This window comes from Aegilops tauschii, chromosome 2 (assembly GCF_002575655.3).
Source record: "Aegilops tauschii subsp. strangulata cultivar AL8/78 chromosome 2, Aet v6.0, whole genome shotgun sequence".
NCBI lineage: Eukaryota > Viridiplantae > Streptophyta > Magnoliopsida > Poales > Poaceae > Aegilops > Aegilops tauschii.
In genome coordinates this window covers 407,868,760-408,012,938 of record NC_053036.3, presented here as the reverse complement: position 1 = coordinate 408,012,938, position 144,179 = coordinate 407,868,760, and positions in this window count along the sequence as shown.

Sequence of the window (144,179 nt, the reverse complement as noted above, 5' to 3'; positions counted from 1 at the left end):
AGATTGTGTTTCAGCATCAGAAATAGAAATATTATTTGGATTCTCAGGTGTTTCAGCAATAGGTTCACTAGAAGCATGCAAAGTCCTATCATTTTTCTTTTTCTTCTTTTTAGAAGGACTAGGTGCATCAATATTATTTCTTTGAGAATCCTGCTCAATTCTCTTAGGATGGCCTTCAGGATACAAAGGTTCCTGAGTCATTTTACCAGTTCTAGTAGCCACTCTAACAGCAAAATCATTATTCTTATTATTCAATTCATTGAGCAAATTATTTTGAGCTTTAAGTACTTGTTCTACTTGAGTGGTGACCATAGAAGCATGTTTACTGATGAGTTTAAGTTCACCTTTAACTCTAGACATATAATCACTCAAGTGTTCAAGCATATAAGAATTGCGTTTTAATTCTCTACCAAAATAAGCATTGAAGTTTTCTTGTTTAACAATAAAATTGTCAAACTCATCTAAGCACTGTCTAGCAGACTTATAGTGAGGAATATCACCTTCATCAAATCTATAGAGATAATTTACCTTTACTACCTGTGTCGGGTTATCAAGACCATGCGTTTCTTCAATAGGTGGTAAATTCTTAACATCTTCGGCTTTAATACCTTTTTCCTTCATAGATTTCTTGCCTCTTGCATATCTTCAGGACTGAGAAATAGAACACCCCTCTTCTTCGGAGTTGGCTTAGGAGTTGGTTCAGGAAGTTTCCAATTATTTTCATTTGTCATCATATTATTCAATAAAATTTCAGCTTCATCTGGTGTTCTTTCCCTGAAAACAGAACCAACACAACTATCCAGGTGGTCTCTGGAAGCATCGGTTAGTCCATTATAAAAGATATCAAGTATTTCATTTTTCTTGAGAGGATGATCAGGCAAAGCATTAAGTAATTGGAGAAGCCTCCCCCAAGCTTGTGGGAGACTCTCTTCTTCAATTTGCACAAAATTATATATATCCCTTAAAGCAGCTTGTTTCTTATGAGCAGGGAAATATTTAGCAGAGAAGTAATAAATCATATCCTGGGGACTACGCACACAACCAGGATCAAGAGAATTAAACCATATCTTAGCATCACCCTTTAATGAGAATGGAAATATCTTAAGGATATAATAGTAGAGAGTTTTCTCATCATTAGTGAATATGGTGGCTATATCATTTAATTTAGTAAGATGTGCCACAACAGTTTCAGATTCATAGCCATAAAAAGGATCAGATTCAACCAAAGTAATTATATCAGGGTCGACAGAGAATTCATAATCCTTATCAGTAACAAAGATAGGTGAAGTAGCATAAGCAAGATCATATTTCATTCTAGCATTCAGAGTTTTTTGTTTCAGCTTAGCTAATAATTTCTTAAGATCACTTCTATCATTGCAAGCAAGAAAGTCTCTAGTAGTTTCTTCATCCATAACATAGCCCTCAGGCACAACAGGCAATTCATATTTAGGGGGGAGTCTTCATCATCACTTTCATCAATATTATCAGTTTCAATAATTTCATTCTCTCTAGCCCTAGCAAGTTGTTCATCAAGAAATTCACCAAGTGGCACAGTAGTATCAAGCATAGAAGTAGTTTCATCATAAGTATCATGCATAGCAGAAGTGGCATCATCAATAACATGCGACATATCAGAATTAATAGTAGAAGCAGGTTTAGGTGTCGCAAGCTTACTCAAAACAGAAGGTGAATCAAGTGCAGAGCTAGATGGCAGTTCCTTACCTCCCCTCGTAGTTGAGGGATAAATTTTTGTTTTCGTGCCTTTCGAGTTCTTCATAGTGACCAGCAGATATAAATCCCAAGTGACTCAAAGAATAGAGCTATGCTCCCCGGCAACGGCGCCAGAAAATAGTCTTGATAACCCACAAGTATAGGGGATCGCAACAGTTTTCGAGGGTAGGGTATTCAACCCAAATTTATTGATTCGACACAAGGGGAGCCAAAGAATATTCTCAAGTATTAGCAACTGAGTTGTCAACTCAGCCACACCTGGATAAATTAATATCTGCAGCAAAGTATTTAGTAGCAAAGTAGTATGGAAGTAACGGTAACAGTAGCAAAAGTAATATTTTTGGGTTTTGTAGTGATTGTAACAGTAGCAACGAAAAAGTAAATAAGCGAAGAACAATATGTGAAAAGCTCGTAGGCATTGGATCGGTGATGGAGAATTATGCCGGATGCGGATCATCATGTAACAGTCATCACATAGGGTGACACAGAACTAACTCCAATTCATCAATGTAATGTAGGCATGTATTCCGAATATAGTCATACGTGCTTATGGAAAAGAACTTGCATGCCATCTTTTGTCCTACCCTCCCGTGGCAGCAGGGTCCTAGTGGAAACTAAGGGATATTAAGGCCTCCTTTTAATAGAGTACCGGACCAAAGCATTAACACATAGTGATTACATGAACTCCTCAAACTACGGTCATCACCGGGAGTGGTCCCAATTATTGTCACTTCGGGGTTGCCGGTTCATAACACATAGTAGGTGACTATAGACTTGCAAGATAGGATCAAGAACTCACATATATTCATGAAAACATAATAGGTTCCGATCTGAAATCATGGCACTCGGGCCCTAGTGACAAGCATTAAGCATAGCAAAGTCATAGCAACATCAATCTCAAAACATAGTGGATACTAGGGATCAAACCCTAACAAATCTAACTCGATTACATGATAAATATCATCCAACCCATCACCGTCCAGCAAGCCTACGATGGAATTACTCACGCACGGCGGTGAGCATCATGAAATTGGTGATGGAGGATGGTTGATGATGACGATGGCGATGGATTCCCCTCTCCGGAGCCCCGAACGGACTCCAGATCACCCCTCCCGAGAGAGTTTAGGGCTTGGCGGCGGCTCCGTATCGTAAAACGTGATGAATCTTTCTCTCTCGTTTTTTCTCCCCGAACACGAATATATGGAGTTGGAGTTGAGGTCGGTGGAGCTCCAGGTGGCCCACGAGGCAGGGGGGCGCGCCCCCACCCTCGTGGAAAGGGTGTGGGCCCCCTGGCCTTGATTCTTTCGCCAGTATTTTTTATATTTTCCAAAAATAATCTCCGTTGATTTTCAGGTCATTCCGAGAACTTTTGTTTCTGCACAAAAATAACACCATGGCAATTCTGCTGAAAACAACGTCAGTCCGGGTTAGTTCCATTCAAATCATGCAAGTTAGAGTCCAAAACAAGGGCAAAAGTGTTTGGAAAAGTAGATACAACGGAGACATATCAGGGATCTTCAAACAATCAAGTGAGCTTGGAAGTGCAAGAAGAACTCCCTCCGAGGAGGCCTTTACACAGGTTACATCGTAACAATTTTCGCAATTTGATTCACAATTATGGGTTCGAGAACACCCCTCGTAGGCACATACTGTCCAATTGGGACCTATCCCGTCGAAGAGAAAATGGTGCAGGAACAAAACCGTGGGGCCCAGAGAATAAACACATAATGGCTGAAGTGAATAAAAATAGTGAGTTACTTCATCAAGCCCTTCGGGAGATTCAAGGTTTGAAGGATCTACTCATGGTTATATTGGAGAATACTACTTCTCATCGGTATCGTATCATCCCCACTATCTTTTTGCCTTCACTTATTTTAGTTCGATCTTTTTCTTTAGACGAATAAAAGTTTAGTTTGATCCTTTCTTCTTTGAGAGTTTGCTTAGTGATCTATCCTTGTAATCGTGTGCAAGATATATAATAAAGTTTAGTTTGAGTTTTTGATTTCTTTACTTTCTTGTTGCAATTAAAAGAAAAGAAATAAATAAAAGGAAAGGAAATAAACAAAAGAAAGGAAATAAATCAAGAAGATCATATACTAATCTTATGGTAGGTGATGGCACCATGATACGTCTGCAACGTATCTATAATTTTTGATTGTTCCATGCTATTATATTATCTGTTTTGGATGTTTAATGGGCTTTACTAAGCACTTTTATATTATTTTTGGGACTAACCTATTAACCGGAGGCCCAGTGCAAATTGCTGTTTTTTTGCCTATTTCAGTGTTTCGCAGAAAAGGAATATCAAACGGAGTCCAAACGGAATGAAACCTTCAGGAGAGTTATTTTTGGAACAAACGTGATCCATAGGACTTGGAGTGGACGTCAAGAAAGAAGCAAGGAGGCCACGAGGCAGGGAGGCGTGCCTGCCCCCTGGGCGCGCCCCCACCCTCATGGGCCCCTCGCAGCTCCACCGACCTACTTCTTCCTCCTATATATACCCATGTACCCCGAAAACATATGAGAGCACCACGAAACCCTATTTCCACCGACGCAACCTTCTGTACCCGTGAGATCGCATCTTGGGGCCTTTTCCGGCGCTCCACCGGAGGGGGAATCGATCACGGAGGGCTTCTACATCAACACCATAGCCTCTCCGATGATGTGTGAATAGTTTACCACAGACCTTCGGGTCCATAGTTATTAGCTAGATGGCTTCTTCTCTCTCTTTGGATCTCAATACAAAGTTCTCCTTGATTCTCTTGGAGATCTATTCGATGTAATTCTTTTTGCGGTGTGTGTGTCGAGATCCGATGAATTGTGGGTTTATGATCAAGATTATCTATGAACAATATTTTAATTTTCTCTGAATTCTTTTATGTATGATTGGTTATCTTTGCAAGTCTCTTCGAATTATTAGTTTGGTTTGGCCTACTAGATTGATCTTTCTTGCAATGGGAGAAGTGCTTAGCTTTGGATTCAATCTTGCGGTGTCCTTTCCCAGTGACAGCAGGGGCCGCAAGGCACATATTGTATTGTTGCCATCGAGGATAAAAGATGGGGTTTATATCATATTGCTTGAGTTTATCCCTCTACATCATGTCATCTTGCCTAATGCATTACTCTATTCTTATGAACTTAATACTCTAGATGCATGCTGGATAGCGGTCGATGTGTGGAGTAATAGTAGTAGATGCAGAACGTTTCGGTCTACTTGTCGCGGATGTGATGCCTATATACATGATCATGCCTAGATATTCTCATAATTATGCACTTTTCTATCAATTGCTCGACAGTAATTCGTTCACCCACTGTAATACTTATGCTATCTTGAGAGAAGCCACTAGTGAAACCTATGGTCCCCGGGTCTATTTTCAATCATATAAGTTTCCAATCTATTTTTACTTTGCATTCTTTACTTTCAGTTTATATCATAAAAATACCAAAAATATTTATCTTATTATCTCTATCAGATCTCACTTTTGCAAGTGGCCGTGAAGGGATTGACAACCCCTTTATCGCGTTGGTTGCAAGGTTCTTATTTGTTTGTGCAGGTATAAGGCGACTTGTGTGTAACCTCCTACTGGATTGATACCTTTGTTCTAAAAAACTGAGGAAAATACTTACGCTACTGTGCTGCATCACCCTTTCCTCTTCAAGAGAAAAACCAACGCAAGCTCAAGAGGTAGCAAGAAGGATTTCTGGCGCCGTTGTCGGGGAGGCTTACGCCAAGTCAAGTCAAGATTTGATCTCCCAGCATCTAGCCATCTCTGGCGCAGTTGCCAAGTCAAGTCAAGACATACCAAGTACCCATCACAACTCTTATCCCTCGCATTACATTATTTGCCATTTGCCTCTCGTTTTCCTCTCCCCCACTTCACCCTTGCCGTTTTATTCTCCCTCTTTTTCCGTTCGTCTCTTTTCGCTTGCTTCTTGTGTGCTTGTGTGTTGGATCATTTGTCACGATGGCTCAAGACAATACTAAATTATGTAACTTTTCCAATACCAACAATAATGATTTTCTTAGCACTCCGATTGCTCCTGTTACCGATGCTGAATCATGTGAAATTAATGCTGCTTTCTTGAATCTTGTCATGAAAGATCAATTCTCCGGCCTTGCTAGTGAAGATGCCGCTACACATCTAAACAACTTTGTCGATTTGTGTGATGTGCAAAAGAAGAAAGACGTGGATAATGATATTGTTAAATTGAAGCTATTTCCGTTTTCGCTTAGAGATCGTGCTAAAACTTGGTTTTCGTCTTTGCCTAAAAATAGTATTGATTCTTGGAATAAGTGCAAAGATGCTTTTATCTCTAAGTATTTTCCTCCCGCTAAGATCATCTCTCTTAGAAACGATATTATAAATTTTAAGCAACTTGATCATGAGCATGTTGCACAATCTTGGGAGAGGATGAAGTTAATGATACGTAATTTCCCTACACATGGATTAAATTTATGGATGATTATACAAAAAATTTATGCCGGATTGAATTTTGCTTCTAGAAATCTTTTAGTTTCGGCCGCGGGAGGCACTTTTATGGAAATTACTTTAGGAGAAGCTACTAAACTCCTAGACAATATTATGGTTAATTATTCTCAATGGCACACCGAAAGATCTACTAGTAAAAAGGTTCATGCGATAGAAGAAATCAATGTTTTGAGTGGAAAGATGGATGAACTTATGAAATTGTTTGCTAATAAGAGTGTTTCTTCTGATCATAATGATATGCCTTTGTCTACTTTGATTGAGAATAATAATGAATCTATGAATGTTAATTTTGTTGGTAGGAACAATTTTGGTAACAACGCTTATAGAGGAAACTTTAATCCTAGGCCGTATCCTAGTAATTCCTCTAATAATTATGGTAATTCCTACAACAACTCTTATGGAAATTTTAATAAGATGCCCTCTCATTTTGAGACTAGTGTTAAAGAATTTATGATTTCTCAAAAGAATTTCAATGCTTTGCTTGAAGAAAAATTGCCTAAGATTGATGAGTTGGCTAGGAACTTGGATAGAATTTCTCTTGATGTTGATTCTTTGAAACTTAGATCTATTCCTCCTAAGCATGATATCAATGAGTATCTCAAATCCATGAGAATTTCCATTGATGAGTGCACAGAAAGAACCGCTAGGATGCGTGCTAAGAAAGATTGCTTTGTAAAAGCGTGTTCTTCTAGTTTCATGGTAATAGGGATGAAGATCTAAAAGTGATTGATGTGTCCCCTATTAAATCTTTGTTTTGCAATATGAATCTTGATAATGATGGGACTGGAGATAAGTCAACTTTAGTTAAAAGGTGTCCCAATGATTCGGAGTTTTTAGATCTTGATGCAAAATTTGGTAAAAGTGGGATTGAAGAGGTCAAAACTTTACATAGCAATGAACCCACTATTTTGGATTTCAAGGAATTTAATTATGATAATGGTTCTTTAATAGATTGTATTTCCTTGTTGCAATCCGTGTTAAATTCTCCTCATGCTTATAGTCAAAATAAAGCCTTTACCAAACATATCGTTGATGCTTTAATGCAATCTTATGGAGAAAAGCTTGAATTGGAAGTTTCTATCCCTAGAAAACTTTATGATGAGTGGGAACCTACTATTAAAGTTAAAATTAAAGATCATGAGTGCTATGCTTTGTGTGATTCGGGTGCTAGTGTTTCCACGATTCCAAAAACTTTGTGTGATGTATTAGGTTTCCGTGAATTTGATGATTGTTCTTTAAACTTGCACCTTGCGGATTCCACCATTAAGAAACCTATGGGAAGGATTAATGATGTTCTTATTGTTGCAAATAGGAATTATGTGCACGCAGATTTCATTGTTCTTGATAGAGATTGCAATCCTACATGTCCTATTATTCTTGGTAGACCTTTCCTTGAAACGATCGGTGCAATTATTGATATGAAAGAAGGAAATATTAGATTCTAATTTCCATTAAGGAAAGGCATGGAGCACTTTCCTAGAAAGAAAATAAAATTACCTTATGAATCTATTATGAGAACCACTTATGGATTGCATATCAAAGATGATAATACCTAGATCTATTCTTGCCTTTATGCTTAGCTAGGGGCGTTAAACGATAGCGCTTGTTGGGATGCAACCCAATTTTATTTTTGTTTATTGCTTTTGGTTCTGTTTAGTAATAAATAATTCATCTAGCCTCTGCTTGGATGTGGTTTTGTGTTTTAATTAGTGTTTGTGCCAAGTAGAACCTTTGGGAAGACTTGGGTGAAGTCTTTATGATCTTGCTGTAAAAAACAGAAACTTTAGCGCTCACGAGATTAGCTACAACTTTTTACTGGAGAGTGCTATTTAGTTGAATATTTTTGCAGATGATTAATAGAAAAATTCCTCACGTCCAGAAATTTATTTTAGAATTTTTTGAGTGACATAAGTATATGTTTGATCCAGATTACTACAGACTATTCTGTTTTTGACAGATTCTGTTTTGTGTGTGTTGTTTGCTTATTTTGATGAATCTATGGCTAGTATCGGAGGGTATAAACCATAGAGAAGTTAGAATACAGTAGGTTTAACACCAATATAAATAAATAATGAGTTCATTACAGTACCTTATGGCGGTGATTTGTTTTCTTATACTAACGGAGCTCATAAGATTTTCTGTTGAGTTTTGTGTTGTGAAGTTTTCAAGTTTTGGGTAAAGATTTGATGGATTATGGAATAAGGAGTGGCAAGAGCCTAAGATTGGGGATGCCCAAGGCACCCCAAGGTAATATTCAAGGATAACCAAGAGCCTAAGCTTGGGGATGCCCCGGAAGGCATCCCCTCTTTCGTCTTCGTCTATCGGTAACTTTACTTGAGGCTATATTTTTATTCACCACATGATATGTGTTTTTCTTGGAGCGTCTTGTATGATTTGAGTCTTTGCTTTTTAGTTTACGACAATCATCCTTTCTGTACACACCTTTTGGGAGAGACACACATGAATCAGAATTTATTAGAATACTCTATGTGCTTCACTTATATCTTTTGAGCTAGATAATCTTGCTCTAGTGCTTCACTTATATCTTTTAGAGCACGGTGGTGGATTTATTTTATAGAAATTATTGATCTCTCATGCTTCACTTATATTATTTTGAGAGTCTTTTAGAACAACATGGTAGTGTGCTTTGGCTATAAAATTAGTCCTAATATGATGAACATCCAAGATGGGTATAATAAAAATATCATATAAAGTGCATTGAATACTATGAGAAGTTTGATACTTGATAATTGTTTTGAGATATGAAGATGGTGATATTAGAGTCATGCTAGTTGAGTAGTTGTGAATTTGAGAAATACTTGTTCTAAAGTTTGTGATTCCCGTAGCATGCACGTATGGTGAACCGTTATGTGATGAAGTCGGAGCATGATTTATTTATTGATTGTCTTCCTTATGAGTGGCGGTCGGGGACGAGCGATGGTCTTTTCCTACCAATATTCCCCCTAGGAGTATGCGCGTAGTACTTCATTTCGATAACTAATAGATTTTTGCAATTAGTATGTGAGTTCTTTATGACTAATGTTGAGTCCATGGATTATACGCACTCTCACCCTTCCACCATTGCTAGCCTCTCTAATACCGCGCACCTTTCCCGGTATCATACACCCACCATATACCTTCCTCAAAATAGCCACCATACCTACCTATTATGGCATTTCCATAGCCATTCTGAGATATATTGCCATGCAACTTACCACCGTTCCGTTGATTATGACACGCTTCATCATTGTTATATTGCTTTGCATGATCATGTAGTGGACATCGTATTTGTGGCAAAGCCACCATTCATAATTCTTTCATACATGTCACTCTTGATTCATTGCATATCCCGGTACACCGCTGGAGGCATTCACATAGAGTCATATTTTGTTCTATGTATCGAGTTGTAAGTAAATAAAAGTGTGATGATCATCATTATTAGAGCATTGTCCCAAGTGAGGAAAGGATGATGGAGACTATGATTCCCTCACAAGTCGGGATGAGACTCCAGACGAAAAAAAGAGGCCATAACAAAAAGAGAAAAATGCCCAAATAAAAAAAATAAAAAATGAGAGAAAAAGAGAGAAGGGACAATGTTACTATCCTTTTGCCACACTTGTGCTTCAAAGTAGCACCATGATCTTCATGATAGGGAGTCTCTTATGTTGTCACTTTCATATAGGAATTTTACATTATAGAACTTGGCTTGTATATTCCAATGATGGGCTTCCTCAAAATGCCCTAGGTCTTCATGAGCAAGCGAGTTGGATGCACACCCACTTAGTTTCTTTCGTTGAGCTTTCATACGCTTATAGCTCTAGTGCATCCGTTGCATGGCAATCCCTACTCACTCACATTGATATCTATTGATGGGCATCTCCATAACCCGTTGATACGCCTAGTTGATGTGAGACTATCTTCTCCTTTTTGTCTTCTCCACAACCACCATTCTATTCCACATATAGTGCTATGTCCATGGCTCACGCTCATGTATTGCGTGAAGATTGAAAAAGTTTGAGAACATCAAAAGTATGAAACAATTGCTTGGCTTGTCATCGGGGTTGTGCATGATTAAATACTTTGTGTGATGAAGATAGAGCATATCCAGACTATATGATTTTGTAGGGATAACTTTCTTTGGCCATGTTATTTTGAGAAGACATGATTGCTTTGTTAGTATGCTTGAAGTATTATTATTTTCATGTCAATATCAAACTTTTGTCTTGAATCTTTCGGATCTGAACATTCATGCCACAATAAAGGAAATTACATTGAGAAATATGCTAGGTAGCATTCCACATCAAAAATTATTTTTTTATCATTTACCTACTCGAGGACGAGCAGGAATTAAGCTTGGGGATGCTTGATACGTCTCCAACATATCTATAATTTTTTATTGTTCCATGCTATTATATTATCTGTTTTGGATGTTTAATGGGCTTTACTAAGCACTTTTATATTATTTCTGGGACTAACCTATTAACCGGAGGACCAGTGCAAATTGCTGTTTTTTTGCCAATTTCAGTGTTTCGCAGAAAAGGAATATCAAACGGAGTCCAAACGGAATGAAACCTTTGGGAGAGTTATTTTTGGAACAAACGTGATCCAGAGGACTTGGAGTGGACGTCAAGAAAGAAGCGAGGAGGCCACGAGGCAGGGAGGCGCGCCTACCCCCTGGGCGCGCCCCCACCCTCGTGGGCCCCTCGTAGCTCCACCGACCTACTTCTTCCTCCTATATATACCCATGTACCCCGAAAACATCCGAGAGCACCACGAAACCCTATTTCCACCGCCACAACCTTCTGTACCCGTGAGATCCCATCTTGGGGCCTATTCCGGCGCTCCGCCGGAGGGGGAATCGATCACGGAGGGCTTCTACATCAACACCATAGCCTCTCCGATGATGTGTGAGTAGTTTACCACAGACCTTCGGGTCCATAGTTATTAGATAGATGTCTTCTTCTCTCTCTCTTTGGATCTCAATACAAAGTTCTCCTCGATTCTCCTGGAGATCTATTCGATGTAATTCTTTTTGCGGTGTGTTTGTCGAGATCCGATGAATTGTGGGTTTATGATCAAGATTATCTATGAACAATATTTGAATCTTCTCTGAATTCTTTTATGTATGATTGGTTATCTTTGCAAGTGTAACACCCTGAGAATCATGCTACAGTAACCCCCTGTGATTAAGCTAATCATGTTGCTAAACAGGGCTTGATCACATTTGAATCACCTTCCTTTCAAACTCCTAGCTCAAACTTCAAATATAATTAAAGTGAAAAATAAAAGTTTTCAAAAATTCAAACAAAAATGTTCAGTGGGTGCTAAATAATACACTGGTAATTATGGTGGAGAAAACTCCTTTTTATAAAATGCCTAAATACTTTAAATGAAATAAAACAGAAAAGGAAATAAACAAATAAAAAGAAAACAGAAAACAGAAACAGTCAGAGAAAAGAAAAAAAAAGGGGAGCAGGCCTTCCCCCCCCACTGGACCCGTGGCCCATCTGCACCGAACCCCCCCCGGCCCAAACTGGGCCGCACCCCCGCGCCCCCGGCCCAGCCCACCTCCTCCCTCTCCCCTTCCCTGTTCCCCCGACCCGGTCGGAACAGGGGCGCGCTGCCGCCGCACCACCTCGCCGGCGGTGAACCCCGCGAGAGGATAAGGGCGCCAGCGGCCCCCGCTCCCTCGGGCCTCTCTCCCACTCACCCCGCTCACTCCCTCGGCCTCTGCGCCTCTCCCCCGGATCCGCGCCGCTCCCCTCTTCCCCACGCCCGACGCGCTCGCCGCCGTTCCCGTCGTTCTCGCGGCCACCGTGCCCCACTCGCCACCCCGCCGTGTCGTACGACGTCGCCGCCCTCGACTACACCCCCTCCACCTCTCCGTCGAAGCTCGGAGCCACCGCAACGGCCTCCCCGAGCTCGCCTTCAACCTCGGACGCCGGCGACCCCCTTCTTCCCCGGCGCCGACCTGCTGCTCCTAAGCACCCACGGGCCTTTCTTGCGCCACGCAGTGAGCTCCTCTACCTCCTCCCCCACTCCGCTAGCTCGCCCACGCTCCCTAGCTTTTCCCCCACGCGCGCCCGAACGCCGCGCCGCGGAGCTCGCCGCCGGCGGGTCTCCGGTGACCAAATGGTCACGGGCTCAAGCCCGTTGCACTCCTCGCCGTTTGTAGATGCCCCCCCAGCCCCTCCGCTTTCTCGTTAGCTCGCCGTAGATATGTTTCCGTCGGGCACCCGTAGCTCCTCGCCGCCGGCGAGTTCGTAGCGCTCGTCTCCGGCCGTTCCAGCCCCTCCGACCACCGCCGTTGGACGCGCGACGTCGAGCCGCGTCGAACGCGCCCAGCCACGCCCCCGGAGACCCCCTGTACGTGAAACCCGTACCCCTCCCGAGCCGCGCCGCCGTGCGTCTGGTCGCCGGCGTTGCTCCGGCGCCGGCCGCCGACGTGGCACACCTGGGGCCACCCCCTGGGTCACTGCCAGTGGCCCCCACGGGCCCCAGTTGACTGGGTTGACCCAGTCAACTGCTGACTGGGCAGGCCCAGTCACTGACATGCGGGCCCCGCCGCAAAAATTAAAAAAGAAAATGTTTTATAAATAAAAATAATTAGTTTAATTAATCTCTCACTGACAGGTGGGCCCAGTAGTTAATTAACTAAAAACTAATTAGTTTAATCCTCTGTTAACCCACTGTCTATGACAGGTGGGTCCCCCTTGTCAGTTTGACCAGTCAACCCGGACTGTTGACCGCTGACGTCACTCATACGTCATGCTGACGTCATATCCCTTTTTCTGTTAATTAAATAATTCCAGAAATTCAAATAAACTTTGAAAATTCATATCTTTTAAACCGTAACTCGGATGAAAATGTTTTCTATATGAAAGTTGCTCAACACGACGAGACGAATCCGAATACGCAGTCCGTTCGTCCACCACACCTCCCTAACCTATTGAACTAGCAACTTTCCCCCTCCGGTCCGTCTGTCCGAAAACGTGAAACATCGGGAATACCTCCCGGATGTTCCCCCCCTTCACCGGTACCACCTACTGTCGCGTTAGGACACCCCTAGCACCGCTCACTGTCATGTCACACATCGTCATGCTTATGTTTGCATTGTATTTACTGTTTCTTCCCCCTCTTCTCTCCGGTAGACTACGAGACCGACACTGCTGCTGCCCAGTTCGACTACGGAGTCGACGACCCCTCCTACTTGCCAGAGCAACCAGGCAAGCCCCCCCTTGATCACCAGATATCGCCTACTCTCCTCTATACTGCTTGCATTAGAGTAGTATAGCATGTTACTGCTTTCCGATATCCTATCCTGATGCATAGCCTATCCTTGGTACTACTGTTGTTACCTTGCCTGCAATCCTACATGCTTAGTATAGGATGCTAGATTTCCATCAGTGGCCCTACATTCTTGTCCGTCTGCTGTGCTACACTATCGGGCCGTGATCACCTGGGCGGTGATCGCGGGTATATACTTATATACTATATACATGACACATGTGATGACTAAAGTCGGGTCGGCTCGTAGGAGTACCCGCAAGTGGATCTTTGTGGCGGAGCGACAGGGCAGGTTGAGACCGCCTAGGTAAGAGGTGGGCCTGGCCCTGGTCGGCGTTCGCGGATACTTAACACGCTTAACGAGATCTTGGTATTTGATCTGAGTCTGGCCATTTGGTCTATACGCACTAACCATCTACGTGGGAGTAGTTATGGGTATCCCGACGTCGTGGTGTCAGCCGAAGCTCTTTTGACGTCACCGACTGAGTGGCGCGCGCCGTGTTGGACCGCTTTGACGTAACCGCCATGATCGTGTGGGTTGCTAGGTCTGCTCGCGGCCGCGTTCGCAACGTGCAGGTGTGCTTAGGGCGATGGGCCCAGACCCCTGCGCGCATAGGTTTAGACCGGCGTGCTGACCTCTCTGTTGAGCCTAGGTGGGGCTGCGACGTGTTGATCTTACGAGGCCGGGCATGACCCAGGAAAGTGTGTCCGGCCAAATGGGATCGAGCGTGTTGGGTTATGTGGTGCACCCCTGCAGGGAAGTTTATCTATTCGAATAGCCGTGTCCCTCGGTAAAAGGACGACCCGGAGTTGTACCTTGAGCTTATGACAACTAGAACTGGATACTGAATAAAATACACCCTTCCAAGTGCCAGATACAACCCGGTGATCTCTCTCTAACAGGGCGACGAGGAGGGGATTGCCGGGTAGGATTATGCTATGCGATGCTACTTGGAGGACTTCACTCTATTCTCTTCTATATGCTGCAAGATTGAGATGACCAGAAGCGTAGTCTTCGACAGGACTAGCTATCCCCCTTTTAATTCTGGCATTCTGCAGTTCAGTCCACTGATATGCCCCTTTACACATATACCCATGCATATGTAGTGTAGCTCCTTGCTTGCGAGTACTTTGGATGAGTACTCACGGTTGCTTCTCTCCCTCTTTTTCCCCCTTTCCTTTCTATCTGGTTGTCGCAACCAGATGTTGGAGTCCAGGAGCCAGACGCCACCGTCGACGACGACACCTACGGCACTGGAGGTGCCTACTACTACGTGCAGGCCGCTGACGACGACCAGGAGTAGTTAGGAGGTCCCAGGCAGGAGGCCTTGCCTCTTCGATCGTTGCTACTTTTGTGCTAGCCTTCTTAAGGCAAAACTTGTTTAACTTATGTCTGTACTCAGATATTGTTGCTTCCGCTGACTCGTCTGTGATCGAGCACTTGTATTCGAGCCCTCGAGGCCCCTGGCTTGTATTATGATGCTTGTATGACTTATTTATGTTTTAGAGTTGTGTTGTGATATCTTCCCGTGAGTCCCTGATCTTGGTCGTACACATTTGCGTGCATGATTAGTGTACGGTCAAATCGGGGGCGTCACAAGTTGGTATCAGAGCCGACTGCCTGTAGGAAACCCCTTTCCACACTCCTTGGCCGAAGTCGAGTCTAGACATTATAAAAACTTTTACTAACATGGCTGTGTGTCTTACGGGCCCACGTCGCCATTGGGTGGTACTAGGATCTTTTACTCCTCGACCTTTACTCTGGGACTCTGAACTCTCTTCTACTCGGGTTAAACGAATTTACTAACTCTAACACTAGGATCCCGTGACCGCGTTCACCCCAAAGATGGATAAGCCATAGTTGTTTCTCAGAATAGTATTTTGAACAACTCACACACTGTCATTTGACTCCTTTGAAACGTCTTGGCTTTCAGATGGAACCCACGAGGCAGGTCGTGCGCCACACGATGGCCATTGGTGCCTCGGGATCACCTGCGGTGCTAGCTGAGATGATGACCTATCTGGGTTATCGCTGGCACCCGGAGTACACCGTCTACGAGGAGTACCAGGACTTTAACCAGGAGCAGTACCGTGCCATCGTCCACCTCTACTCTCGGGAGTACGACTCCACTACTGTGCTGCACACCGCACATGGTGTTGGTGTGACCATCGATATGGCTGTCCACGATGCAGCCTATGCTGCTCTGACACGTCTTCGTGGAGAGTATCGGGAGTTGGACACCTCCCCTTTCAGGCACATTGCTATCGCCTCTGATGTTGGTGCAGAGGGATACTATACTGCTGCCTACTCCACTGTCACCCGAGAGCCCTTCTACCATCAGCACCTGGTTCTGCATGCTGATGGGCTGGATCGAGCTAACCGAGCTCTTCGCCACGAGATGTACACCACCCGTCAGCACCTTTACCGTGCTCTGACGCTGCTGCACCCCTTTGTCCGGTCTGGACAGGTACCGCGTTCTGCGATCTACCCAGCCAGGACCGTGATGCCCCACGGTGTTGGTTGGCCAGAGGTGGGAGGCTACTCTCCCGCACTTGGTCCTCTTCTGCCACCTGAGCGTCGGGCTCTACACTTGAGTATCCGCGGCCCTCAGTCTGCTGACGTCGAGGGCTATCCGTTGCCTCACTACCAGCTGTCGGGCTACGATTACCTCCACAGTACCTCTTGGGACTGATGTAGGCTTGATGGTAGTATTAGTTTCAGTCGTCGCGAGCCTGTGTGCCGCCTATGATGTTTTAGTCCATGTACTGAACTCTATGTACTGAACTCTATGCATGACCCCTTTTGTAAGTTATGCCGACTACTATGCAGTAGCTATCGTGCTCCTTTCATTATGCATGTTTCATCATGAACGATTCTTGTCTTTGCAATTATTTCTCAATGCTGAACCACCCCTGTTATATATTAGCAGGATGGTTAGACCAGGTGGTCGTGGAAGTGGTGGCAATGCCCCACCACCACCTGAGTACATGGCGGGTATGATCCAACAGTTTGAACTGAACCGCCAATTCATGGAAAATATGATGGCTCAGTTTCCTCGCCCCAATATGAACGAGCATCCAGCCCAAGTGACTCTTCAAGATTTCATACGCCTCAACCCAACCATCTACCGCAGCTCAACTCAGCCTCTGGATGCTGATGACTGGCTCCGTGACATCACCTATGAGATGGAGTCTGCTGATGTAGCCCCTGCCAGCTATGTCAATTTTGCTTCCTTCTTCTTGAAGGGACCCGCAGCTCAATGGTGGGACAGCCACAGGCGTACTCTGCCAGCTGGAACAATCATCACATGGCCAGACTTCCAAGCAGCTTTCCGTGCCCGCTTCATTCCTCAGCGAGTCATGGACCGGAAGAAACGTGAGTTCCGCAACCTCACCCAAGGCAACAAAACTGTCGAAGCTTATCAGCGGGAGTTTCTGGACTTGTCCCGCTATGCTGAAGAAGACATTGCAACTGATGCACGCAGACAGGAGAAGTTCCGTGATGGCCTTCAAGCTGACATCAAGCTCGCACTTCTAGTGCATGACTTCGCCGATTTCGCCACCTTGGTGAATAAGGCCATCAATGTCGAGACTGGTCTGCAGGAATACCAGAGCTCTCAGAGGCGCAACCGTGACACGGGCTCATCTTCGGGCTCACCCTCACAGAAGCGTAAGATATGGATCCCGAACAGCATGTATCGTCCAAATGCACCTGCTCCCAGGAAATCTTATGCTGCACCGCGTCTGCCTCCTCCACCATCTAGGCAGTCAAAGCTACCAGCTCCCCCACCTGGGGCTCCTGTTCCCACTCCCGATAATGGTCTGTGCTTCAAGTGTGGTCAACCGGGTCACTTTGCCAGGAACTGCTATCAGAACCAGAATCAACTGGCCCTTCCAGCAGCTGGCCGTGGTAACAACCAGCCCCGCAACAACAATGCTAAGTCTTATGGTCGTGCTCATGCCAACCACGTTGATCTCAGCGAAGCTCAAGACCAGCCTGCTACTGTGATGGGTACACTCCTCGTAAATTCAGTACCAGCATCCGTTTTATTTGATACAGGAGCATCCCATTCATTCATATCTGCAGAATTTGCATTCCTGCATGGCATTAATTACGAAGAGATAAACACTCCGCTAGTGGTACACACCCCTGCGGGCCAATGTCAAACCTCTATGGTTAGTCGCGATGTTACTGTTGAAATTGAAGGACTGGAATTTCTTGTCTCTCCCATCGTACTGAAGTCCTGTAGCATTGATCTCATTCTGGGAATGAATTGGTTAAAAGCGCATACTGCTTCAATCGTTTGCACCACTAAGACCGTCCATCTGCTACACCCTTCAGATGAGATAGTTACTTACCAAGCCCATCTGGTGCAAAATGCCGAGGCAAGGCTCTATGCATTGAATGCTGCACCACTCGAGGGCATTGAAAACATTCCCGTCGTGCGTGAATTCCTCGATGTCTTCCCTGAAGAACTTCCAGGGATTCCCCCTGCTAGAGCTGTCGAATTCATCATCGACTTGAAACCAGGCACCACTCCTATAGCCAAGCGACCCTACAAGATGCCGCCGCATGAACTCCTTGAGCTTAAGGAGGAAATCGACAAGTCTCTTCGCAAAGGATTCATTCGTCCAAGTTGCTCTCCTTGGGGAGCACCTTCTCTCTTTGTCAAGAAGAAGGACGGGACAAACCGGTTAGTTCAAGACTACCGTCCTATAAACCAAGCTACCATTCAGAATAAATACCCTCTTCCTCGGATCAATGATCTTTATGATCAACTGGCGGGTTCGTCAGTGTTCTCTAAGCTCGACTTGAGGTTGGGCTACCACCAGATCCGTGTTCGCGAAGAGGATATCCCAAAGACCGCCTTCGTGACTCGCTATGGTTCATACGAGTACACCGTCATGTCTTTCGGTTTAACCAATGCTCCAGCCACCTTCTCTCGTCTGATGAACTACATATTCATGGATTACCTCGACAAGTTCGTCGTGGTTTATCTGGATGATATCCTGGTATTCTCCAAGAACGAAGAAGAACATGCTGAACATCTTCGTCTTGTGCTGGAAAAACTACGAGAACATCAACTATATGCCAAGTTCTCTAAATGTGAATTCTGGCTACCGGAAGTAACCTATCTGGGGCATGTCATCTCCAAGGATGGTATTGCCGTCAACCCCGAGCGAGTTCAGGCTATTCTTGATTGGACTCCTCCCAAGAACGTTAAGCAAGTCAGAAGTTTTCTCGGTCTCGCCAGCTATTGCCGTCGATTCGTCGAGAACTTCTCTAAGATCGCCAGGCCTCTGACTAACCTGTTGCATAAGGGTATCAAGTTCCAATGGACAGACAAATGTCAGGAAAGTTTCCAGGCACTCAAAGACAAGTTGACTTCTGCCCCAGTTCTAGCTCCACCTGATACTAAGAAGGACTTCGTCATTTACTGCGACGCTTCCCGTTAAGGGTTAGGCTGTGTCCTAATGCAAGACCGCAAAGTGATTGCTTATGCCTCTCGACAATTGCGCCCTCACGAAGAGAACTACCCAGTTCACGACCTCGAACTTGCTGCAGTCATTCATGCGCTGAAGCAGTGGCGACATTACCTTCTCGGTAATCGTTGCGAGATCTTCACTGACCACCAAAGTCTGAAGTATCTGTTTACTCAGCCAGATCTGAACCTCCGCCAGCAGAGATGGATGGAGCTTGTTGCAGACTTTGACTTGGGTATTTCCTATACGCCAGGCAAGGCTAATGTAATGGCTGATGCCTTGAGCCGCAAGTCTTACTGCAACCACCTCCAGGTTCATAAAGTTCAGCCCTCGCTTGTTGAAGAATTCAGGAAGCTGAACCTCCATATTGTTCCTCCGGGTGCACTCGCTCCCCCTCCTAAGAAATTTGGCAAGGTGAACCTCCATGTTGTTACCCAGGGTTCCCTCAATACCCTAGTTGCTAAACCAGATCTCGAGGACAGCATCAAAAGGCTACAGAGGTTTGACTCTGAAGCCGACAAGATTAAGCGCTACCTCGCAGAAGGAAAGCCCTCATTCTTCACCATTTCTGAAGATGGCACCCTATACTTCAAGGGCCGCCTAGTGGTGCCATGTGCAGAGAAAAACCTGGATATGACACAGGAAGTTATGAAAGAAGCTCATGATACGCCTCTATGTATCCATCCTGGTAGTACAAAGATGTACCAAGACATCCGTCAGAGATTCTGGTGGACTAATATGAAGCAAGACATTGCTCGTTATGTTGCTGAGTGTGACGTTTGCCGTCGAATCAAAGCAGAACATCAAAGGCCTGCTGGAACTCTACAACCTATCTCTATTCCTGAATGGAAATGGGACCATGTTGAAATGGACTTCATCACTGGATTTCCCAAATCACAGAAAGGTAATGATGCTATTCTTGTCGTCATTGACCGACTTTCCAAAGTTGCACATTTTCTGGCAGTCAAAGAAACGATCACTTCTAGCCAGTTGGCAACGCTCTATATGTCCAGGATTGTTTCACTCCACGGTATTCCATTGGTTATCAGTTCAGACCGTGGTAGCTTATTCACTTCAAGATTCTGGGCAAGTTTCCAAGAAGCAATGGGAACTCATCTGTCATTCAGTACTGCGTTTCATCCTCAATCGCAAGGACAAGTTGAACGCGTCAATCAAGTTCTCGAAGACATGCTTCGAGCTTGCGTTATTTCCTTCGGCAAGAAATGGGAGGAATCTCTCCCGTATGCTGAGTTCTCTTATAATAATAGCTATCAAGCTAGTCTGAAGATGGCCCCTTCGAAGTGTTATATGGACGAAAGTGCCGAACCCCCCTGAACTGGTCAGAAACTGGGGAACGTCCACTCATCGGACCGGATATTATCCAAGATGCCGAAGAACAAGTCCGCATTATTCGCGAGAATCTCAAGACTGCTCAGTCACGTCAGAAGAGTCAGTATGACCGTCATCATAAAGACATGGTCTATCAACCTGGCGAAAAGGCTTATCTTCGAGTCACACCTATGAAGGGTGCTCACCGCTTCGGGATCAAGGGCAAACTAGCTCCTCGCTATATTGGCCCATTCACTATTCTCGAAAGGCGTGGAAAAGTGGCATACCAACTGGAGCTACCGCCAAACCTTTCTCAGGTTCACGATGTGTTCCATGTGTCACAGCTCCGCCGTTGCTTCAAGGATCCAATCCGAGCTGTGGATCACGAAGTGCTCGAATTGCAGCAAGACCTCTCCTATAAGGAGCAACCGGTCCGCATTCTCGACCAAGCTGAACGCCGCACACGTCAGAAGGCGATCAAGTTTCTCAAAGTCCAGTGGTCGCACCATTCTGAAGATGAGGCCACTTGGGAACGAGAGGATCGTCTGCGCGAAGAATACCCCGCACTGTTTCCTTCTACCTCCTAAATCTCGGGACGAGATTTCTTGTAGTGGAGGAGATTTGTAACACCCTGAGAATCATGCTACAGTAACCCCCTGTGATTAAGCTAATCATGTTGCTAAACAGGGCTTGATCACATTTGAATCACCTTCCTTTCAAACTCCTAGCTCAAACTTCAAATATAATTAAAGTGAAAAATAAAAGTTTTCAAAAATTCAAACAAAAATGTTCAGTGGGTGCTAAATAATACACTGGTAATTATGGTGGAGAAAACTCCTTTTTATAAAATGCCTAAATACTTTAAATGAAATAAAACAGAAAAGGAAATAAACAAATAAAAAGAAAACAGAAAACAGAAACAGTCAGAGAAAAGAAAAAAAAGGGGAGCAGGCCTTCCCCCCCCACTGGACCCGTGGCCCATCTGCACCGAACCCCCCCCCCCGGCCCAAACTGGGCCGCACCCCCGCGCCCCCGGCCCAGCCCACCTCCTCCCTCGCCCCTTCCCTGTTCCCCCGACCCGGTCAGAACAGGGGCGCGCTGCCGCCGCACCACCTCGCCGGCGGTGAACCCCGCGAGAGGATAAGGGCGCCAGCGGCCCCCGCTCCCTCGGGCCTCTCTCCCACTCACCCCGCTCACTCCCTCGGCCTCTGCGCCTCTCCCCCGGATCCGCGCCGCTCCCCTCTTCCCCACGCCCGACGCGCTCGCCGCCGTTCCCGTCGTTCTCGCGGCCACCGTGCCCCACTCGCCACCCCGCCGTGTCGTACGACGTCGCCGCCCTCGACTACACCCCCTCCGCCTCTCCGTCGAAGCTCGGAGCCACCGCAACGGCCTCCCCGAGCTCGCCTTCAACCTCGGACGCCGGCGACCCCCTTCTTCCCCGGCGCCGACCTGCTGCTCCTAAGCACCCACGGGCCTTTCTTGCGCCACGCGGTGAGCTCCTCTACCTCCTCCCCCACTCCGCTAGCTCGCCCACGCTCCCTAGCTTTTCCCCCACGCGCGCCCGAACGCCGCGCCGCGGAGCTCGCCGCCGGCGGGTCTCCGGTGACCAAATGGTCACGGGCTCAAGCCCGTTGCACTCCCCGCCGTTTGTAGATGCCCCCCAGCCCCTCCGCTTTCTCGTTAGCTCGCCGTAGATATGTTTCCGTCGGGCACCCGTAGCTCCTCGCCGCCGGCGAGTTCGTAGCGCTCGTCTCCGGCCGTTCCAGCCCCTCCGACCACCGCCGTTGGACGCGCGACGTCGAGCCGCGTCGAACGCGCCCAGCCACGCCCCCGGAGACCCCCTGTACGTGAAACCCGTACCCCTCCCGAGCCGCGCCGCCGTGCGTCTGGTCGCCGGCGTTGCTCCGGCGCCGGCCGCCGACGTGGCACACCTGGGGCCACCCCCTGGGTCACTGCCAGTGGCCCCCACGGGCCCCAGTTGACTGGGTTGACCCAGTCAACTGCTGACTGGGCAGGCCCAGTCACTGACATGCGGGCCCCGCCGCAAAAATTAAAAAAGAAAATGTTTTATAAATAAAAATAATTAGTTTAATTAATCTCTCACTGACAGGTGGGCCCAGTAGTTAATTAACTAAAAACTAATTAGTTTAATCCTCTGTTAACCCACTGTCTATGACAGGTGGGTCCCCCTTGTCAGTTTGACCAGTCAACCCGGACTGTTGACCGCTAACGTCACTCATACGTCATGCTGACGTCATATCCCTTTTTCTGTTAATTAAATAATTCCAGAAATTCAAATAAACTTTGAAAATTCATATCTTTTAAACCGTAACTCAGATGAAAATGTTTTCTATATGAAAGTTGCTCAGCACGACGAGACGAATCCGAATACGCAGTCCGTTCGTCCACCACACCTCCCTAACCTATCGAACTAGCAACTTTCCCCCTCCGGTCCGTCTGTCCGAAAATGTGAAACATCGGGAATACCTCCCGGATGTTCCCCCCTTCACCGGTACCACCTACTGTCGCGTTAGGACACCCCTAGCACCGCTCACTGTCATGTCACGCATCGTCATGCTTATGTTTGCATTGTATTTACTGTTTCTTCCCCCTCTTCTCTCCGGTAGACTACGAGACCGACACTGCTGCTGCCCAGTTCGACTACGGAGTCGACGACCCCTCCTACTTGCCAGAGCAACCAGGCAAGCCCCCCCCTTGATCACCAGATATCGCCTACTCTCCTCTATACTGCTTGCATTAGAGTAGTATAGCATGTTACTGCTTTCCGATATCCTATCCTGATGCATAGCCTATCCTTGGTACTACTGTTGTTACCTTGCCTGCAATCCTACATGCTTAGTATAGGATGCTAGATTTCCATCAGTGGCCCTACATTCTTGTCCGTCTGCTGTGCTACACTATCGGGCCGTGATCACCTGGGCGGTGATCGCGGGTATATACTTATATACTATATACATGACACATGTGATGACTAAAGTCGGGTCGGCTCGTAGGAGTACCCGCAAGTGGATCTTTGTGGCGGAGCGACAGGGCAGGTTGAGAGCGCCTAGGTAAGAGGTGGGCCTGGCCCTGGTCGGCGTTCGCGGATACTTAACATGCTTAACGAGATCTTGGTATTTGATCTGAGTCTGGCCATTTGGTCTATACGCACTAACCATCTACGTGGGAGTAGTTATGGGTATCCCGACGTCGTGGTATCAGCCGAAGCTCTTTTGACGTCAGCGACTGAGTGGCGCGCGCCGTGTTGGACCGCTTTGAGGTAACCGCCGTGATCGTGTGGGTTGCTAGGTCTGCTCGCGGCCGCGTTCGCAACGTGCAGGTGTGCTTAGGGCGATGGGCCCAGACCCCTGCGCGCATAGGTTTAGACCGGCGTGCTGACCTCTCTGTTGAGCCTAGGTGGGGCTGCGACGTGTTGATCTTACGAGGCCGGGCATGACCCAGGAAAGTGTGTCCGGCCAAATGGGATCGAGCGTGTTGGGTTATGTGGTGCACCCCTGCAGGGAAGTTTATCTATTCGAATAGCCGTGTCCCTCGGTAAAAGGACGACCCGGAGTTGTACCTTGAGCTTATGACAACTAGAACTGGATACTGAATAAAATACACCCTTCCAAGTGCCAGATACAACCCGGTGATCTCTCTCTAACAGGGCGACGAGGAGGGGATTGCCGGGTAGGATTATGCTATGCGATGCTACTTGGAGGACTTCACTCTATTCTCTTCTATATGCTGCAAGATGGAGATGACCAGAAGCGTAGTCTTCGACAGGACTAGCTATCCCCCTTTTAATTCTGGCATTCTGCAGTTCAGTCCACTGATATGCCCCTTTACACATATACCCATGCATATGTAGTGTAGCTCCTTGCTTGCGAGTACTTTGGATGAGTACTCACGGTTGCTTCTCTCCCTCTTTTTCCCCCTTTCCTTTCTATCTGGTTGTCGCAACCAGATGTTGGAGTCCAGGAGCCAGACGCCACCGTCGACGACGACACCTACGGCACTGGAGGTGCCTACTACTACGTGCAGGCCGCTGACGACGACCAGGAGTAGTTAGGAGGTCCCAGGCAGGAGGCCTTGCCTCTTCGATCGTTGCTACTTTTGTGCTAGCCTTCTTAAGGCAAAACTTGTTTAACTTATGTCTGTACTCAGATATTGTTGCTTCCGCTGACTCGTCTGTGATCGAGCACTTGTATTCGAGCCCTCGAGGCCCCTGGCTTGTATTATGATGCTTGTATGACTTATTTATGTTTTAGAGTTGTGTTGTGATATCTTCCCGTGAGTCCCTGATCTTGGTCGTACACATTTGCGTGCATGATTAGTGTAGGTCAAATCGGGGGCGTCACAGCAAGTCTCTTCGAATTATCAGTTTGTTTTGGCCTACTAGATTGATCTTTCTTGCAATGGGAGAAGTGCTTAGCTTTGGGTTCAATCTTCCGGTGTCCTTTCCCAGTGACAGCAGGGGCAGCAAGGCACATATTGTATTGTTGCCATCGAGGATAAAAAGATGGGGTTTATATCATATTGCTTGAGTTTATCCCTCTACATCATGTCATCTTGCTTAATGCGTTACTCTATTCTTATGAACTTAATACTCTAGATGCATGCTGGATAGCGGTCGATGTGTGGAGTAATAGTGTAGATGCAGAATCGTTTCGGTCTACTTGTCGCGGACGTGATGCCTATATACATGATCATGCCTAGATATTCTCATAATTATGCACTTTTCTATCAATTGCTCGACAGTAATTCGTTCACCCACCGTAATACTTATGCTATCTTGACAGAAGCCACTAGTGTAACCTGTGCCCCCCGGGTCTATTTTCCATCATATAAGCTTCCAATCTATTTTTACTTTGCATTCTTTACTTTCAGTTTATATCATAAAAATACCAAAAATATTTATCTTATTATCTCTATCAGATCTCACTTTTGCAAGTGGCCGTGAAGGGATTGACAACCCCTTTATCGCGTTGGTTGCAAGGTTCTTATTTGTTTGTGCAGGTATAAGGCGACTTGTGTGTAACCTCCTACTGGATTGATACCTTGGTTCTCAAAATCTGAGGGAAATACTTAAGCTACTTTGCTGCATCACCCTTTCCTCTTTAAGGGAAAAACCAACGCAAGTTCAAGAGGTAGCACACCACATAAGGAAAAGTATAAGTAGAAAATTTTATTAGAGATTGACAAACATAGCATTAGTCAATGATGCAACTCATGAAAGAATTAATAAGGGAAGAGAAGATTCACATATAAATATACTATCCTAGAAATCTTTTGTGATTGTGAGCCCCCATCAAAATATTATATGCCAAAATTCTTGACTTTGGACAAGGAAGACAACTTAATGGTTTATTTTTGTTCATATTCACATACAAGTCATATTGTCATAGATCTTTTAACATGTGGTGCTTGCCCCCTATCTTTGCTAGCCAAAAATTTCGCACTAAGTAGACATACTACTTGTGCATCCAAAAACCCTTAAACCCAAATCTTATTTTCAAGTGTCCACCATACCTACCTAGCAATTGAGCAAGATCCCTCAAGTAAGTTGTCATCAGTGCAAAAAGGCAATTAAACTTGCTTCTAAATGTGTGAGATCATTTAGTGTAAGAGAATATTGAGCGTTGCACGAACTTGTGATGGTGAAGAATAAAAGCGACAGACTGCATAATAAAGGTCGCTATCACAAGGGGCAATGCAATGTGACGTTCTTTTGCACTAAGGGTTTGAGCATATAAAAAATAAGCGCATGGCAACATCTGCTTCCCTCTGCGAAGGGCCTATCTTTTACTTTTATGTATTTACTTTTGTGCAAAGAGTCAAAGTTTTCTCTCTATTCCTTTTTATTTTCTCCTTTGGCAAGCATCATGTGGTGAGGAAAGATCTAGGCACATATGTCAAGTAGAATATGGGTAGCATGAGTTATTATTGTTGACATCACCCTTGAGGTGAATACGTTGGGAGGTGGAACTATAAGCCCCTATCTTCTTATGTGTCCGGTTGAAACGTTTTGCTCATGTGTATGCGGTGAGTGTTAGCAATCATAGAAGACTATATGATGGTTCTTTATGTGGACTTGCCTAAAGGCTCCGATACGTGACCCTTCCTGAAAATATGATGAATTGTAGTTGCAAAGTTGACCGAGAACATAGTTTGTTGGTTTCTAATAGAGTTTTTGCTTTATACTTTGATTGTGTGATGAACTGTTACTTATTCATGAGAATTATATGATAAAAGTTCTATGTCAAGAGCCTTATGTTTAATTTTGTTGTTGTTATAATAATGAACTTGATGCTTGTATGTCCGTATTTTGTTTTTATCGACACCTCTCTCTCTAAGCATCTGGACATGTTTTTCAATTTCGGTTTTCGCTTGAGGAAAAGCGAGGTCTAAGCTTGGTGGAGTTGATACGTCCATTTTGCATCATGTTTTCCTACTGTTATTTATGATTTTTTATCCATAATAATGCTTTTTGGAGTAATTCTAATGCCTTTTCTCTCATAATATGCAAGGTATACACAAAGAGGGAGAATTCCGGCAGCTGGAAATCTGGACCTGGAAAAGCTACGTCAGGCCACCTATTCTGCACAACTCCAAACGAGTTGAAACTTCACGGAGATTTTTTATCAGATGTATGATGAATATTGGAGCAAATAACTACCAGAGGGGGCCCACCAGGTGGGCACAACCCACCTGGGCGCGCCAAGGAGCCCAGGCGCGCCCTGGTGGGTTGTGCTCACCCAGGCCCACCTCCGGTGCCCATCTTCTGGTATATAGGTCATTTTTACCTAGAAAAAATAAGGAGAGGACTTTTGGGATGGAGCGCTTCCGTCTCAAGGCAGCACTTGGCCAGGAGCATTTTTGCCTTCCGGCGGAGCGATTCCACCGGGGGAACTTCCCTCCCCAAGGGGGAAATCATCGTCATCATCATCACCAAGAACTCTCCCATCTTGGGGAGGGCTATCTTCATCAACATCTTCAACATCACCATCTCATCTCAACCCCTAGTTCATCTCTTGTGTTCAATCTTGTTACCGGAACTATAGATTGGTGCTTGTGGGTGACTAGTAGTGTTGATTACATCTTGTAGTTGATTACTATATATGGTTTATTTGGTGGAAGATTATATGTTCAGATCCAATATGCTATTTAATACCCCTCTGATCTTGAGCATGATTATCATTTGTGAGTAGTTACTTTTGTTCTTGAGGTCACGTGAGAAATCATGTTGCAAGTAATCATGTGAACTTGATATGTGTTCGATATTTTGATAGTATGTATGTTGTGATTCCCTTAGTGGTGTCATGTGAACATCGACTACATGACACTTCACCATATTTGGGCCTAAGGGAATGCATTGTGGAGTAGCAATTAGATGATGGGTTGCGAGAGTGACAGAAGCTTAAACCCTAGTTTATGCGCTATTCCTTAAGGGACCAATTGGATCCAAAAGTTTAATGTTATGGTTAGAATTTATTCTCAATACTTTTCTCGTAGTTTGCGGATGCTTGCGGGAGGGTTAATCATAAGTAGGAGGTTTGTTCAAGTAAGAACAACACCTAATCACCGGTCCACCCACATATCAAATTATCAAAGTAGCGAACACAAATCGAACCAACATGGTGAAAGTGACTAGATGAAATTCTCGTGTACCCTCAAGAACGCTTTGCTTATCATAAGAGACCATTTTGGCCTGTCCTTTTCCTCAAAAGGATTGGGCTACCTTGCTGCACTTTTGTTACTACTATCGTTACTTGCTCGTTACAAATTATCTTGTTATCAAACTACTCTGCTACTTACAATTTCAGCACTTGCAGACATTACCTTGCCGAAAACCACTTGTCATTTCCTTCTGCTCCTCGTTGGGTTCGACACTCTTATCGAAAAGAGCTACAATTGATCCCCTATACTTGTGGGTCATCAGCGGCCGCGCCCGATGCGCCGCTAGAGGAAGCGGCTATGCCCGCGGCGATCGTCGAGGCACCGCTGGAGGGGGCAGCCGGGCAGAGGGCGCGGGGCGCAAGGGCGGGGCCGGGGCGGTACTCGGCGAAGAGGGCGGCCTTCCAGATGTGGTGGCAGGGGCGAGCTGCGCCGCGGGAGAAGCCAGAGGCTGCTCGGGAAAGGATGGTACCTGCTGAAAAGGGAACACCAGCTCATCAAAGTACACGTGCCGCGATGTGTAAACGCGGTGGGACACTAGATCATAGCACCGGTATCCTTTGGTGTTGGGAGGGTAGCCGAGAAAGATGCGAGGGACCGACCGTGGAGTGTGTTTGTGGGGAGTGGTGGACGCGGTGCTAGGATAATAGAGACACCCGAAGATGTGGAGGCCATCGTAAGATGGGGGCGCACCGAAGAGAAGCTGGTGAGGAGCATAGTTCCAGCAAGGGCGACACGGGTGGATGTTGATGAGGAGGCTGGCGATAGCGAGAGCATCCGGCCAAAACCGAGGAGGCGCGTTAGAGTGAAAGAGTAACATGCGGACGCAGTCATTAAGAGTGCGAATGACACGCTCGGCACGACCATTTTGTTGGGACGTGTAGGGACAAGTGAGGCGAAAAATGGTGCCGTGAGAGGCTAGGAGGTTATGGACAGCGACATTGTCAAACTCTTTTCTGTTGTGAGTTTGTAATGCAAGGATAGGACCACCGAACTGTGTGGTGACATAGGAATAAAAAGCAATGAGTGTGGCAAGGGCGTCAGAGTTGCGATGAAGAGGAAATGTCCACACATAATGAGGGAAATCATCTAAAATCACCAAATAGTATAGATAGCCCATGTTGCTTGCAACCGGGGACGTCCAAACATTACTATGCAATAACTGAAACAAAAAAGTGGAAATAGTTGTAGACGTGCAAAAGGGAAGACGAACGTGCTTGCCGAGACGACAAACCTCAAAAGTGTGGTTGTCAAACTTATTACATGAGAAAGAAAAACTCTAAAGAATCTCACGCAAAACGGTGGAGTTGGGATGACCGAGACGAGCATGCCAAAGATCGACGCTGGCGGCGAGGGTGGCTGGACGGGTGGTGTTTATGGCGGAGGGGTGCACCGGGTAGAGCTCGTCGGGGCTATCACATCGGTGGAGTACCATCCGGGTACGTGCGTCCTTCACAGGAAAGCAAACATCGTCAAATTCGACAGTAATAGGATTCTCACGAGCAAGGCGGCGAACGGACACAAGGTTTGTGACTAAGTCAGGAGAGACAAGAACATTAGACATGTTGATAGGAGTAGAAGTAGACGGAAACGACATATGGCCAACATGTGTAATGGGTAAGGAGGAACCGTTACCAATGGTTATACGAGTGGGAATATGAACGGGGGTGGAAGATGTGAGGTTACCGGGATGAGATGTCAGATGAGTGGTGGCGCCCGAGTCCATGTACCAGTCGCCACTGCCACCGTAGTTACTGGGTGACGGAGCCGAGTGCAAGGCAGCCAGGAGGGCGGGATCCCACGGCGGCGGCACCTGGGGCGGGTAGAACCCGCCATAAGAGGGCGCAAGAGTGGCGCCATAGAGACCATCGACTGACGGTGCAGGAAGGGTCAGGTAGGGGGCGGCGCCGGGCATGGCGAGGTATGCCTGGTGGCTCGCCGGACGAGGCCCGAGGATGCCTGGTGCAGGAGGCCGTGGGACCGGCATCAAGTACGCGTGGACGACGGCAGTCCACGGGTTGGTGTCGTACGTCCACGGCGGCGTGGGCTGCTGCTGCCGACCCCCCCCTGCACCTGCTGCTGCTGCTTGGGGCACCCACCCCCACAGCGGTTGCCGCACCGCTCGCCACCTTGCGGCTGCTGCTGGGGTGCAGCGGGAGGGGCAGGGGCCGCGGGTGGGAGGGGGTAGTACCCAGGGGCGCGGGAGGTGGCAGTTGCCGCGGCGCGTGTAGGGTGGGCGGCGGTGGAGCACCACGAGAGGTGCCGGCGGCGAGGGTGGTGTGCTGCATGCGCTTCTTCACCTGCTTCATCTGACGCTTCTCAAACCTCAAATACGCCACAAACTTGGGGAAGGAGGGATCCGGCATCAAGGTGAGGTTTGCGGCGTTGTTGCCGAAGTCCTCGCTGAGAGAGGCAGTGAGCGTGCTGAGGAGGAGATCATCATCAATCTTGGCGCCAATGTCACGGAGCTCATCAGACAACGTCTTGAGGCGTCAGCAGTAGTCATCGATGGATTGATCATCCTGATGATAGTAAAAAAATTCCTGCTGCAGAAAAACGCGACGCTGAAGCTTGTTGTTGGTGAAGAGGCCGTTGAGTTTGATCCACACGGTGCGTGCATCATCACCATCGCTCACGCCCGTGTGAAACAAGTCCTTCGAGATGGTGGTGAAGAACCATCGGATGAGCGTAGCGTCGATCGCAGTCCACTTGGAGTCGTCCACGATGGCGTGAGAGTCGACGGAGCCGTCGACGTGATCCACGAGATTGTTCTCGTGAAAGAGGAGCGAGAAGTAGGCCTCCCACGCGTAGTACGTGGAGTTGGTTGCATCGAGGATCACGAGAACGCGGTCATGGATGTTGATGTCGCGGATGTCAGCAGGGTCCGGACCGGCGGAGGGGTTGGTGGAACTGGAGATGGATGAGTGGACGGACATGGTGCGGGAAAGGTGGAGGCTTGCGGTGGGTGGGAGGAAAGAGGCGGCGACTAGGGTTATAGATGGGAGGGAGGAGCGGCGGCGCGGCGGGAGAAGAAGGGAAGCGTGACGGCTATTGGGGTGGAGCGGCTGCAAGTGGGAGGAGCAACAATGAGGGAGGGTGGTGGTGGCGGCGGCTAGAGGTGGCGGCGGCTAGGGTTGCGAAAGGTGTTTTAGGCAGGGATCGATACGGTACCTGATACGATGTAAGTTAGGGAGAAAGGGATTGTGTGCATCGATAATTCTCATTGATCGTGCACTAGGCACATATATAGACACAAGGGGTGCGCCTGGTGTCTTGTCTCCCAAGATACAACAAGTTACAGAGGGGAGAGAGACGCGACAGGTGCAACATACAATACCCAGACCTATATATGTATATGCATGTTCAACAAAAAGAATTGGCAATGGACTTGCTACTCAGATATGGGACACAAACTAGATATCGAGGAAAGAAAATATGCGCCAACATTCTCAAAGATATCAAATGTCCCTCCACCAAGCCTATTCCAACATATGCAGGATATTGGAATTTATTTTTTCCAGTCTATACATACATTTAGGGTGAGCTCATTTTATCTTCGAAATATTTATCACTGGTTACTTTTCGCACACTATTGGTTACATATCTATTTTTACTTTGATGATTATCCATTTTTTCAACAATTGTCCAAAAAGGGAGAGATTGTTGGTGCAATAATTTGTCTCCTTGTATTTTCAAGATTGTTGTCCTAAACAGTGAGGGAGTAATGTGTTTGCTAGTGCACACAGAGATTATAGGTCCCTGGAGTCATGTGGAGTTTGGAACAAACTCCCAAGATAATCTCCCGCGAGGCAGCGAAGATTATCACTGAAGATTATGCGTGACGAAATTGACCCCCAAAATTGTTGACACAAAGCATTTGGTTCAGTATCTGCAACTAAGAAGAATGAAGACGGAGAAATGTCATAGAATTTTCCTTCCTAGTTCATTTTCTCTTTATTGAGTCACCGCCTTACTATTAAGAGGGGTACAGTGTTCGAAACTTATGTTTTTCTAATGCTTTCCGAAACGTATGAGAGTTGAGAGAAATATCTTTGTGTTCCGAAGCAATACTCGCCTGCAAGAGAAGCAATTCTTCTTCGCCTGCAAGAGAGGTCGCACTCTTTCGTGTCTACTTATGTTATGCATCGCTTAATATGATGACATGCTACTTTATCATCCTGTTCACCAATTAGACTCCGAGTCAGGTCCAAAATAATGCTCAAAATTGAGTTTTTAAATGGTTATTGTACACAATGGTACTGAACATGTAGAGCAAAACAGAAGAGCCTTGCATGGAAATAAAGTTTCATGCAGATGTCGCTCCATGGTGGGTGCAAAAGCAACCCCTCCCCCCCCCCCCCATTCCAGACTGTAATCAAGAGGAAGATAACTGTTCAGAGGGGGGATTCAGAGGGAGCAGACCACTCCTATTTAACTCCTGAGGTTTTGATACGTCTCCAACATATCTATAATTTTTTATTGTTCCATGCTATTATATATCTGTTTTGGATGTTTTATATGCATTTATATGCTATTTTATATGATTTTTGGGACTAACCTATTAACCTAGAGCCCAGTGCCAGTTTCTGTTTTTTCCTTGTTTTAGGGTTTCGCAGAAAAGGAATATCAAACGGAGTCCAAACGGAATGAAACTTTCGTGATGATTTTTCTTTGACCAGAAGACATCCAGAGGACTTGGAGTACACGTCAGGAAAGCCATGAGGCGGCCACACGGACGAAGGCCGCGCCCAGGGGGTAGGGCGCGCCCCCACCCTTGTGGGCGCCTCATGACTCCACCGACCTATTTCTTCCGCCTATATATTCTCAAATAATCCAAAACCTTCGAGGAGAGCCACGAAATCACTTTTCCACCGCCGCAACCTTCTATACCCGTGAGATCCCATCTAGGGGCCTTTTCCGGCGTCCTGCCGGAGGGGGATTCAATCACAGAGGGCTTCTACATCAACACCATTGCCTCTCCGATGAAGTGTGAGTAGTTTACCACAGACCTACGGGTCCATAGCTAGTAGCTAGATGGCTTCTTCTCTCTCTTTGATTCTCAATACCATGTTCTCCTCGATGTTCTTGGATATCTATTCGATGTAATACTTTTTTTGTGGTGTGTTTGCCGAGATCCGATGAATTGTGGATTTATGATCAGCTTATCTATGAATATTATTTGAATCTTCTCTGAATTCTTATATGCATGATTTGATATCTTTGCAAGTCTCTTCGAACTATCGATTTGGTTTGGCCAACTAGATTGGTTTTTCTTGCAATAGGAGAAGTGCTTAGCTTTGGGTTCAATCTTGCGGTGCTTGATCCCAGTGATAGAAGGGTAATCGACACATATTGTCTTGTTGCCATCGAGGATAACAAGATGGGGTTTTCATCATATTGCTTGAGTTTATCCCACTACATCATGTCATCTTGCTTAAAGCGTTACTCTGTTCTTATGAACTTAATACTCTAGATGCAGGCAGGAGTCGGTCGATGTGTGGAGTAATAGTAGTAGATGCAGGCAGGAGTCGGTCTACTTGATACGGACGTGATGCCTATATTCATGATCATTGCCTTAGATACCGTCATAACTTTGCGCTTTTCTATCAATTGCTCAGCAGTAATTTGTTGACCCACCATAATATTTTCTATCATGAGAGAAGCCTCTAGTGAAACCTATGGCCCCGGGGTCTACTTTCCATCATATAAGTTTCCGATCTACAATTTTAGTTTCCGATTTACTTTCTTTGCAATCTTTTACTTTCCGTTTCATAAACCAAAAGTACCAAAACCATTACTTTACCATTTATCTATCTCTATCAGATCTCACTTTGCAAATAACCATGAAGGGATTGACAACCCCTTTACCGCGTTGGGTGCAAGTTGGTGTTTGTTTGTGCAGGTATTAGGTGACTTGTGCATTTTATCCTACTGGATTGATACCTTGGTTCTCGAAACTGAGGGAAATAATTACTCTACTTTGCTGCATCACCCTTTCCTCTTCAAGGGAAAAACCAATGCAAGCTTAAGAAGTAGCAGGAAGAATTTGTGGCGCAGTTGCTAGGGAGATCTACTCCAAGTCAAGACACACCAAGTACCCATCATAAACTCTCATCTCTCGCATTACATTATTTTCCATTCTCCTCTCGTTTTCCTCTCCCCCTCTTCTAAAACGATTTTCGAAAAGATTTCCCGTTTCTTCGCCCCTCTTCCATGCGTTCTTTTCGCTTGCCTTTTGTGTGCTCGTGTGTTGGATTGCTTGCTTGTCATGATGACTCAAGACAATACCAAATTGTGTGACTTTTCCAACACCAATAATAATGATTTTATTAGTAGTCTGATTTCTCCCGCTACTAATGCGGAATCTTGTGAAATCAACACCGCTTTATTGAATCTTGTTATGAAAGATCAATTTTCCGGCCTTCCCAATGAAGATGCTGCATCCCATCTTAATAATTTCGTTGATTTATGTGATATGCAAAAGAAAAAAGATGTGGCTAATGATATTGTTAAATTGAAGCTATTTCCGTTCTCACTTCGAGATCGTGCTAAAACTTGGTTTTCATCTTTGCCTAAAAATAGTATTGATTCATGGAATAAATGTAAAGATGCTTTTATTTCCAAGTATTTTCCTCCTGCTAAGATCATCTCCCTTAGGAATGATATTATGAATTTTAAACAACCTGATCATGAACATGTTGCACAACCTTGGGAGAGGATGAAATGGATGATAAGAAATTGCCCTACACATGGTCTGAATTTGTGGATGATTATATAATTTTTTTATGTTGGATTGAATTTTGCTTCCAGAAATCTTTTAGATTCAGCCGCGGGAGGTACTTTTATGAAAATTACTTTAGGGAAGCTATCAAACTCCTAGATAATATTATGGTTAATTATTCTCAATGGCATACCGAAAGATTTTCCACTTGTAAAAAAGTGCATGCAATTGAAGAGATTAATGTTTTGAGTGGAAAGATGGATGAGCTTATGAAATTATTTGCTAGAAAGAGTGCTCCTATTGATCCTAAGGATATGCCTTTGTCTAATTTGATTGAAAATAATAATGAATCTATGGATGTGAATTTTGTTGGTAGGAATAATTTTGGTAATAACGCGTATAGAGGTAATTTTAATCCTAGGCCGTTTCCTAGTAATTCCTCTAATAATTATGGTAATTCCTACCACAATTATTATGGAAATTATAATAAGACGCCCTCTAATTTTGAGAACAGTGTTAAAGAATTTATGAGTTCGCAATAGAATTTCAATGCTTTGATTGAGGAAAAATTGCTTAAGATTGATGATTTGGCTAGAAACGTGGATAGAATTTCTCTTGATGTTGATTCTTTGAAACTTAGATCTATTCCACCCAAGCATGATATCAATGAGTCTCTCAAAGCTATGATAATTTCCATTGATGAGTGCAAAGAAAGGACCGCTAAGATGCGTGCTAAAAAGATTGGTTTATAAAAGCGTGTTCTTCTAGTTTCCTTGAGAATAATGATGAAGATCTTAGAGTGATTGATGTGACTCCTATTGAACCTTTGTTTTCAAATGTAAATCTTGATAACGATGGGACTGGAGATGAGCCAACTTTAGTTAAAAGGCGTCCCGATGATTTGGAGTTTTAGATCTTGATGCAAAAATTGGTAAAAGTGGGATTGGAGAGGTCAAAACTTTAGCTAGCAATGAACCCACTCTTCTGGATTTCAAGGAATTTAATTATGATAATTGTTCTTTAATAGATTATATTTCCTTGTTGCAATCCATTTTGAATTCTCCTCATGCTTATAATCAAAACAAAGCTTTTACTAAAGATATCGTTGATGCTATGATGAAATCCTTTGAAGAAAAGCTTGAATTAGAAGTTTCTATCGCTAGAAAACTTTATGACGAGTGTAAACCTACTATTAAGATTAATATTAAATATTATGAGTGCCATGCTTTGTGTGATTTGGGTGCTAGTGTTTCCATGATTCCAAAAACTCTTTGTGATGTGCTAGGTTTCCGTGAATTTGATGATTTTTCCTTAAATTTGCATCTTGCGGATTCCACTTAAGAAACCTATGGGAAGGATTAATGATGTTCTTATTGTTGCAAATAGGAATTATGTGCCCGTAGATTTCAATGTTCTTGATATAGATTGCAATCCTACATGTCCTATTATTCTTGGTAGACCTTTCCTTAGAACGATTGGTGCAATTATTGATATGAAAGAAGGAAACATTAGATTTCAATTTCCGTTAAGGAAAGGCATGGAACACTTTCCAAGAAAGAAAATTAAATTGCCTTATGAATCTATGATGAGAGCCACCTATGGATTGCAAGCCAAAGATGATAATACTTAGATATATTCGTGTTTTATGCCTAGCTAAGGGCGTTAAACAATAACGCTTGTTGGGAGGCAACCCAATTTTATTTTTGTTTTTTGCTTTTTAGGTTGTGTTTTGCATTAAATAATTCATCTAGCCTCTGGTTAGATGTGGTTTTGTGTTTTAATTAGTGTTTGTGCCAAGTAAGACATTTGGGCTAGCTTATGGTGATAGTTGATTTGATCTTGCTGAAAAACAGAAACATTTGCGCTCAGGAAAATAATTCTCATTATTAACAGAAGAGTGCTTTTGAGTTTATTATTTTTGAAAAATATTAATAAACAAATTTCCTAGGTCGTCCGAATTTTTTAGAATTTTTAGAGTTACAGAAGTATTCAAAATATCCAGATTGCTACAAACTGTTTTGTTTTTGACAGATTCTGTTTTCTACGTGTTGTTTACTTATTTTGATGAATCTATGGCTAGTATGGGGGGGTATGAACCATGGAAAAGTTAGAATACATTAGATATTACACCCATATAAGTAAATAATGAGTTCACAACAGTACCAAAAGTGGTGATTTAGTTTCTTATACTAACAGAGCTTATGAGATTTTTTGTTGAGTTTTGTGTTGTGAAGTTTTCAAGTTTTGAGTAAGGATTTGATGGACTATGGAATAAGGAGTGGCAAGATCCAAAATTGGGGATGCCCAAGGCACCCCAAGGTAATACTCATGGACAACCAAGAGCCTAAGCTTGGGGATGCTCCGGAAGGCATCCCCTCTTTCGTCTTCGTTTATCGGTACTTGAGGCTATATTTTTACTCACCACATGATATGTGTTTTCTTGGAGCATCTTGTATGATTTGAGTCTTTGCTTTTTAGTTTGTCAAAATCATCCTTGCTATACACACCTTTTGAGAGAGACACGCATGAATCATGATTTATTAGAATACTCTATGTGCTTCACTTATATCTTTTGAGCTAGGCAATATTGCTCTAGTGCTTCACTTATATCTTTTAGAGCATGGCGGTGGTTTTATTTTATAGAAATTTATGTACTCTCGTACTTCACTTATATTATTTTGAAAGTCTTTAAAACAGCATGGTAATTTGCTTTGGTTATAAATTTAGTCCTAATATGATAGGCATCCAAGAGGGATATAATAAAAACTTTCATATAAAGTGCATTGAATACTATGAGAAGTTTGATTCCTTATGATTTTTTTGAGATATGAAGATGGTGATATTAGAGTCATGCTAAGGAGTAATTGTGAATTTGAAAAATACTTGTGTTAAAGTTTGTGATTCCCGTAGCATGCACGTATGGTGAACCGTTATGTGATGAAGTCGGAGCATGATTTATTTATTGATTGTCTTCCTTATGAGTGGCGGTCGGGGACGAGCGATGGTCTTTTCCTACCAATCTATCCCCCTAGGAGCATGCGTGTAGTACTTCGTTTCGATAACTAATAGATTTTTGCAACAAGTATGTGAGTTCCTTATGACTAATGTTGAGTCCATGGATTATACGCACTCTCACCCTTCCACCATTGCTAGCCTCTCTAGTACCGCGCAACTTTCGCCGATACCATAAACCCTCCATATACCTTCCTCAAAACAGCCACCATACCTACCTATTATGGCATTTCCATAGGCATTCCGAGATATATTGCCAGGCAAATTTCCACCGTTCTGTTTATTATGGCACGCTCCATCATTGTCATATTGCTATCCATGATCATGTAGTTGACATCGTATTTGTGGCAAGGCCACCGTTCATAATTCTTTCATACATGTCACTCTTGATTCATTGCACATCCCGGTAGACCGCCGGAGGCATTCACATAGAGTCATATTTTGTTCTAAGTATCGAGTTGTAATTCTTGAGTTGTAAGTAAATAAAAGTGTGATGATCTTCACTATTAGAGCATTGTCCCATGTGAGGAAAGGATGATGGAGACTATGGTTCCCCCACAAGTCGTGATGAGACTCCGAACGAAAAAAAAGAGGCCAAAATAAATGAGAGAAGGCCCAAATAAAAAATAATAATAAATGAGAGAAAAGAGAGTAGGGGCAATGCTACTATCCTTTTACCACACTTGTGCTTCAAAGTAGCACCATGATCTTCATGATAAGAGAGTCTCCTGTATTGTCACTTTCATATACTAGTGCGAATTTTTCATTATAGAACTTGGCTTGTATATTCCAATGATGGGCTTCCTCAAATTGCCCTAGGTCTTCGTGAGCTAGCAAGTTGGATGCACACCCACTTAGTTTCTTTTTGAGATTTCATAAACTTATAGCTCTAGTGCATCCGTTGCATGGCAATCCCTACTCACTCACATTGATATCTATTAATGGGCATATCCATAGCCTGTTGATACGCCTAGTTGATGTGAGACTATCTCCTTCTTTTTGTCTTCTGTACAACCACCGTCTATTCCACATATAGTGCTATGTCCATGGCTCACGCTCATGTATTGCGTGAAAGTTGAAAAAGTTTGAGAACATCAACAATATGAAACAATTGCTTGGCTTGTCATTGGGGTTGTGCATGATTTGAATATTTTGTGTGATGAAGATGGAGCATAGCCAGACTATATGATTTTGTAGGGATAAGCTTTCTTTGGCAATGTTATTTTGAGAAGACATAATTATCTTGTTAGTATGCTTGAAGTATTATTGTGTAACATCCCAAAATTCTAAATTTTGGAATGTTATATTAATAGATAGATTTGATTGTTGCTTGATTGTGATGAGTGGAATTCGAAACTTTTTGTAAGTTAAATGAGAGGGAATAAAAGGACTTTCCCAAACTTTCATTTTGCATTTTGATCTCCATGAATTCAAATTCTTTTCATCACAAAACCCTGGAGAGAAGATGACATGACTTCTTCCGTTTATTTAAATGACAAGGGTTTTTGAAAATATTTGAATTTCATTTGAAAATATTTCAAATTCAGAAACTTTAACCAACTCAATGATTTTCACGAAAGAAGATAATATGACTTCTTCAAAATATGTGAAATATGAGTTGGAAGTTTCAAAAGAATTAAATTCAAAGTCCTTTTGAAATTATTTTCATTTTGGAGTTATTTGGCTTTTATTCAAATTAATTTTCTCCAAAAATAAAATACGTGGAAAATAGGGTAACATGATTCCCTACATCAGAAAATTGGGGAGAAATAAATTTGAAATCATTTTGGTATTTTTAAAATGATTTTACTGGATTTTACTAGAGCAGTAGCACTCTTTGCTTTATTTGAATTTGTGTGGATTTTATTTGACTCTAGAAAAATGTTCAGCTTGTAGGAAATCTTTTTCTGAAAATTTTGATATATTATATGCCTATAGTATGTTTATTTATTTAAGGTTTTCTTTATTTTTCTTTGCGTTGTTTAAAAAAAAATCCCCGCCGCCGACTGGGCCTGCCCAAGGCCCGACCGCAGCCGCGGCCCAGCAGCGCCGCCCCTCTCCTTCCCGAGCGGGAGTCCCCCTCGGGCATGCCGCCGCGCCGCCATGGGAGGCCGTGCCCGCCCCGGCCTCTTCTGCCCCCTCGCCCACGCCACGGAGCCGCCCTGCCCTCCTTAAATACCGCGCGCCGCCGACCCCTCTCTCTTCTCGCTTCACGCCGCATCTTGCGCCGCCGCCGCGGCCACGCATCTTGCCGGAGCTGCCTCCACCCCGCTCCGTCCCGTCGCCGTGGACCGCCGCCGACGCCGCCATCCTCCTCGCCGCGAAGCGCCGCCCCTCCCGGTGTCTCTGCCCGGCGCCGCCGAGCCTCGGAGCCGCCGTCCCGTCCGTAGCCGACGCCGCCGCCGCCGTCTTCCCTCGTCGCCGGACTCCAACCGCCGCCGGCGACGAACCCGCTGTGAACCGGTAATAAGCCCGCCCGGTTCGCCGGGTTTTTTAGGGTTTAGGTTTTCATTTTAAAACCCGTTTTTGTGGTTAGTTTAAATAGTGAGCGTTCGCTAGTTTAGGTTCTGGAGCGAACGAATTCATTAGATTAGGTTCTGTAACGAACGTTCGTTGGTTAGTATTTTTTCTTTTTCTTTTTATTTTTCTGCCAGGGACCTAGTTGTAGTTGTTCTATTTATTGTTTAGCCCCTGAACTTCAAACCTTCGCTACTTTTCACTCGTTTATCCAAATCGAACGAAACCAATGCCCACTTCTTCGTTAGGATCTCCTCTATCCAGTAAAACAACTTAAAGATGTTTTTGAAATTTTAAAATTTGAATTAGATCAGATTTGAATTCAAACTTCGTTTGATCGTAAGTCGAGTTTTATAACTCCGTTTGAGTTGATTCTTTTTGCAAATCGAAGCTCTTAACCTAAACTTTCTGATAACGCCAAATTCACATAATTTTGGTACTGTTAGAAATTGTTTTATGTTGCAAGAGTTATTTGCTTGGTTTTGATGTTTTCTGAATTGTTCTTCGTTCTTTCCGACCTTTTGTGTGATTGCTTATGTGTGGTTACTATTGCTTGCCTACGGTAGATTGACCGGAGTGTGACGAGTAGAACTATCAAGAGTTTTGAGTGCGAATCATCGTCATCAACAATACAGGCAAGTTCACACTTTGATCATATCCCTTTCATACCCAGTTTTTATGCATTAGTTTCACCCTCAAACATTGCATGAGTAGGATTGATAACATGTGGGTATTGGGAAGTAGTTGATGAGGTATGAACCTATTGCCCTGCATTCAAACCTTGGGAGTTACTATTACGTTATGCTTATATTGCCATGCTATGCTTGTAGACGTGGATTGGGTTTTGAGTGTATCCATGACAGATGTGAGTTTGTTAATTAATGGTTCAACTTAAGGTGGCAACTTAAATACACATCTGGGTGGATTGAGGCACCTGGGGAATTTAGTGATTGCCTGTATTTTTTGGAAATCCCGGGGTACCGTGTGATTCTCCTATGGATTGCCACCCAGGCTCAAAGGGATCATAAGATTATTCATGCTAGAAACTTCCGTGTGCAGCCACATGCCATTATGGGCTCTGGCATAGTTGAGTAAGTTGTGGGAAACCTTTCCATGATGGGCTAGCAGATGTAGGGGATTGCAGGTGTATAGGCCTATCCATCGGTTAAGGGGACCTCTTCGGAAAGACTGTGTCTCGGTCATCCGTTTCTCAAACATCATGTAGTGCGAGAAATCAAACGGAGGAGATCGAGTCTTGTGGGGAAAAGTGCACAAACCTCTGCAGAGTGTACAAACTAATCATGGTTAGCCGTGTCCCCCGTTATGGACATCTTGAGTATCTGGTTCTTGGATTATCATTTTGATCTCATCACTCTATATATTAAATTTGTTGGGTTGTTAAATTACTTTTTAATTGGGATTGAGATGGGGTTTACCATTCTCAATGTGTTCAATAAACTTTGTAGTTAAATAAAATGTATTCCTTTGCAGTAGGGAAAAATTGGCTTTTCGCAAAAACATTATAACCATAGAGCTTTTCCACCAGCCAAATATGCATGTAGTGATAGCTACTATTCATCATTATACTATGGTGTGAATTTGCAAGTACATTCAATGTACTGACCCTTTGTGGCTGCAACGTTTCATGTTGTAGGATCTTACAACGAGTAAGTGATACGTTAGGGTTACGATTTCTACACTCAACTTTGCCGTTGCTGTTGATGGGAATCCACAACCTTGTTACTTCCTCTATTTGGATTGAGGTAATAATATTTTATGTTACTTTATACATGTGATTTACCTCTGTTATAAATCCTCGATTACTGTGTGTGTCAGCATACCGATCCAGGGATGACACTTAAACACAGAGACTTGACCGTCTGAGGTCGGGTCGCTACATATTGTTTTATGTCAATAATAAACTTTTGTTTTGAATCATACAGATCCGAACATTCATGCCACAATAAAAGAAATTACATGGATAAATATGTTAGGTAGCATTGCACATCAAAATTCTGTTTTTATCATTTACCTACTCAAGGATAAGCAAGACTTAAGCTTGGGGATGCTTGATACGTCTCCAACGTATCTATAATTTTTTATTGTTCCATGCTATTATATTATCTCTTTTGGATGTATTATATGCATTAATATGCTATTTTATAGGATTTTTGGGACCAACCTATTAACCTAGAGCTCAGTGCCAGTTTCTATTTTTTCCTTGTTTTAGAGTTTCACAGAAAAGGAATATCAAACGGAGTCCAAACAGAGTGAAACTTTCGCGATGATTTCTCTTGGATCAGAAGACATCCAGAGGACTTGGAGTACACGTAAAGAAAGCCACGAGGTGGCCACAAGGACGGAGGGCGCGCCCCCACCCTTGTGGGCTCCTCGTGACTCCACCGACCTATTTCTTGAGCCTATATATTCTCAAATATTCCAAAACCGTTGAGGAGAGCCATGAAAACAATTTTCCACCGCCGCAACCTTCTGTACCCGTGAGATCCCATCTAGGGGCCTTTTTCGGTGTCCTGCCGGAGGGGGATTCGATCACGGAGGGCTTCTACATGAACACCATTGCCTCTCCGATGAAGCGTGAGTAGTTTACCACAGACCTACGTGTCCATAGCTAGTAGCTAGATGGCTTATTCTCTCTCTTTGATTCTCAATACCATGTTCTCCTCGATGTTCTTGGAGATCTATTCGATGTAATACTCTTTTGCGGTGTGCTTGCCGAGATCCGATGATGGATTTATGATAAGCTTATCTATGAATATTATTTGAATCTTCTCTGAATTCTTATTTGTATGATTTTATATCTTTGCAATTCTCTTCGAACTATCGATTTGGTTTGGCCAACTAGATTGGTTTTTCTTGCAATAGGAGAAGTGCTTAGCTTTGGGTTCAATCTTGCGGTGCTTGATCCCAGTGACAGAAGGGGAATCGACACATATTGTATTGTTGCCATCGAGGATAACAAGATGGGGTTTTCATCACATTGCTTGAGTTTATCCCACTACACCATGTCATCTTGCTTAAAGCGTTACTCTATTCTTATGAAGTTAATACTCTAGATGCAGGCAGGAGTTGGTCGATGTGTGGAGTAATATTAGTAGATGCAGGCAGGAGTCGGTATACTTGATACGGGCGTGATGCCTATATTCATGATCATTGCCTTAGGTATCGTCATAACTTTGCGCTTTTCTATCAATTCCTCGGCAGTAATTTGTTCACCCACCGTAATATTTTCTATCTTGAGAGAAGCCTCTAGTGAAACCTATGGCCCCGGGTCTAATTTCCATCATATAAGTTTCCAATCTACAATTTTAGTTTCCGATTTACTTTCTTTGCAATCTTTTACTTTCCGTTGCATAAACAAAAAATACCAAAAACATTACTTTACTGTTTATCCATCTCTATCAGATCTCACTTTGCAAATAACCGTGAAGGGATTGACAACCCCTTATCGCGTTGGGTGCAAGTTGGTATTTGTTTGTGCAGGTATTCGGTGACTTGTGCATTGTCTCCTAATGGATTGATACCTTTGTTCTCAAAACTGAGGGGAATACTTACTCTACTTTGCTGCATCACCCTTTCCTCTTCAAGGGAAAAACCAACGCAAGCTCAAGAAGTAGCAGGTCTTTTGCTCTAACTTGGCATGTCGATGTTGGTCATATCATGCATATGGTGCCTTGTATTACTTAATTTATACATAAAATATGTCATCTACTAAGTTTAGACATGCATTGTGTGAATGTCATCTGTTTACTTTTGATAACCCACAAGTATAGGGGACCGCAACAGTTTTTGAGGGTAGAGTATTCAACCCAAATTTATTGATTCGACACAAGGGGAGCCAAAGAATATTCTCAAGTATTAGCAGCTGAGTTGTCAATTTAACCTCACCTAAAAGACTTAATATCTGCAGCAAAATATTAAGTAGCAAAGTAGTATGGAAGTAACGGTAACAGTGGCAAAAGTAACAGTAGCAGTTTTGTGGCAATCGTAACAATGGCAACGGAAAAGTAACTTAGCAAAGATCAATATGAAACAAACTCATAGGCAATGGATCAATGTGGATAATTATGTCGGATGGCATTCATCGTGCAACAGTTATATCATAGGATGACACAGAACTAGCTCCAATTCATTAATATAATGTAGGCATGTATTCCGAATATAGTCATACGTGCTTATGGAAAAGAACTTGCATGACATCTTTTGTCCTACCCTCCCGTGGAAGCGGGGTCCTAATGGAAACTAAGGGATATTAAGGCTTCCTTTTAATAGAGAACCAAACCAAAGCATTAGCACTTAGTGAATACATGAACTCCTCAAACTACGGTCATCACAGGGAAGTGTCCTGACTATTGTCACTCTGGGGTTGCCGGATCATAACACGTAGTAGGTGACTATAACTTGCAAGATAGGATCAAGAACACAAACATATTCATGAAAACATAATAGGTTAAGAACTGAAATCATGGCACTCGGGCCCTAGTGACAAGCATTAAGCATAGAAAAGTCATAGCAACATCAATCTCAGAACATAGTGGATACTAGGGATCAAACCCTAACAAAACTAACTCGAATACTTGGTAAATCTCATCCAACCCATCACCGTCCAACAAGCCTACGATGGAATTACTCACGCACGGCGGTGAGAATCATGAAATTGGTGATGGAGGATGGTTGATGATGAAGATGGCGACGATTTCCCCTCTCCGGAGCCCAAAACGGACTCCAGATCTGCCTTCCCGAGGAAGAACAGGAGGTGGTGGCGGCTCCGTATCGTAAAACGCGATGAATACTTCTCTCTAATTTTTTTCTTCCCGAACATGAATATATGGAGTTAGAGTCGAGGTCGGTGGAGGTCCAGTGGACCCACAAGGCAGGGGGCGCGCCCCCACCCTTGCGGACAGCCGGTGGGTCCCCCTTTCTTGATTCTTTTGCCAATATTTTTTATTTATTCCAAAAACATTCTCCGTGAAGTTTTAGGTCATTCCAAGAACTTTTATTTCTACACAAAAATAACACCATGGCAATTCTGCTGAAAATGACGTCAGTCCCGGTTAGTTCCATTCAAATCATGCAAATTAGAGTCCAAAACAAGGGCAAAAGAGTTTGGAAAATTAGATATGATGGATACGTATCAACCCCCCCAAGCTTAACCCATTGCTTGTCCTCAAGCAATTCAGTTGACAAACTGAAAGTGATAGAGAAACACTTTTACGACTCTGTTTGATCTTGTTGTTGCAAATATGTAAAGCCTGCATTCAGGTTTTCAGCAAAGATTATGAACTAACCATATTCACAATAACATTTAGGTCTCCCATTTACTCATATCAATGGCATAAACAACTAGCGAGCAATAATAATGAATCTCAGATGACAACACTTTTTCTAAAAAATCAAGATATGATATAACAAAATGGTATCTCGCTAGCCCTTTTTGAGATCGCAAAACATAAATGCAGAGTACCCCTGAAGATCAAGGACTGACTAGACATTGTAATTCATGGCAAAAGAGTCATAGTCATACTCAATATCAATGAATAGCAAAGCATACAAATGACAGTAGTGCTCTCTAACTGGTGCTTTTTATAAGAGGATGATGACTCAGCAATAAAAGTAAATAGATAGGCCCTTCGCAGAGGGAAGCAGGGATTTGCAGAGGTGCCAGAGCTCGAGTTTTAAAACAGAGATAAATAATATTTTGAGCGGTATGCTTTCATTGTCAACATAACAACCAAGAGATCTCGGTATCTTCCATACTAGACACATTATAGGCGGTTCCCAAACATAATGGTAAAGTTTATACTCACCCACCACCAACAAGCACATTCCACGACTGGTCCGAAACAACGGGCACCGTCCAACTAACAACAGTCCTGGGGGAGTTTTGTTTGCAATTATATTTTGATTTGATTTAAGCATGGGACTGGGCATCCCGGTTACCAGCCATTCTCTCGTGAATGATGAGTGGAGTCCACTCGTCATGAGAATAACCCACCTAGCATGGAAGATACTGACAGCCCCCAGTCGCCACATGAGCGATTCAGGCATATAAAAGAGATTATCATTTGAAGGTTTAGAGTTTGGCACATGCAAATTTACTTGGAACGGCAGGTAAATACCGCATATAGGTAGGTATGGTGGACTCATATGGAACAACTTTGGGTTTATGGAAGTGGATGCACAAGCAATAATCCCGCTTAGTACAAGTGAAGGCTAGAAAAAGACTGGGGAGCGACCAACTAGAGAGCGACAACAGTCATAAACATGCATTGAGATTAACCAACATTGTGTGCAAGCATGAGTAGGATATAAATCACCATGAGCATAAATATCGTGGAAGCTATGTTGATTTTGTTTCAACTACATGTGTGAACATGTGCCAAGTCAAGCCACTCGAATCATTCAAAGGAGGATACCATCCTATCATACTACATCACAACCATTTTAAAAGCATGTTGGCACGCAAGGTAAACCATTATAAACTCCTAGCTAATTAAGCATGGCATGAATTACTATAATCTCTAATTGGCATTGCAAACATGTTTCATTCATAATGGGCTGAATCAAGAATGATGAACCAATCATATTTACAAAAACAAGATAGGTCGAGTGATACGTCTCCAACGTATCTATAATTTTTGATTGTTCCATGCTATATTATATTCTGTTTTGGACATTATTGGGCTTTATTATACACTTTTATATTATTTTTGGGACTAACCTATTAACTGGAGGCCCAGCCCAGAATTGTTGTTTTTTTTGCCTATTTCAGAGTTTCGCGGAAAAAGAATATCAAACGGAGTCTAGACGGAATGAAACCTTCGGGAACGTGATTTTTGGAACGAACGTGATCCAGAGGATTTGGACCCTACGTCAAGAAATCAACCAGGAAGGCACGAGGTAGGGGGGCGCGCCCTCCACCCTCGTGGGCCCCATGTTGCTCCACCGACGTACTTCTTCCTCCTATATATACCTACGTACCCCCAAACTACCAGATACGGAGCAAAAAACCTAATTCCACCGCCGCAACCTTCTGTACCAGTGAGATCCCATCTTGGGGCCTTTTCCGGAGCTCCGCCGGAGGGGGCATCGATCACGGAGGGCTTCTACATCAACACCATAGCCTCTCCGATGATGTGTGAGTAGTTTACCTCAGACCGTAGGGTCCATAGTTATTAGCTAGATGGCTTCTTCTCTCTTTTTGGATCTCAATACAATGTTCTCCCCCTCTCTTGTGGAGATCTATTCGATGTAATCTTCTTTTGCGGTGTGTTTGTTGAGACCGATGAATTGTGGGTTTATGATCAAGTTTATCTATGACCAATATTTGAATCTTCTTTGAATTCTTTTATGTATGATTGGTTATCTTTGCAAGTCTCTTCGAATTATTAGTTTGGTTTGGCCTACTAGATTGATCTTTCTTGCAATGGGAGAAGTGCTTAGCTTTGGGTTCAATCTTGCGGTGTCCTTTCCCAGTGACAGTAGGGGCAGCAAGGCACGTATTGTATTGTTGCCATCGAGGATAACAAGATGGGGTTTATATCATATTGCATGAGTTTATCCCTCTACATCATGTCATCTTACTTAAAGCATTACTCTGTTCTTTTGAACTTAATACTCTAGATGCATGCTGGATAGCGGTCGATGTGTGGAGTAATAGTAGTAGATGCAGGCAGGAGTCGGTCTACTTGTCGCGGACGTGATGCCTATATACATGATCATACCTAGATATTCTCATAACTATGCTCAATTCGGTCAATTTCTCAACAGTAATTTGTTCACCCACCGTAATACCTATGCTCTCGAGAGAAGCCACTAGTGAAACCTATGGCCCCCGGGTCTATTTTCCATCATATTTAATCTCCCGACAACAAGCTATTTCTGGCGCCGTTTTTATTTTGCTTTATTTACTTTGCATCTTTATCATAAAAATACCAAAAATATTATCTTATCATATCTATCAGATCTCATTTTCGTAAGTGACCGTGAAGGGATTGACAACCCCTTTATTGCGTTGGTTGCGAGGATTTTATTTGTTTGTGTAGGTGCGAGGGACTCGTGCGTGGCCTCCTACTGGATTGATACCTTGGTTCTAAAAAACTGAGGGAAATACTTACACTACTTTACTGCATCACCCTTTCCTCTTCAAGGGAAAACCAACGCAGTGCTCAAGAGGTAGCAAGAAGGATTTCTGGCGCCGTTGCCGGGGAGTCTACGCAAAAGTCAACATACCAAGTATCCATCACAAACCCTTATCTCCCGCATTACATTATTTGCCATTTGCCTCTCGTTTTCCTCTCCCCTACTTCACCCTTGCTGTTTTATTCGCCCTCTCTTTTCTGTTCGCCTCTTTTTCGCTTGCTTGTCACGATGGCTCTTCCTAGATTTGCTGACCTTCACCTTAAAAGGTTAGAAGAGATCGAAAGCAACGTCAGGAGTTTTATGGTCTTACAATTTGGGCATAATAATTTCTTTAGAAACGAGCTTAAGGAACAAAAAACCTTTATGGGTTATATGAATAAAGAGCTCGATGATATGTCTAAAGAATTTGATGGTTTGAAGTCTCAGATTGCTCATCTTGAGAAGTTAATAGCTGAAGTTTCGGATAAGCAGGCCACCTTAGTTAATAAGATGGCCGCTAAGCCGGATTTTTTTTGGGAAAATAAAGATGAAGATCTAAAAGTTATTGATGTGTCCCCTATTAAATCTTTGGTTTGCAATATGAATCTTGATAATGATAGGACCGAATATGATCCACCTTTACCTAGAAGGCGTTCCAAAAATTCAGAGTTTTTAGATCTTGATGCAAAAATTGGTAAAAGTGGGATTGAAGAGATCAAAACTCTAGATATTAATGAACCCACTTTTTTGGATTTCAAGGAATTTAATTATGATAATTGCTCTTTGATAGATTGTATTTCCTTGTTGCAATCCGTGCTAAATTCTCCACATGCTTATAGTCAAAATAAAGCCTTTACCAAACATATCGTTGATGCTTTGATGCAATCTTCTGAAGAAAAACTTGAGTTGGAAGTTTCTATCCCTAGAAAACTTTATGATGAGTGTGAACCTACTATTAAAATTAAAATGAAAGATCAAGAATGCTATGCTTTGTGTGATTTGGGTGCTAGTGTTTCCACGATTCCAAAGACTTTGTGTGATTTGCTAGGTTTCCGTGATTTTGATGATTGCTCTTTAAACTTGCACCTTGCGGATTCCACCATTAAGAAACCTATGGGAAGAATTAATGATGTTCTTATTGTTGCAAATAGGAATTATGTGGCCGTAGATTTTATTGTTCTTGATATAGATTGCAATCCTTCATGTCCTATTATTCTTGGTAGACCTTTCCTTAGAACGATTGGTGCAATTATTGATATGAAGGAAGGGAATATTATATTCCACTTTCCGTTAAGGAAAGGCATGGAACACTTCCCTAGAAATAAAATAAAATTACCTTATGAATCTATTATGAGAGCCACTTATGGATTGCCTACCAAAGATGGCAATACCTAGATCTATCCTTGCTATTATGCCTAGCTAGGGGCGTTAAACGATAGCGCTTGTTGGGAGGCAACCCAATTTTATTTTTAGTTTTTTGCTTTTTGCTTCTGTTTAGGAATAAATATTTGATCTAGCCTCTGGTTAGATGTGTTTTTATGTTTTAATTAGTGCTTGTGCCAAGTTAAACCTATATGATCTTCTTGGATGATAGTTATTTGATCTTGCGGAAAATTCCAGAAACTTTCTGTTCACGAAAATAATTGTTAAAAATCACCAGAACGTGATAAAATATTTATTCCAATTGCTTCTGATCAATAAACAAATTATCTAGGTCGTCCTATTTTGTCTGAATTTTTGGAGTTCCAGAAATTTGCGTTAGTTACAGATTACTACAGACTGTTCTGTTTTTCACAGATTCTGTTTTTCGTGTGTTGTTTGCTTATTTTGATGAATCTATGGCTAATAAAATAGTTTATAAACCATAGAGAAGTTGGAATACAGTAGGTTTAACACCAATATAAATAAAGAATGAGTTCATTACAGTACCTTGAAGTGGTGTTCTGTTTTCTTTCGCTAATGGAGCTCACGAGATTTTTTGTTAAGTTTTGTGTTGTGAAGTTTTCAAGTTTTGGGTAAAAGATTTGATGGATTATGGAACAAGGAGTGGCAAGAGCCTAAGCTTGGGGATACCCATGGCACCCCAATATAATCTAAGGACACCTAAAAGCCAAAGCTTGGGGATGCCCCGGAAGGCATCCCCTCTTTCGTCTACTTCCATCCGTAACTTTACTTGGAGCTATATTTTTATTCACCACATGATATGTGTTTTGCTTGGAGCGTCTTGTATTATTTGAGTCTTTATTTTTTAGTTTTCCACAATCATCCTTGCTGTACACACCTTTTGAGAGAGACACACATGATTCGGAAATTGTTAGAATACTCTATGTGCTTCACTTATATCTTTTGAGTTATACAGTTTTTGCTCTAGTGCTTCACTTATATCTTTTAGAGCACGGCGGTAGATTTTTTTTATAGAAACTATTGATCTGTCATGCTTCACTTATATTATTTTGAGAGTCTTGAAATATCATGGAAATTTTCTTTAATTATAATATCATGAGAAATTTGATGCTTGATAATTGTTTTGAGATATGAAGGTGGTAATATCATAGCTGTGCTAGTTGAGTAATTGTGGAATTGAAAAATACTTGTGTTGGAGTTTGTGATTCCCGTAGCATGCACGTATGGTGAACCGTTATGTAACGAAGTCGGAGCATGAAGTATTTATTGATTGTCATCCTTTGTGTGGCAGTCGGGATCGCGCGATGGTTTACTCCTACCATCCCTTCCCCTAGGAGCATGCGTAGTAGTACTTTGCTTCGAGGGCTAATAAATTTTTGCAATAAGTATATGAGTTCTTTATGACTAATGTGAGTCCATGGATTATACGCACACTTACCTTTCCGCAATTATCTAGCCTCTTCGGTACCGTGCATTGCCCTTTCTCACCTTGAGAGTTGGTGCAAACTTTGCCGGTGCATCCAAACCCCGTGATATGATACGCTCTATCACACATAAACCTCCTTATATCTTCCTCAAAACAGCCACCATACCTACCTATTATGGCATTTCCATAGCCATTCCGAGATATATTGCCATGCAACTTTCCATCGTTTCGTTTATCATGACGCGCTCCATCATTGTCATATTGCTTTGCATGATCATGTAGTTGACATTGTATTTGTGGCAAAGCCACCATTCATAATTCTTTCATACATGTCGCTCTTGATTCATTGCATATCCCGGTATACCATCGGAGGCATCCACATAGAGTCATATTTTGTTCTAAGTATTGAGTTGTAATTCATGAGTTGTAAGTAAATCAAAGTGTGATGATCATCATTATTAGAGCATTGTCCCAAGTGAGGAAAGGATGATGGAGACTATGATTCCCCCACAAGTCGGGATGAGGCTCCGGACTAAAAAAAAGAGGCCATAAAAAAAGAACAGAAAAGGCCCAAATAAAAAATGAGAGAAAAAGAGAGAAGGGACAATGTTACTATCCTTTTACCACACTTGTGCTTCAAAGTAGCACCATAATCTTCATGATAGAGAGTCTCTCGTTTTGTCCTTTCATATACTAGTGGGAAATTTCATTATAGAACTTGGCTTGTATATTCCAATGATGGGCTTCCTCAACTGCCCGAGGTCTTCGTGAGCAAGCAAGTTGGATGCACACCCACTTAGTTTCTTTTGTTTGAGCTTTCATACACTTATAGCTCTAGTGCATCCGTTGCATGGCAATCCCTACTCCTTCCATTGACATCAATTGATGGGCATCTCCATAGCCCGTTGATTAGCCTCGTTGATGTGAGACTTTCTCCTTTTTTGTCTTCCCACATAATCCCTACCATTATACCTATTTCCACCATAGTGCTATATCCATGGCTTGCGCTCATGTATTGCGTAAGAGTTGAAAAGGCTGAAGCGCGTTAAAAAGTATGAACCAATTGCTTGGCTAAAACCGAGGTAGTACATGATATGAATATTTTGTGTGGGGCAGATGGAGCATCGCCAGACTATATGATTTTGTAGGGAAAACTTGCTTTGGCTATGTTATTTTGATAAGACATAATTGCTTGGTTAGCATGCTTCAAGTATTATTGTTTTTATGTCAACATTAAACTTTTATCTTGAATCATATTAAATCTGAACATTCGTACCACAATAAGAAGAATTACATTGAAAATTATGCTAAGTAGCATTCCACATCAAAAATTCTGTTTTTATCATTTACCTACTCGAGGACGAGCAGGAATTAAGCTTGGGGATGCTTGATACGTCTCCAACATATCTATAATTTTTGATTGTTCCATGCTATATTATATTCTGTTTTGGACATTATTGGGCTTTATTATACACTTTTATATTATTTTTGGGACTAACCAATTAACCGGAGGCCCAGTCCAGAATTGCTGTTTTTTTGCCTATTTCAGAGTTTCGCAGAGAAAGAATATCAAACGGAGTCCAAACGGAATGAAACCTTCGGGAACGGGATTTTTGGAACGAACGTGATCCAGAGGACTTGGACCCTACGTCAAGAAATCAACTAGGAAGGCACGAGGTAGGGGGCGCGCCCTCCACCCTCGTGGGCCCCATGTTGCTCCACCGACGTACTTCTTCCTCCTATATATACCTACGTACCCCCAAACTACCAGATACGGAGCCAAAAACCTAATTCCACTGCCACAACCTTTTGTACCTGTGAGATCTCATCTTGGGGCATTTTCCGGAGCTCCGCCGGAGGGGGCATCGATCACGGAGGGCTTCTACATCAACACCATAGCCTCTCCGATGATGTGTGAGTAGTTTACCTCAGACCTTCGGGTCCATAGTTATTAGCTAGATGGCTTCTTCTCTCTTTTTGGATCTCAATACAATGTTCTCCCCCTCTCTTGTGGAGAGCTATTCGATGTAATCTTCTTTTGCGGTGTGTTTGTTGAGATCGATGAATTGTGGGTTTATGATCAAGTTTATCTATGAACAATAGTTGAATCTTCTCTGGATTCATTTATGTATGATTGGTTATCTTTGCAAGTCTCTTCGAATTATTAGTTTGGTTTGGCCTACTAGATTGATCTTTCTTGCAATGGGAGAAGTGCTTAGCTTTGGGTTCAATCTTGCGGTGTCCTTTCCCAGTGACAGTAGGGGCAGCAAGGCACATATTGTATTGTTGCCATCGAGGATAACAACATGGGGTTTATATCATATTGCATGAGTTTATCCCTCTACATCATGTCATCTTACTTAAAGCGTTACTCTGTTCTTTTGAACTTAATACTCTAGATGCATGATGGATAGCGGTCGATGTGTGGAGTAATAGTAGTAGACGCAGGCAGGAGTCGGTCTACTTGTCGGGGACGTGATGCCTATATACATGATCATACCTAGATATCCTCATAACTATGCCCAATTCTGTCAATTTCTCAACAGTAATTTGTTCACCCACCGTAATACCTATGCTCTCGAGAGAAGCCACTAGTGAAACCTATGGCCCCCGGGTATATTTTCCATCATATTTAATCTCCCAACAACAAGCTATTTCTGGCGCCGCTTTTATTTTGCTTTCTTTACTTCGCATCTTTATCATAAAAAGACCAAAAATATTATCTTATCATATCTATCAGATCTCACTTTCGTAAGTGACCGTGAAGGGATTGACAACCCCTTTATTGCGTTGGTTGTGAGGATTTTATTTGTTTGTGTAGGTGCGAGGGACTCGTGCGTGGCCTCCTACTGGATTGATACCTTGGTTCTCAAAAACCGAGGGAAATACTTACGCTACTTTACTACATCACCCTTTCCTCTTCAAGGGAAAACCAATGGAGTGCTCAAGAGGTAGCATCGAGTTCATACCAACTTTTCCTCATCTCAGTAATTTCATCATATATCGTTATTATTGCCTTTCACTTGCACGACCGAACGGTGTGGATAATAATAATAGTGCACGACTAAGCTAGAATCTGCAAACATTTATTCAAAGGAGAAGACAAGGTAATATGAGCTCTTTGTTACATCAACAATAATGCATATGAGAGCCACTCAACATTTTCATCTTGGTCTTCTCCTCTCGACCCAAAGAAAGGAAAATAATTTCAAAGAAACACATTGAAATGCTTTTGGAGTTTTTGTTTGTCTGAAGAAGGTAAAACAAGAACGAGAAAACTATTTACACGGGAAAGCTCCCAACAAAGAAGAACGAGAAACCTTTTTGGGTTTTCTATTAATACTACAACTAAATAAACATGGAAAGGAAACTAAAAGGAAGCTACAACTATTTTTTTGTTTTTTCTTAAGGTTTTTCAAACACACAAGAAGAAAGCAGAAAAAGAAATAAACTAACTTGGATAATACAATAAAATAGTATGAACACCGACAACTGGAATGAGTGTGTGAACATGAATGTAATGTCGGTGAGAAATACATACTCCCCCAAGGTAAGGCTTTTGGCCTAAGTTGGTTCTAGTGCCACGACTGGCCCGGATTGTATCCGAAATCGTAGTTGGGGTTTTTACTGTGTGATACATCCATTTTGCATCATGCTTTTATATCGATATTTATTGCACTATGGGCTGTTATTACACATTATGTCACAATACTTATGCCTTTTCTCTCTTATTTTACAAGGTTTACATGAAGAGGGAGAATGCCGGCAGCTGGAATTCTGGGCTGGAAAATGAGCAAATATTAGAGACCTATTCTGCACAACTCCAAAAGTCCTGAAACTCCACGAAAGTCAGTTTTGGAATATATTAAAAATATTGGGCGAAGAAAGCACCAGAGGAGGCCACCTACTGTCCACGAGGGTGGAGGGCGCGCCCCCTGCCTCGTGGGCCACCTGGCAGCCCCCCGATGCCCATCTTCTGGTATAAGGTGTCTTTTGCCCTAGAAAAAAAATCAAAAGGAAGCTTTCGGGACGAAGCGCCGCCGTCTCGAGGCGGAACCTGGCAAAACCAATCTAGGGCTCTGGCGGAGCTGTTCTGCTGGGGAAACATCCCTCCGGGAGGGGGAAATCGTCACCATCATCATCACCATCGATCCTTTCATTGGGAGGGGGTCAATCTTCATCAACATCTTCACCAGCACCAGCTCCTCTCAAACCCTAGTTCATCTCTTGTATCCGAGCTTTGGCTCAAAACATCAGATTGGTACCTATGGGTTGCTAGTAGTGTTGATTACTCCTTGTAGTTGATGCTAGTTGGTTTATTCGGTGGAAGATCATATGTCCAGATCCTCTATGCATATTAATACCCCTCTGATTATGAACACGAATATGATTTGTGAGTAGTTACGTTTGTTCCTGAGGACATGGGAGAAGTCTTGTTATAAGTAGTCATGTGAATTTGGTATTCGTTCGATATTTTGATGAGATGTATGTTGTCTTTCCTCTAGTGCTATTATGTGAACGTCGACTACATGACACTTCACCATTGTTTGGGCCTAGAAGAAGGCATTGGGAAGTAATAAGTAGATGATGGGTTGCTAGAGTGACAGAAAATTAAACCCTAGTTTATGCGTTGCTTCGTAAGGGGCTGATTTGGATCCCCATGTTTCATGCTATGGTTAGGTTTACCTTAATTCTTCTTTCGTATTTGCGGATGCTTGCGAGAGGGGTTAATCATAAGTGGGATGCTTGTCCAAGGAAGGGCAGTACCCAAGCACCGGTCCACCCACATCCACATATCAAATTATCAAAGTAACGAAGGCGAATCATATGAGCATGATGAAAACTAGCTTGACGATAATTCCCAGGTGTCCTCGGGAGCGTTTTCCTTTATATAAGAGTTTGCCCAGGCTTGTCCTTTGCTACAAAAAGGATTGGGCCACCTTTCTGCACCTTGTTTACTTTTGTTACTTGTTACTCGTTACGAATTACCTTATCATAAAACTATGTGTTACCGATAATTTCAGTGCTTGCAGAGAATACCTTACTGAAAACCGCTTGTCATTTCCTTCTGCTCCTCGTTGGGTTCGACACTCGTACTTATCGAAAGGACTGTGATAGATCCCCTATACTTGTGGGTCATCAAGACTCTTTTCTGGCACCATTGCCGGGGAGTGAAGCGCCTTTGGTAGGTGGAATTTGGTAAGGAAAAAATTATATAGTGTGCTGAAATTTACTGTCACTTGTTACTATGGAAAATAATCCTTTGAGGGGCTTGTTCAGGGTATCTTCACCCCGACCAGTAGAGCAAAGAGTTGCTCCTCAACCTACTGAACCTACTGAAAATGTTTACTTTGAAATTCCTTCGGGTATGATAGAGAAACTGCTAGCTAATCCTTTTACAGGAGATGGAACATTACATCCCGATATGCACCTAATCTATGTGGACGAGGTTTGTGGATTATTTAAGCTTGCAGGTATGTCCGAGGATGTTATCAAGAAGAAGGTCTTCCCTTTATCTTTGAAGGGAAAGGCATTGACATGGTTGGGGCTATGTGATGATATTGGATCATGGAACTACAACCGATTGAAATTGGAATTTCATCAGAAGTTTTATCCTATGCATTTGGTTCATAGTGATTGTAATTTTATATATATATATACATACTTTTTTGCCTCGCAAAGGAGAAAGTATTGCTCAAGCTTGGGGGAGGCTTACGTCAATGTTATATTCATGCCCCAATCATGAGCTCTCAAGAGAAATTATTATTCAAAATTTTTATGCTCGAGTTTCTCTCAATAATCGCTCCATGCTCGATACTTCTTGTATTGGTTCTTTTATATGAAGACTATTGAATTCAGATGGGATTTATTGGAAAGAATTAAACGCAACTCTGAAGATTGGGAACTCGATGAAGGTAAGGAGTCAGGTATAACACCTAAGTTTGATTGTGTTAAATCTTTTATGGATACCGATGTTTTTCGTGAATTTAGCACTAAATATGGACTTGACTCTGAGATAGTAGCCTCTTTCTGGGAATCATTTGCTACTCATGTTGATCTCCCTAAGGAGAAGTGGTCTAAATATCATCCTCCCATTGAAGTAAAAGTAGTTGAACCTATTAAAGTTGAAGAAAAGACTATCACTATAATGTTGATCCTATTGTTCCTACCGCTTATATTGAGAAACCACCTTTCCCTGTTAGAATAAAGGATCATGCTAAAGCTTCAACTATGGTTCGTAAGAGTAATGCTAGAACATCTACACCCTCTGAGAAAATTAAAGTTGAACCTAGTATTGCTATGGTTAAGGATCTCTTGGTCGATAATATTGATGGGCATGTTATTTACTTCTGTAATGAAGCTGCTAGAATTGCTAGACCCGATACAAAAAATAAACATAGACCTGTTGTTGGCATGCCTGTTGTTTCTATTAAAATAGGAGATCATTGCTATCATGGCTTATGTGATATGGGTGCTAGTGCGAGTGCAATACCTCATTCCTTATACAAATAAATTATGCATGATATTGCACCTGCTGAGATAGAAGATATTCCTGTTACAATTAAGCTTGCCAATAGAGATACTATTTCACCAGTTGGGATTGTTAGAGATGTTGAAGTCTTGTGTGGGAAAGTTAAATATCCTACTGATTTTCTTGTTCTTGGTTCCCCACAAGATGACTTTTGTCCTATTATATTTGGTAGATCCTTCTTGAATACCGTTAATTCTAGGATAGATTGCGTTATTGTTACTGTTGGTTTAGGGGATATGTCTCATGATTTCAGTTTTGCTAAATTTCGTAGACAACCCCATGATAAAGAATTGCCTAGCAAAGATGAAATTGTTGGTCTTGCTTATATTGCCGTGCCTCCTAATGATCCTTTAGAACAATATTTGCTAGACCATGAAAATGATATGTTTATGAATGAAAGAAGGGAAATAGATGAAGTATTGTTTAAACAGGGACCTATTTTGAAACACAACTTGCCTGTTGAGATCCTAGGGGATCCTCCTCCACCCAAGGGTGATCCCGTGTTTGAGCTTAAACCATTACTTGATACTCTTAAATATGCTTATCTTGATGAAAAGAAGATATATCCTGTTATTATTAGTGCTAACCTTTTAGAGCAGGAAGAAGAGAAATTAATGAAAACTCTGAAGAAGCATCATGCTGCTATTGGATATAGTCTTGATGATCTTAAGGGCATTAATCCCACTCTATGCCAGCACAAAATACAATTGGAGAAAGATGCTAAACCGGTTGTTGATCTCCAATGACGGTTAAATCCTAAGATGAAAGAAGTGGTAAGAAATGAAATACTAAAGCTTCTGGAGGTAGGTATAATTTATCCCGTTGCTAATAGTCAGTGGGTAAGTCCTGTCCATTGTGTCCCTAAGAAGGGAGGTATTACTGTTGTTCCTAAGGATAAAGATGAATTGACCCCACAAAGAATTGTTACAGGTTATAGAATGGTAATTGATTTCTGCAAATTAAATAAAGCTACTAGAAAGGATCATTACCTTTTACCTTTTATTGATCAAATGCTAGAAAGATTATCTAAACATACACATTTTTTTCTTTCTAGACGGTTATTCTGGTTTCTCTCAAATACCTGTGTCTAAAGAGGATCAGTATAAGACCACTTTTACCTGCCCTTTCGGTACCTTTTCTTATAGACGTATGCCTTTTGGTTTATGTAATGCACCTACTACCTTTCAAAGATGTATGACTGCTATATTCTCCGAGTTTTATGAAAAGATTGTTGAGGTTTTCATGGATGATTTCTCCGTGTATGGAACTTCTTTTGATGATTGCTTAAGCAACCTTGACCGAGTTTTGCAGAGATGTGAAGAAACTAATCTTGTCTTGAATTGAGAGAAGTGCCGCTTTATGGTTAATGAAGGTATTGTCTTGGGGCATAAAATTTCTGAAAGAGGTATTGAAGTTGATAAAGCTAAAGTTGATGCTATTGAGAAGATGACATGTCCTAAGGACATTAAAGGTATAAGAAGTTTCCTTGGTCATGCCGGTTTTTATAGGAGGTTCATTAAAGACTTCGAAAAAAATTCTAGGCCTCTGACTAATCTCTTACAAAAAGATGTTCCTTTTGTCTTTGATGATGATTGTGTAGAAGCATTTGAAATACTTAAGAAAGCCTTGATTTCTGCACCTATTGTTCAGCCACCTGATCAGAATTTACCCTTTGAAATTATGTGTGATGCTAGTGATTATGTTGTAGGTGTTGTTCTTGGACAAAGAGTTGATAAGAAATTAAATGTTATCCAATATGGTAGTAAAACTCTAGACAGTGCCCAAAGAATTTATGCTACTACTGAAAAAGAATTTTTGGCAGTTGTATTTGCATGTGATAAGTTCAAACCTTATATTGTTGATTCTAAAGTAACTGTTCACACTGATCATGCTGCTATTAAATATCTTATGGAAAAGAAAGATGCTAAACCGAGACTTATTAGATGGGTTCTCTTGCTACAGGAATTTGATTTGCATATTATTGATAGAAAGGGAGCTGAGAACCCCGTTGCAGATAACTTGTCTAGGTTAGAGAATGTTCTTGATGACCCGCTACCTATTGATGATAGCTTCCCTGATGAACAATTAGCTGTCATAATTGCTTCTCGTACTGCTCCATGGTATGCTGATTATGCCAATTACATTGTTGCTAAATTTATACCACCTAGTTTCACATACCAGCAAAAGAAAAAGTTTTTCTATGATTTAAGACATTACTTCTGGGATGACCCACACCTTTATAAAGAAGGAGTAGATGGTGTTATTAGACGTTGTGTACCTCAGCATGAACAGGAACAGATCCTACGCAAGTGTCACTCTGAGGCTTATGGAGGACACCATGCTGGAGATAGAACTACACATAAGGTATTGCAATCCGGTTTTTATTGGCCTTCTCTTTTTAAGGATGCCCATAAGTTTATCTTGTCTTGTGATGAATGTCAAAGAATTGGTAATATTAGTAGACGTCAAGAAATGCCTATGAACTATTCACTTGTCATTGAACCATTTGATGTTTGGGGCTCTGATTATATGGGACCGTTAGCTTCCTCTAATGGGTATACTCATATTTTAGTTGCTGTTGATTATGTCACTAAGTGGGTAGATGCTATTCCAACTAGTAGTGCTGATCATAACACCTATATTAAGATGGTTAAAGAAGTTATTTTTCCGAGGTTTGGAGTCCCTAGATACTTAATGACTGATGGTGGTTCACATTTTATTCATGGTGCTTTTCGTAAAATGCTTGCTACGTATGATGTTAATCATAGAATTGCATCTCCATACCATCCACAATCTAGTGGTCAAGTAGAACTAAGTAATAGAGAAATTAAATTAATTTTGCAAAAGACTGTTAATAGATCTAGAAAGAATTGGTCCAAGAAACTTGATGATGCATTATGGGCCTATAGAACTGCATATAAAAATCCTATGGGTATGTCTCCGTATAAGATGGTTTATGGAAAAGCATGCCACTTACCTCTCGAACTAGAACATAAGGCATATTGGGCCATTAAAGAGCTCAATTATGATTTCAAACTTGCCGGTGAGAAGAGACTATTTGACATTAGCTCACTTGATGAGTGGAGAACCCAGGCCTATGAGAATGCCAAATTTTTTAAAGAAAAAGTTAAAAGATGGCATGACAAAAGGATACAAAAGCATGAGTTTAATGTAGGTGATTATGTTTTGTTATACAACTATCGTTTAAGATTTTTTGCATGAAAACTTCTCTCTAAATGGGAAGGTCCTTACGTTATCGAGGAGGTCTATTGTTCCGGTGCCATAAAAATCTACAACTTCAAAGGCACAAATCCAAAGGTGGTGAACGGTCAAAGAATCAAACATTATATCTCAGATAATCCCAAAAATGTTGAAACTAATGTTATTGACACCGTAACCCCGGAGGAATACATAAGGGACACTTTCCAGCACGTTTCAGACTCCGAGAAGGAATAGGTATGTGGTACGGTAAGTAAACCGACTCCAAAACAGTTCTAATAGTAATTTTTCTTTGTTTTGGAATATTTAAGAAAATAGGAAAATAATAAGTAGTCCGGGAAGGACACGAGGCATCCACGAGGGTGGAGGGCGCGGCCCACCCCCCTGGGCGCGCCCCCTAGCTCGTGGGCACCTCGTGTGCCCTCCGGACTCCGTTTTCTTGCATGATACTTCTTTTGGTCGGTAAAAATTCATTATATAATCTCCCGAAGGTTTTGACCACCGTACCAAGCAAATATCCTCTGTTTTTGTTTCGAGCTGTCTTTCTGACAGATCTAGATCACCATGACGTCTTCGAGCGCCCCCAAGGACAAGTTTTTTGAGAAGGTCATCAACCCCTACCTCACGGAGGTGCTGCAACACCCTCAAACCATTGAGATGCGGGAGGGGGTGATGCACATCCGCGATGTTGAGGGACCAAGGAGGACCGGAAGCGTGGAGACAAGACTGGAAGCAATGGAGCAATAAGTTTTCAAGTGCCAGGGTATGGTGGAACGCGGACTCAACGTCAACCACATGACGATCGCGGAGTTCACCAACAACCATAAGCTGGACGCCAAGAACATTGGGGAGACCATCTTCAAGCTTCACGAGAAGATCGAGCACCTCCAAGCCCAGATCTATGACGTGCAAAACCAAAACTGTGAGTATGAATATAGATTCAAAAGGATGAGTTTGGCTGCAGATTTGAGGATCCCGGAGACTCGATCATCCTTCTATGATGGTGAGCCAATGCCTTGGAATATGGACGACAAGCCTACATCATCAACAACTCCATCATCACCACCTCTGAAGAAAGAGACATAAACACATGGGTATGGGCACTCCCCTTGGCAACTGCCAAGCTTTGGGGAGGTGCCTTGGTATCGTATCACTATCACACTTCTATCTTTACCGTTTTTCTTAGTTCGTTCCTTTTGGTTATACCTTGATCTAGTAGAATAAAGTTTAGTATGAACTAGCTTTGAGTTTTTGTGTTGATCCTTATCTATGTAATCGAGTCCGTGAGCTATATATAATAAAGATTAGTTTTGAGTCGAGGGCTTTGCTATCTTGCTATGATCTTGAGGGAATAAAAGAAAGAATAAAAAGATCATATTGATCTTATGGAGAGTAATGATTTCACATATAAAGAGTATGTTGAATAAAAGTTGTTGAGAATTGACAAACATAGTTTTGGTCATCGTTGCAATTAATAGGAAGTAATAAAGAAAGACAGGTTTTCACATATAAATATACTATCTTGGACATCTTTTATGATTGTGAGCACTCATTAAAATATGACATGCTAAAAAGTTGATGTTGGACAAGGAAGACAACGTAATGGGTTATGTTTTCTCCTATCCGAAATAAATTATATTGTCATGGATCATCCAACATGTTGAGCTTGCCTTTCCCCCTCATGCTAGCCAAATTCCTTGCACCAAGTAGAGATACTACTTGTGCTTCCAAATATCCTTAAACCCAATTTTGCCATGAGAGTCCACCATATATCTACCTATGGATTGAGTAAGATCCTTCAAGTAAGTTGTCATTGCTGCAAGCAATAAAAATTGCTCTCTAAATATGTATGATCTATTAGTGTGGAGAAAATAAGCTTTATACAAGCTTGTGATATGGAAGAAATAAAAGCGACGGACTGCATAATAAAGATCCCTATCACAAGTGGCAATATAAAGTGACGTTCTTTTGTATTAAGATTTTGTGCATCCAACCATAAAAGCACATGACAACCTATGTTTTCCTCTGCGAAGGGCCTATCTTTTATTTTTTTCTTATACCTTATACAAGAGTCGTGGTGATCTTCACCTTTCCTTTTTACACTTTATCTTTTTGCAAGCACTATGTGTTGGAAAGATCCTGATATATATATATATATATCCAATTGGATGTGGGTTTTCATAAAGCATTATTGTTGATGTTACCCTTGAGGTAAAAGGTTGGGAGGCGAAACTATAAGCCCCTATCTTTCTCTGTGTCTGATTAAAACTTCATACCCATAAGTATTGCGTGAGTGTTAGTAATTGTAAAAGAGTAAATGATAGTTGAGTATGTGGACTTGCTGAAAAGCTCTTATATTGACTCTTTCCGATGTTATGATAAATTGCGATTGCTTCAATGACTGAGATTATAGTTTGTTAGTTTTCAGTGAAGTTTTTGATTCATACTTTACACTGTGAATAGATTGTTACTTTAGCATAAAAAATCATATGACAATATATATATGTTGCTGTTTTAAAAATGATCATGATGCCCTCATGTCCGTATTTTATTTTATCGACACCTCTATCTCTAAACATGTGGACATATTTTTCGATATCGGCTTCCGCTTGAGGACAAGTGAGGTCTAAGCTTGGGGGAGTTGATACGTCCATTTTGCATCATGCTTTTATATCGATATTTATTGCATTATGGGCTGTTATTAAACATTATGTCACAATACTTATGCCTTTTCTCTCTTATTTTACAAGGTTTACATGAAGAGGGAGAATGCCGGCAACTGGAATTCTGGGCTGGAAAAGGAGCAAATATTAGAGACCTATTCTGCACAACTCCAAAAGTCCTGAAACTCCACGAAAGTCAGTTTTGGAATATATTAGAAATATTGGGAAAATAAAGCACCAGAGGGGGGCCACCTACTGTCCACGAGGGTGGAGGGCGCGCCCCCTGCCTCGTGGGCCACCTGGCAGCCCCCGATGCCCATCTTTTTGTATAAGGTGTCTTTTGCCCTGGAAAAAATAAAAAGGAAGCTTTCGGGACGAAGCGCCACCGTCTTGAGGCGGAACCTGGCGAAACCAATCTAGGGCTCCGGCGGAGCTGTTCTGCCGGGGAAACATCCCTCCGGGAGGGGGAAATCGTCACCATCGTCATCACCATCGATCCTCTCATCGGGAGGGGGTCAATCTTCATCAACATATTCACCAGCACCATCTCCTCTCAAACCCTAGTTCATCTCTTGTATCCGATCTTTGTCTCAAAACCTCAGATTGGTACCTGTGGGTTGCTAGTAGTGTTGATTACTCCTTGTAGTTGATGCTAGTTGGTTTATTCGGTGGAAGATCATATGTTCAGGTCCTTTATGCATATTAATACCCCTCTGATTATGAACATGAATATGATTTGTGAGTAGTTACGTTTGTTCCTGAGGACATGGGAGAAGTCTTGTTATAAGTAGTCATGTGAATTTGGTATTCCTTCGATATTTTGATGAGATGTATGTTGTCTTTCCTCTAGTGGTGTTATGTGAACGTCGACTACATGATACTTCACCATTGTTTGGGCCTAGAGGAAGGCATTGGGAAGTAATAAGTAGATGATGGGTTGCTAGAGTGACAGAAGCTTAAACCCTAGTTTATATGTTGCTTCGTAAGGGGCTGATTTGGATCCCCATGTTTCATGCTATGGTTAGGTTTACCTTAATTCTTCTTTCGTAGTCGCGGATGCTTGCAAGAGGGGTTAATCATAAGTGGGATGCTTGTCCAAGGAAGGGCAGTACCCAAGCACCGGTCCACCCAGATATCAAATTATCAAAGTAACGAACGCGAATCATATGAGCATGATGAAAACTAGCTTGACGATAATTCCCATGTGTCCTCGGGAGTGCTTTCCTTTATATAAGAGTTTGCCCAGGCTTGTCCTTTGCTACAAAAAGGATTGGGCCACCTTGCTGCACCTTGTTTACTTTTGTTACTTGATACTCGTTATGAATTACCTTATCATAAAACTATCTGTTACCGATAATTTCAGTGCTTTCAGAGAATACCTTACTGAAAACCGCTTGTCATTTCCTTCTGGTCCTCGTTGGGTTCGACACTCTTACTTATCGAAAGGACTACGATAGATCCCCTATACTTGTGGGTCATCACTGTGCTGCGGCAGCTACCGTGGCGAGCTGCTTCATGGAGGCGAGCGGCCTCCTCTGCTCTCTCATACACGTTTGCCTCCTCTCTGGTTATAAAATATCTCCCTTTTACCTGAAAGTTAAAGAAGACAGGAGCAGGAAGGGTAATATGGACAGCACGCCGTCTGTGAAAGATTAGTTGGTGCTGGAGGGACTGTTCGTTCCTCTCAAGAAACTGGTAGCGTACCATAGCATTATAATCTAGAAAAGCAGGTGGCAACTCAATGTCATTCCCTCTTATGGGTATACCAAGATAATTAGCTAAACGAGTTGCATAAATCCCACCAAATAAATCTCCATCTTTTGCATTAAGGTGTAACCTCCTCGCAATAATAGCCCCCAAGTTATATCGCTTATCACCTAACACCGCACACTTGAGGACACTAAGATCTGGAACACAAAGGTGGCAATGCTCAAGCTTACCGTTAATGCATCTAGCTATAAAGAGAGCAAAATAATGTATAGCAGGAAAGTGAATGCTCCCTATGGTAGCTTGTGTGATATTTCTTGTTTCTCCCACGGTGATGCTAGCAAGGAAATCATTGTATTCAGCCTTGCGAGGCTCACTAAGAATACCCCATTGTGGAATTTTGCATGCATCACTAAAATCTTGTAGGTCCATGGTATAAGATTTATCATAAAGATCAAACAGGACAGTATGAGTATTGCGCTGGGATGTAAATTCAAACCTCCGTACAAAAGAATCGGTGAGGTGATAGTATTGTCGGCACTTATCTGACACGAAGTCCTCAAGGCTGGAATTTTGTACATATGCATCAAACTCATCCTTGAAACCTACATGAACCATGAATTCATCCGATGGCCATTCACAAGGCCGCACTTGAGCTTCCCTTGGTGGTTCAAGGTCCGGCTCACGTATCGTGAGCCTCGGTGCTTGCTTCCTCGAGGAACCACCTTGGTACATTTTCCTAAACTTTTTTCTTCCTTTGAAAAATTCTGAAAATTTTAGTGACTCAAAATAAAAGTGAACCAAACTCAACAAGATTGATAGCAACTACTCCTACAAGTGTCTAGAAGCTATATCATGCATCAAAACTACTTTGGACCAATTAAATTTGACATGCAAGCTCAAGAACAAGGTCACCATAGCAGCAAAATTTTGTAATAAATAAAGCACTAGAACAAAAACTAATTGGACCATTGAAGGAGTCACATACCGAAGAACAATCCCCTAAAACAGTTTTGCAAATGGAGCTTTGCACAAGGAGATCAAAAATGGCAACAAGAAGAGCAAGAACACGGGTTTGAGCAACGGGATGATTTTTTCTAGAGGAAGACGAAGTGGATGGGTGTTGGAATAAGTGAAGGGGTCCCACGTGGGACCCACAAGGCAGGGGGCGCGCCCTCCACCCTTGTGGCCCACTGGTGCAGCCCCTGGTACATGTTCAGTGCCAGAAATTCTAAAATATTCTATAAAAAATCATACTAAACTTTCAGGGCATTTGGAGAACTTTTATTTTCGGGACATTTTTATTGCATGAATAATTCAGAAAACAGATAGATAATAGTATTTTTGCTTTATTTATTCTAATAACAGAAAGTAAAAAGTGGGTACAGAAAGTTGTGCTTTCTAAATCCATCCATCTCATGCCCATCAAAATGAATCCATTAACAAGGTTGATCAAGTCTTATTAACAAACTTCTTCCAAATGACATGGAACCGGAGAATTTTCGAATAACACTAAGTTACCTCAACGGGGATATGCATGTCCCCAACAATAAGAATATCATATTTCTTTTTTACAGTAGGGAGATGAAATTCAAAACCTCCAATAGTAATAGTTGAAATTTTTCCAATAGAATTGATACTATGAACTTGAGGTTGTTTCTTTGAGAAGTGTACCGTATGCTCATTACCATTAGCATGAAAAGTGGCATTGCCTTTGTTGCAATCAATAACAGCCCCTGCAGTATTCAAAAAGGGTCTACCAAGGATGATCGACATACTGTCGTCCTCAGGAATATCAAGAATAACAAAGTCCGTTAAAATAGTAATGTTTGCAACCACAACAGGCACATCCTCACAAATACCGATGGGTATAGCGGTTGATTTATCAGCCATTTGCAAAGAGATTTCAGTAGGTGTCAACTTATTCAATTCAAGTCTACGGTATAAAGAGAAAGGCATAACACTAACACCAGCTCCAAGATCACATAAAGCAGTTTTAACATAGTTTCTTTTAATGGAGAATGGTATAGTTGGTACTCCTGGATCTCCAAGTTTCTTTGGTATTCCACCCTTAAAAGTATAATTAGCAAACATGGTGGAAATTTCAGCTTCCGGTATCTTTCTTTTATTAGTAACAATATCTTTCATATACTTAGCATAAGGAGACATTTTCAGCATATCAGTCAAACGCATACGCAAAAAGATAGGTCTAATCATTTCAGCAAAGCGCTCAAAATCCTCATCATCCTTTTTCTTGGATGGTTTAGGAGGAAAGGGCATGGGTTTTTGAACCCATGGTTCTCTTTCTTTACCATGTTTCCTAGCAACGAAGTCTCTCTTATCATAACGTTGATTCTTTGATTGTGGGTTATCAAGATCAACAACAGGTTCAATCTCTACATCATTATCATTACTAGGTTGAGCATCAACATGAACATCATCATTAACATTATCACTAGGTTCATGTTCATCACCAGATTGTGTCTCAACATCAGAAATAGAAATATCATTTGGATTCTCAGGTTTATCTATAATAGGTTCACTAGAAGCATGCAAAGTCCTATCAGTTTTCTTTTTCTTATTTACTAGGACTAGGTGCCTCAGTATTAATTCTCTAAGAATCTTGCTCAATTCTCTTAGGATGGCCCTCGGGATACAAAGGTTCCTGGGTCATTTTACCACCTCTAGTCATAACTCTAACATTATCATTGTTCTTACTATTCAACTCATTGAGCAGATCATCCTGTGCCTTAAGTACTTGTTCTACTTGAGTTCTAACCATGGAAGCATGTTTACTAATAAGCTTAAGATCATTAACAGTTCTACTCATATAATCACCCAAGCAGTCAAGCATGTGAGCATTACGTTTCAATTGTCTACTAACATAAGCATTGAAATTTTCTTCTTTAACAATAAAATTATCAAACTCATCCAAGCATTGACTATCAGACTTATTATGAGGAATATCACCTTCGTTAAATCTATAGAGAGAATTTACCTCTACTACCCATGTCGGGTTATCAAGACTATGTATTTCTTCAATAGGCAGTAAATTCTTAACATCTTCAGCTTTAATATCTTTTTCTTTCATAGATTTCGCTTCTTGCATATCTTCAGGACTGAGAAATTGAATACCTCTTTTCTTCGGAGTTGGCTTAGGAGTTGGTTCAGTAAGTGTCCAATCATTATCATTTCTCAATATATTATTCAATAGCAATTCAGCTTGCTCCACAGTTCGTTCCCTGAAAACACAACCAGCACAACTATCCAACTAGTCTCTGGAAGCATCGGTTAGTCTATTATAAAAGATATCAATTATTTCATTTTTCTTGAGAGGATGATCAATCAAAGCATTAAGTAATTGGAGAAGCCTCCCCCAAGCTTGTGGGAGACTCTCTTCTTCAATTTGCACAAAGTTAAATATTTCCTTTAAAGCAGCTTGTTTCTTATGAGCATGATTTTTTTCTAGAGAAGTAGTAAATCATATCCTGGGGACTACGCACACAACCAGGAGTAAGTTTATTAAACCATAACTTAGCATCACCCTTTAACAAGAAAGGAAACAAATTAAGAATATAGCAATAGCGATTTTTTCCTCATGGGCAAATAGGGTGGCTATATCATTCAATTTAGTAAGACGTGCCACAACAGTTTCATATTCATAACCATAGGAAGGATCAGATTCAACCAAAGTAATTATCTTAGGATCGATAGAGAATTCATAATCCTTATCAGTAACAAAGATAGGTGAAGTAGCAAACTTAGGATCATATTGCATTCTAGCATTCAAAGAATTTTCTTTCAGCTTAGCTAACAGTTTCTTAAGATCATTTCTATCATTACAAGCAAAAAAGTCTCTAGCAGTTTCTTCATCCATAATATAACCCTCAGGTACAATAGGAAGTTCATATCTAGGAGAGCTAGTCTTATCAGGTGTTTCAAAGTTTTCATTTTCAATAATTTCACCAGTTTCAGAAGTATCATCATCTTCAGCATAATGAATAGTTCTAACTCTAGCAAGATGTTCATCAAGTAATTCACCTAGTGGCACAGTATTATCGAGCAAAGTAGTAGCACAATAAGCATCATTCATAGTAGAAGTAGCATCATCAATAACATGCAACATGTCAGAATCAATAGCAGGTGTAGGTGTCGCAAGCTTACTCAAAACAGAAGGTGAATCAAGTACAGAGCTAGATGGCAGTTCCTTACCTCCCCTCGTTGTAGAGGGATAGATCTTGGTTCTAGTATCTTCCAAATTATTCATAGTGATCAACAGATATAAATCCCAAGTGACTCAGAGAATAGAGCTATGCTCCCCGGCAACGGCGCCAGAAAAAGGTCTTGATAACCCACAAGTATAGGGGATTGATACGTCTCCAACATATCTATAATTTTTGATTGTTCCATATTGTTATATTATCAATCTTGGATGTTTTATAATCATTTTATAGTCATTTTATATCATTGGTTGGTACTAACCTATTGACATAGTGCCAAGTGACAGTTCCTGTTTTCTGCATGTTTCTTACATAGCAGGAAATCAATACCAAACAGAGTCCAAACGCAATGAAACTTTACAGAGTATTTTTTTGCACTATAAGACACCTAATGGGCCCTGGCCGCGCCTGGGGGTGCTCCGAGGAGAGAACAACCCACCAGGGTGCGCCAGGAGGCCCAGGCGCGCCCTGGTGGGTTGTGCCCACCTGGGGTGCCCCTCGGACCGCCTCTTTGCTCTATAAATACCCCAATATTCTAGAAATCCTAAAGCAATCGATGAAAATCAATTCCAGCCACCACAGAGTCCAGAACCACCAGATCCAATCTGGACACCATCTCGGCTGGGGTTCACCACCTCCATTGGTGCCTCTTCGATGATGCGCGAGTAGTTCTTTGTAGGCCTTCGGGTCCGTAGTTAGTAGCTAGATGGCTTCCTCTCTCTCTCGCTGAATTCTCAATACAATGGTCTCTTGGAGATCCAAATGATGTAACTCTTTTTGCGGTGTGTTTGTTGGGATCGATGAACTTTGAGTTTATGATCAGATCTATCTTTTTATATCCATGAAAGTATTTGAGTTTCTCTGATCTGTTTTATGCATGATTGCTTATAGCCTCGTATTTCTTCTCCGATATTTGGGTTTTGTTTGGCCAACTTGATCTATTTATCTTGCAATGGGAAGAGTGCTTTGTAGTGGGTTCGATCTTACGGTGCTCGATCCCAGTGACAAAAAGGGAACCGACACGTATGTATCGTTGCTACTAAGGATAAAACGATGGGGTCTATCTCTACATAGATAGATCTTGTCTACATCATGTCATCGTTCATATTGCATTACTCCGTTTCTCCATGAACTTAATACACTAGATGCATGCTGGATAGCGGTCGATGTGTGGAGTAATAGTAGTAGATGTAGTGTCGGTGGGAAACAACACCTATGGGATGACAAGAATCCCTACTATGGTTGCTGGGGCGCGGGGTTGTGAGAAGAGCAGGATTAACAGTCAGCACAACGATCGTTTACCCAGGTTCGGGCCGCAAGGATGCGTAAAACCCTAGTCCTGCTTTGGTGGATGTATTGAGCGTTCTTGAGCTCTCGAACTAGCTATGGTGGTTGTGTAGTTCCAAAGAGCCGAATCCCCCTCCAGTACGCCATGGGCCTCCTTTTATAGTCGAAAGGGGCTGCCACAGTGGCACACAGGAGGTGGAAAGGCCGACAGTACTATGAGCTTATCACCCGTGTTACAGGACAAGACGCATTTAATGCGTAGCTTAGGTGTCCCTTAGCTTTATTGGGGACGGGAACGAGGCCCGTCCCGTCCGTTGCTGCCTCGCCTTGCTTCGACACGCGCCCATGCCAGCGGTGCATCCGGCGCCATGTAGGCAGGCAGACAGCTGAGGTGGCGCGGTGGTAGGATCTTCACGAAGATCTGGATGCCACCACGCAGATGCTTGCTGAGTTGGCGTAGAGGCCGCCCGTCGCCATGCAGGTGCTTGCCCAACTGGTTGAGCTAGCCACTGCTTGGGGACGGCGGTGGAGTCTTGGTCGACACGGGCCTGGCAGTGGCCCCGCTGACGCCCTCGGCAAGGACCTTGCCGGGGGCCCGGCAAGGGTCTTGCCTTGGCGTTGCAGTCATCCCCGGCAAGGCGCTTGCCAGGTGTCTTGTGGATCTCCTCGGTAAGGATCCCGCCTAGGGTCGCCGTCTTTTGGTCCTCATCCGATCTCTTATATCTATGGTCTTGACGAAGATCTGCATGCCACCACAGAGGTGCCTCCCGAGCCCTGGTCCAACGTGGTTGGTTGGGGTGGAACCCGTGGGCTCAAGGGCGGCTTGCTCTGTTAGCATCGGGCAAGTCGCCCAGGAAAGGCTCTTGCCGGGGCCGCGGACGCTGCCCCGGCAAGGGCCTTGCCGGGGGGGTCCACCTCGCCCTCTCGCTCTTTGGTATCATTGGTCTTGGTGTTGCCTTGGCCATCTTGTGCTTCAGCTTCTCTCCGGCTTCCCTCCTCTGCCTTGCTTAGCGTGGTCGTGGTGCGCGGATATGACTGCCCGTGCACAAGTAAAGGGGTACAAAGGTGTGCCCCTACTTTTGTACACCGACAGGAGCCCCCGGGCCTGGGCCACACATAAGCGCGACACGTTGTTGGGCCAGGCCTAGAACGGTGCGCGGGTAGGCGGGGCAGATTTTTACCGCAGTAACTTTCCGCCCGTTGCGCTTCCCCACGACCCGTGTTGAACACGCGGCGTGGGGGGGCATGCGTGATGTGGGAGGCATGCGTGGGGCGGTTCCCGCACGCATGCGTCACATCATGGTAGAGAGGCGGCTTGCGCCTTCCCCATAAAAGAGGGAGGCGTGGAGGCGCGGCTCATTTACTGGATGGACTTGGGTCGCGGTCTTCAAGGCGCCCACGCCCTCCCCCCCGATCACGGGCCGGGGAGCGGTCGCCTCACTTGTCCTCTCGACCCTGCTCGCACACCACGCGTCCTTCATGCAAGTGGCGGGCGGTGGAGGCAGGAAACTGATTCCCTGCGCCTCTGACGGCTGGATTGGCTGAGTGGGGCGGCCGAGCCCCAACCTCGCCCCTTTATAAGGAGGGGGAGGGAGGGCGTCGTCCCACATTCCTTCATCACCTATTCTCCTTCACCTGTGTTCCTTTCTCCCACCTGCCATGGTGAGAGGAGTTGCTGGGCCTTCGACGGTGGCGGCAAGGGTCGCTGCTCGTCAGCGCGTCCCTCCTTCCCACGAGCCCGCGGCGGCGGAGCCAGACACGAGAGAAAGAGGGAGGGGGCGTGGCCGAGGTCGCCGCGGTGGTCGGGGGAGAGGGGGACGAGGTGGCGTGGCAGCCGCGCCTCTGCCAGCGGTGCCTCCCGTGACGGAGGGCCACGTCGGGGACCAGCCCCGCGAGTTCTTCATCAGGCTGCGCCGGCCACCACGTCGTCGTCTCCATCTCCCCACCCCCTTCGCTCAGGAGATGGAGCTCAATCCGCCCCAGACCCTCAGATTGCACATGAGGGGCTGCAGGACCGGCAGCACGCGGGTCGACGTCGACTTCCCGGCTCCGCATGTCATGTATCTCCGTCGCGGATGGAAGACGTTTGCCCGCATCCATAGCTTGATGGTGGGGCTCGTCCTCTACTTCAAGTTAATGGAGGGCGGCCTGCTCTCCGTCAAGGTCTTCGGAGATCTTGGAACTCTCCTGAAGTGCTGCGTGGAGACCTCCTCCGACGATGAAGATTCCTCCTCGAGTGGGAGTGACGAGGAGGACAGCGACAACGACGACGAGGGAGTCGGGCGGCAGGATGCCGACCCCGACTGGTCGTGTCGCCCCTCCCTGTAACACCCCAAAATTTTGACCTTGTTTTATTAATTAAAATTTTGCCAGGAAATTAAATTTTTATTTTCTAGAATTATCTTTTGATTTCAGAACCCCTCTTCCCTTAAATATTGTGGGTTTTTACTTCAAGTGGAAACTTTCCAAAAATATTATTGGACTTTTATACTCCCTCAATAAAACAATTCTGTAACCCTTTCAAATACTTCTCCAAAATTTCAACCAAAATTTTGGGATGTCATGTGAAGTTTCCACATCACTTTTATGCAAAAATATCTTTTGGTCATTGGAGATTTTGAGCTCTACACCAAATTTTTAAATCTGGTCCAGTTGGCAATTTTGCACTACAACCCATTTAAATATTTCTTTAAAACTTCCACCAAAATTATGGGTTGTTAATAGGAGTGCATTATTCAACTTTATGCAAAAACCCAGTGATGTCCTTTAAAAAAATTTGAGTGAATCAACCTCTTTTTCATTCTGGTCCAGCATGGTGATTTGTACAGCAACCATATTTTAACTTGCCCTTTTAGCTATGATCGTTTTTCCTACTTATAGACCACCCTGCCAAACCCTTAAGCCCAGGAGAGTGGGCCCATTGGAGGATTTTTAGTGCATGCAAGGAAGCTTTGTTCTTGCTGTCCAAAACTTGCACTAGCAAGTTTCTGGTTTTGTCCAAATGACCTTGCCATCCTCTCCTACATCTTAAGAGACCCCAATCTGGAAAATTTGGCCACCCCAAGAGTTGCCTAGATGCCATTAGCATTTTGTCAAACACCCTGTGTGCATAGCCAGATTTGGCACGATTTAAAGTTTACATGGTGAACTTGATCCCCTGACCTAACCACCATGTCCCTTGATCTCCTTACTAGCTCTAACCTAGTCCTGTTATTTGCCAGCCTCGCTCAAGCACTCTAGGCTGCCCTGGCATTATGTCGAGCACATCTCGTGCGTGCTCTAGGCGCGCCCAGAGCGCGCGTTTTGCACGTGCGGGCGCCCGAGCCGCCGCGTCGCACGGCCGCCTTCCCGCGCCCGCTCTGGCCTCTCCCCACTCGCAGCTAGCACGCCCGCCCCCTCCCTCGCCGCAGAGCCGCCCCTGGCGCCCTACAACGCCGCCGTCAGGTCGGCCACGGCGGCTAGCGGCCGGCCACAGTGGGCTCCTGCCATGGACGGCGCCGCCCGAGCCGCAGCAGCGCGCCAGCTGCCCCCTTGTACAGCTGACCCTATCCTCAAGCCCGTCTGCTAGTGCTTGTCGCCGCCACGTCACCCTGGCCGCTACAGAACGGCGGTTCGCCGTCGTTCTTATCCACCGCCGCGGAACCAACCTCGTTGCGCTATAAAAGGAGGCCCCCGAGCTCCTCCGAGCACTCAGGCGACCCCAGGCCACCCCCATAGCACCCCCTCAGCCAGCAATCGGCGGTTGGTAGCCGTCTTCCTCGACTCCGGCCGGTTCGGCCGCCGCCGCCTTCCGGTGCTGTTCGTCGCAACCAGACCCTCCCCCGTCCATCCAACACCACCACCCGTTTCCCCTCGATCTTGCGGAGCCACCCAACACTTCAAACTCGCTCGAAAACCACCGCAGCCCAGAACCCCAAACCACCCGAAGCCTCCTCCGCCGCGGAGTTCGCCGCCGGCGACTCCTTGCACCCCCGATGACCCAACGACCACCTGGAGGACCGCCCGGTCTGGCGGGTCCATCCCTGCCCTCGGATGCCCTCGAGGAGCCGTCGTTCGCCGGCGTCGATCGCCGGAGTCCCGCCTCCGCTCGGGCAAAGGAAGAGGAGGGAGAGACGACTGGTCAAACCTGACCAGTGGGCGCCGTGGACCCATTGTCAGTGACCCACGCGCCCGTCCACGCTGGATAGTGAAAGCGTAAAGTCTCGAGTACGTATCCCCTACCCCGAAAGCATATTCTGTATCGAAGCGTTTTCCTTTTTCTGTTTTGTTTTAAAAACAGAATTTGACTAAACTTTGACTGGCTATAACTTTTTACATATAAATCCAAATGACTTGATTCTTTTTCTGTTGTTTCCCAAATATTGTCTAGTTTGTTTTCATATTTATTTGAAAATTTTCCAGACACCTTTTTTGTACTGTTTCAAAATTATGGGTTAATATAAATTTCCCCAAAAATATGATTTTTGAAGAAGAAGGCAACTTTCAAATAGTGCACTCCCTCTTGCATACTCTTGAAGGCAAGCATTCTGAACCCTGGCATAATATTTTTGTGTGTTGTTTGATATGGTTACAACACCACCTTGACATGGAGCATTCGTTATTTTATGTGACGATACGATCATACGCGTGAGTGCATAATGAGATTCTTTGCTGTTAGAAATGGATATGCTGGTGATAGTGATCACCCTCGTGATCTTTTCATGCATACCGGAAGGAAGCCGGGAAAGTCGCTGTCTTGGGTAGACACGAGCTTGTCCCTAGTTCCTCGTCGAGACGAGTGTGTCCGGTATAGCATGAGGAGGTATGATGAGTGGTGATTCTGTCGGATAGTTGAGATATATTTGTTATGCTAATCATACAGGGAATACTTGAACCTCCTGAGTCGACCGTAGATCGAGTCTCGTTCCAGTAACCCCCATACTTGTTTCGTGCTACCACTTGTCCCTGCCGCAGGCAGGGTACGGTTCAGTAAGTTGTCATTCCCTCCAAGCACACACCGTACAGAGAGGCCATGGTGGAAGATACCGGAGGCATCCGGTGGGCATGCCACCTGGTCCGGGGGCATGGGTGTTTCCGGTTGTAGCCGAGGGGAGTGGCTTCCCTAGTTTGCGCGCGTTATAAATTTTGTGATCCCATGCTAATCGAGGTTGTAGCCTCCCCACTTAGAGTTTTGCTTGACAGGTGTCATGGGTGATTCCAGACACCGGTAAGTTAGGCTGGTGTGTGCGGACAGGTGTGTTTTCAATTAAAAGACCGTCAGCGGAATTAGTCCCGATGGACTAAAGAAATCCGTTACTCGTGGGTAAAGAGTACACCCTCTGCAGAGGTTAAACCTATTCGTATAACCGTGTCCATGGGTAAGGACTGCAGTCTGAGATGGGTTTAGTGTCGGCCTTAGTGTCCGTCTTCGGAGGAGAAACTACTAAACCAGAACATTGATTATGACCTGTGACATATGAGGATTATGACTATTATTATTGTGGACTAACCATTTAAATTATTTGAATTATTGAGTATCCCTGGGACGGTTCTACCTCCTGGATACTCACTGCAATTATTATCTTATAAGCCCTTTATGTGGTGTCGCTCAGACGCCCGACTGTGGCATGCTTGTTATTTCTTTTATTTATAAGCCCTTTATGTGGTGTCGCATAGACGCCCGACTGTGGCATGCTTGTTATTTCTATTATTCATAAGCCCTTTATGTGGTGTCGCTCAGACGCCCAACTGTGGCATACTTGTTATTTCTATTATTTATAAGCCCTTTATGTGGTGTCGCATAGATGCCCGACTGTGGCATGCTTGTTATTTCTTTTATTTATAAGCCCTCTATGTGGTGTCGCTCAGACGCCCGACTGATGGATGATTTATTTTATTTTCCTTTCGAGGCGTCGCTTCAGACACTCGATCGGTGCATTCTATTTCTACTCCCGTATTGCATATTCATATTTTACATGAACAACCTGCATGCGTGCATCATGAATTTTGTTTATTTCGTGATTGACGTTATGATCATAGAATATTTCGGAGCATGATTATCCATTGTTATATTATACCCGTGTTCATAATGTTTGCGAGTACATTCAAACGTACTCACTGGCTTGTCCCTAGCTATTGTCTTGGCCAGATTCCTTGCGTGGAGAGGAGCGTTGCGACGACAGCCCCGGAACCCATGCAAAGGTGATAGCAGCCTCGCGAAGATAGGAGTTATCCTGGTCAGCTGTTCTTGTGGGAAACGGAGTCCCATAGACGCAGATGAACCACGAACCGCTTCTGCCATCAACCACTAGAAACCAATTGTTGTACTCATAGGCCACAATGGTCTTGTACTACATATTTTTTACTTTGCTTGGAATTTCTGTAACAAGTTGGTGCCTCATCAGCTAATAGTAATCCTGGGGCTGGGGAGCACAAGGGCCATTTTCTGGGAAATTAATATCCCGAAAAACCGGTCCTCACAGACTTGGTATCAGAGCCAGGCTGACCATTGGCTAATCCTATCTTAGCCAGGTCAATAAACCTAGGTTAACCAACCCACCAAACCTTAACCCAACCCCGGCCAAGCTTCTCGTGTAAGATAGCCACACAGTGACCCCGACGCTTTTGGCAGTCGGTGCCCAACCTATCAGCCTAGCCTGTTGATCACGCGCCAGTGACCGACACCTAACATGTCTCATTCGCAAGCGTGCGAAGGAAGGCTCCGTCTCCTTTTTCTATAAAAAGGGCACGCTAGCCTCAACACAGCACAACACAGCCTCTTTCCCCCAACTCGAGGCATAATGCCTGGCCCTATTGTGCACAATGAGACCACAGCCACCAACCTTGGAGGTTTTGTGACCGTGCTCGCAAACCTCACCCGCCGTGCCTATGCATTAGAAGAGCCCCCAGAATATGTTGTGTACCAAGGATCCATGAGCGGTGAGAGCCGTCAATTCTGGGCCACTATGCACGTCTATGGTAGGGGTCTATCTCCAGAACGCCCCTACAGGTTCACTGGAAGGACAACTTCTTTTGAGCCACAAGCCATCCAGCTAGCAGCTCGAGAAGCTATAGTTCAACTCCGGCACTTGTCGCCCAGAGTTAACTGTCGCTCGTTCTACTACTACCCCAGCCGTGACGGGTATGGTAGGCCGCCCCAGGTTGCCAACGGAGATCACGAGACGGATCCTGCATTGTTGCATCTGGTGCGCTATGTAAGCGCACTAGAGGAACTGTTCGATCAGATCACCCTTGATCTGATCGCAGCTTGTGGAGAACTGGTTCGCCGAGCCCCGGCAAGAGGAGAAGATGAGCCCGAAGCCGACAACCCAGTCGTGCTGTTCGGACACCCGATCGAGTCCCTGAGGTCTTCCCCAGCCATCGACCAAAATACTTTGGTGTCCCCAGAAGCACTTCGTCGCCTTTTGGGAACACGCTCCAACGGGATTGTGGCCAACAACCCCCGCGATGGTCATCATCGCTACCCCGACCCTGCAGCCCCTCAACCTCATCCAGCTAATCCCGACAGTGAAACCCGTGGAGAAGCCTCGACGTCCACAAGGCAAGCCCGCTTAGATATTAACGCAGTAGACTAAGTCGCTCGAGTAGTACCGACCTTAGTATTTTCTACGCCTTGTAATTATGTGATCCTGTACCACCATTATTAAATGCTGCCTGCTTGTGCGCCCCTATTTTTGAATAGTATCCATGCATAAGTACGTTAGCGTACAGTTGCATTTTTAAATTCCGGGCGCAGTTACCAAAAACCAACCCCGACGACACGCACAGTAATGCGTCACCTTGTGGGATACGTGTATCTGTGGCATTGACCCCGGCCCCAAGAGCAGAACCGACAAACTAGTTACCCTTCACCGCGGTAAATAACCCAACCCCAATGCTATATAAAAGGCCACCTCGTGACCATGCCAAGTACCCCTCACCTTGTGCACAACACTCACGGCCATTTCTTTGCCATGCCGACCCCCAGTATTTATCTGAGAACTCCAGACGCAACCCCAGGTAGTTTTGTCAAAATATTGTGGGACTTTACCTGCAGTACCATGAGTGCTATCCATCCACCCCAGTACGAGTTGCTCAAATCAAGGATCACCCCATCCACCTCAAAATATTGGGCAGTGGTACACATCCCTCCCGTAAACCCAAACCAAGACCCAACGGAAGTCTCCTTCGTGGGGAAATCCATGCCGACTCCGCATATGGCCATAGAAGCTGCTGCGTACGAAGCACTTGCTCGTCTTCGATTCGCGGTACCCTATGCCAGCGAACGAGGATATTATTATTTTCCGAGTCGTGCAGCACCCGGAGAAGTAGCATCTTTTCCCGGTGGACGAATCGAAAGAGACCTAGTACTGGCCAACCTTGCCCAGTATGTTATCGCTCAAGAGCGTTTAACTCAGCGAGTAATGGGTTATCTCCAGAGCCTCGCTGATTTAAATCCTCAGATCGCTATTGGCAGACCACTGAGACCCGACCAGGAGAGACGCATTCATCGGCTAGTCAATCCGCTTCCCCCGATAGAAGAGGAGTGTGCCCCAGTACCAGAGACGTTTTCTCAGGACCCTGTCCATTTGCCGTTTTTATTGTAGACGTCACTGCTATGTTTATTGTCCCAGTATTTATTTATGTGTTGTAACTTGTACATCGTATCCAAAATTTGTGCGACGGATCAAATATTTGCTTTCAATTATGTGAGCAGTTTTACTGGTGTTAATTTTGATTAAACTTTTTTTCTCACTCGCAATAAATTTTGAAGTAAGATTTCTTTCCCTGAGTTGCTGCAGCACATATATCTTCACGACATAGATTTTTATTCGCGCAGCACCACAACAGCAGACTCACAACCACAACCACTCGACCTCGTGCCATAATTACAAATCCTCGTACACATTTTTCACCTAACTGTTCACACCCGAGCACACCACAGTCTCAGTAGGAGAGAGTTGTGAGTAATTATTCGGGCACAAGTTGCTCCAGCACACTGACAGCAGTTAGCACTCGATGCCGCACCTAATCCTCGTGATCACTGCCACCGCGGAGAGCCAACACTCGAGCGGCAGCATCGCGACGATCATCAAGGATCATCGTGCACAGGAGCACGGAGAACCCCAGCAACGTTGCCAAACCTCCGCACATCAGGACCACGTACCAGTCCGGCATCACCTCCGCCATTAGAGCCTCGTCTCGAGCTCCTGCAAACAGAGATGGAGGAGAATGAAGGAGAAGGAGAAGCGAGGCCAGGTGTGAGGAAGAAGGAGGAGCACCAAGATCATTTTATAGCTCGAGATCGGTGTACGGTGGGCGAAGTCCACCAGCACCGCTCGTCGCTCGATCGCCGGTGTTCGGAGGCGAATCCGCGAGCAGTGCCGACAGTGCACTGGCCCGCGAGGTGAGTGCACGCTGCACCGGCAGCTAGCACGCTGCACACTACTGCAGTACGGCCTAGATGCCCTACGGCTAGACGTCGCCGGTGGAGAAAGCGCGGGAGAGCACGCGAGAGAGAGAAAGAAGAGAGAGCCAGAGGTAGAAAGAGGCCGACAGTGGGCCCCGGGTCCACCTGTCAGCCAGAGGGAGCACTGTGCTCTCGGGTACGACCAGCGTATTTTAGTAATTTAGAATTTTATTCTAAATTTACTGTACCCAACATAGAAATATCTCATCCATGGATTTTTCCACGCAACGCCAGTATACCACACTGTAGTTTTACACCACTTATTGCCCTCTCACTGTAGATACATTTTATTGCATAAGTAGGATGATTTTTTGGTAAGAGCGATGTTTGTTCAAAACAGCTTTTAACAAATCTCGAGGACGAGATTTTTCTTAAGGGGGGTAGTGTTGTAACACCCCAAAATTTTGACCTTATTTTATTAATTAAAATTTTGCCAGGAAATTAAATTTTTATTTTCTGGAATTATCTTTTGATTTCAGAACCCCTCTTCCCTTAAATATTGTGGTTTTTTACTTCAAGTGGAAACTTTCCAAAAATATTATTGGACTTGTATACTCCCTCAATAAAACAATTCTTTATCAGTGGGTTTATTTGCATAATTGTTTTTCCTAAGCTTTATTCTTCTAAAAATGATTTTTCATAAGTTATGGAGCCACTTTTGCATTGTAACCCTTTCAAATACTTCTTCAAAATTTCAACCAAAATGGGGATGTCATGTGATGTTTCCACATCACTTTTATGCAAAAATATCTTTTGGTCATTGGAGATTTTGAGCTCTACACCAAATTTTTAAATCTGGTCCAGTTGGCAATTTTGCACTACAACCCATTTAAATATTTCTTTAAAACTTCCACCAAAATTATGGGTTGTTAATAGGAGTGCATTATTCAACTTTATGCAAAAACCCAGTGATGTCCTTTAAAAAAATTGAGTGAATCAACCTCTTTTTCATTCTGGTCCAGCATGGTGATTTGTACAGCAACCATATTTTAACTTGCCCTTTTAGCTATGATCGTTTTTCCTACTTATAGACCACCCTGCCAAACCCTTAAGCCCAGGAGAGTGGGCCCATTGGAGGATTTTTAGTGCATGCAATGAAGCTTTGTTCTTGCTGTCCAAAACTTGCACTAGCAAGTTTCTGGTTTTGTCCAAATGACCTTGCCATCCTCTCCTACATCTTAAGAGACCCCAATCTGGAAAATTTGGCCACCCCAAGAGTTGCCTAGATGCCATTAGCATTTTGTCAAACACCCTGTGTGCATAGCCAGATTTGGCACGATTTTAAGTTTACATGGTGAACTTGATCCCCTGACCTAACCACCATGTCCCTTGATCTCCTTACTAGCTCTAACCTAGTCCTGTTATTTGCCAGCCTCGCTCAAGCACTCTAGGCTGCCCTGGCATTATGTCGAGCACGTCTCGTGCGTGCTCTAGGCGCGCCCAGAGCGCGCGTTTTGCACGTGCGGGCGCCCGAGCCGCCGCGTGGCACGGCCGCCTTCCCGCGCCCGCTCTGGCCTCTCCCCACTCGCAGCCAGCACGCCCGCCCCTCCCTAGCCGCAGAGCTACCCCTGGCGCCCTACAGCGCCGCCGTCAGGTCGGCCACGGCGGCTAGCGGCCGGCCACAGTGGGCTCCTGCCATGGACGGCGCCGCTCGAGCCGCAGCAGCGTGCCAGCTGCCCCCTTGTACAGCTAAGCCTATCCTCAAGCCCGTCTGCTAGTGCTCGTCGCCGCCACGTCACCCTGGCCGCTACAGAACGGCGGTTCGCCGTCGTTCTTATCCACCGCCGCGGAACCAACCTCGTTGCGCTATAAAAGGAGGCCCCCGAGCTCCTCCGAGCACTAAGGCGACCCCAGGCCACCCCCATAGCACCCCCTCAGCCAGCAATCGGCGGTTGGTAGCCGTCTTCCTCGACTCCGGCCGGTTCGGCCGCCGCCGCCTTCCGGTGCCGTTCGTCGCAACCAGACCCTCCCCCGTCCATCCAACACCACCACCCGTTTCCCCTCGATCTTGCGGAGCCACCCAACACTTCAAACTCGCTCGAAAACCACCGCAGCCCAGAACCCCAAACCACCCGAAGCCTCCTGCGCCGCGGAGCTCGCCGCCGGCGACTCCTTGCACCCCCGACGACCCAACGACCACCGGGAGGACCGCCCGGTCTGGCGGGTCCATCCCTGCCCTCAGATGCCCTCGAGGAGCCGTCGTTCGCCGGCGTCGATCGCCGGAGTCCCGTCTCCGCTCGGGCAAAGGAAGAGGAGGGAGAGACGACTGGTCAAACCTGACCAGTGGGCCACATGGACCCACTGACAGTGACCCACGCGCCCGTCCACGCTGGATAGTGAAAGCGTAAAGTCTCGAGTACGTATCCCCTACCCCGAAAGCGTATTCTGTATCGAAGCGTTTTCCTTTTTCTGTTTTGTTTTAAAAACAGAATTTGACTAAACTTTGACTGGCTATAACTTTTTACATATAAATCCAAATGACTTGATTCTTTTTCTGTTGTTTCCAAATATTGTCTAGTTTATTTTCATATTTATTTCAAAATTTTCCAGACACCTTTTTTGTACTGTTTTAAAATTATGTGTTAATATAAATTTCCCCAAAAATAGGATTTTTGAAGAAGAAGGCAACTTTCAAATAGTGCACTCCCTCTTGCATACTCTTGAAGGCAAGCATTCTGAACCCTGGCATAATATTTTTGTGTGTTGTTTGATATGGTTACAACACCACCTTGACATGGAGCATTCGTTATTTTATGTGACGATACGATCATACGCGTGAGTGCATAATGAGATTCTTTGCTGTTAGAAATGGATATGCTAGTGATAGTGATCACCCACGTGAGCTTTTCATGCATACCGGAAGGAAGCCGGGAAAGTCGCTGTCTTGGGTAGACACGAGCTTGTCCCTAGTTCCACGTCGAGACGAGTGTGTCCGGTATAGCATGAGTAGGTATGATGGGTGGTGATTCTGTCGGATAGTTGAGATATATTTGTTATGCTAATCATACAGGGAATACTTGAACCTCCTGAGTCGACCGTAGATCGAGTCTCGTTCCAGTAACCCCCATACTTGTTTCGTGCTACCACTTGTCCCTGCCGCAGGTAGGGTACGGTTTAGTAAGTTGTCAACCCCTCCAAGCACACACCGTAGAGAGAGGCCATGGTGGAAGATACCGGAGGCATCCGGTAGGCATGCCACCTGGTCCGGGGGCATGGGTGTTTCCGGTTGTAGCCGAGGGAAGTGGCTTCCCTAGTTTGCGCGCGTTATAAATTTTGTGATCCCATGCTAATCGAGGTTGTAGCCTCCCCACTTAGAGTTTTGCTTGACAGGTGTCGTGGGTGATTCCAGACACCGGTAAGTTAGGCTGGTGTGTGCGGACAGGTGTGTTTTCAATTAAAAGACCGTCGGCGGAATTAGTCCCGATGGACTAAAGAAATCCGTTACTCGTGGGGTAAAGAGTACACCCTCTGCAGAGGTTAAACCTATTCATATAACCGTGTCCATGGGTAAGGACTGCAGTCTGAGATGGGTTTAGTGTCGGTCTTAGTGTCGGTCTTCGGAGGAGAAACTACTAAACCAGAACATTGATTATGACCTGTGACATATGCGGATTATGATTATTATTATTGTGGACTAACCATTTACATTATTTGAATTATTGAGTATCCCTGGGACGGTTCTACCTCCTGGATACTCACTGCGATTATTCTCTTATAAGCCCTTTATGTGGTGTCGCTCAGACGCCCGACTGTGGCATGCTTGTTATTTCTTTTATTTATAAGCCCTTTATGTGGTGTCGCATAGACGCCCGACTGTGGCATGCTTGTTATTTCTTTTATTTATAAGCCCTTTATGTGGTGTCGCTCAGACGCCCGACTGTGGCATACTTGTTATTTCTATTATTTATAAGCCCTTTATGTGGTGTCGCATAGACGCCCGACTGTGGCATGCTTGTTATTTCTTTTATTTATAAGCCCTTTATGTGGTGTCGCTCAGACGCCCGACTGAGGCATGATTTATTTTATTTTCCTTTCGAGGCGTCGCTTCAGACACTCGATCGGTGCATTCTATTTCTACTCCCGTATTGCATATTCATATTTTACATGAACAACCTGCATGCGTGCATCATGAATTTTGTTTATTTCGTGACTGACGTTATGATCATAGAATATTTCGGAGCATGATTATCCATTGTTATATTATACCCGTGTTCATAATGTTTGCGAGTACATTCAAACGTACTCACTGGCTTGTCCCTGGCTATTGTCTTGGCCAGATTTCTTGCGTGGAGAGGAGCGTTGCGACGACAGCCCCGGAACCCATGCAAAGGTGATAGCAGCCTCACGAAGATAGGAGTTATCCTGGTCAGCTGTTCTTGTGGGAAACGGAGTCCCATAGACGCAGATGAACCACGAACCGCTTCCGCCATCAACCACTAGAAACCAATTGTTGTACTCATAGGCCACAATGGTCTTGTACTACATATTTTGTACTTTGCTTGGAATTTCTGTAACAAGTTGGTGCCCCATCAGCTAACAGTAATCCTGGGGCTGGTGAGCACAAGGGCCATTTTCTGGGAAATTAATATCCCGAAAAACCGGTGCTGACACTCCCTCGGCCTCGCGCCCTACCAAGGGCCTTCTTCGTCAAGCTCTCGATCGGCGCGTTCCCCATCGCCTCCTTGGGCGGCTGGCGTAGGAGGGCCGGAGAAGGCAAAGAAGGCGGGCGGCGGCCGTTAACTCAGAGTACGCGGGCACCAACGCCTTCGTCGCGTATTGCCGGGCCGTTGCCTCATCTTCCAGCCCCTCCGCCGGCACCGGGATGCTCTCTTGGCGCCTTCTGCTTCTCGCACCTCGCCTAGGCGCTCCTTTCGCCCTCCTGCTGTCTTGTTTCACCTCCTGAGGAGAGGGACAAGAAAGGGATTACGGGCACCTTATCTCTTTTTAGTTTGTAAGCCTGCGGGCACTTGCTAATTTTTAGACTTGTAATCCCCTTGCTCATGTTTTTCTTTCCGTACGAACTGTACCTGCATGGAACGTTTTAAATGAAAAAGGGTGTTTGCCGGGTTCTTTGTGCATGAGCGAGGCCCATGCCAAGGAACGAATCCTTGTTATTTTTAAGATAAACAGTGTCGCCCGGCAACAGGCCTTGCCGTCCCCCCGCTTTGGTCGACCGTTCTCACGCTCTCGGCGGAGGCAGGGGCGAAGCAGGGTTAGGCTCCTCGTTCATTTCTCTTGCCACCGCGACTACGACCAAGTTCCGACCCAGGGGATAGCGCTTGGGTACAGGAAAAGGGGAGCACGGTGGTTTTAAGAATATAAACGAGGTTTCATATGTCCCAGTTCTATATGGAAGTACGTAACAGGGGATAAAAGACTTATCTGAATCCGCAGCCCCCGGCAACGTTGGCTTGCCGTGGTTGGATCCTTGTGTCTTCAGCCCCCGGCGGTCTGGCTTGCCGGGGCCGGAGCGCCGGTCCATCCTCTTTCTCCCAAGTGGCTCAAGAGATATGTCCACGTGCCCTGTGAACCAAAGAGGACAGAAAGACGCACACTCGACCTCTAGGCTAGGGGTTAGTCGCCGCTAAGCACTATCAACCCTAACCGAGGAAGAGACTTAACCTAGCATGCATGCTATAACTTAGGGCGCCAGCGCTTCGTTTATTTATGCTCAGGGTCTGCGCCTGGCTTTGTAAAGAGGGTTACATGCCTTGCCGGCAAAGCTTGTACAAAAGGTGGCTTTCTAGGGGGCCTGGCAAGCCGCGCCTTATGGGTAAAACTTGCGAAGATGCTGAAGGTTCCAGGAGTTGCTCAATGGGACAACATCTTTGGTCTCTAGGCGGACTGCACCGGGCCTGGTGACGGGCCTTCCCACTTCGGCGTCAACTTGTTGGAATTCTTGGCCGACTGAACGCGTCGAAGAACAAGGTCGCCTTCCTCAAAGCTTCCGGCATGGACCTTGTGGCTATGGTAGCGGCGCAAGGCCTGCTGGTAGCGTGCTGCTCTCACAGCCGCCCGAAGACGATCTTCCTCAAGGAGCGTTGCGTCATCTTGCCGCAACTGCTCTTGCTCAAGCTCATCATAAGCGAGCACTCGAGGTCACCCGTATATGAGTTCCGTGGGGAGAACTGCTTCTGCCCCATATACTAGGGAAAAGGGTGTCTGGTCGGTGGCTCGATTTGGCATCGTCCTGATCGACCAAAGAACCGCTGGAAACTCATCAATCTAGCACCTTCCGCTCTTATGCAGCTTGTCAAAGGTCTTTGTTCTCAGGCCTCGCAACACTTCAGCATTTGCCCTCTCCGCTTGGCCGTTGCTCCGGGTGTGTGCCACGGAAGCAAAACAGACCTTGCTGCCGAGGTCTTGAATGTATTGCATGAAGGTGTGGCTTGTGAACTGCGTGTCGTTATCGGTGATGACTCTGTTTGGCACACCAAAACGGTAGAACAGTCCCTTGAAGAACTTGACGGCTGACTGTGCTATCACCTCCTCACCGGTTCCACCTCCGGCCACTTTGTGAACTTGTCGATTGCAACGTACAAGTACTCAAAGCCCCCAACAACACGGGGGAAAGGGCCCAGTATGTCGAGCCCCCAGACCAAAAATGGCCAGGAGAGAGGGATTGTTTGAAGGGCTTGAGCTGTTGATGAAGCTTCTTTGAATGGAACTGACATGCTTCACACTTGGTTACTAGTGCCGTTGCATCCTGGAGAGCGGTGGGCTAGAAGAAACCTTGCCGGAATGCCTTGCTGGTAAGGGCCCTGGACCCTATGTGGGAGCCACATATGCCACCATGTATCTCTGCCAACAGCTCCAGTCCTTCCTCCCGGGGGATGCACTTCAATTTCACACCGTTCGGTCTTCTTCTGTACAGGACGTCATCGACGAACTGGTACAAGGCAGACCGACGGGCTACTTTTTTCGCTTCTTCCTGCTCCTCAGGAAGTTCCCCTATCTGGAGGAAATGGACGGTATGTTGTGCCCATGCTGGAGACTAGGGCTCGATGGCAAGGACCAAAGGCATCTCTTCCGCCCTGGGGGCAGCCGTCTGTACGGCCAGGGCTTGGCGCCCTGCCGGGAGCCTCTGGGGGCTCGGCGGGAAAGTACTTGCCAGGGCCTGACTTCCTCCGCTTGTTCTGCTCTGTTGATGGCTCAACGGATGGTTGAGTTAACCGAAGCAAAAAGGTACCTGGTTCCACAAGTAGCTTGAATGCAGCGCGCTTTGACAGGTAGTTAGCGATGTCGTTCTTCGCTCGAGGAACGTGCTCTGCTTGTATACCGTCGAACCGCTCCTCCAGTTTCCTCACCTCATCTACGTAGACCTCCATCAACGAACTCTGATAATCCTTGTTAACTTGTCTGACGACAAGCTGTGAATCACCCCTGACGATGAGCTTTTTCACCCCGAGGTCCGACGCGATCCTGAGACCGGCAAGCAGCCCTTCGTATTCAGCGGTGTTGTTGGTGGACATCTCCCTGGGAAAGTGCATCTGGATCACATACTTGAGGTGCTCTCTGGTGGGTGCGACAAGCAGCACACCGGCACCGGCGCCTTGCAGCGAGAAAGCCCCATCAAAGTACATGTCCCAGTCGCGGCTTGCTTCCTTGCCGGGGAGAGCGGTCTCCTGAATTTCTTCATCGGGCGTTGAGGTCCATTCTGCAATGAACTCCGCCAAGATTCTGCTCTGGATTGTCGAGGTACTTTCAAACTTCAACCCAAAGCTCGACAACTCCAAGGCCCATTCCACAATCCTTCCGGTCGCATCTGGGTTGTGCAGTATCCGTTGCAACGGGAGGCGGGTGACGACAGTGATCTTGTGGGCTTGGAAGTAATGACACAGCTTCCTCGAGGCCATAAGGAGGCCGAAGAGCAATTTCTGCACACCGGAGTACCTCGACCTAGCCCCCCTGCAAGAGGGAGCTGACAAAATAAACCGGGTGCTGCATCATCTTCTTCTTCTGCTCCACTTCACTTGACTATGCGGGCACTGCCCCGATGGCGTCAGATTCTGCCGGGGGCCTTGCCTTGCCGGCACCAGGCCCTGTCGAGGGAATTTCTGGCTTGCCATCCGCCGGTCCTGCCGTCGCCACTGCCTCCTCGTCGACCTCCCTCTGTGCCACCAGTGCGGCACTGACCACTTGATTCGTTGCCGCTAGATACAGCAGTAACAGCTCTTGTGGTTTAGGCGCAACTAGTATTGGCGTGGAGGAAAGGTATTTCTTTAGATCCTGCAACGCTGCCTCGGCTTCTGGGGTCCACTCCATCGGGCCTGCCTTCTTCAAGATTTTGAAAAAGGGGAGGGCGCGCTCGGCGGACTTGGAAATGAATCGGCTCATGGCGGCAACACAGCCAGTGAGCCGACGCACGTCCTTGATCCGCTTGGGCGCCTCAATCTGTTCAATAGCCTTGATTTTGTTTTGGTTTGCGTCGATCCCGCACTGCGACACAAAGAACCCAAGAAGCTTGCCGGACGGAACGCTGAAGACACACTTCTCAGGGTTCAGCTTGAGGTTGATCTTGCGCAGGTTGGCAAACGTCTCTTCCAGGTCTTGTACAAGAGTTGCCCCGTCCTTGGTTTTGACCACTATGTCATCCATGTATGCTTCCATATTTCTATGGAGCTAGGGTTCAAAACCAATTTGGACCTCTCTTGCAAACGTCGAGCCAGCACTCTTCAACCCGAAAGGCATCCGTAAAAAGCAATACGTACCACATGGGGTGATGAATGTTGTCTTCTCTTCATCTTCTCTTGTCATGAAGATCTGGTGGTAGCCTGAGTAGGCGTCGAGGAATGACAACAAATCACACCCGGCCGTGGAGTCAACAATCTGGTCAATGCGCGGCAACAGGAAGGGGTCCTTGGGACAAGCCTTATTGATATCTATGTAGTCAATACACAGCCTCCACTTCCCATTTGCCTTGCGCACCACCGGATTGGCCAACCACGTCGGATGGAGCACTCCTCTCACCAAAACCGCCGCTTCCAACTTCCTGATCTCCTCTGTGATGAACTCCTGCCTTTCCAGAGCCTGCTTCCTGACCTTCTGCTTGACGGGCCGCGCATGAGGACAGACATCTAGGTGGTGCTCAATCACTTCCCTGGGAACACCGGGGATGTCGGATGCTTGCCATGCAAACACGTCGACATTTGCCCGCAGGAAGGTGATGAGCGCGCCTCCTATTTGTTGTCGAGGGTGGAGCTTATGGTGAAAGCCCCTCCCGTGCCATCCTCCCTAACGGACACCTTCTTGGTCTGCGGTGGCTCAGCTCTGGATTTCTTACTCTTGCCGGTGGAGCTCTATGGCACGTCCTCGACGGTAGCACAACACTCCGAAGAGGTGCGCTTGCCGGAGTGGGTGCGAGAGGTCTTGCCGGGCTTCTTCTTCCCTCCCGGGGCTTCAGCGGCAGGAGCAAGTGCCTTGTCGACAGCTGCTGCAACTGCTTCCCGATGGAGTTGGTCGGCGCAAATCAGTGCGTCCTTCTTGTCGTAGGGGACGGAGATGATGGTCAACGGCCCAGGCATCTTCAGCATGTTGTAGGCGTAGTGCGACGCTGCCATGAACTTGGCTAGTGCCGGGCGGCCAAGGATCCCGTTGTAGGGCAAGGGGATCTCGGCCACATCAAAGACAATTCTCTCCGTCCTATAGTTCAACTCTCCTCCAAATGTCACGGGCAGTGTGACCTTCCCCTTCGGCTGAGTCCTCCCCGGATTGACCCCTTGAAACGTGCCCGTTTCCTCGAGGTCTCCCTCAGGAATTTGCAGCCTTTTGATCACGACGGGCGAGATCAAGTTCAGGCCGGCCCCGCCGTCGACAAACATCTTGTTCACCTTGAGGTTGTGTATCGTTGGCGAGACCAACAACGGCAAACACCCGACCGCGGTTGAGCGGTCAGGGTGGTCCTCGGCGTCAAAGATGAGGGGCGTGCTGGACCACTTCAGTGGCTTCTGAGCGTCGAACGACGGCTCTGCTGTTGTGATCTCACACGCCCACTGCTTGAGCTGGCGGTGAGAAGTATGCAGCGAGGTGCCACCATCGACGCACATGGCCTCCGTAGCCTTCTGGAACTCTTGCTCACCGGACTCGTCGTCCTCGTCACGATCATTGTCTTCCTGCTTCTTGTCACGGGCCTCTCTTGCTAGTTGTCCTTGTCGTGGCGGCCTCCTTGGCCGCCACGCTTCTTGCCGGATCCCTCGGCACCATCCTGGCCCTTCTCCTTGTCCCGCCTCTCGTACTCAGATTTTTGCTTCTCAGCAAGCAGCTCGACTTGTCGGCAGTTCTGGAGGTCGTGGCCCTTGGTGCGGTGGATCTTGCAGTACTGCTTGTCGGAGCTTCCTGGCTTGTCAGCTGCCGCCAAGGCCCGGCAGGTGGCGCACCCGACAATCTCCTTGCCAGGTTCGTCTGCCTTGGCCTTCTTGGTAGCGCCGGTGCTGTCGGATCCGTCGACGGCAAGCACGGTCTTGCCCTTGCGTTTCCTATTGCGACGCCGGCCCTTCTTCGCCGAGGCCGCGGTGTCTTCATCAGAAGAGTCGGTTTCCGCGTCGGCGTCCTCACCGGGGTACTTCCTTCCCTCTTCAGCCCGGGCACAGCTATCGGCCAGAACATAAAGTTCGGCCACATCCTTAACCTTGTTCATCGCCAGCTCTTCGCGCATCTTGCGTTTGCGCATGTTCTGATGGAACGCGCTGATCACGGCGGCGGGATGAACATTGGAGATGTTGTACTACACCCGGCTGAACCTCTGGATGTACTTGCGCAGGGTTTCCCCTTCCTTCTAGGGAATGATATGCAGATCACTGGCCTGGCCATGAGCTTGGTGGCCCCCGATGAAGGCACCAACGAACTCATGGCACAGATCCGACCAAGAAGAGATGGAATCCGCCGGCAGGTGCATCAACCAAGACATGACGTTGGGCTTCAGTGCCAACGGGAAGTAATTGGCAAGCACCTTGTCGTCGCGAGCTCCGGCAGCTTGCATCGCGATGGTGTAGATGCTGAGGAACTCCGACAGATGGGTCTTGCCATTGTACTTCTCGCCAACGTCAGGCTTGAACGTGCGGTGGGACGGCCACTGGAACTGCCGTAGCTCACGGGTAAAAGCTGGGCAACCCACTGTCACGCCCACGATACGGCTATATCTCCCACGTGTCGAGGCACGACTTAGAGGCATAACCGCATTGTGGTTTTGTCGCAAGAAGGGTCATCTTCACACAATCCCATGTAATGAACAAGAATGGGATAAAGAGTTGGCTTACAATCGCCACTTCACACAATACATAAATATAATCCATACATCATCCAAAATACACACATAGACCGACTACGGTCAAGATCCAAATGAAAATAAGATAACCCCAAATGCTAGATCCCTGATCGTCCCAACTGGGCTCCACTACTGATCATCAGGAAAAGACACATAGTAACGACCACGTTCCTCATCGAACTCCCAATTGAGATCGATCCCATCATCTGCACTGGCATCGTCGGCACCTGCAACTGTTTTGGTAGAATCTGTGAGTCACGGGGACTCAGCAATCTCACACCCGCGAGATCAAGACTATTTAAGCTTATAGGAAGTAATGGTGTAATGAGGTGGAGCTGCAGCGGCAATAAGCATATATGGTGGCTAACATACGCAAAAGAGAGCGAGAAGAGAAGCAACGGAACGGTCGTCAGCTAGCAATGACCAAGAAGTGATCCTGAACTCCTACTTACGTCATACATAACTCAAACCGTGTTCACTTCTCGGACTCCGCCGAGAAGAGACCATCACGGCTACACACACGGTTGATGTATTTTAATTGGGTCAAGTGACGAGTTCTCTACAACCGGACATTAACAAATTCCCATCTGCCTCATAACCGCGGGCACGGCTTCCGAAAGACAATACCCTGCAGGGGTGTCCCAACTTAGCCCATCATAAGCTCTCACGGTCAACGAAGGATAAACCTTCTCCCGGAAAGACCCGATCAGTCTCGGAATCCCGGTTTACAAGACATTTCGACAATGGTAAAACAAGACCAGCAAAGCCGCCCGAATGTGCCGACAAATCCCGATAGGAGCTGCACATATCTCGTTCTCAGGGCACACCGGATTGTCCAAGCTTCCGATAGGCCAGACCAGAGTTGTCCCTGGTGGCCACCGGCGACTGACAGGTTGGACCAATACTCAAAGGAGCACTGGCCCGGGGGTTTAAATAAAGATGACCCTTGGGCTCTAGAAAACCCGGCGAAAAAGGCTTAGGTGGCAAATGGTAAAACCAAGGTTGGGCCTTGCTGGAGGAGTTTTATTCAAGGCAAACTGTCAAGGGGGTCCCATAAATCACCCAACCGCGTAAGGAATGCAAACTCAAGGAACATAATCCCGGTATATCAGCAACTAGGGCGGCAAGAGTGGAACAAAACACCAGGCATAAGGCCGAGCCTTCCACCCTTTACCAAATATATAGATGCATTAATTAAATAAGAGATATTGTGATATCCCAACATATCCATGTTCCGACATGGAACAAACTTCAACTTCACCTGCAACTAGCAACGCTATAAGAAGGGCTGAGCAAAAGCGGTAACTTAGCCAAACAACGGTTTGCTAGGAAAAGGATGGTTAGAGGCTGACATGGCAATATGGGAGGCATGATATAGCAAGTGATAGGTAGCGCAGCATGGCAATAGAGTGAACAACTAGCAAAGCAAAGATAGAAGTGATTTCGAGGGGTGGTCATCTTGCCTGCAAGGTTCTTAGAGTTGTCGAAAGCTTGATCCTCGTAAGCGTACTCAACAGGTTCCTCGTTCACGAACTCGTCTCCTGGCTCTAACCAAGACAAGAACACAAGCAACGGAACCACAATCAATCACGAGAAATGCACAAGCAACATGATGCAAAACATGTAGGATATGCGAGATATGATATGCGATGCATATGCGTGCTCCGGAAGGAAAAATGATGAACAAGGCAGTAACTTGGAAAACCAAGCATGCCACTGGAAAGATGAGATGATTTCGGTCGAAATCGATATAAAGATCACCGGAAACAGATGCACGGTTTGCAAATGGCAAGCAAAACAAGAATGGCACGAATCTGCGATTAACAGCATGATAGCACTTAAAATGTAACAAGCAACAATGCTACAGCACTCCATCATAGAAACAAGGCATATGGAAGTAATCTACAGGAGATTCTTGACAAAAGATGAACACTGAGCTACGTCTAGATCACAATACATCAAGCTCAAACAAGCATGGCAAAAGTGCAAAAGATAACAGGATCACAGACTTGGTGAAATTACTGGACATGACTGAAACAGCATCAGGTAGCAATGTTCAGAGCATGAAATCAACATGTTACAGGAACTTAACATGGCAAAACAAGGCATGAAAGTATTCTACTAAATTCATATGACAAAAGTCCCTTACTGACCATAAGCCAAAAAGGACCAGAAGATATGATGGCAACCATGTAAACATAGCAAGTTTCGTTATCAGGTTCCAGACATGGCAGAAAACAGAGCATGGCAGAAACAATAATATGAAGGCATCTTGGTCAGCTTGATGCACTCACCACAAAGCAATTCATGACAAAACAAGCATACCTACAGCAAGATGACATGTTTATGAAGCTATCCATGGAAAGAACATAAGCATAGCATGTATGGATCAACTACAATAAGCTTGGCAAAATTGAATAACACGTAAACAATCTGCCAGAAATATTTTATAGCAAAAGTAGAGCAAGATTGAGTCATGCTATGGCACACCATAATTGCAAACAAGCGAAGGAATGGATCCATTACAACAATATCTACAAAACATCCTTACTGAACATCTCCAAAATATGCATGGATCTCTCTGTAGCATCAAGTTTATATGGCAACAAAATAACAGCAGACAGACAGAGAAATCACTAAGTCCCTGAAATCAGAAACATTACGGGGCCTAGTTTGCATGCTTGTGCTAGTCACCACAGAGATCACAAAAATACAAGGCATACGCCACTGGAAAGATAGCATGGCATACAAAAAAACACATGTAGAGCTCATGCCCATAAGAAGCACAGATTAAATGCAACAAAAATAACAAATCTCCAAGTTCTGCTAAGAACCAGCAGATAACAGCAACTAGCACTCTTGCAACAGAGATTTGGGCATCAAGATGGCCTCTAATGAACATGGTGCAATTGAACAAAATGATGATCATCACGAGACGAACAATTTGACATATTACACGCGCGAAACGGAGCTATGTACAGAGAGTTATGCCATGATGAACAGGGGTATATAAAATGAAATTGCAAAAAAAACGGGAAAAAACGGGGGTCTCGGGTCAACCTCGTTGACTGGATCTGGATCGAGGAGAGGGCGCTCGGGCTCGGGCTCGGATGGAGCTGGGAGAGGAAGGGGCGACGGCGGCGGGCCCGGAGGAAGGAGAGGAGGCCGGCGGGGAGGAGGCGCGGTCGCCGGCGGGCGGCGGCGCGGCGGCTGGCGCGGGCGGCGGCGACGAGGCGGCGGGGCCGGCGTGGATCTGCGCGGCGGCGGCGAGGAGAACGGGCGGCGGCGGCACGGTGCAGAGGAGGAGAGGCGCGCCGGCGGGCGGCGGTCGCTGGGCTCGGGGCGGCGCCGGCGGGCGGAGCCGCGGGCTCGGGGCGGAGGAGGAGCGGGCCGGGGGGCCGCGGACGGGCCGGCGGGCCGCAGCGGCGCGGGGACGGCGGCGGGTGACGTGTCACGCTGTGGTTGGTCGGGGCGGCGGAGCGGACATGTCCGTCAGTGGAGGTTTTTGTCCGGCGGCGCGGAGGGGACGAAGTTAGGGTTGGACTGCGAGTGTTTTTGGGAGAGATGCATATTTATAGGTAGAGGGAGCTAGGAGAGTCCAAATGAGGTGCAGTTTTCGCCCACACGATCATGATCGAACGACCTACAGCATGGAAGAGACTTTGGTGGGTTTTGGGCTGGTTTTCAGGGGGGTTTGCTGCAACACACAAATGGACTTTGCGGATGCTCGGTTAACCGTTGGAGTACCAAACGACCTTCAAATGGAACGAAACTTGACCGGTGGCCTACCGGTAGTATACTAAGGCCTTGGTCCATTCCGAGAATGTTTGACACCCGCTCACGAAAGAAAACAAGAGGGGTGCGCCGGAGGAGATAGGAGCGCCGGATTGCAAAACGGACAACGGGGAAAATGCTCGGATGCATGAGACGAACACGTATGCAAATGCAATGCACATGATGACATGATATGAAATGCATGACAAGAACAAAATGCAAAACGAAAGACAAAAACCCGACCACGGAGGGAATATCATAACACATAGCCGAAAATGGCAAGAGTCGGAGTTACAAATATGGAAAGTTACATGCGGGGTGTTACACCCACCTCGTAAGGTAGGCCGCCGGAGCTCCCCGGCGCTGGGTGGTCCATAGCGGGTCCCGCCTGCTTGTCCGACTGGTGGCGCGTATCACGCCGGTGCTCGATAGTTCGAGCATCTTCGTGGGCTCGTTCTCGGAGAACTTGGCGTTGGTCGTGGTGGGTCCGTGGGTCGGACGACGCTATGGAAATATTATCACAAGCGTCATCGCGACGGACCGACACCCGCGATGGCTGGCGTGGAGGAGGAGAGTGCACCGCGGCGCCGCACCCCCGGCCCCTCCACCACTGGCATGCGGTGGTTCGACAGAGCGCCGGCCCAAAGGCCCCGCCGGTCACGGATCATCTTTATTGGCGACGGCGACGAGGCTCCGGATGGTGGCTCTGCACTCGTCGAGCTTCTCCACAGCAGGAGGGAAGTCGAGGAGCAGCTGCGCGCGTGCCAAAGCTTCCGCTGGCGTGGGTGGCGGTGACAGCTGCGTGGACCGTGGCGCGCTTCGACTTCTAACTACGTTAGAAGGAGCTCCACCACGGCCAAGCGGCTGCGTGCCATTTTCGCCAGCACTTCGGCGAGAATGCTGGACTCCTTCTGTTGAGGATATAACCCTTAGAGTCACCCGCCAGGAGGGGCCGGGTTACTCATAATGGTCATCACGCGAAGCCTAGTACCGAGCTTGAAGACGGCGGGTCAGTGATGGGCCTAAGACCCGGAGATGGCTTAAGGCCCGTAGTGATAAACCGCCGTATGGCAAGACTTGTAGTGTAAGGCAAGAATAGTTGAGAGTCCGAGCCGGACACTCTTATGAGCCGGCCGGGACTCTGAGAGCCGCTGGGTGTCAACTTCTCTATATAAAGGGATGACCCGGCGGCGGTTTAGGGACAAGTAAGATCTCATCGAGAGCCAGGCATAGCAATCAAGCTCCCTGGTCATCGAAACCATAATCAATACCACCTCAACTGGACGTTGGCTTTTACCTTCACCGTAAGGGGCCGAACCAGCATAACCCCCGTGTTCCTTGTCCCGTTTAACCCCTTTAAGCTTCCTAGCTGCGATGGCTCCACGACTAAGTCCTAGCTCGAGGACATCTGCCGTGACAATTCGACGACAGTTGGCGCCCACCATGGGGCCAGCGCACGGTGGATTTGAGTTCTTGAAGGGCAGCTTCGAAGGGCTCAAGGGCTACGCTGTGGGCCGGATGACCAAGAGTCGTCGCGGCAAGCTCTACATCGACGATGCAAACTGGGGCCCCGACGCCGGCTCAATTGAGTACGGGTACCGGGTCCCCTTCGGCGGAATTCATGTCTTCATTGGCAAGATTGGTGAGCCGGGCCCTGAGCCGGATCACTGCGCCAATCTCATCGAGACAGCTCAGCGCGCACGACCCGCCCGTGCCCTACCTGCCTTAAAGCATGCTTTTGTGGGATGTGTTCATGGAGGACTCTCTGATGGATCTGGATTTGGTGATGAGACGGCTGCCGGCTCTGACGGGGAGTCGTCTACGGATGAGTCAAACTTGTTGTATCAACTTCAAGATGGCAGGCTCAGGGGTTGTTCCGATGGCGACAACATTCCAGACCCCTTTGAACCGCCGAGCCGGGTTGGAATCTTCATGGCCGGCACGCAACCTGTTCAAAACCCCGCCTCCGGGTCAGGAAGCCCGGTGCCTTCGCCGGCTCAGGTGCTGATGGATCTTACAGATAAGATGACGGTCCTGTTGACCGCTACGGTACCTCCGGTGGATCAAGTTCAACATGACGCGGAGGTGGCACAGTTAAAGTTGGATCTAGCAAAGGCCAGGGAGGATCTGGCGGCAGAGGGGATCAGGATGGCTGCAGAGAGGGCGGCTCTCGACGCCGAGACTCAGCTGATTCAGGCACAGTCCTTCCGGCTCACGATGGATCAAAACGCATCCAATGAGGTCATGAGAAGGAGGCATCAAAAGGCCCAATCTCGACTCCCTCCGGTTTACAATCCTCGAAACCTCTTCAACACGCCAGGTGCAGGGTCTAGTAACCCGCCGGAGATCATAGTGCCCGGGGCTGGGACACCAATTCAGCCCCAAGTAATGGGACCGCCCCGGGTGAACCCTGCCCCGCCTCAATATGTACCAATACCACCGGGTCATTATGCCAACCCGTTGGAAAACATGGTTGCCGCGGCGGCACGGCTGGCGGCTCTCCCAATTGATGGCGACTCTCCAACGGCTGTTGAAACCCGCCGGGTCAGAGAACTCCTTCAGACAGCTCTGGCGTAGCAAGAGGCGTACTCTTATAGCCGGGACAGGGTCCATTCAACCCCTCGTCCAGGCCGGAGCCCGAGTTATAGCAGACACATGGTCTCAGCGACCGGCTCAAGTAATGTCCGACGCCGTGACTTGCCACCTGGCCACGGCCCGGCTCATAACGGGGCCTTTCACGCAGCAGACCAAGACAGAGCACGGCAAGAGGCGGAGCAGGTGCCTCAGTTGACGGCTTACCAGACACCCCCGGCTTATCCGACGGCTTCTGTCGACGTGGGTATCCCTACGAGGACTAGAGGTGTCCCTTGTTTAGTGCCGGCTCTCCGCAATGAACGTCTACCCAAGGACTTCAAAGGGCCTAGGAAGGTGCCTAATTACACGGCTGATTTGCAACGCGGAGCCTGGATCGAGAGTTACGAGATGGCCATGGAATTGCTGGAGGTCAGCGAAGCGGCGATGGCCAAGTACTTCACCATGATGTTAGATGGGACTGCCCGCACTTGGTTGAAAGGGCTGCCACCGAATTCTATCGGGTCTTGGGCTGAGCTGAAAGCCCGGTTCATCCAAAACTTCAAAGATACCTGTAGGCAGTCTATGTCAATTGTGGATTTGACTAACTGTAAACAGCAGGAGGGTGAGTCTACGACACATTGGGTTCGCCGGGTCAAAGAGATAATACATTCATCTGATAAGATGGATGCCGGCTCTGCGGTCTTGATGTTGGAGCAGAATTGTCGTTTCCTGCCCCTGAAGATGAAACTCGGGCGGCTCAAGCGCGACTGCAATGATATGGGTACGCTGATGGCGGCTCTCGTCAAGTACGCCGACTCTGATAGTACCAAGGACCCCGCTTCAGATGATGAAAGGACAGGGAAGGGAAGGAAGAACGGCAATGGCAAGGGTCCTCAGCATAACCCGGCAAACCAAGGAGGTAACAAGCGTAAGGCTGATGACAGCATGGAGTTTGTGGCCAATGCCAACTCACAGGGTAACAACCAGCGACGTAAAGGGAGGCCACCTCCCCGAGCTGGCGGGTCAGGCCCTACGCTCGAGCAGTTGTTGAACGAGCCTTGTCCGAGGCATGGCTCTAGGGAGAAGCCAGCTACTCATCTATGGAAAGATTGTTCAATCATGAAGGCCTTTAAGAATTCCAATGCCTTTAATGACAACAGTGGCCCGGGTGGCGGCTCAGGCGCTGGCGGTTTTCATGGCCCGGGCGGCGGCTCAAATCTTAATCCTCAGAATGGTCAAGGGGGCTTTAATCAGCAGTCCGGCCAGGGTCATCAACAGCAGCAGGGGGTTACCAGACCAATCCAAAGCAGCTTAACGGTGGACAGTATCACGTGTTTACCACCAGTCTGTGTAAGCGAGATCAGAAGCTTCATAAGAGGGCTGTGAATGCTGTTGAGCCGGCGGTTCCACGCTATTTAAGATGGTCTGAGCAGCCTATTGTGTGGAGTAGGGAGGATCACCCTCCCCGGGTTGATAATCCGGGTCACTTGGCCCTGGTGGTGGCTCCTCAGGTGGGAGGATATAAGTTCACTAAGGTGCTCATGGATGGAGGCAGCAGCATTAACATCCTCTATTATGAGACCTTCCGGCGTATGGGGTTAATTGATAAGAACCTCAGCCAGTCCAATACTGTTTTCCATGGTGTGGTGCCTGGTAAGTCGGCTTATCCAGTTGGTAAGATCGAATTGGAAGTGGCCTTTGGAGATGAGTACAACTACAGGGTGGAAAAATTGACCTTTGAGGTGGTCAAGATAAGAAGTCTGTATCATGCCATATTTGGGCGGCCGGCTTACGCCAAGTTCATGGCACGGCCGTGTTACATATACCTACAGATCAAGATGGCGGGTCACAATGGGACCATTACGGTTCATGGTAGCCGAAAGGTAGCCTTGGAATGTGAGGAAGGTGACGCGGCTTATGCAGAATCTGTTTGTGCAACAGAGGAGCTGAAGTTTTACAAGGATAATGTTGACCCAACAGATATGACATCTCTGAAAAAGCCGACCACGGAGCAGGAGCCGGCAATGAAATTTAAGTCAGCTGATGAGATTAAACTTATTGATTTCGTTCCAGGTGACTCATCTCAGCAGTTTAGCATCAGTGCCAATTTGGATCCGAAATAGGAAAGCGCGCTCATCGAGTTCATCCGTGAGAACAGGGACATCTTTGCATGGAAACCTTCTGACATGCCAGGTGTACCTAGAGAACTCGCTGAGCATACTCTCAATATTGATCCGAAGTTTAAGCCGGTCAGGCAATTCCTTCGGCGGTTTAATGAAGAGAGGCGGAAAGCCATTGGTGAGGAGGTGGCCCGGCTCTTGGCGGCTGGGTTTATTGTCGAAGTCTTTCATCTAGAATGGTTAGCTAACCCGGTGCTCGTGCTCAAGAAGAATGGCACCTAGCAGATGTGTGTGGACTACACAGACTTAAACAAGGCATGTCCGGCTGATCCTTTTGCCCTCCCCCGTATTGATCAAATCATTGATGCCACGGCGGGTTGTGAGCGTTTAAGTTTCTTGGATGCATATTCTAGATACCATCAGATTAAAATGGCAGTTAAGGACCAGGAGAAGACGGTGTTCATCACTCCCTTTGGAGCCTTCTGTTATGTGTCTATGCCTTTTGGACTCAAGAGTGCACAGGCAAATTATCAGCGTTGCGTGCAGAACTGCCTTCATAACCAGATTGGGCGCAATGTTCATGCCTATGTGGATGATATTGTGGTTAAGTCCAGGGAGAAGGAAACCTTGATAGATGATCTGAGGGAAACCTTTGATAATCTCCGGGTCTACAAGATGATGCTTAACCCGGCCAAGTGTGTTTTTGGTGTTCCTACAGGCAAGCTCTTGGGTTTTCTGGTTTCTCATAGAGGCATTGAAGCTAACCCGGAGAAGATCAAGGCAATCACCTCTCTGGCTAAGCCGGCGTGTATAAACGACGTCCAGCGCCTGGCGGGTCGTATCGCTGCTTTAAGCCAGTTTATAAGCCGTTTGGGTGAGAAGGCCATGCCACTGTACCAGTTGATGAAGAAAATTGATGACTTTATCTGGAATGATGCTGCTAATGCTGCTTTTGAGGATTTGAAGAGACAGCTGGCTGAGCCCCCAGTCCTTGCTGCTCCGGTTGACAAGGAGCCCTTATTACTGTATGTAGCTGCCAACGCATGAGCCGTCAGTGTGGCTGTGGTGGTGGAGCGCAAGGAAGAGGGTAAGGAATATCCGGTTCAGCGGCCGGTTTATTACGTCAGTGAAGTGCTCATCGAGTCCAAACAGCGGTATCCACATTGGCAGAAGCTTGTTTATGGTGTATTCATGGCAAGCCGGAAGCTTAAGCACTATTTTCAGGGTCACCCCATCACTGTGGTTAGTTCTGCTCCCCTTGGAGATATCATCCAAAACAGAGAAGCCACAGGGAGAGTGGCTAAGTGGGCTATAGAACTTGGGCCTCATGGGCTGAAATACGTGCCACGCACTGCTGTTAAATCTCAAGCTTTGGTGGATTTCATCAACGATTGGACAGAGCTACAGGTGCCTGAAGAAAAGCCGGATAATACATATTGGACTATTCACTTTGATGGGTCTAGGCAATTGGAGGGCTCGGGGGCTGGAGTTGTATTGGCTTCCCCTAAAGGTGACAAGTTTCATTATGTGCTACGGTTGATGTTTCCTTGTACTAACAATGCGGCTGAGTACGAGGCCTTGCTCCATGGTCTTCGGATGGCTAAGGAGATGAGCTTGAGCCGGGTAAGATGCTTCGGTGACTCAGACTTAGTGGCTCAACAAGTATCAGGCAAGTGGGACTCCAAGGACCCTCTCATGGTGGCTTATCGTCGTGAAGTTGATGCCATTGCTGGACACTTTCAGGGTTACCAAGTAGAGCACATCGATCGCAGGAAGAACGAGGCGGCTGATGCATTAAGCCGGCTGGGCTCTCAGCGAAAGCCGGTGCCGCCTAATACTTTCTTGGACATCCTGCATAACCCTTCTGTTAAGTTACCTACAGAAGAAGACTTGGCTGTCCCTGACCCGGAGGCACAATTGGTGGCGGCTCTCCACATCACCCCAGACTGGACAGTACCATACTTGGCATACATGACCTGGGGAGATTTGCCTGAGGACGAAACTCTGGCCAGACAAATAACCCGGCGGTCTAAGTCAATGGTCGTCATCAATGGTGAGCTGCATCGCCGCAGTGTTACTGGAACGTTCCAGCGTTGTGTTTCCCCTGAGGAGGGTCAAGAAATCTTACGTGAGATTCACGAAGGGGATTGTGGCCATCATGCCGGTTCAAAATCCCTTGTGGCCAAGGCTTTTTGTCATGGTTTTTATTGGCTGACAGCTCATGCTGATGCGGAGGACTTGGTCAGTAAATGTGATGGTTGCCAGAGGTTCTCGCGACGGGCTCATGTGCCGGCTTAGGAGCTGAGGATGATACCAATCACTTGGCCATTTGCGGTCTGGGGGCTTGATATGGTTGGGCCTTTTAAAAGGTCCAAGGATAAGAAGACTCACCTTTTGGTGGCAGTTGACAAGTTCACAAAGTGGGTTGAGGCAGAGCCCGTTAGCAAGTGTGACGCAGCCACGGCGGTTCAGTTCATGAAAAGGGTGATTTTTCGCTTTGGTTTCCCGCACAGCATTATAACTGACAATGGGACTAATCTGTCTAAAGGCGCCATGGAGGAGTTTTGTCAACGTGAGGACTTGACGTTTCCTCAGTGGCTCACCCTCAATCCAATGGTTAAGCTGAGAGGGCTAATTAGGAGATTTTGAAGGGTATCAAGCCCCGGCTTTTGGTCCCTTTGCAACGGACGCCGGGTTGTTGGGTGGAGGAGTTACCCTCCGTGTTATGGAGCATCAATACTACTCCTAACAGGTCTACGGGTTACACGCCTTTCTTCATGGTTTATGGAGCGGAAGCAGTCCTCCTCAGTGACATCCGTCATGACTCGCCTCGAGTGGCGGCTTATGTTGAGGCGGATAATGAACAGGCGCGCCAAGATGCTCTTGACTTGTTGGACGAACAGCGTGACGTGGCAGCAGCTCGCTCAGCGATTTACCAACAAGACCTGCGCCGTTATCACAGTCGCCGGGTTAAGTCCCGGGTCTTCCAGGAAGGTGATCTGGTGCTCCGGCTCATCCAAGATCAAACAGATGCACACAAGCTATCCCCGCCTTGGGAAGGGCCCTTTGTGGTTAGCAAGAACTTGCACAACGGGTCATACTACCTTATTGATGTTCGGGAGCATAAAGATTCACGCAAGTCGGAGGAAGAGACCCGTCGGCCGTGGAACATAGCTCAGCTTCGGCCTTATTACACTTGAGCCACCGGCTCTCATAATGTACATATTTCTATAGCCATGTATATATTATGTTAAATAATAAAGCAGGACCTCTGTCCTTTTCTCCTCCAAAGGTAAAAGTGTTATTTCCATTACACCATCACATGGTCACTTGGAGGTGGATCCGGCTTATGATCGTATTTGAATCTAGCCGTAAGCAATATAATCATCTGGGGGCTTCCTGTTCAAACATAGGTCGTATTCGAACCAAAGAGAACATAGTTGTCGGTACCCACTTGATTGGCAAAGTGCCGAGCTCATTGGGGAGTTTTCTTTGATCATATTTGAATCATAGCTCAACCCCCCTTGGGAACCGACATGGATCGTATTCGAATCAGCGTCGTTAAACAACTCTTAAGGTCATTTGGGGGCTTCCTGTTCAAACATGGGTCGTATTCGAACCAAAGAGAACATAGCTGTCGGTACCCTCTTGATTGGCATCGCCAAAGCCACTGGGGGCTATATGATCGCATTCGAATCTTAGCTTAACCCCTTTGGGACGGTTCTCTAGTCGTATTCGAACCGGAAGCCCCTAAGGTTTTTATCTTCTGACTTACAACAAGTTCTGTTGGTCACATCAACAGTGTGCAAGGGCGGCTTTTCCTTTGCCGACTTAATTTTGATTCACAATGTTGATAACATATGGTAAGTATTCTTGACGCTGGTGAACCGGAGTTGAGATCTTCACCTCATTATTCGGGTTACATAAGCCGGAACAATACTCGAAGGCTCGTAAGTATGCCATTATGGTTGCATCAAAGATGTAATTAAGGGCCAGTCTTCGGTGATTTTTAATTCATATTCCGGGTTATATATATAAGGTCTATGGTTCTCAGTGCGGTAAGCCGCCTAGAGACTTGTGACTTGTTTTTCTATGCAGGATGGTTAAGAACAACAAATGATCAATTATGACCCGGAGGAATATAAGGAAGCAACTTTAACGGAGCTCAGCATTCAACATGTGCACGATGGCACGACAAGATTAACATGTTTGTCCTACTCTATTACAAGACTCCCCGAGTCCAAAAGATGAGGCATTGTTTTAAAGGTATAAGCATGGGCCGCCTAAGAGTCAAGATGCTTGCTGGGTCGAAGCTTCCGGCTCATCCCTCTCCGCTCCTCCGGTTGTTCCCATGACCTAGAAGGTTGACGATTTCCAGTCAATGCCGCTCAAAGCTTCAAATTGAGCCTCCTCGTCAATTAAACCGGTCGGGTCAACTTCTGGGGCGAAGGTTGCTTACGAGTCGGTGGGATCAAGCTGATTGCTTCATAGCGTGGAGTGGGAATCCTCTGATTCTCCGAGTCATAGCCCGGCTGATACTTGGTCAGGTCGGTGTCATTCCCAATCAAGGTAGCCACCGGGCGCACACTCTTCACGCAGGCTGCAAAGTCTTTTTGATCGAAGGGAGTGTCGTCTTCCTTCAGACTGGGGTATCCAAGCGCGATCTCCGCCGGGTCCAGCTCCGGGAGGAAAGCCTTGGCCCGGCTCAGAGAAGCTATGGCTCCGGCTCTTGCAGAGGCCCGTCGCAGCTCTTGGAAACGCTGAGGAAGAACGGCAAGCCGCCGCAGTACGTCCGCCAGGTGAGTCAGAACCTCATTGGACAAGGCCACAACGGCCAAGGCGCGCTGTGACCAGGTGTAGAGTTGCTCCACCAGAGTGTACACGGCCTTCAGCTTGGTCAGCACATTTTGATTGAGGTTGGCGCTTCTGGGACCTGTTTTACAGCGTCAGGTAAGCCGCTAGCAATAATGGGACTTATGAGACTTAAAGAAGGTACACTTGTTGAAAGCTCGCAGAATGACTTACCGAAGATTGCGGCGACCATCTGTGACACATGGCGTTTTAAGCCAGAGAGTTCGGCGGTTCTCTCCGTCAGAGCCGCCTCCGCCTGTTCGGCCCGGCTGACCAGAGCAGCCTTTTCTTCGGCCCAAGTCTTCCTTTCGGTTTCAAACTTCTTCTTCAGCTTCTCTTGTGCAGCAACACTGGACTCAAATTTAGCGTTGGCCTTCCGGGTCTCAGTTTCCTGAGTCTTCAGGCGGTTTTTTAGCTCAGAGATATCAGCTTCAAATTTCTTGCAAGAAGCCTGTACAATTTTCGGGTTATAGTATGAATAATTATTATACAACTCTAAAGTCCCAAGCACTTTCCAAGCAAAGACACTTGGCACTTGGGGGCTAATGCATGCTGAAAGGTTCTATCTACAAATTGCCGGTTCATGAAAGTAAGCCGAAATTTAAGTCTACAACATATTCTATCATAAGTAGTAGACTTGGGGGCTAGTATGGTAAAGATGACTATGCAGTAAGCAAGAGAGTGGTACCTCAGATTTCTGCTGAATCTGCTTCACCATGTCAATCTCCAGATCCCGGTTGTTGTGCACCTGATTGACATAGCCGGAGATGATATCTCCAATGCTCAAGTTAGCATAGTTGGTGATGTCCAGCTTGGCCCTGCGGCGCTCTAGCAACTCTTCCTTGGCAGAGCACTTAGCCAGTGCAGTGGGTCTCCCCGGCTCAACAAACTCCGTCCGGGTGATTACCACGTCCGGGTCATCGGCCGGCTGAGCTGGGCTGGAGATCTCCGGGTTAGCAGAAGTCTCTATGATTGGCTCGTTGGTTGGAATGGTGGCTTCAAGAGCAGAGGCAGCTGGCGGCTCTTGAGCTGAAACCTCCGGCTCAGTCAAGACCGGCTCTTCGACCGGTTTATTCTTCTTTGCCCTCTTGCTGAGCTTTGCCTGGGCACTGGAAGGACAAAAGGTTAGTACAAATGTATGAGTAAAGATAAGCACAACACAAGATGATCATCGTTACCCGGGTGCGGTCTTGAAAGCCGGCAGGTTAGATTGCATAGAGTCACCAGAGGAAGGTGAAGTTTCCTGATAATTTGAATCAGAAGAATTGAGCGGTTGACGTGTAACGCCCGCCAAAGGATGAAAAGGATATAAGTTGGAGATAACCTCGGTCCGGCGCTTCCTTGACGCTTCAGGTAAGCCGGAGGAGAGGTCTGCATCCTTGTTGGTCCGGGTGTGCCGCCGGCTCTCATGAATCTGTTGCTTCAAAAGAAATTGAGGATCTTGATAAGCTAAAGGATGTGAAAATCTTACTTTCCGGGTTACTCTTCGGACTTTCAGCCTTGGCAAGGGCTCCGAGTCAGAGGAAAGTGTCGTTACCTCTTCAGTCACCGGGTTACTTGCTCCGGTGTCATCCTGCTGATGATCAGTATCGATAAGGTGGATAGGAATAAACAAGAAACAAAACAAGAGCCTACAGATTCAGGGGTTACCTCTGACTCGGAGCTGTCACTTAGCTGAAGCAGCTCTGAGGCAGTAGGCCTGCTTCCCTTCTTGCGGGGAGCGGATCTCCTGGCGGCTTTCTTAGCCTTCTTGGCTTTTTTGGCCGCTTCATGGTCATATTTGACCTTCCAAAACTTGTCATTAGCCTGAAACATACAGCAAAGATTTCTTAAGGTTCAGATGGAAACTATTAAAAAGAAAAACCAAGGTGTTCAGGTCAGTGGCTTACCGCCGGAGCCGGGTTAGCTTGGCAGAAGGGGTTCAGGCCGGTTCTCCCACAGTCGGCTAAGCTCTCATTCAGGAGAGACTTGGTCATGTCATCCACAACGTCCTCAGGAAGATCGTTGGGGCTGTGCCGCAGGGGGTCATCCTTCCGGCCCATGTAAGCACACATTAAGCCGGGGCGGCGGCTCAAGGGGATCACCCGCCAAGAGATCCAAACCCGGACCAGGTCAATGCCGTTGAGGCCGTTTCCCAGGAGAGCCTTGATCTTATTGATGGTGGGGATCAGAGGTTGACGCTCAGCCTGAGAGAGTTTGTCTGGCAAAGGGTGATTTGGCTCCAGACGCAGGGCACGAAAGCCGGGCAGAGGGCTCTCGTCAGCCGGAGAAGTGTCCTGGCAATAAAACCATGTTTGGTTCCAGTCCTTTGGATGGCTTGGCGGCTCAGCGTAAGGGAAAAGGCAGTCTCTCCGTCGTTGAATGGAGATTCCGCCAAGTTCCAAGCTAGGCCCGTTGGCACACTCATTCTGGTGGTTCAGATAGAACAACTCCCTAAAGAGCAGTAGGCTGGGCTCTTCTCCAAGATAGACTTCGCAGAATACTTGGAAGTTGCATATATTTGACACGGAATTGGGTCCTATGTCTTGCGGCCGCAGATCAAAGAAGTTCAAAACCTCTCTAAAGAATTTTGAGCCGGGCGGTGCGAAGCCCCGGCTCATGTGATCAGCAAATATCACCACCTCACCATCTCTTGGTTGAGGTCTTTCCTCCGACGGGTCAGGGGCATGATAAGACATGATTTCCTTCTTGGGCAAGTAACCCGTCTTTACGAAATCAGCTAAAGTGTCGTCGGTGACATTGGATCTCATCCAGTTGCACGTGATGGGTGCCTTGGGAGCTTTGGGAGGCATTGTGAAAGATCAAGCCTATGACAAAAGGAAAATGTCCGGTTCAATTATAAGCCGGCAGACGTCTACAGTTCAATACTCAAATGGCGGCTTATGAAGGGGCCTAATGACATATGTTTAAGTGCATCGGGTTATCTAAGCCGCTGAAGGTATCGTGAGTAATTCAAATTGTCTACAGCTTTATCATAAATGAGCCGGAAATTTTACAATGCGTGGCTTCTTTTAAGCCGGAAATGTGAGCCGCCATAGTTCAGCAGATGCAATTTTTGACTAAGTGTGGTGAAAACAAGTTTCACAGATCGCAGTAGTTATTTTGGATCAAACGGTTGGCTAAAAGGAAAAATTTCTAGACCTAGAACAGACACAGAAAAAGTTCAAGGGTTTGAACGGAGCCTTTATGCAATGGAAGGGGATCTATGTACATTGGGAACGGGCGTGAAACAGCTACCGCAGCAGTTCTGTACAGTCTAAAGATCAAGAAAAGGTGGTAATAATGGAATCTATCAAGAGCTCGCGATGAACGGCGACGAACACGGGAAGAACAGCAAAGAACCCTAATGCGGATCTACTTTATGGAGTAGCAAGGGCTTACGGGTGCTGGAGAGTTGCGGAGGTCGCCGCCGTTTCTCTGGTTACGTCAGGTTGATGCAGCGGCCTGAGTCGGTGAAGACGAGGAGACCCGCGGCGGCGGCAGCGGTGGAGCTCGAGCGGCAGTACAGTGGCGAGAGGAGGAAGACGATGGAGGCGACAAGTAACTGGAGCCTCATGGGCCGGGCTATTTATAAGGTGAGGCTCATAAGTGGGCGCGAGAAACGAGGAGGCCACGGCGTGATTATCTCACCACAAAAACGCCTCGATTTTCGGGATGGCCTTTAAAGATAAGATCCGTTGAGGATATGGTGGGATAAAAAATGGGCTTAATGGAAGATGACGTCATGGCGGGTTACCAGGAATCCAGAAGATGACGTCACGGCGGGTTATAACCTTCATACGACCATAAGCCGGAAGATCTTTTCTCTCAAAGGAATTGAAGATTGACATGAACCGGTTCAAATCAATCTGGGGCCTAATGTTGAGGATATAACCCTTAGAGTCACCCGCCAGGAGGGGCCGGGTTACTCATAATGGTCATCACGCGAAGCCCAGTACCGAGCTTGAAGACGGCGGGTCAGTGATGGGCCTAAGACCCAGAGATGGCTTAAGGCCCGCAGTGATAAACCGCCGTATGGCAAGACTTGTAGTGTAAGGCAAGAATAGTTGAGAGTCCGAGCCGGACACTCTTATGAGCCGGCTGGGACTCTGAGAGCCGTTGGGTGTCAACTTCTCTATATAAAGGGACGACCCGGCGGCGGTTTAGGGACAAGTAAGATCTCATCGAGAGCCAGGCATAGCAATCAAGCTCCCTGGTCATCGAAACCATAATCAATACCACCTCAACTGGACGTAGGCTTTTACCTTCACCGTAAGGGGCCGAACCAGCATAACCCCCGTGTTCCTTGTCCCGTTTAACCCCTTTAAGCTTCCTAGCTGCGATGGCTCCACGACTAAGTCCTAGCTCGAGGACATCTGCCGTGACAATTCCACGACACCTTCGTCCCGCAAACGATGCACAGGGCTCTTCCCACGGCGGTGTCCGGGGTCTCCAGCGTGGTAGCGCTGCTCGTCGCGCACACCTTGGGAGGAGCGCGCTGTGGGAGCCGGCGTGGGCATCTTGGAGGTCGCTGTGCCGCCCGTGGGTGGCACAACAACACTCCTGGAGGGCCCCGCGCCGCCTGCGGGGGGCCCGACTCCTTCTTTGGATTTGGTGGCGTGCGGCCCGTCGCCTGGTGCACGAACGACGCCGCTCGCCAGGCTCTGACTGCCAGAGCGATGCTGGTGCTCGCGGACTGCGGCCCGGGTCCTGTCCGCGATCGGCCCGTTGTTCGCCCGCACTGGCACGGGTCGTTCGGCTCCCGACGAGCCGATCGCCGTGATCATCTTCTTCTTGGGAGCCATGGAAATGAAGAACTGCTTGGCTAACTACTAGACCAGATCCTCACAATTGCGCCCCCTACCTGGCGCGCCAAAGATGTCGGTGGGAAACGACACATATGGGATCACAAGAATCCCTACTACGGTTGCCGGGGCGCGGGGTTGTGAGAAGAGCAGGATTAACAGTCAGCACAAGGATCGTTTACCCAGGTTCAGGCCACAAGGATGCGTAAAACCCTAGTCCTGCTTTGGTGGATGTATTGAGCGTTCTTGAGCTCTCGAACTAGCTATGGTGGCTGTGTAGTTCCAAAGAGCCGAATCCCCCTCCAGTACGCCATGGGCCTTCTTTTATAGTCGAAAGGGGCTGCCACAGTGGCACACAGGAGGTGGAAAGGCCTACAGTACTATGAGCTTATCACCCTTGTTACAGGACAAGACGCATTTAATGCGTAGCTTAGGTGTCCCTTAGCTTTATTGGGGACGGGAACGAGGCCCATCCCATCCGTTGCCGCCTCGCCTTGCTTCGACACGCGCCCAGGCCAGCGGTGCATGCGGCGCCATGTAGTCAGGCAGGCAGCTGAGGTGGCACGGTGGTAGGATCTTCACGAAGATCTGCATGCCACCACGCAGATGCTTGCTGAGTTGGCGTAGAGGCCGCCCGTCGCCACGCAGGTGCCTGCCCAACTGGTTGAGCTAGCCGCTGCTTGGGGACGGCGGCGGAGTCTTGGTTGACGCGGGCCTGGCGGTGGCCCCGCTGACGCCCTCGGCAAGGGCCTTGCCGGGGGGCCGGCAAGGGTCTTGCCGTGGCGTTGCAGTCGTCCCCGGCAAGGCGCTTGCCGGGGGTCTTGTGGATCTCCTTGGCAAGGATCCCGCCGAGGGTCGCTGTCTTCTGGTCCTCATCTGATCTCATATATCTATCGTCTTAACGAAGATCTGCATGCCACCGCAGAGGTGCCTCCCGAGCCCTGGTCCAACGTGGTTGGTTGGGGTGGAACCCGTGGGCTCAAGGACGTCTCGCTCTGTTAGCATCGGGCAAGTCGCCCCGGCAAGGCTCTTGCCGGGGCCGCGGAGGCTGCCCCGACAAGGGCCTTGCCGGGGGATTCCACCTCGCCCTCTCGCTCTTTGGTATCTTTGGTCTTGGCGTTGCCTTGGCCATCTTGTGCTTCGGCTTCTCTCCGGCTTCCCTCCTCTGCCCTGCTTAGTGTGGCCGTGGCACGCGGCTACGACTACCCGTGCACAAGTAAAGGGGTACAAAGGTGTGCCCCTACTTTTGTACACCGACATGCAGGCAGGAGTCAGTCTACTAATCTTGGACGTGATGCCTATGGAATGATCATTGCCTGGATATCATCATGATTATTTGAAGTTCTATCAATTGCCCAACAGTAATTTGTTCACCCGCCGTTTGCTATTTTTCTCGAGAGAAGCCACTAGTGAAACCTACGGCCCCCGGGTCTCTTTCTCATATTATTTGCCTTTGCGATCTATTTTCCTTTTCTTTTATTTTCAGATCTATTAAACCAAAAATACAAAAACGCCTTGCTACAATTCGTTCTTATTTATTTTATTTGGCATTCGATCTATCAATCTACTACAATTTTATTCACGTCCGTTTGCCCATCTTGGGGCGCCGCTACGTGAAAGGGATTGACAACCCCTTTTACACGTCGGGTTGCGAGTATTTGTTATTTGTGTGCAGGTGCTATTTAGGTTGTGTTGCTTGGTTCTCCTAGTGGTTCGATAACCTTGGTTTCACATTTGAGGGAAATATGTACCGCCGCTGTGCTGCATCATCCCTTCCTCTTTAGGGAAATACCGACGTAGCTTCAAGCCGCATCAAAAGGAATTTCTGGCGCCGTTGCCGGGGAGGATCTTCAACATATACCAGGTTCCTAATCACAAATCTCATCTCCTCACAATTTACATAATTTTCCATTTGCCTCTCGTTTTCCTCTCCCACACTTCACAAAAAATTGCCGTTTTATTTGCCCCTCTTTTTCGTTCGTCGTTTTCTTGCCAGATCTATTTTTGAGTGCAATCTTGTTGCGTAGTCATCATGACTCAAGAGAACACCAAGTTGCGTGATTTCTCAAATACCAACAACAATGATTTTATCGGCGCTCTGATTGCTCCTCCCGCCACTAGTGCGGAGTCATGTATTATTAATACTGCTTTGTTGAATCTTGTTCTGAAAGATCAATTTTCCGGTACTCCTAAAGAAGATGCAATGTCCCATCTTAATACCTTCATGGAATTATGCGATATGAAAAGAAAAAAGATGTGGACAATGATGTCGTGAAGATGAAATTATTTCCCTTTTCTTTGCGTGATTCTGCAAAAAAATTGGTTCTCTTCTTTGCCTCGCAATAGTATCGATTCTTGGAATAAGTGCAAAGATGCTTTTATCACTAAGTATTTTCCGCCCGCAAAAATTATTTCCCTTAGAACCCAGATCATGAATTTCAAGCAACTTGAACATGAGCATGTTGCGCAAAGGATGAAAATGATGCTAAGGAAGTGGCCAACTCATGGGTTAAGTCTTTGGATGATCATACAAATTTTTTATGCGGGGTTGAATTTTGTTTCTCGTAATCTTTTAGATTCCGCCATGGGTGGTACTTTTATGGAAATTACTTTGGGTGAAGCCACCAAATTTCTTGATAATATTATGGCAAATTATTCACAATGGCATACCGAAAGAGCTCATACTAGTAAAAAAGTTAATTCGGTTGAAGAAATTTCTTCTTTGAGTGAAAAAGTTGATGCTCTTATGAAATTGGTTGCTAGTAAAAGTGCTCCTATTGATTTTAATGATATGCCTTTGTCTACTTTGATTGAGAAAATAGTGATGCCATAGATGTGAATGTTATCTCTCGAAATAATTTCAATAACAATGCTTATAGAGGTAATTTTAATCCTAGGCCTTTTCCTAGTAATTCCTCTAATAATTGTGGTAATTCCTATGGAAATCAATCTTATAATAATAATGGGAACACCTCTGATCTTGAGAATAATATTAAAGAATTTATCAACACGCAAAAAGTTTTCAACACTTCCATAGAAGAAAACTTTAATAAGATTGATGATTTGTCTAGAAGTGTTGATAGAATTTCTCATAATGTGGAAAATCTCAAGATGAAAATTTTTGTGCCTAAAGTAGATGAATCAATTAAAGCTCTTTATGTTTCTATGGATAAAAGTAAGAAAGAACCGCTATGCTTAGAGCTAAAAGAGAATTTTTAGAAAAAGCGTTTTCTAGTGATTACTTTCGCAAAAGTAATGAAGATCTTAAAATGATTGGTGTTTCTTCTATTGATTCCTTGTTTAGTAAAATTAAGATTGATGACAAAGGGACTGGAGAAGAGTCAACTTTAGCTAGAAGGCGTCCCAATATTTCAGAGGGTGAAAATCTTGTTGAGAAAATTGATGAAAGTGGGTTTGAAGAGGTCAAAACTTTAACTAGTGATGTGCCCACTCTTTTGGATTAAAAATACTTTAATTATGATAGTTGCTCTTTGATTGATTGTATTTGTTTGTTGCAATCCATGATAAATTCACCCCATGCTTATGAACAAAATAAAGCTTTTACTAAACATATTGTTGATGCTATGATGAAAACTTTTGAAGAAAAGTTGGAATTAGAAGTTTCTATTCCTAGAAAATTGCATGATGAATGGGAACCTACTATCAAAGTCAAGATTAAAAATTATGAGTGTTTTTCTTTGTGTGACTTGGGTGCTAGTGTTTCTACAATTCCGAAATATTTATGTGATGTGCTTGGTCTTACCGATCTTGAAGAATGTTCTTTAAATTTGCACTTGGCGGATTATACTATTAAAAATACTATGGGAAGAATGAATGATGTTCTTATTCTTGCAAATAGGAATTATGTGCCCATAAATTTTATTGTTCTTGATATTGATTGCAATCTGTCTTGTCCAATTATTCTTGGTAGACCGTTTTTACGCACTATTGGTGCCGTGATTGATATGAAAGAAGGCAATATTAAGTTCCAATTTCCTTTGAGGAAGGGTATGGAACACTTCCCTAGAACAAGAATTAGGCCACCATATGAATCAATCATGAGGGCATCTTATGGATCACGAAACAAAGATGACAAAACTTAGATCCTTGCTTTATGCCTAGCTAAGGGCGTAAAACTATAATGCTTGTTGGGAGGCAACCCAATGAATAAAATTTATTTTTGCTTTTTGCTTTATGTTCTTGAGTGTTAGCACAATTATTCTACTGCTATGATCGTGTTTTTTTGTGTGTGTTTTAATTAGTGTTTGCCTTTAGGATCTTCTAGGGTGATAGTTGTTTGATCTTGCTGAAAAACAGAAACTTTTGCTCTCATGAAAACAATTCTCATTTTTTACCAGAGCATGCTAAAATGCCAATTCTTTTTGCAGTAGATTAATATACAAATTGCTCAGGTATCCCTAATTTTTTTATAATTTTTGGAGTTCCAGAAGTTTTCAAAATAGTCAGATTGCTACACAGTGCTCTGTTTTCTTTGCATCATGTGCTTGTTTTGATGGCTCTATGGTTTTCTTTGATGAGTTTTTGCCATAGAAAAGTTGGAATACAGTAGATATAATGCAAAAAAATGAATTGGTTTGGTACAGTACTTATAGTAGTGATTTGCTTTCTTTTACTAACAGATCTCATGAAGGTTTTGTTGAGTTTTGTGTGATTGAAGTTTTCAAGTTTTGGGTTATTGTCGGGACCCCGATTCCAAGTCACATCGATCTATCCGGTAACTCCTCATATCGCTTTGCGGCTTCACGCACGGTATTCCCACGGGTGTCGCCTTACCATGGCCCGGGACCGTTTGCGCCTTTTGGCTCACGTATATGATAGTGTCGCTAGCATCCATATGACAGAGAACCCGGGCTGACATGACTAGTCGTGAACCCAGAGTGGCACTAACTTACGGGGACAGGCATACATGAATCAACATCGAGCATGTCGGTCAGCAGCATGCGAATCCGGGCTGTAGCACTGGGCTAAAAGGACTTCGGTGAACAGGGCTGTAGCAGGCTAGGCAGGACTCCAGATGTCACCGCATGACATTTCCCCGAAGGGACAGACACAGGAACGAAGTGAATCACATGCCAGCCAGTCAAGTGTTCCGGAGCAGTAGTGCTGGGCTATCAGGACACTGGTGAACCGGGCTGTAGCAGACTACTATGGCTCATGGAAGCACAAGATACATTTCCCCATAAGAGAGGCTACCAAGGATAAACAACTAGGTTGTCGGATCCCACACATACCAAGCATTTCAATCATACACACAATATGCTCGATATGTGTAAATACAACATGGCATCACAACATAACTCTACGACTCAAGTATTTATTCATTAGGCTCCGAGGAGCGAGATATTACAAACATGGGTCTCATGACCCAACATTCAGAGCATACAAGTCAAAGCACATGCGGAAGCTTAACATGTCTAAGTACAGACATCTACAAATGAAAAAGGCTGAGAAGCCTGACTATCTACCAGATCCTGCCGGGGGCACAAGATCGTAGCTGAGGTATCAAGCTAAACGTCGAAGTCCACACGGAACTACTAGCAAGACTGACGTCTCTCTGCAAAACATAAAATAGGAAAACATGAGTACAAATGTACCCAGCAAGACTTACATCAGAACTAGCTACATATGCATCAGTATCAACAAAGGGGGTGGTGGAGTTTGACTGCAGCAAGCCAGCTTTGACTCAGTGGCTATCCTAAACTATGACTGCAAGTAACTCTTTTGAGGCGGCGCACACGAGTCCACATATTCACCATATCAATACACCACTATGGATACGCTCCCGTCTCCCCACGAGAAGGCCATCCATAGCACTCACGCTTATCTTGCGAGTTTTAGAGTATCCACTTTCACTTGTCTATGAACTGTACAGGCAACCCAGAAGTCCTTTACCGCGGACACGACTATTCGAATAGATCATTTATAACCCTGCAGGGTTGTACTTCTTCACACATGTTTCCACCACTTAGCGTCTGCACACGACATGTGCTCGGCAGACTTCAAGCGAAAGCCGACGTGGGTGTAGACCACGACCTACCTAAACACTCAAGTCTCTAGCCCAGGTTTATTGCCTATCCAGGTTCCATCCGCAGGGAGCCCGGCCGAGGTTTCCACATACGGCCCCGAACAATGTGTGCAGGGTTCCCGAGACACCAAACAGGCGCCCGGTACACCGTGCCACGTGCCTACCGCATCATAGCACACCCCTAGGGTCAGCGCTGCGCACGGCCTCCAGCATACTACAAACACCAGAAACTACTTGCAACAACTGGACAGAGGACTAGGGTGGTTAAGAAGTCGAGCGGGGTCATATTTCAGGGCCCAACGTGTGGTAGTAGCTGTTTCATGGATCACAAACACATAACTCAGTTCCTGAGGACGGCTTCAATGAGACAACCCACCATGTACTCCTACATGGCCTCTCACCGCTACCTTTACCAAATCGTGTTCACACACTTAGCTCACACACAGCAGGACATGTTCACAACTTTCCAATTCATCCCCGATGAATCAGACCTTACACAACTCTAAGCAATAGCAGGCATGACAAACAAGCATGAATGAGTAGGCACATCATGGCTCAAACAACTCCTACTCATGCTAGTGGGTTTCATCTATTTACCGTGGCAATGACATGTCATGCAAAGGAAAAGGGGTTCAACTACCGCAGCAAGTAACAGATGAATCATTGTTGTCCTAATGCAGTAAAAGATAGCAGGACCGAGAGAGTGGGATTGTATCGGAATGAACAAGGGGGTTTTGCTTGCCTGGCACTTCTGAAGATAGTATAGTTCTTCATCGGTGTCATCGAACTCATCGTCGGAACCACGTTTACTGAGAGGGGACAAACACCGGCAACAGATAAAGAACACACGATCAATGCAATGCACAATATGATGCATGATCATGACATGGCAATATGCTTGTGTTTGAGCTAATGCAACTAGAAACAGGGTGGCTTGAGCTTATTTGAATCAAAGATTCAAATACAAACCTAAATTATAAACTCATATAAGTGCATTATCATGTTTCATCTAAACAGCAAGGTTAGGTTGCTCTAACATGCATGAAACCAGTACAGATGGATAGATTGGATTTTTCTGATCATTTCTCATATATAAATCTTTTCATTCCGAGCTATAGATTAATTTATGTGATTTTTTTGAAGTTTTACCTAATTTCTGGAATTCCTGGTTATTTCGAATTAAAATAAATCCAGAAAAGGATTGACTGCATCAGCCTGGCGTCAGTGTGACGTCAGCGGTCAACTGACCCGGTCCAGGTCAAACTGACCAGTGGTCCCGCGTGTCAGTGACTAAATAAACTAACTAAACTTAGTTAACACTAACCTAGGTTAAACTAATTAAAGTTTAAACCTAAACTAGGTTAATTAGCCGGGCGGGGCCCGTATGTCATAGACCCAGGGGAGGTCAAACCCCTGGTCAACCGAGGCTAACCCGCCGGCGGCTCGACGTCGGCGTCACAGACGCGGCGGAGGGCTCGAGTTCCCTCTCCCGGCGCCCAAATGAGCGGCGGAGAGCACCCACGGGGAGCCGGAGCTCGCCCGCATCCAGCGCAGCAGGCAGCAGCAGCTAGGGCGGCCGGAGCTCGTCAGAAATGAGCTCGGGGTGGCGGCCGGCATTCGTGCATGAGGGGGGATGCGGCTACGGTGTGCGAGAGAGAGAACGGAGAGGGGGAGGAGAAGCAGCAGCTCACAATGGACGCGAGGAGCAGATCGGGGGCCTCAGGGACGGGCTCGAGACGACGTGATGTCGCCGGCGATCTTGGCGGCCAAACGAAGAAGAAGTCGCCGGGGGTGGCGATGCAGGGCGGACAAGCACTCCGGTCTCGGTCGGGGCGAAGTGGCAGACGACGGTGGAGAGCGTGGGCAGCACGGGGAGGCGAGGGGAGCACGGTGGGCGCGGCTATGGCGGCAGCGAGCTCGCGGCTGCGTTGGCCATGGCGGGGAGAAGCGAGGGAGAGGGCTAGGGGGAAATGAGGCGTCCAGGTGGTCGAGGCAGCGCCGAGGAGAAGACGTGAGGCATCGCGCTGGCTAGGCGACGCAGGCAGGCAGCCTGGTGGCGTGTGTTGTCCCTCGTCTGCCTACTGGCAGAGGTAGGGGGTGACTGGCAGGAGGGCCAGGTGGGCTGGGCCAGCAGGTACAGCAGCGGGCCGCCAGGTTAGTTCCCTCTTTTTCCATTTCTGTTTCTGTTTTCTATTTATTTTGATATGTTTTGAATTAGTAAAAGTACTAACTCATTTTGTAAAATCCTGAAAATAATTTTGGGCACTATTTGAAATATATGCAACAGCCCTCATTTAGTTTCAGAATTATTTGAGCATTTAAATTATTTATAGCATTTAAATGCCCAAATTCAAATACTTTATGAATTAATTCGAAAATCCAAAATGGACCTAGAAATATGTGCACCATTTTTGGCAGGGTTTAAGACCAAGGCAAAGATGATGAACATTTTATAAGGGCATTTTGGGTTCAGCGAAAATTATTTTATTTGGACCCTAGTTGAATTTCATTTGCTGCTAGGGTTTATCAGCCCCCATTTCAAAGTTTCATAAAATTAGACATGATGCATGGAGGCTAATGCAAAAGCAGGCAAGGCCTGAACTGGGGCTGTGACAACTCACCCCCACTAAACAAGAATCTCGTCCCGAGATTCAAGACGTGAGGTAAGAAGACATAGGGGACACAAAGCTAACACGATCTTCGTGATCCAACTGCCCTTCTCGAAGATGTTGATTCATTGCTCCAATTGATCTTGACGTCTTTGCTTTTGAGATCTTCATCTAACATGATGACGACAGAAGGAAACTCTACAGGAATCGATCTTCTTGAAGATCGAGCAACTCAAAATCAACTCATGAAGTGAGACATTGGAAACATCTCTTGAGCTGAGGCACAAAACACACATCAAGAGGGATGAAAAAAAACTGATAACAAAGGTTCAATTTGATAGGCAACAATTCCATGCTTAGATAATGTGATGCATGGGTTTCAAAGTAGCGAGGAGTTAATTGCCATGACTCCATAACGGGGCACCTTAGGGAAGGTGGCTCGTAGGATTATTCCCTTAAGTGGCAAAAAGAATTACTTTTGATACAGAGATCATTGGAACTCTCTATACCAGCCTAAGGAAATTCACAAACGACTGTTTGAAGGAGTTCGGAAGAACGGCACACTCGGGCTAGAATGGATGATGTGGACTACCTTGTTGAAGACAACGAAATGGATGATTTTTGCTTATCTCCGAAAATGGATGGGACCCATGGTAGGCTCACTTTTGAAGATGATCCGGAGTAACAATTACTGAGAAGGCAGACCATAGTAAAATGGCACAACATGGGTGCAATATGGGAACAAAATGCAAATGTTGGGAATGTTCCAACCATCATATCTGCCTGAGATTCAGATCTGGTTGGTAACGGGATATTTCCAACAGCATGTCTGAAAAGGAAAGGTTGCAACGCAAACCGACGAGATGACGTTGCGAGATTCTCAGGAAATGAACTGCGATAGCAAGCTCCAAAACATGAGCTGGTTCTGCTACATACATGTGAACACGTTGTCCAAGACAAGCATGACCACATAGTAGTCTTACAACGGAACACTACCGAGTTCTAGTTGGGAACCATCGTCGAGGATATTGGAGTCTTGTGCATGATCTAGAATTAACACAACAGACTCCTTTTCCTTGAGCAAATCAATCAGTGGCTTGGTGTGCTAGGGAATACATATGGAGTGGAGGTAATTAATCTACCAAACCATAGAATACATTCACACATGCATAGCTGACTTGGAATGGTACCAGAGGAAACAAAAACAATCTTTCTCGAACTCACGGCGGCAACTTGCACCAAATGCACATGAATTCGAGGAAGTCACTTCTTCCATCCAAGCATAAGCTTCATGAACGGAACTCAAAGGCATTGCTTACAAAGTTTTCAACACTAGGTTGATGTTCAACATGAATCATGGGGGAGACAAAATGCTGCTGATGGGCTCAACAGCAACTCATCGGAATTCCATATCACTGGACTTCCACCATCATGTGAACACGGTGATAGCATTGGTCAGACCAAAAGATGTAATGGTTTCTCGAGGGATCAACCATGAGTAAGACAACATTACGAACATCGTTGGTTCTGATTTGACTTGACGATAGCCCATACTCAAGTCAAAGTTTTGACAAGGCAATAGATCCAACAACTGATCACGAGGACCAATCGATGGAGATATCATCTTTCTTCAACACACACACACAAAAAGATATCCCTTAACATGAACTAAGTCAGACAAGCTTTTATCTTCCAACTCTCCAAGTTGTTGTCTAGCTCAACCAACTAGCTCAGGGATATCCAACACAGATTCTTGGAGAAGGGGTGAGTTATAAGAAAACCAACTTGATCACGAACTCAACATAGTGGTCAGGTGACAACCAGGTAATACTTCCGAGAAGATCTTCGGAAAATCACGAACCACCGATATGTCACTAAGCTCGAGAACAATCTTTCTTTTCAGGGCAAGACGATATGATCAAATAAGCAAGGGTAGACACAGTCCCAACTCTTGATCAAAGAGTGCACCAGGAAAATGGACTAGGTAGCACGATCAATCTTAGAATGATGACTCAATAACCAACACGCTAAGAATGAGAATATTGTCTATTAACTACTAAGCAACAAGGTTGCTAGGAGTATCGATTTCAGACATCACAGTTCACTTGTCGGCATTCCGGTTACAACAACACGGGACCGAGGAATGAATAATGATAGCGAGAAGTATCACTACGTCAAGAATTCATGAGAAATGGTGCAATTCTCATGACAATCCTGACATAAAGGGGGTAATACTCCGAGGTAGAACAGAACAAAAGCTAGATTGGCATTTTGATCTGCGGAATACAACTACTTTGACCACTCCAAGAAATGGATGAGGTGCTGGAGTTTGTTTCTCCTAGTCACTCCAAAATAGAATGGCTTGACGGACCACAAGAATAACAGGCATCGATAACAGGAATGCACAACTAGTCCTGACTATCAATTGATAGAAGATGGTCGGAATACAACTGAAGATGGACAACTCAAGGAGCATATAACTTTCTGAGTTGTGGATGCATAGATTAGTATGTCGAACCAAGTTCAACGGGTTTCTTCCGGATAATCCATGCAGAGAGGTAGGACTGGCAGATTCACAATGTAGAATGAAGAACTCCTCAAGAGCACTCTTATTGTGATCTTTTGGTTCAAAAGAACTTCTGCTAAGAATGGTTCATGGTATTTGGAAGAAGGAAATACCACGGACCTTGAGGACTATCGCGAAGATTACTAATATCCTAAAGGAACTAGCAAACACTATCAACATGAAGTAAGTAGGGTGAATATTGGGTTCAAGAACCCAGGAATAGAATGCCTACTAACTAAATGGCATCACGGGATGCTTTCGGGAATAATGGCAGAATCATCACACTGGGGATACAAAGCATGGCTAGATTACTAGGTGACTCCCTAAAACACCTAGGGTCATAATAATAGCTCCAACATATATGTCGAGGCAATAGAGTACCTCAACTCACCGATTAGTGTGGTTGAACTGGCCCAAAGGGACATCGAGAACGGAAAGGAGGGATTTGCAAATGCATCAGACTATCTAGAAACCTGGGATGACTTGGACAGCATAACGGCTGTAAATGCTCAAAAAGATTTGAGACATCCTGCAAAATAGTGGCATGACCACTCAGCATCGCAATATCAACATTCCGAAATCAACTATCAACATACGAAAGTAGTAAGAACTGAACTGAGGCTTGAATTCATCAATCCTATAAGTCTCTATCATAGTAACTCATCATCCTCATAGATAGATGAGAAGGCCTAGTTCTTAATCCCCGTAGAAAAGAAGAAGTTGACTCAGATCAGAAGGGCATAAGGTAAAGAAGTAAAAAGAGCCTTACGTTCCCTTCCCCAATCAATTCCCTTGCATAACTAAAGCATTTCTAGACACAACTTCGACCGGTTTGGCTTGGTAATCCTACAGGCAGTCAGGACCCCGATTCCAAGTCACATCGATCTAGCCGGTAACACCTCATATCACTTTGTGGCCTCACGCACGGTATTCCCATGGGTGTCGCCTTACCATGGCCCGGGACCGTTTGCGCCTTTTGGCTCACGTATATGATAGTGTCGCTAGCATCCATATGACAGAGAACCCGGGCCTACAAGACTAGTCGTGAACCCAGAGTGGCACTAACTTACGGGGACAGTCATACATGAATCAACATCGAGCATGTCGGTCAGCAGCGTGCGAATCCGGGCTGTAGGACTGGGCTAACAGGACTACGGTGAACCGGGCTGTAGCAGGCTAGGCAGGACTCCGGATATCATCGCGTGACATTTCCCCGAAGGGACAGACACAGGAACAAAGTGAATCACATGCCGGCCAGTCAAGTGTTCCGGAGCAGTAGTGCTGGGCTAGCAGGACTCCAGTGAACCGGGCTGTAGCAGACTACTATGGCTCATGGAAGCACAAGACTACATTTCCCCATAAGAGAGGCAACCAAGGATAAACAACTAGGTTGTCGGATCCCACACATACCAAGCATTTCAATCATACACACAATATGCTCGATATGTGTAAATACAACATGGCATCACAACATAACTCTACGACTCAAGTATTTATTCATTAGGCTCTGAGGAGCGAGATATTACAAACATGGGTCTCATGACCCAACATTCAGAGCATACAAGTCAAAGCACATGCGGAAGCTTAACATGTCTGCGTACAGACACCTACAAATGAAAATAGCTGAGAAGCCTGACTATCTACCAGATCCTGCTGAGGGCACAAGATCGTAGCTGAGGTATCAAGCTAAACGTCGAAGTCCACACAGAACTACTAGCGAGACTAACGTCTCTCTGCAAAACATAAAATAGGCAAACGTGAGTACAAATGTACCCAGCAAGACTTACATCAGAACTAGCTACATATGCATCAGTATCAACAAAGGGGGTGGTGGTGTTTGACTGCAGCAAGCCAGCTTTGACTCAGTGGCTATCCTAAACTATGACTGCAAGTAACTCTTTTGAGGTGGCGCACACGAGTCCACATATTCACCATATCAATACACCACTATGGATCCGCTCCCGTCTCCCCACGAGAAGGCCATCCATAGCACTCACGTTTATCTTGCGAGTTTTAGAGTATCCACTTACACTTGTCTATGAACTGTACAGGCAACCCAAAATTCCTTTACCGCGGACACGGCTATTCGAATAGATCATTTATAACCCTGCAGGGGTGTACTTCTTCACACATGTTTCCACCACTTAGCGTCTGCACACGACATGTGCTCGGCAGACTTCAAGCGAAAGCCGACGTGGGTGTAGACCACGACCTACCTAAACACTCAAGTCTCTAGCCCAGGTTTATCGCCTATCCAGGTTCCATCCGCAGGGAGTTCGGCCAAGGTTTCCACATACGGCCCCGAACGATGTGTGCAGGGTTCCCGAGACACCAAACGGGCGCCCGGTACACCGTGCCACGTGCCTACCGCATCACAGCCCACCCCTCGGGGTAGCGCTGCGCACGGCCTCTAGCATACTACAAACACCAGAAACTACTTGCAACTCCTGGACAGAGGACTAGGGTAGTTAAGAAGTCGAGCGGGGTCATATTTCAGGGCCCAACGTGTGGTAGTAGCTGTTTCATGGATCACAAACACAGAACTCAGTTCCTGAGGATGGCTTCAATGAGACAACCCACCATGTACTCCTACATGGCCTCTCACCGCTACCTTTACCAAATCGTGTTCACACACTTAGCTCACACACAGCAGGACATGTTCACAACTTTCCAATTCATCCCCGATGAATCAGACCTTACACAACTCTAAGCAATAGCAGGCATGACAAACAAGCATGAATGAGTAGGCACATCATGGCTCAAACAACTCCTACTCATGCTAGTGGGTTTCATCTATTTACTGTGGCAATGACATGTCATGCAAAGGAAAAGGGGTTCAACTACCGCAGCAAGTAACAGATGAATCGTTGTTGTCCTAATGCAGTAAAAGATAGCAGGACCGAGAGAGTGGGATTGTATCGGAATGAACAAGGGGGTTTTGCTTGCCTGGCACTTCTGAAGATAGTATAGTTCTTCATCGGTGTCATCGAACTCATCGTCGGAACCACGTTTACTGAGAGGGGACAAACACCGGCAACAGATAAAGAACACACGATCAATGCAATGCACCATATGATGCATGATCATGACATGGCAATATGCTTGTGTTTGAGCTAATGCAACTAGAAACAGGGTGGTTTGAGCTTATTTGAATCAAAGATTCAAATACAAACCTAAATTATAAACTCATATAAGTGCATTATCATGTTTCATCTAAACAGCAAGGTTAGGTTGCTCTAACATGCATGAAACCAGTACAGATGGATAGATTGGATTTTTCTGATCATTTTCATATATAAATCTTTTCATTCCGAGCTATAGATTAATTTCTGTGATTTTTTTGAAGTTTTAACTAATTTCTAGAATTCCTGGTTATTTCGAATTAGAATAAATCCAGAAAAGGATTTACTGCGTCAGCCTGGCGTCAGTGTGACGTCAGCGGTCAACTGACCCAGTCCAGGTCAAACTGACCAGTGGTCCCGCGCGTCAGTGACTAAATAAACTAACTAAAGATAGTTAACACTAACCTAGGTTAAACTAATCAAAGTTTAAACCTAAACTAGGATAATTAGCCGGGCGGGGCCCGTATGTCATAGACCCAGGGGAGGTCAAACCCCTGGTCAACCGAGGCTAACCCGCCGGCGTCACAGACGCGGCGAAGGGCTCGGGTTCCCTCTCTCGGCGCCCAAATGAGCGGCGGAGAGCACCCACGGGGAGCCGGAGCTCGCCCGCATCCAGCGCAGCAGGCAGCAGCAACTAGGGTGGCCGGAGCTCGTCGAAAACGAGCTCGGGGCGGCGGTCGGCGTTCGGGCGCGAGCGGGGATGCGGCTGCGGTGTGCGAGAGAGAGAACGGAGAGGGGGAGGAGAAGCAGCAGCTCACAACGGACGTGAGGAGCAGATCAGTGGCCTCGGGGATGGGCTGGAGACGGCGTGAGGTCGCCAGCGATCTTGGCGGCCGAACAGAGAAGAAGTCGCTGGGGGCGGCGATGCAGGGCGGACAAGCGCTCGGGTCTTGGTCGAGGCGAAGTGGCAGACGACAGCGGAGAGCGTGGGCAGCACGGGGAGGCGAGGGGAGCACGGTGGGCGCGGCTATGGCGGCAGCGATCTCGCGGCTGCGTCGGCCATGGCGGGGAGAGGCGAGGGAGAGGGCCAGGGGAAAATGAGGCATCCAGGCGGTCGAGGCAGCGCCGAGGAGAAGACGCGAGGCGTCGCGCTGGCCAGGTGACGTAGGCAGGCAGCCTGGTGGCGTGGCGCCCTCGCGCGCGCCGTGTGTTGTCCCTCCTCTGCCTACTGGCAGAGGTAGGGGGTGACTGGCAGGAGGGCCAGGTGGGCTGGGCCAGCAGGTACAGCAGCGGGCCGCTAGGTTAGTTCCCTCTTTTTCCATTTCTGTTTCTGTTTTCTATTTATTTTGATATGTTTTGAATTAGTAAAAGTACTAACTCATTTTGTAAAATCCTGAAAATAATTTTGGGCACTATTTCAAATATATGCAACAGCCCTCATTTAGTTTCAGAATTATTTTAGCATTTAAATTATTTATAGCATTTAAATGCCCAAATTCAAATACTTTATGAATTAATTCGAAAATCCAAAATGGACCTAGAAATATGTGCACCATTTTGGCAGTGGTTTTAGACCAAGGCAAAGATGATGAACATTTTAGAAGGGCATTTTGGGTTCTGTGAAAATGATTTTATTTGGACCCTAGTTGAATTTCATTTACTACTAGGGTTTATCAGCCCCCATTTCAAAGTTTCATAAAAATTATACATGATGCATGGAGGCTAATGCAAAAGCAGGCAAGGCCTGAACTGGGGTTGTGACAGCTATCTTACGATGGATGAAGGAATAAGGAGTAAGAAGAGCCTTAGCTTGGGTATGCCCCAACATCCCAAGATATTATCCAAAAGATATCAAACAACTAAGCTTGGGGATGCCCCGAGTGGCATCCCCTCTTTCTTCTAACGACCATCGGTATTTTACTCGAAGCTATATTTTTATTCGTCACATACTATGTGTTTTTCTTGGAGCATCTTGTATGATATGAGTCTTTGCTTGTTTTATTTTGTGTTTTAAGTCTTGATTCCTTGCTGGACACACCTATTTGAGAGAGACAAAAGTATGTCATGACTTGTTAGAACTGTTCTCTATGCTTCACTTAAATTTTTATGAGCTATGGACTTGCTCTAGTGCTTCACTTATATCTTTTTGAGCACGGTGTGCTTTAGTATTTTTGAAGAAATGCTCTATTGCTTCACTTAGATTTATTTGAGAGTTAGTAAAATTTTCAAGAAATTCTCTCTTGCTTCACTTAAATTAATTTGAGAGAAAGAAAGAAATATTATCCTCATGATCTTCACTTATATTTGTTTGAGCTTATCAAAAGCAACATATGAAAATTAGTCCCAAAGTGATAGATATCCAAGAAGGATATAATCCAAACTTTCATGAAGATCATTGGACAAAATAAACTTGATTCCTAGTAATAGTTTTGAGATATGATGATGTGATATGTGAGTTATGTTGATGAGTAATTATGCTTTAGTAATAATATTGGTGTTAAGGTTTGTGATTCCCTATGCAAGCACGAAAGTCAATAATTATGAATGAAATTATATCCTACTTGTGGTGCATTATTCGGTGTTAATTATGCTTAATGTTCGCTTATGAGATTATTCATTTCTTGGTTGGTCGCTTCTCAATCTTTTGCTAGCCTTCATTTTGCACTAAGTATGGTCTCTACTTGTGCATCCAAAAACCTTTAAACCAGTTTTGCCACATGAGTCCACTATACCTACCTATATGCGGTATTCTTTTGCCGTCCGAAGCAAATTTGTATGTGCCATTTCTAATTTTCAAAATAAACTTCTCTTTTGTGTGTTCGTTTCGCTCGCGGAGCGGTGAGGGGTTTCTAATATTTTCCATGCTAGATGTGTTATTCTCATGATGAGTGTTTATTCAATTGTCATTGCACAAGAGTAAGGAAAAGGTATTAGGGATGCCCAGTCCTAAAATGAAAAATGAATTTACTTTATGTTGTCAAATAATAAATTCCTTGGAAAGTGTTGGTATGGAAGGCAACCGTGGATACGGCTAGCCATGGAAAGTGAAAGTATGGTTGAAAAAGGAATAAACTTTATTTTCTGTTTGGGAACCGCCTATGATATATCTAGCATGGAAAGTGTTGGGAACTCTAAGTCATTTTTGTTGGTGGGAAGGATACAGCTCCCAAAATGTTTTTATCTCTAAATTTTTTGCTTTGAGCTCTGGCACCTCTACAAATCCCTACTTCCCTCTGCGAAGGGCCTTTCTTTTACTTTATGAATTTTTTATTTTTGAATTTGAGTCTCCATATTATCTTATAAAAGCACCAACTAGGAGGCAATATGATCGTACTTGAGTATTGGGTGTAGCTCATATGCAAGTGTGTTTCATGAATGGATCAATGTCTGAGCATGATGGGCTAGGGATAAATTATTTTAGCGTTGATATTTTGAAAACATGGTTGCTTGTTGATATGCTTGAGTATTTAAGTTATCATGTCAAAACTAGACTATTGCTCTGAACAATATAAAAGCCCAAATGTCCATGCTATAAAGAAAAGAAATATGATATGACATGATAGGCAGCATTCCACATCAAAAAATTTGTTTTTATCACTTACCTACTCGAGGACGAGTGTCGGATTTCGGGGTCCGGCAAAACCCTTGAGGTTCTAACACTGGGGTGAGCACGAAGACCTCTCCTCCCCCTAGTACTCTCCCTCACCGCGATCTCAAGGCTCGGCGTGTCGAGCTCGCAGAACAAAGGGACACAAGGTTTATACTGGTTCGGGCCACCGATGTTGTGTAATACCCTACTCCAGTGTGGTGTGGTGGATTGTCTCTTGGGTTGAGGATGAATAGTTACAAGGGAAGAACAGCCTCCTGGGGAGAGGTGCTCTTGTGCTTGGTGAGTCTGTATGGATGAGGATGATCTGAATAGCCCCCAGATCTATTGCCTCCTACTGTGGTGGCTAGCCCTATTTATAGAGGCCCCGGTACTCTTCCCAAATGCTGGCGGGAAGGGATGCAACAACGGCCAAATTTGAAGGGAGACATCTAGTAATGGTTATCCTGACTAAAGGTGGTCTTCTCCTGCCAAAGGCTCTGGTGGTGATGCCGTCCTGGGCTCCACGGTGACATCCATCTTGCCGTCCTGCTGGTCTTGGTCTCGGTGCACTGATATGGAAACCTTCGCCTGATGCCTCGGGACTCCTCGCCTGCGCTGGCCTCTTTAGCACCAAAGAGGAAACGAGGACACTATGCATGCTGGCGCCCGCCTGGCGCTAGTCGTCATGGCTTGCATCATAGAAACCTCGCGAGGTGCCCCTTGCCTTGATCTCTCCGCCTCTCGCGAGCCGGCCTGGTGAGGCCGCCCCCGAGGAGGTCTTGCGTTGTCCGCCTCACGAGGCTTGGCCCCTCGCGAGGGTCTTGAGTGTTTGCTAATGAAGATGGGCCATACAGGGCCGCTGGCGGAGCCACATCATGGGCCGTACGCAGGCAAGTCTGGGGACCCCCGTTCCCAGAACGCCGACAGTAGCCCCCGGGCCCAAGGCGCGCTTGGACTTGGCTTCGAGGCGAAGCCAAAGGGCAATTGCGGAGCGCCGCGGGCCCCAACAGCCTGCGGCCCCGGTTGACGTGTGGCGATTGATGGGATGTGGGCGTCTCGGCTTCCCCACGCTGCCTCGGCAACTACCCGACTTGACGAGTCCCTGCTGCATGCAGAGAAAAATTACCTGTGATCGTGGGGATCGCCGGTTGGCCTTCTCCCGCTATAAATGAGGACGGGAGCGGAGCCCCCGTCGCTCATCTCTTCCTGCTCCGCTCGCTTCTTCTCCCTTGCTTCATTGCTAGCAGCGACACCCATGGCACCTGTGAAGAGGTTCTCGGCCGCAGAGAAGGGAAAAACCCCCCGCGACGAGCCGGGGCCGCTCCCGCCGAGGAAGAGGCTGGCCCATCACCGCGACATAGTCGTGAGGCCGGAGGTGTCGAGGCCTTGGTGCGAACGGCCTCCTCCCGGGTATCATCTGCCTCTGTACGCCCAAGCCGAGGGCTCCGGAGGGAGAGGCGGTGAGCAGCGCCGCCCTCGCCGTGGCGCGGTCGCCGCGCCGCAGCGATGCGCGCTATCGCGCCAGGAACCCACGCTGAGGGCTCCCCACGCGAACTCGTGATTTGGGCGGCGATGCCCCCGTGCACTTGGATTCGCTTTCCGTAGTTCTTCTCCGCCGAGATGCCGCCGAGGGGCCCCCTCGAGCTCTGGCTGCAGCACACCGACTGCGACGCCCCGGCGACTGGAGCAGAGGTCGAAGTCGTCTCCCTAGGCAAGATCTTCATGACCCGCGGCTGGGGCGAGATTGCCTGAGCCTGTCGCACCAAAGGCGCCCTCGCCATCCATTTTGAATACGATGGCGCTTCCACCATGTTCTTCAAGGCCTTCAACGAGGAAGGCCGCCGCCTGGAGTGCTGCCCCGGAGGGGGTCGTCGGGACGGCGTGGCGGCCAACGCCGGACCGGCCACTGGCCTCGCCAGCAGCTTCTCCAGTAGTAGCGGCGGCGCTTGGGAGTCCAGTGACTCTCCTGAGCCCAACGAGACTCCGGAAACGAGCGATGACAGCTACGTGCCCCCGAGCTCTCGCCGTGCCCCGGGCAAGGCCGCAGCGTCCAACTGTCGCCGTCGCTGATCTGGATGGGGTTGGCGCCGGCCTTCCATGGCCCACTGTTGATGATGGCGTCGGCGGCACCGGCGAGTGTAGATAGGGCTCCTAGAAACTCCCTTCTTTTGTTTCCTGCGAGGAATCGAGACGGACCCCGGGGAGGGGCGTGTAAAGGGTCTGTAATGCCTTTTGTTGATATTAACCTTATTATGAAAATTTGCGAACGCATGTCATGCTTCGGCTCGGTCTCCCCTTTCCAGCTTCGCGGTGACTTGGTGCTCTACGCCGACAGGTCCCGGTCCCCAGGTAGGCTGCAGCCATCGCTGGTATGCCAGGTCGCGATGCCGTGGTCAAGGCCAGGAGGTGAGCAGCCCGAGGTCCAGTAAGAGCTCCTGAGGAGCGATGCTCAAGAGGTCCCCTTTAGCGCGCAAGCAGTCACCTTGAGGTAGGAAAGGGGGCGACGTTGCCGTAACAGGGCTGCAACAAGTGGGGACCCTATGCCATAGCGCGTGGTCGACCCGGGCGCGAGACTTATCTTGGCAGTCCGGAGTTGATTCCTTGTGCTGCACCAGACTAGTGCGTCATCGGTCGTAGTGCAACTAGGTTAGGCCCGTGCGAACTTTCCTCTCTTTTCCATGCTCTTCTATGTGCTCTACATCCTCAGGTCCCGGCTCTCGAGCGAGCTCAGCCGCCGCTGGTATGCCAGGTCGCGATGCATGGTCAAGGCCAGGGGGTGAGGGCTGGAGAGCCAGTAAGAGCTCCTGAGTCGCGATGCTCAGGAGCCCCCGTTTTAACACGCAAGCGAATTGCCTGGGAAAAAGGGAGCCCGCGGTACCGCCCGCTGTTGTCCTCAGGAGGTTCCTGCAGGTTAGCATGAGTAGGGACACAAATTGCCACCGTGTTTGCCGATCTGTCATTGGTGGCTCCGCAACAAGATGAAGGCACTGAGGGCCAGGTGAGGTGACGTGTGCGGGGCGTGCCGCGAGCCAGAGCTCGACCGCTCAGATTTGCCAGCATTGCAGGGACGGACCCGAGCACAAGCGTCGTGCCAGTGTGAGTAGATCCCGTTGCAGGATGATCATGAGGTAGATCGGCGACGCGGGCGATCACGATGGGTGACAATCAAGCAGGAGATAACTATAGATAGATTATGCATGGGAAGCAAACTAGCTTAGATAGATGCGAGGACGAAACACGCCACCGGGACGGACCCGAGCGGCTTGGGGATGATGAAGCCCGAGGGGCGCCCCCAGCAGAGCAAACTAAAGACGCAAAAAGCATACATGCCGTAGGGACAGGCCCACGCGGCCTGGGAATGATGCAGCCCAGGGGCCGCTCCTAGCTGAATAAACTTGGAAAATGTCACCTGGTTCTGTTGTCCAAGGGATGTTGAGGTAGCTGAAGATGCATGGCGAAGGGGTTGCTCCTCATGAGCCGCAGGGGCCCTGAGCCTCGGGAGGCTCTGGGGGTCCAGGCGGTTCCTTGAGGACCGTCTCCATCTCCACCAGGACCGCGTGATGCCTGGCCTCCTGGGTCGCCAGTACGCTCCGCAGGTTGCGTTGGAAGGCAGCCGCCATGCTCGGCAAGCCGAATGGCATGCGAACATAGCTGTGAGGTGGGCCCTCGCAACGCCCCACGCGCGAAGGCAAGAAGCGCTCCTGAGATGTGGCCTTGTTGAGCCCTGGGATGTCGATGCAGACGCGCAGCCCGCCATCCTCGCCTGGATGGGGAGCTATGCCAGGTGGGCGGCGGTCGCCGCGCATGGCTCTTGCATCCTGCAGCTCCTGAGTGGTCTTGGCGATGAACTCCTGAGCGCCGGGTGCTCCTTGCCCGGGGTCCCCCTGAGGAAGACGTGCTGCAAAACACGCCTCCACGTGGTGCCCGAGCGCCTCCCTCGTGATGTTGGCTAGGTATGAGGCCCTCCAGAAGAGAGCCCCCAAGCCCTGCCCCAGGAGGGCGCCGGGCGCGCCTTCCTATGCGAGGGAGGGAGGCGCCCCAGGTGCGGGCGTCGATCCTGATGTGGCACCGCTAGAGGCGCCGCTCCCCTGAGGCCCTGTACGGAGTAGCTGCTTCTTCTTCTTGGGGTGGCCTCAGGAGGGTACGCGCCCTTGCTGCCAGGGTCTTCGATTGATGCGCCTTGGAAGGCGCGCTCGAGGGAGCACACCGCATCTCTTTCTTCGCAGGGGACTGTGATGATCCCGCCGCTTCCTGGCATCTTGAGGACATTGTAGCCGTGGTGAGTCATTGCCATGAACTTGGCCAGGGCCGGATACCCGAGGATGGCATTGTACGGCAGACGGATGTGAGCAACGTCAAAGTCAATGAGCTCGGTGCGGTAGTTGTCGCGCTATCCGAAGGTGACAGGGAGGCGGACTTGCCCTATCGGGGTGGTGGAGCCGTCAGTCACTCCTGAGAAGGGCTTGGTGGGCTGAAACTGATCGTATGGCACTTGGAGGCTATCGAATGTCTCGACGGACAGGACGTTAAGCCCTGCGCCGCCGTCGATGAGGGTCTTGATGACTTGTACGTTGCTGATGACGGGTGAGCAGAGCATCGGGAGGGCGCCAGCAGTGGCCGCGCACTTGAGCTAGTCCGCCAAGCTGAAAGTGATGGCGCACTTGGACCACCTGAGCAGGCGCATGGCCTCAAGCCTGGGAAGGGCTGCGTTCACCTCGCGAGCAAACTGCTTGACGATACGCTGAGATGCTGGGGCCTGAGCTCCACCCAAGATGTAGGCGATAGCATGTGGTTCCTGGAAGCCCCCAGCCCCCTCGTCCTGATGGTGGTCGTCGTTCCTTTTTGGTGGTGGCGGCAGTGGAGGAAGACCGGCATTGCCCTGAGGGCGGTCCTCACTGGGCTGATCCCTCCAGGCGCCCTCACAAGGCTGGTCCTACCAGCGGTCCTCGCGAGGCCGGTCACGCCACTCCTGGCGAGGGCCGCAATCGTCCCAGCGTCCTCCGCCTCGTCCTCCTCCTCGGCCGTAGCCCCGGTCGTTGCGCTCGGGGCGTCGACCGAAGCGTCCATCTCGAATGGCCCTGAGCTCTTGACAATCATTGGTGTTGTGGCTGTGTATGTTGTGGAAGGCGCAGAACGGTCGGCTGCTTTTGGACGACTCGGGATGGTCCAGGGCGCGCTTCCTATCCGGCTCCGCCGCGAGCACGACCACCCCCTTGCGCTTCACATCCTTGGCCTTGGCTTTCTTCTCCTCCGGTTCGGTAGCAGGGAGCTCGAGGAGGGAAAGGCGCCCCTCCTCAGCTCTTGCGCACTTGGTCGCAATGTTGAACAGCTCCAGAGCCGTGCATAACTCCTCGTGGATGGCGAGCTCCTCCTTCATCTTGACGTCACGGACGCCATCAGAAAACGCAGAAATGATGGCCTCATCCGTCACCTTGGGGATCTTGAGACGAACGCTGTTGAAGCGCTGGATGTACTTCTGCAAGGTCTCTCCTGGATGCTGCTTGATGCGGCATAGGTCACCCGCGACCAGAGGGCGGTCGCGAGTGCCCTGGAAGTTGGCGACGAAGCGGTCGTGCATCTCATCCCAAGAGGAGATCGAGCCTGGAGGTAGGTTCAGGAGCCACGAGCGAGCACCATACTTGAGAGCCATAGGGAACCAGTTCGCCATGACATTCTCGTCGCCGTTGGCCGCCTTGATGCTCAGCTCGTAGAGCTGCAAGAACTCCGCAGGATCGGGGGTGCCGTCATAGCAAGGAGGCAGGTCTGGCTTGAACTTACTCGACCAGACGATGCTACACAGCTCCGGAGTGAAGGCGCGGCAGCCTGCCATGGCCACCGGGGCCCTTTGCTGATGCGGAGCCTGCCCTGGATGCCCGCGCACCGCCACCGCAGGCGGCACACGGTCTTGTGGCTGTGGTGCTGGGAGCGCGGGAGTGTTTACCCGCGGCCGAGGAATCTCTTGGCAGCTTCCTTCTTCTCGCGCGGGTGCTCGGCGCGGTAGGTCACGCCGGGGGGCCGCGCGCCTTGGCGCCAGAGCGCCGTCTTGGTGTAGCGGTGGTGGAGATGCTCCGTGAGCTACGTCGCCCGTAGCTGGCGGAGGGCGAGGCAGCGAGAGGGATGGTGCGGGGGAGCCCCCTACAGCGCTGACGAGCTCGGCGATGCGGTCCAGCCAGTCCTCATAAGATCGTCAACCGGGCGGTAGCAGGAGCTCGCATGCCATGAGCAGCGCGGCCTGTGCATCCGTGGGCGCGCGACGAGCGTGAGACGATGAGCCGGCCGGGGTCAGCGATGGAGTGGTGGTGCGGCCGTCCCGCCGCACAGAGGGGTGCAGTGAGGACGCTTGCTGCTCGTTTCCCGCCGGGCCGGTGGCCGCGTTGGCGGCGGGTGACGGGGAATGACGGGGAGGCCCGCCGACAGGAGCTGTCTGAGCGACACGGGCGGCAAGGGCGGCCCGACGCTCAGCACGGGCTCGACATGCGTCCGCCATGGATGCGGTGGAGCGGTGGGACGCGGATCGGTGGGAGGAAAGCTTTAGCACACCCCTACCTGGCGCGCCAAATGTCGGATTTCGGGTTCCGGCAAAACCCTTAAGGTTCGAACACTAGGGTGCGCACGAAGACCTCTCCTCCCCCTAGTACTCTCCCTCACCATGATCTCAAGGCTCAACGCGTCGAGCTCGCAGAACAAAGGGACACAAGGTTTATACTGGTTCGGGCCACCGATGTGGTGTAATACCCTACTCCAGTGTGGTGTGGTGGATCGCCTCTTGGGCTGAGGATGAACAATTACAAGGGAAGAACAGCCTCCTGAGGAGAGGTGCTCTTGTGCTTGGTGAGTCTGTGTGGATGAGGATGATCTGAATAGCCCCCAGATCTGTTGCCTCCTACTGTAGTGGCTAGCCCTATTTATAGAGGCCTCGGTCCTCTTCCCAAATGCTGGCGGGAAGGGATGCAACAACGGTCAAATTTGAAGGGAGACATCTTGTACAAGTTATCCTGACTAAAGGTGGTCTTCGCCTACCAAAGGCTCTGGTGGTGATGCCGTCCTGGGCTCCACGGTGACCTCCGTCCTGCCGTCCTGCTGGTCTTGGTCTCGTTGCACTGATATGGAAACCTTTGCATGATGCCTCGGGACTCCTCGCCTGCGCTTGCCTCTTTAGCACCAAAGAGGAAACGAGGACACTGTGCACGCTGGCGCCCGCCTGGCGCCGGTCGTCATGGCTTGCATCACAGAAACCTCGAGAGGTGCCCCTTGCCTTGATCTCTCCGCCCCTCGCGAGCCAGGCTGGTGAGGCTGCCCCCGAGGAGGTCTTGCGTCGTCCGCCTCGCGAGGCTTGGCCCCTCGCGAGGGTCTTGAGTGTTTGCTGATGAAGATGGGCCGTACAGGGCCGCTGGAGGAGCCACGTCATGGGCCGCAGGCAGGCAAGTCTGGGGACCCCCGTTCCCAGGACACCGACAACGAGTAGGAGTTAAGCTTGGGGATGTTGATACGTCTCCTGCGTATCTATAATTTTTTTATTGTTCCATGCTGTTATATTATCTATCTTGGATGTTTTATAGTCATTTTATATCATTTTTTGGTACTAACCTATTGACATAGTGCCAAGTGCCAGTTGTTGTTTTCTGCATGTTTTTTACATCACAGGAAATCAATACCAAACGGAGTCCAAACGCAACGAAACTTTACAGAGATTTTTTGAACCAGGAGACACCTAATGGGCCCCGGCTACGCCTGGGGGGTGCTTCGAGGAGAGCACAACCAACCAGGGCGCGCCAGGAGGCCCAGGCGCGCCCTGGTGGGTTGTGCCCACCTCGGGTGCCCCCGGACCGCCTCTTTGCTCTATAAATACCCCAATATTCCATAAACCCTAAAGAAATTGACAAAAATGAATTCCAGCCACCGCAGAGTCCAGAACCACCAGATCCAATCTAGACACCATCTCGGATGGGGTTCACCACCTCCATTGGTGCTTCTCCGATGATGCGTGAGTAGTTCTTTGTAGACCTTCGGGTCCGTAGTTAGTAGCTAGATGGCCACCTCTCTCTCGCTGAATTCTCAATACAATGGTCTCTTGGAGATCCATATGATGTAACTCTTTTTGCGGTGTGTTTGTTGGGATCGATGAACTTTGAGTTTATGATCAGATCTATCTTTTTATATCCATGAAAGTATTTGAGTTTCGATCTCTTTTATGCATGATTGCTTATAGCCTCGTATTTCTTCTCCGATATTTGGGTTTTGTTTGGCCAACTTGATCTATTTATCTTGCAATGGGAAGAGGTGCATTGTAGTGGGTTCGATCTTACTGTGCTTGATCCCAGTGACAGACAGGGAACCGGCACGTATGTATCGTTGCTACTAAGGATAAAACGATGGGGTCTATCTCTACATAGATAGATCTTGTCTACATCATTTCATCATTCTTATTGCATTGCTCCGTTTCTCTAGGAACTTAATACACTAGATGCATGGTGGAGAGCGATCGATGTGTGGAGTAATAGTAGTAGATGCAGGCAGGAGTCGGTCTACTAATCTTGGACGTGATGCCTATGGAATGATCATTGCCTGGATATCATCATGATTATTTGAAGTTCGATCAATTGCCCAACAGTAATTTGTTCACCCACCGTTTGCTATTTTTCTCGAGAGAAGCCACTAGTGAAACCTACGGGCCCCCGGGTCTCTTTCTCATATTATTTGCCTTTGCGATCTATTTTCCTTTTCTTTTATTTTCAGATCTATTAAACCCGAAATACAAAAATGCCTTGCTGCAATTTATTCTTATTTATTTTATTTGGCGTTCAATCTATCAATCTACTACAATTTATTCACGTTTGTTTGCCCATCTTGGGGCGCCGCTACCCGAAAGGGATTGACAACCCCTTTTACACGTCGGGTTGCGAGTAGTTGTTATTTGTGTGCAGGTGCTATTTACGTTGTGTTGCTTGGTTCTCCTACTAGTTCGATAACCTTGGTTTCACATCTGAGGAAAATACCTACCGCTGCTGTGCTGCATCATCCCTTCCTCTTTGGGGAAATACCATGTAGCTTCAAGCCGCATCAGGGATCGCAACAGTTTTCAAGGGTAGAGTATTCAACCCAAATTTATTGATTCGACGCAAGGGGAGCCAAAGAATATTCTCAAGTATTAGTAGCTGAGTTGTCAATTCAACCACACCTGAAGGACTTAATATCTACAGCAAACTATTTAGTAGCAAAGTAGTATGGAAGTAACGGTAACAGTGGCAAAAGTAACAGTAGCAGTTTTGTGGCAACCGTAACAGTGGCAACGGAAAAGTAACTTAGCAAAGATCAATATGAAACGAACTCATAGCAATGGATCAATGATGGATAATTATGTCGGATGGCATTCATCATGCAACAGTTATATCATAGGGTGACACAGAACTAGCTCCAATTCATCAATATAATGTAGGCATGTATTCCAAATATAGTCATACGTGCTTATGGAGAAGAACTTGCATGACATCTTTTGTCCTACCCTCCCGTGGCAGCGGGGTCCTAATGGAAACTAAGGGATACTAAGGCCTCCTTTTAATAGAGAACCGGACCAAAGCATTAGCACTTAGTGAATACATGAACTCCTCAAACTACGGTCATCACCGGGAAGTGTCCCGACTATTTTCACTCCGGGGTTACTAGATCATAACACGTAGTATGTGACTATAACTTGCAAGATGGGATCAAGAACACAAATATATTCATGAAAACATAATAGGTTCAGATCTGAAATCATGGCACTCGGGCCCTGGTGACAAGCATTAAGCATATCAAAGTCATAGCAACATCAATCTCAGAACATAGTGGATACTAGGGATCAAACCCTAACAAAACTAACTCGATTACATGGTAAATCTCATCCAACCCATCACTGTCCAGCAAGCCTACGATGGAATTACTCACGCACGGCGGTGAGCATCATGAAATTGGTGATGGAGGATGGTTGATGATGATGATGGCGACGATTTCCCCTCTCCGGAGCCCAAAACGGACTCCAGATCTGCCCTCCCGAGGAAGAACAGGAGGTGGTGGTGGCTCCGTATCGTAAAACGCGATGAATCCTTCTCTCTGATTTTTTCTCCCCCAACGTGAATATATGGAGTTGGAGTCGAGGTCGGTGGAGGTCCAGGGGACCCACAAGGCAGGGGGTGCGCCCCCACCCTTGTGGACAGCCGGTTGGTCCCCCTCTGTTGATTCTTTCGCCAATATTTTTTATTTATTCCAAAAATATTCTCCGTGAAGTTTCAGGTCATTCCAAGAACTTTTATTTCTGCACAAAAATAACACCATGGCAATTCTGCTGAAAACAACATTAGTCCGGGTTAGTTCCATTCAAATCATGCAAATTAGAGTCCAAAACAAGGGCAAAAGAGTTTGGAAAAGTAGATACGATGGAGACGTATCAAGTTTCTATATCATATATGTGAATCATGCAGTGCCATCTTGTTTAGTCACGCATCATATATGTGAATTTTGTAATGCCATCCTGGTTAGCCAATCATCTTATATGTGAATAATATCATGCCATCCCTTTTTTATTACGTATTAAATTTGTCAACAATGTAAGTACATTCAATTAATCTTCCTATGCATCAGCCATTCGACATGGTCATGGAAAATCTGGAGTGAAAACAAGGTCTTCAAAGTAGACAATGCTATCTGACGAAGTGCATGTCTTGCTGGTTATGGATAGCTCCTCAGAGGAGGATTCAGAGACAGGTGACCAGTCCTATTTCTCCCCCGAGGTGCATGCTCTAACTTGGCAGGGTTATATTGCTCATATCGTGCATATGGTGTCTTGCATTGGCATGTCATTTGCTTAGTTTAGACATGCTTTGTGTGAATGCCACCTGATTAGTTTCTAAGTACCATATATGTGAATTATGCAATGTCATCTTGTTGCAAGACATTATATATGTGAATTATGCAATGCTATCTTGTTGCAAGGAATTATGTATGTGAATTATGCAATGCCATGTTGTTTAGCCAAGCATCATATATATGAATTATATAATGCCATCCTTTTTTTGTATTACGTATTTCATTTGTCGATAATGTTTGTATATTCAACTACTCTGCATGTGCATCAGCCATTTGAATTGGTGATGAAAAAATCTGGAGTGAAAACAAGGTCTTTAGAGCAGACAATGCTACCTGCTGAAGCAGATATCTTGCTGGTTACAGATAGCTCCTCAGAGGAGGATTCAGAGACAGATGACCAGTCTTATTTTTTCCCTGAGGTGTATGCTCAAACTTGGCTGGGTTATATTACTCATATCATCCATATGCTGTCTTGCAATGCTTAGTTTTTACATCATATACACAATATTGAATGCCATCTGCTTAGTTGACACATCATATATGTGATTGCCCTCTGCTCACTTGCTTAGTATATAAATCATATATTTGAATTATATCATGCCATGATGTTTACATAGATAGCATGTATCTGAATTATGGCATGCCAACCCATTTTCTAAAGACATAATGTAGTTATATCATCTCATCCTGTTTACATAGTCATTATATTTTGAATTATGTCATTCTATCCGTGAATTATATCATGCCATCATGTTTCCATCGGCGACATGTATGTGAATTATGGCATGCCAACCACTTTAATAGACACATCGTATAGTTATGTCATGTCATACTGTTTACATAGTCATCATATTTTGAAGCATGCCATTCTATCCTGTTTAGTTAGCCATCATATATGTGAAATTGTGTCATGCTATCATGTTTAATTAGCCATCATATATGTGAAATTATGACATGCTATCCTGTTTGGTTAGACAACATAAATGTGAATTATTTCATGCCCTCTTTTCTTCCCTACTATTCATTGCACTTGTCTATCATACAATGTATGTACATTCAATTACCTTTCTTGTTTATCAGCCATTTGAATTGGAGGGGTGATGGCAGTATCTATGGGAGTAAAAACACGGTCTTCAGAAAAGATCGTGCTACGCATTGATGCAGATAGAACCATGTTTGTACTTTCCCAAGAACCAGCCCCACCACACATAACCCAGACTCACGCATATTGCACCCCTACCCAGTTGGACAGAGAAACGGCTACACCCCTTCTAACCCCAACCCCAGCATATAGTAACCCAGTTCCAGTTGACACATCACCGTCTCCACCACAGAGCACCCAAACACGAGCAGTTAGTAAGGCAACTGTAGTGCCCAAAGCACGAGGACCACCACTCCAAACCCCAAGTCAACGCTTAAAGGAGAAGAAGAATTGTTCTCGGGTCAGGTTCCATAGCTATGGTTCATACTCCTTTGCTCTTGCATCACTGTATCTACTCATACCAACTAATTTCAAATTTGAAGGATGCAATTGAAACTCCAATGGTGCAACAGGTATGTTTTAAACATGTTTCTTTAACGTGTTTGCTATTGTAACTTGCTCTATGTTGATTTCTGTTAATTGAATAAACAGTTATGTTGTCATGCCATGCACATTACAAGTGTTGTTGGTGCCGTGTAGTTTCCCACACTTATATTCTGTCTATGCTGCTTTGTCTTAAACAAATATGATTTGAACTGTCTCTATCTTGATTTGGCAACATAAACTACAATGATATAGACCATGCAGTGACCATACTGTTTCATGCCGTTATCCTGTCCACCTTACTACTGAACTGGTTTACCAAAATGAGTTTCATATACAACATGGTAAACCTGTGATATGTCTGCTTGTTTCTCTTTTAGAATGCGGACAAAATATTGGAGAAGAGTACCCCGTTATGCAATGGTGAAGGAAGTAATGCAGATAAGGTTCAAGATAGCAAGACATCCCTGTTGGTCTCCAAGAAAGCTGATAAAAACTATCTTGAAGACAGTGAGACAACCCCAAAAGTCCTGTCTTGATGTAGTGTTCGAGTTATTGGCCACTACTGCTGGCACCAGCTCTTCGAACTCGCTGTCTGAATAAGTTCGGCTTCTTGAGTCTCAACTTCAAGTTGAAAGACATCAATAAGATGTGCTACAACAGGAAGCCGAATGAGTGAGGAAGTCCCTGCAGAATTCAGATGCATACTTTCTGGTGCAACAACAAGCGCTGGAGGATTTAAGCGCCAAACAAGAGAAAGCTAATAAGCTTGCTAAGCGTCTTGCCAGCATGGTGGATACCCAGGATATTGTTTCTTGAGCTCTTGTGAAGTGGTTTCAGTGCTGGAGTTGTTTTGCTGCGGTGTTTATTTGCACTGGTTGCCAACTTTGACAACCAGTGTATGTAATATGCTGCTTTGTTCCCCATATTTGCATTGGTGGCGAACTTTGATGCCCTGTGGATGTAATACGTGTAATAGCCGTAATAGCCTAGTGTGAGTTGCTTGCTTATTTATTTCCTTGTTGTCTTGTTCATTTGTTTGCTTGTCGTCAGTGCAGTTCTTTTTCTGCGGTTTGCTAGTGGCCGCAATAACCTATTTTCTAAAACTATGCCATAATAACCATGGGCTACATACGGACCGTTGCAACCATGGTTCTGCTATCTGCTGTAGTGACCATGGGCCTCCTACGAGCCTTCTACGGGCCGTATGATTGATTGGCCAAACATGGGCTAGAAACGGACCGCATTATGGGACATAAACGGGCTAGAGTGGGAATCGTCCATTCATGGGCCGACCATAACGGGTCGTTAATAGGCCGATGAGTATAACGGGTGATACGTCCATTTTGCATCATGTTTACCTACTGTTATTTATAATGTGTTTATGCATAATAATGCTTTTTGGAGTAATTCTAATGCCTTTTCTCTCATAATATGCAAGGTTCACACAAAGAGGGAGAATTCCGGCAGCTAGAAATCTAGACCTGGAAAAGCTACGTCAGGCTACCTATTCTGCCCAACTCCAAATGAGCTGAAACTTCACAAGGAATTTTTATGGAATAAATAAGAATTATTGGAGTGAATAACTACTAGAGGGGGCCCACCAGGTGGGCACAACCCACCTGGGCGCGCCAGGGAGCCCAGGCGTGCCCTGGTGGGCTGTGCCCTCCTTGGCCCACCTCCGGTTCCCATCTTCTGGTATATAAGTCATTTTGACCTAGAAAAAATATGGAGAGGACTTTCGGGACGGAGCGCCGCTGTCTCGAGGCGGAAATTGGGCAGGAGCACTTATGCCCTCCGGCGGAGTGATTCCGGCGGGGGAACTTCCCTCCTGGAGGGGGAAATCATCGTCATCATCATCACCAACAACAACCCTCTCATCTTGGGGAGGCCAATCTTCATCAACATCTTCACCAGCACCATCTCCTCTCAAACCCTAGTTCATCTCTTGTGTTCAATCTTTGTACCGGAACCTCAGATTGGTACCTGTGGGTGACTAGTAGTGTTGATTACATCTTGTAGTTGATCATTATATGGTTTATTTGGTGGAAGATTATATGTTCAGATCCATTATGCTATTTAATACCCCTCTGATCATGAACATGTTTATCACTTGTGAGTAGTAACTTTTGTTCTTGAGGTCACGGGAGAAATCATGTTGCAAGTAATCATGTGAACTTGATATGTGTTCGATATTTTGATAATATGTATGTTGTGATTCCCTTAGTGGTGTCATGTGAACGTCGACTACATGACACTTCACCATATTTGGGCCTAAGGCAATGCATTGTGGAGTAGTTATTAGATGATGGGTTGCTAGAGTGACAGAAGCTTAAACCCTAGTTTATGCGCTACTTCGTAAGGGACCGATTTGGATCCAAAAGTTTAATGCTATGGTTAGATTCTATCTTAATACTTTTCTCGTAGTTGCGGATGCTTGCGAGGGGGTTAATCATAAGTAGGAGGTTTGTTCAAGTAAGAATAGCACCTACGCACCGGTCCACCCACATATCAAATTATCAAAGTAGTGAACACAAATCAAGCCAACATGGTGAAAGTGACTAGATTTAATTCCCGTGTGCCCTCAAGAACACTTTGCTTATTATAAGAAACCATTTTGGCATGTCCTTTGCTAGAAAAGGATTGGGCTATCTTGATCCATATTATTTGCCGTTACCGTTACGTGCTCGTTACAAATTATCCTGCTACCAAATTATCTGTTACTTACAATTTCAGCCCTTGCAGACATTACCTTGCTGAAAACCACTTGTCATTTCCTTCTGCTCCTCATTGGGCTCGACACTCTTACTTCTCAAAAGGACTACGATTGATCCCCTATACTTGTGGGTCATCAAGGATCTTTTCTGGCGTCATTGTCGGGGAGTGAAGCTCTCTTGGTAAGTGGAAATTGGTAAGGTAAAATTATTATTACATGCTAAAATTTATTGTCACTTGTTACTATGGAGAACAATCCTTTGTGGGGTTTGTTTGGGGTATCTTCACCTCAATCAGAACCACAATTAGTTTCCCCTCAACCCACTGCACCTACTGAAGATACTGAATATGAAATTCCTTCGGGTATGATAGAACAACTTCTAGCTAATCCTTATGCAGGAGATGGAACCGAACATCCTGATATGCACTTGATATATGTGGATGAAATTTGTGGATTGTTTAAGCTTGCAGGTTTACCCGGAGATGAAGCTAAGAAGAAGGTTTTCCTTTATCTTTGAAGGGAAAGGCATTGACAAGGTATAGGCTATGCGATGATATTGGACCTTGGAATTGGAATCGGTTGAAATTGGAATTGGAATTCAATCAAAAAAATTATCCTATGCATCTAGTTCATCGTGACCAGAATTATATATATATATAGTGACACTATTCTGATCCTAGGATCAGAATACTTATTCTGATCACGGCGCGCCTCTATATAGACGGGATTGACAGTTCCCAAAATTCCAAACTGGTCGACCCAAGAAAAAAAAGCACAGCTCCCGTATCCCTACCTTCGGGACATCCTCTCCCAAATCACCGCCACATCTCCCGCTTGGCCAGCGCCCTCCTCCACGGCCGGCGCGCCACCACACCCGCGCCGGAGCGCATCCTCCCGCGTGGTCAGCGCCCCCCCTCCCCCGTGGTCGGCGTGCCACCTACCCTCCTCACCATGGCCGGCGAGCCTCCTCCCATCTCCACTTTCGGATCCAGCCACCGCAGGGCTCGGAACCCGGCATGTTGTTCGCCGGGCCATGGATTCCCATGCGACGCCGTAGGGCGCTGGATCCCTGCCCCGGATTCACACCTCGCCGGACTACGGGGCTCATGCCACAGCACCTCCCCTCCCCCAAGTTCGTGTGCCACTACGCGAGCTCCTTCCCCACCGCCGGCCAACTGCCGCCGCGTACCTGGTCACCGCTGTCGCGCGTGGACTGCAGCGAGGGCCGAATCCGACCTTCCCTGGCATTGCCTTTCTTCCTTCTCTCCTGTGGCCGGTTTGGTGAGTAGCGCTGGTCTTTGTGCCGTGGTCCTTGTTTTATTTTGCTTCAAAATTATGTTCGCGTCTGAATTTTCGTGCTGGATTCACGAAGCAACACGTCACGGGCTTCACTGCTGCTAACCTCCCCACGTTCCATGTCGCCTGCTTGTGTCTGCCTGTCTATGAAGGAAAAACAGACATGGGCAAAGGTATATCTACAGGCAAAAGTTCAGAAAGAAGATGTAGTGTGGTTCAATTTCTTCTAGCATTTTTAATTCTCGATACAAAAAGACAGTTCGGAAACG